At 40.5% G+C, this 131835-nt stretch overlaps 6 protein-coding genes and 1 long non-coding RNA gene across 15 annotated transcripts; 4 read left to right on the top strand and 3 right to left on the bottom strand.

The window, feature by feature from the left end:
* Nucleotides 1–837: 837 nt before the first annotated feature.
* Nucleotides 838–11702, bottom strand: pusl1 (pseudouridine synthase like 1). Its single transcript, XM_032513624.1, has 8 exons — nucleotides 11429–11702; nucleotides 11280–11340; nucleotides 10383–10570; nucleotides 7287–7436; nucleotides 5121–5291; nucleotides 1743–1797; nucleotides 1364–1526; nucleotides 838–988 (listed from the first exon to the last, which is right to left on the bottom strand). The coding sequence occupies exons 1-8, from the start codon at nucleotides 11482–11484 to the stop codon at nucleotides 954–956; spliced, it is 879 nt and encodes a 292-aa protein (XP_032369515.1). The 5' UTR covers nucleotides 11485–11702; the 3' UTR covers nucleotides 838–953.
* Nucleotides 11703–13090: 1388 nt separating this feature from the next.
* On the top strand, nucleotides 13091–73952 carry acap3b (ArfGAP with coiled-coil, ankyrin repeat and PH domains 3b). The gene is made up of 26 exons (XM_032513079.1): nucleotides 13091–13433; nucleotides 41691–41748; nucleotides 47850–47969; nucleotides 48412–48465; nucleotides 51474–51532; nucleotides 51788–51971; nucleotides 52195–52239; nucleotides 52402–52497; nucleotides 53200–53274; nucleotides 54400–54411; nucleotides 60162–60274; nucleotides 60495–60546; nucleotides 60640–60740; nucleotides 60981–61092; nucleotides 61747–61979; nucleotides 63020–63069; nucleotides 63162–63313; nucleotides 63552–63774; nucleotides 63905–63997; nucleotides 64215–64316; nucleotides 64931–65154; nucleotides 65542–65651; nucleotides 66680–66790; nucleotides 67510–67571; nucleotides 72096–72145; nucleotides 73747–73952. The coding sequence occupies exons 1-26, from the start codon at nucleotides 13387–13389 to the stop codon at nucleotides 73813–73815; spliced, it is 2607 nt and encodes an 868-aa protein (XP_032368970.1). The 5' UTR covers nucleotides 13091–13386; the 3' UTR covers nucleotides 73816–73952.
* A 3457-nt stretch (nucleotides 73953–77409) lies between these two features.
* On the top strand, nucleotides 77410–86315 carry ube2j2 (ubiquitin-conjugating enzyme E2, J2 (UBC6 homolog, yeast)). The gene is given in 9 exon segments (XM_032512347.1): nucleotides 77410–77683; nucleotides 80058–80188; nucleotides 82858–82898; nucleotides 83053–83069; nucleotides 83071–83137; nucleotides 83140–83155; nucleotides 83722–83860; nucleotides 83958–84038; nucleotides 84138–86315. Coding segments are annotated over 8 exon segments (783 nt in total). The 5' UTR covers nucleotides 77410–77683; the 3' UTR covers nucleotides 84429–86315.
* A 149-nt stretch (nucleotides 86316–86464) lies between these two features.
* Nucleotides 86465–90081, top strand: LOC116687209 (RING finger protein 208). Its single transcript, XM_032512348.1, has 3 exons — nucleotides 86465–86695; nucleotides 86833–87198; nucleotides 89157–90081. The coding sequence occupies exons 2-3, from the start codon at nucleotides 86891–86893 to the stop codon at nucleotides 89221–89223; spliced, it is 375 nt and encodes a 124-aa protein (XP_032368239.1). The 5' UTR covers nucleotides 86465–86695; nucleotides 86833–86890; the 3' UTR covers nucleotides 89224–90081.
* A 2077-nt stretch (nucleotides 90082–92158) lies between these two features.
* Nucleotides 92159–108186, bottom strand: hipk1b (homeodomain interacting protein kinase 1b). Of its 4 annotated transcripts, none has more exons than XM_032512343.1 (18): nucleotides 107831–108186; nucleotides 104338–105068; nucleotides 103505–103696; nucleotides 103197–103378; nucleotides 102917–103040; nucleotides 102485–102604; nucleotides 102192–102278; nucleotides 101868–102052; nucleotides 101613–101760; nucleotides 101341–101527; nucleotides 100829–100947; nucleotides 99544–99678; nucleotides 98405–98562; nucleotides 97890–97961; nucleotides 97078–97242; nucleotides 96602–96816; nucleotides 96388–96500; nucleotides 92159–93617 (listed from the first exon to the last, which is right to left on the bottom strand). In XM_032512343.1, the coding sequence occupies exons 2-18, from the start codon at nucleotides 105064–105066 to the stop codon at nucleotides 93159–93161; spliced, it is 3390 nt and encodes a 1129-aa protein (XP_032368234.1). In that variant the 5' UTR covers nucleotides 105067–105068; nucleotides 107831–108186; the 3' UTR covers nucleotides 92159–93158. The 4 variants fall into 4 exon arrangements, with proteins under 4 accessions (XP_032368234.1, XP_032368233.1, XP_032368236.1 ...); XM_032512342.1 differs by having other exon boundaries at nucleotides 98405–98565; XM_032512345.1 differs by lacking the exon at nucleotides 99544–99678.
* Nucleotides 108187–109407: 1221 nt separating this feature from the next.
* Nucleotides 109408–131280, bottom strand: LOC116688044 (calmodulin-binding transcription activator 1). Of its 6 annotated transcripts, XM_032513822.1 has the most exons (18): nucleotides 131213–131280; nucleotides 129109–129262; nucleotides 125989–127844; nucleotides 124810–124936; nucleotides 124138–124272; nucleotides 120504–120652; nucleotides 119544–119728; nucleotides 119384–119462; nucleotides 119027–119294; nucleotides 117494–118026; nucleotides 116046–116194; nucleotides 115692–115935; nucleotides 115407–115475; nucleotides 114744–114889; nucleotides 114551–114622; nucleotides 114374–114404; nucleotides 113790–113861; nucleotides 113437–113626 (listed from the first exon to the last, which is right to left on the bottom strand). In XM_032513822.1, exons 2-17 carry the CDS (start codon nucleotides 129110–129112, stop codon nucleotides 113829–113831), a joined length of 4080 nt encoding a protein of 1359 aa, XP_032369713.1. In that variant the 5' UTR covers nucleotides 129113–129262; nucleotides 131213–131280; the 3' UTR covers nucleotides 113437–113626; nucleotides 113790–113828. The 6 variants fall into 6 exon arrangements, with proteins under 6 accessions (XP_032369710.1, XP_032369714.1, XP_032369709.1 ...); XM_032513819.1 differs by lacking the exon at nucleotides 114374–114404 and having other exon boundaries at nucleotides 109408–113626; nucleotides 114551–114619; XM_032513823.1 differs by having other exon boundaries at nucleotides 109408–113861; nucleotides 114551–114619.
* Nucleotides 124144–125402, top strand: LOC116688047 (uncharacterized). Its single transcript, XR_004331690.1, has 2 exons — nucleotides 124144–124285; nucleotides 124801–125402. It is a non-coding gene; the product is annotated as an uncharacterized LOC116688047 (long non-coding RNA).
* Nucleotides 131281–131835: the final 555 nt, after the last annotated feature.

The raw sequence follows: 131835 nt of genomic DNA on the forward strand, positions 1-131835 counted from the left end.
CTTCTAAGAAGTGCAAAAACCATTCCTCATGAGGTTCAATTTTGACAGACGCAGCACTTTGAATAAGAAATCAGTTAACCTTGTGGATGACTGCACCAAATTATGGAAACTGATGTCTGGCGCGTTTGATCAATGCGCTGGAACATTAAGGGCAGCGATGGGTCAGTCTGAACCTTGTACAAACCTCACCTGTCTCCCACCGGCATCGAGAAGACTGCTGGTGGAAGTCCGGTTTTAATGGACTGTTTACAGACAACTTAGCCAAATTAGAAGCAAGTGAGTTTACTGAAAATCCACAAGAATGCTCTGGGAAGACTTTCGGGTGAAGAACCAATGTATGCAGTTTTTTTGGACATTTGGATGTATACATTATCAGTGAGAGTGTGTGTACTTTGTTGATCCACAATGTAATACCACTGTATGAGCGCCGTGGGGACACAAAGCAGTTTTGGCTATAGAACGTATCACTCTTCTCCACATGTATACCAATACCTTGTTTGATAATTGCCAGGACCTACCAAAACCCAGTTCATACATGTAGACATAGGAGTTATACTGCATAACTAGGCTTAAAGCAAGTTGTCTGTTGTAACCCGGAGGTCATGTGTAGACAATGATAGGTTCAAGGTGTGTGTGGTATTCTGTAGCTGAGCTGCATTCGTGGACACAGTTATGTTTTCTTAATATGTTGAATTAAAAGAACATGTAGAGAGTCATCTGTATGCAGTCAAATGCGTATTTTTTGTGTGTAAGTGTGTAAAAAAAAAAAAAAACTACTGGGGGGGGTTACTGACTCAAAGTGCCATCTGCCATGTTCTGTTGTAAGTAAAACAAGTATACACATACATATACACCTTTATTACAATCACTGCATATAGTAGTATAGAAATATAGTTTTATCACCATGACTGAATGAAATAGAATTCATCCTCTGAGTTTCCACTGGAGATAAATTACTCCTCTGATGTCTGTTGTGAAAGCTGCAGGTCTGAGGAGGCAAATAAGAGATAGTAATGTACATGATGTGAAAAATTACCTTTTCAGTAAAAGGACAAAGAGTTCAGTAAACTGCCCAAGAAAGCATGTCTAAATTCATCACCTTACTGACAGAGTGATACTAAAACTACCCTATGCTGTGCGCTTTGCAGGATAAGATGAAAAGATTAGTCAATTGAATGAAAATTGGCAACTAGTTTGATAATCATGAAATATATTTTTTTTTTTTTTTTACCAAATATTACCTGGCACTTAGAGCAAATCAAGTCACTGAGCAAATGTTTTTCTTTCATAATTAATACATGTAATATATGATATAGTATGATGATGTAGTAATTGGTGATTGAATCAAATTCAGCCTCCTCACCAGTCTGTCTGTAGTCCACCCTGGTGAGGAAGAGGCCATGGGCCGGAGCAGCCATGCCCTGAGGGAAGGCAAGAGAGTCCCGAACCTCCAATATCTCCTGCAGCTGGGGCACTGAGAGCTGCCCCCGTCCTACAGCCACCAGGGCCCCTGTCATCCGCCGCACCTGGAGCAAACGGCCAAAGCAACCATTTTTACATTGGTAATACTTAAAATATTGCAAAATTAAGTTTTATCTTGGATATTTTAATGGTCCCTTTATGCTGAACAAACCTTGTTTATGATCAACATATTTTCCAGTCTTTACCAGCAGATGGTGCTACTTACTAACAATGAACTACAACACATTTACAGGTAATTGAGGACAATAAGAGGAACAAACCTGCTTATAGAGAAAAGATCTGCTTGTGAAAGTCAGCTCCCAAAATGGTATCTCTCTGGAAGAAAAAATGCACAAATGTGTGAACAACATACTGATTATACACAACAATATACAATATATACAACAATCATTAAATATCAGCTATATATATACACAACAATATACAATACATATAACAATACACATGCAATCATTAAACATCACAGATGTTGTGTTGTCTGTTTACATAAAGGTGCATATTCCCAAAACTTCTCATCAATTGTTATAATGATAACATAAATATTGCCACTGGGGTTAAATTGTCACTTCAGAAGCAAAACAATATCTTATTTAGTTGTCAGATGTAATACAGCATTATAAAGTTCCACAAGGGCAACTATATGGGAGGAGTGTGACTCCGAATGACACCTATTGAAAACAAATAAATTAAAACATTTCTTTAAACATACACTACCGGTCAAAAGTTTGGGGTCACTTACAAATTTCCATGCCACTCCATTATAGACAAAATACCAGCTGATCTGAGTGGGTGGCTGATCTTTAATGCAATATCTACATTGCCCATTATCAGCAACCATTGATCCAATGTTCCAGAGGCACATTCTGTTTACTAATCTGACATCATTTTAAAAAACTAACTGAGAAAACACTGGAGAATCCTTTTGCAATTATGTGAGCACATAATGTAATTTGAAAACTGCTGACCGGGTTAAAAAAAACAATGCAACTGACCTCAGCTGGTATTCTGTCTATAATGGAGTGCAATGGAAATTTCTAAGTGACCCCAAACTTCTGACCGGTAGAGTATATTTCACCAACCTAACCATGTTCTAAAAGTGAATTATTTATTTCAACTGAAGAGGGAAAACATTAAGACACATTAAGTCACTCCTTTATCTCGCTTTTGTTGGCTATTTCAATGCTTTCCCCCACCGTGCGGACAGAGTTGGAGGCGGATGTGACATTCATGCTCATGCAAGACATCAGATAGAGCCGGGGACTCTCTTTGTGCACAGATTTGTTTAAATGTCAAATGCTGAAAACGCCACTGCAGCTTAGGCCTAACAGGATTACATGTAATGCTATAAAAATAAATGTGAATCTGCTTCTTTTGAAATTTGACATTACATTTTTCTTGTGTGTTTTAACATTTAAGTCACAGCAGCCATTTCCCCCAAAAAACTGTCTGACTTTCTATTTGGGGGAGGAAAGAGTCAACTAAACAGGCACATGGGACGAATTGGGTCAAATGCAAAATTAACTCCGTGCTTGCTTTCTGATTTCATTTGATGTGTATAGAGTGCAAAGACAGATTTATACAGCCGGCCTTTTAGCTCAATGACTCTGGTGATGGACAATATATTTACATGGATAGACGAAAGCTGTGTCTTAGGTTGCACATGCACATTGAGTGTGGTGTGGTGGTGTGTGTGGTGGTGGTGTGTGTGTGTTGTGTGGGTGTGTGTGTGTGTGTGTGTGTGTGTGTGTGTGTGTGTGTGTGTGTGTGTGTGTGTGTATAATAGTAAAAGCAACGCGTCCCGTTTAGATAGGGTCATCCCTATGTTCCCAGGGTCCTATGTCTTTTGATTTAAAAGGTTGGTAAGGGCTAGCTTCATAATTCGCAACTGCAAAAGAACAAAGGAGTTTTTCAAATGCAGTTTGAATGGTAAAAATCAATTCAGCCATTGTGGAGATATTAATGTCTAAAGACAAGAAACGTTTAGACATTGTCTTTCCCACAAATTTGAGGTTGTAGTCTTCAAGCATAGACTGTATGAGTATAAGATAAGCTTCCTGCATGACAATGAGATACAAAAATGTCTACATGTCGAGCAGATTCCACAGAAATCAGTTTCACATGGCTCCTTGTTATAGGATCAAAAATTTAGCTCAACCTTTTGCTTTTCAACAAGTCACCACTCAGTTCCTTCTGATTTTAGCACTGTAACTTAGAATAGAAACCCAAATCAAAAATTAAACACACAGCTCAACTGCAGGCTTTCATTCATAGCTGGTTTGGTAAAAAGAAAAAGAATTGCAACCATGAACACTTACAAATACACTATGTTACAGATCTGTAACCCTGATGCTCAAAGCTTGTTAATGTAGGTTGGGGTTAAGGGACTGTGTGACATTTACTTAGAGAAATGCTAACAGTCTGCCCATGTCCATATTGTGAACCATATTTTCAGGGCAAATAATTAATGCCCATGGAAGTAGTATTTGGCATGCAGACTGACCCCCGTGGACGTATAATCTCCCAAAGCCCACATGGCCCTCTCTCTCACACAGCTGCCCCACCTCCATCTCTCCAATGGATTAGGTTGGATCCTCATTGTCTTTTAACTGTATGATTCAACATGACTCACAGCTGGACATCAGTTTTCCTACAATAAAGCAGTAATACCCATGATGCACTTTTTGTTACACTGAAGTAACTAAAGCTTTTTTTAAACATTTCAATTGGAAAAGATTACTTTTGAGTCCAGATCAAAGTCTGCTTGACCTGTGATTCACCTAAAAATCACAATATGTATAAAATAAATCTCAAACGCGCCACACAGAGTCTAACTGAAGCTTGAAAGGGAAGTTTTTAAGGCTGTACATGCAGTGAAGGGATTATAAATGAATCAAATCGTTGTCCAACTTCTTAAGCACCAGTTGACGCAAGGTTGAGAAACACAAGATTGATCTTTTTGGAGTGGAAAAGCACACGCATCATTTCTTTATTTTCCTGGCTTTTTTTCTGTGTAAAATTATGTAAACTTTTTTATTTTTATTTTATATTGTCATTGTTTCAGGTTCCTAACTGTATTTTCAGGATGTACCAGAATAGATTTACATAGTTTAATTTTCAAAAACACCATATTTTTGTTGTACCGCACACTGCTGCAGCTCCTGTTTTTACCCTGTGTGTTTAGGTCTCTGTTTTAGCTACAGAGTGAGACATCTCACTTCTACACTATCTTTGTTGGAAGTTGCACATGCACAGTAGGTAGGTAAAATCACATCAGCTAGAAACTCTTTCTTCAACTATAGTCAGTGTAAGGCAGAATTAGACCCAGATGTTTCCCTCAGAAGTTGGTGGAGAGCACAACTAAAGAAGAGTGAACAAACACAACACTAAATGAATGCTAATGTTGCTACATGTCTGCTAGATGTGTAATGACTGTTTGCTAACATGTTCACAATAACATCTTTGTATTTCAAGGATATTTAAATGTTGTGATTGCAGCTTGTTTGGCCAAAAAATGTATGCAGCTTCAATATGACACCTTACATCAATTTCTTTTTTTTTCTTCTTTTTTTTTTTATTTGGCCTATGTGCTGACTGCTGGTAGCCAACGTGATCAGTCTACCTACATATTAAAGGCCTACCTGTGGAAGTGTGTGTGTGCGAAGGAGCTTCCAGGCTCTATGCTGGCCACATCCAGCGTTTTCACAGGGCTTTTAAATGGCATGTCAGAGTTGACTGCCCTGAAGCTGCTGAAATCCTGAGTCCCGACCAGCAGGGCGGCAGCCTCGCGCATGGCTCCCACATCCAGAGTCCTGATGAGAGACAGGAACAGGAGACATTTTTCTTTAAGAAGTGATCACAAAAAAATGCTATATTTTCTAGGAGTGTTGAGAACAGACAGCGGATTTCAACAGACTTCTTAAATAAACTTTGGCAGGATCATTGTGATATTGAAACTTGATCCAACAGCGAACAGCGAGGTCAATCAGCTGGGATGTGGTGTACACATGAAGTAGGACAGGTTTTCAGGGTTCCATGTTACTGCTTTTAAAAGTAGAATAAATTTATTGGTTGACTTATATAATATGATTTTTCTGACGCACAATGCCACGTGAGGGAGCAGAGGATGCTGACGACCGGCTCATTTGAGAGAGGAATTGAAAGTGGGCTCGACACTAAGACTCTGTATAGTCTCATGCTTCTGTCACTGCTTAAATATGATCTGACAGAGAGCGAGAGAGAAGGAGAGACGCAGCGAGCAGGGAAATGGGCTCAGTGACTCACTGGTTAAAATCTTGATGCACAAATTTAAAATCTTAAACAAGAGTCCTGAATGAAGATATGGTGGAGCGCTGCAAAAGACAGATGATTTATTCTTGTTTCCTTTTTTAAAAGAAATGCTTGATTCATGCCAGATCAAGTCAACCTACAGTTTATCCTTTCATAACTTAGTACTTAAAATCTTTCAAGGGAAAGTTGGAAAACAGCACATAGTAGTAAGTAATTTGTGTCTGACAACTGAAGCAAAACAAGAAAATATACAGTATAGGATTCAAATATTCAAGATTACATTTTTATTTCTTTATTTACTACTTTGGTTTATGACAAAATAACTGAAACTACTGACATTCTCATCAGCATCATCAGCTGTATTTTTTGTTTAGCGCTAATTATCTAATTAGCTAACAAATTTATGTCTATCTTTATTTTTTTCCTATTATTCTTGTTATTTTATCCATTTATTTGTATAATTGTTGAACAATCAATTAATTGATCAGTCGTCCCAAAAAAATTTATCTGCAAAGATGTTTATATGCCATAATTTTCAAACTGTCAAATATTCTGTGGTTATACCTTGTTAAATGTGAGCATGTCCTGCTTTTCCCTTTGTAAAATCACTTTAATTTGAATATCCTGGGGTTTTTGAGTATTGGTAAGACAAAACAAACAATTGCCTTTTTTGATAATTTTCAGACATTTTTATAGATTTGATATTTAATTGGAACGTGTGTGATGGCGAGGGAGAGGCAGATCAAAGAAAGAGAGGAGAGAGGCGGTGCGAGGCACCGACGCTCAGAGGTGGATGGACGAGATGGATGCTGAAAATGAGAGAAGGGATAAAGGTAGAAAAAAAATGCAGACACCAGAGAGAGAAAAAAAGGAGTGAAGGAGAAATACATGTAGTAGAGAGAAGGAGAAGGATGGGAGAGGGAAAGAGAGAGTGGAAAAAAAACAGTCAGGTTAATGTGCGTGGGTGTTGTTCTGCATGCATATAAGCCCCCAGCTTATCTTGCCCTACTTTTCCCCCAAAAAAGTGGAAAGAGAAGAGCAGACAAATGCTCATATGTACGCTCTCTGAAATGTTTCTTCACACTCCCTCCTTCCAATCACAGCTAAAGGAACATCCCCTAAGCTAAGAGGCCATCAACGTTCAGTTTCTTTCTCTCTTTCTGTACTCTTTCTGTCCATCGTTATCCCTGTCTCTTTTCTCCCCTTCCTTCTCCTTTGTTTGTTTTTCAGATGCCAGCTCAGATAAAACACTTTGTTTGACTGGCCCTAATTTGTAGTTCTGGCTTGGTATGTGTAGATTATGTGTTTAGCGTGCCATTTTTTCTGCAAGGCTTGGCATGAGCTTATTGAGGGTGTGTCTGCATGTTTGTGTGTGTGTCTGGACCTACTTGTTGGATGGAATCTGAGCTTGATTTATTATTTCTAAAGGGAATTTAAGGGAATTTGATGATTTAAGGGAAATCATCAAACAAAAGGATGAGTGAATGGGGGGGGGGGTATGTACTGTGATAACTCACGTGTTGCGGAGGCTCCAGCAGAGATTGTGGTCTGTGAGGGGAAGCATTGAGTGGTGGGAGATTCCCAGGGCGATCCGGTAGACATAGGTCCGAGACTGGGCACGGAAACGGGCATGGAAATCATCAGGCACGCGTAGTGCACGGGTGATCCTGGCAGAGTGACAATAGAGTTGTTTCAGTGAAAGCTGACATCCATTAAGGTCTAAAAAGCTGGACATTTCGGTTCTACTGTACGTGTGACATAATTAGTGTGCAGTAATTTCTTCAAAAATCACAGAAAATAATATTAAACATTTAAATTCTCGTGGCTGTTTAGACACAAACTAAACAATCAGTGTTTCATTCATTACTCAGATTGAAGCAGTCTCTAGACACAGATGGCGTTAATACTCTCATTTTGTACTGCCAGAAAGAACAACTGTGCACAAGTCATTGCCCAAAATGCCAACGTTGCAGCTTTTTACAAACGAGCACACCCGTTGTCAGAGCCCTAAAAGGGCTGCCAACAAGCCCAAATAGCCAAGAGCTTCTTTGCTCCTAGTTAGCCTCACAAAAGACTCAGCGGCTGGAGATCTTTGACGCGACTCCAGCGAGGGCACAGCTAACACAGGACACCTACTCTGTATCTGAGCATGGAGAAGCACACAGGCAGGGATAGATCCTAACTCTAATGCAGTGAGATCAAACTTCCTTGCATGATTAAATCAACCAGTGTGGATTAGTGTACGAGTGTGTGTAACATCTTAAAATAGACTGAAGAATGAAACTGGCCTTTCTGATCTGCACAGGTAACTGAATCCACTGCCTGAAAATATGAACCACATGTGTGTTTTTTTTAAAATTTTCACTGTGTTGTTGACTTTTCAAACTGTTCAAGCTCCTGCATATTCAGACTAACCAAACATTCAAAAGCCTCACAACTAGAAACCACATGTACAGTACATGTAGATGAAAATATTAAAATGTAAAAGATATTGTAACAAGTAAATCCCAATAATAAAAAATTAAACATGTCTTTATAAATACAGTATGCCCACATTTAGAGCTTTAATCTAAAGAAATGTATGGGTTACATAACCTCGGGGCTTCCAGGTAAGGGAGAGGGGGATGAGAGTTGTTGTTGTTCCAGCATTTTCTTTTTAAAAGGTCTAAATTATAACTAAGCAACATAACACCAAACTATTTTTTACTGGCTGCTTTTACCAACTCCACACCATCTCCGTTCAATGACGCAGGGATGTGTTTAACTGTACAGTAATAATAGAGTGATGAGTGTTCGTCTACACATGCCTGTGCATGTACAAAGAGTATGCATTCATCTATGCATGCAAGTCAGTTGTGTTTTAAAGAAAGCGGAATGTGACAAAGGGGTTAGCATGCATGGGTATATGGAACTGTGAGAACAATGCTCAAATACACACATCCCATGTATGTGCACAGGCGTCCCATTTTTCTGCACACGGCAGTGCATGTACAGTCTTGTGTGTGCCAGTGCACAGTCAGAGAACTAGGTTATGTTTCCATTGGGTGTGACACGTGGCAGAGGACACCCTTGCGTCTGCCTTCAGCGCCTGCTCCAATGTGAAGTGACAGCCTTTTTGCTTGGCCCCCAGACCCCAGAGCCCCCCCCCCCCCCACACACACACATATAAACACACACAACACACACACACACACACACACACACACACACACACACAACACACACCACACACACACACCACACCACACACACACACACACCACACACACACACACACCACACACACACACACACACACACACCACAACACACACACACACACACACACACATCAAATTTTCATTAGCAGTGTGCAAAGCATAGCCTCACACATTTTGGAACTGGGGCATTGTTTGGCATGGTAACATTTTGCTCCTGAACAGTTTCCCCTTATGGGAAAAGGGCCATTCATTGGCACTTTTTAATTTTTTTTTACAGTGTGCAGGCCTTTGTTTAAATCGTGCTTTGGCACTCTATCTCAGGAGGCAGCAGACCAAAGTTACGAGCCGGGTGGCCTTGACCAATTGCCACTTTTCTCATATGAAAGCCATGATGTCTCTCTCCTTCTCATGGGCGGACCAAATTCTCTGGCCATGCAAAGCAGAGAAAGGGGAGGTAATCGTGCCCCTTATGACCTCATAAGGAGCAAGATTCCAGATCGGCCCATTTGAGCTTTCATTTTCTCAAAGGCAGAGCAAGATACCCAGGGCTCGGTTTAAACCTATCGCCATTTCTAGCCACTGATGGACTACAGACAGGCTGGGGGAACTCAAATGTTAAAAAACTCATAAACTGAAATTAAAGTTACAATTTTCATGCCAGAGGACCTTTAATATTTTGGCAATGTGTATATAAGGTAGTTAGGCCATAAATAATTCTGCTTTATGAAGATACTGAGGATTGTGTGTTCATACTGTACAGTATATTATTCAGCGGGTTTCACATTCTGATCGGTAATTTCCATTTAGCTAGATAAGTGTATGTGTGTGTGTGTGTGTGTGTGTGTGTGTGTGTGTGTTATAATGGAAGCTATAGACCAAAAAGCAGAGCAGGGATAATCCTTTCTAACCTTCCCTCTGCAGGTTTAGGGATTAGCAGGGAGCTGGGAGCTTCCCTTTCCTCCCTCCTCTCTTCTCTGTCCATCTTCCAATTGGCTCCCTCTGTTTCACACTCTCGCTCATCTGTCTTAATTCAGTCCGTGTCAATATCGGTTTTGTGCTCCTACTTTGATTTTCCTTACCCCCCTTAATCACTTACTATCTCAATCCATACTCTCTCCTTTGCCATGCCCTGTTTGTGTCTCTTTGTTTCCTTTCTCTTCTCTCTCAGACAGAAAAGCTGCAGTCTAAATATCACAAAGGGTCTCAGCAGTCCAAACCAAAGTAGTCATAAAATAGTCACTATACGGATTGGAGGGATTAAAAAAAGAAGGTGAAGAAAAGCACAGTGAGAAAAGAAAAGAAGACGATGGGACACTAGATGTACAATTTGCATGACCTTGTGTTATCACCTGATGATCACATCTACTGTTGACCTTTTGAAATGTCACATGCATCTAAGGAGTCCTGACTCACCTGATCTGCTCTGGCCTGAGGTGGAAATTAAGAGCCTCAACAAGAATGTCTTCAGTAAATGGCGGCTTATCGTTCTTGCGTTGGAGGTCGAAATGGGCGGAGTTAGATAAGGCGTGGACACCTGCGTCTGTCCTGCTGGAGACTGTAAGAGACACTGGGTAGAGCGGCCTAAGCCTACTTATTGCATCCTGTACACAGACAGACAAATACAAAAAAACATACAAAAAACTTTGAGCTCTTATATTGTAAAAGAAAACTTTTGAAATGTAAACCTCTTACTAATAGCTTACCACAAATAGTCAGATAGATAAGGTACATCAAAACACAGAGACAAAAAGGAATATCAATCAGAGCTTTGCACAGCAGTATGACGTGAATAGAAAGTGTGGTCTTCTTTGCTGTGTTGTGTGTCCTCCTGTGTGTGTGTTCATACACTTTTCTTCTAATAAAGTTTTAGCCCTCTTCACGCACTCATTAGAAATAGAGTATAAGATAGACAGTGGAGAAGGGTGATGGGGAGTGACATGTGACAGGGATCACCAACATGCAGACTGATCAGAATAATCGGTAGTACAGAAACACCTGCCAGAATAACACAATGCATTTTTATCACTGCAGCCTCCAAAATGATGACACAGTTGAATCCACACTACCTCAAAACAGTTTCAACAAAAACTAAGCATTATAAATTGGGGGAATTTATTGCAGGACTGTTGTGTAGATTGCATTAGTTTCAGAAAGATGTACATGATTGTAACGGAATGTGATCACACAGCAGTAGCTTGTTTTCTGGTTTTGCAGGACTACAGCATAACTGATGTTGGAAAGAAAGAGGTAACGTGTATTGGAGGACAAGACAACACGATAATGTTAGTAAATAACATCAGTAAAACTTACTTCCAAGTGGTCCTGAACCCCTTTTCTATCCAGCTGATGTGGAGGCACTTTCACGACACCCCTGCAGAAATAATGAGAATCCAATAATACACATAAAATAATACACTTAAAAATGTAACCGGTTATCTTGCAGCATAACCAAACGTTACCTGTAGTTTGTTCCAATGTACTGAAAAAAGATGAGATAACGCGCCCAGTTGGGCATGGTCTCTCCAAATGTCTTTGACAGATATGGATCATAGTGTTCGCATTTTTAAAGAAATGACACGTTGCATTTTAAAAAGAATTCCTTTTGTACGACTTTGACACACACACCGCGGATATGGTTGCTGCTGGGGAGTCAGAGAAGAACGATTTTTACAAACCCGTGAAGCGCTCATGTGTACAGGGACTGACCAAATGCGACGGAAGCACACGGAACGTCAACACGAGCCGCATTTCCGGGTCGGATTTTGTAGTCCGGAAAAATATCAGCGACCCCAGTAGCAGTATAGTTGCAGCCTTCAGTTTCTTTAATACGGAGATAGTTGCAGCGTCTCAGTTAATGTAGGCTTAGCCATATGCACTTATAGATGTGACATCTATGGCCACTGCCAGAAGAAGACACTTTTAACATTGCGTGTTGTTTCCCTTTCAACAAAAGAATGTTACATCTGCCCAGGTCTTAGAACAGTGATTTAACTCCAGAGCATGTCACGAGTATGTGACAAAATGCATAATAAAGCTACTCCATCGCCTAATCGATATATATTATAAAAGCGTTCTCATAATATGTCCATGATGTAGTCAAAACCACACAGATGTTTAAGCGAATCGTTTTTTTCTGGATGTCCAGATTGTCAGTCTCTTTTTGATTGCGTCATAATGTACAGAGGGGGCGTGTACTGGTGGTCGTCGTCTGACCAGCCGCAAAGCCATCTGCCTTGAGATCAGAGACTATAATATTACGGAGATGGGTCAGCTGCGAGAGGGACACGAGCAACAGACCGGTTCAAGATCATTGGAAGAGGGTTGGTTGGGACCATAGACCGTTAATAATAATCAATAATACACAGTCTATGGTTAGGACATGAAAAAGAAAAGAGAAGGAAAAAAGACTTAAACAAAATCGTAGCACGATAATTACACTGACTGAACTGCTCTTATGTTTCTCTTCATTATTGCAGAAACAATAGGCTATTAAAGTCTGATTTTGATTAAAGTAACAAAACTAAATCAGAGATTCTTCTTATAACTATAATAAAGGATATTACTCTTTATAATATCAATCAATCTTTAGACTATCCTTTAAAAAGAAAGTTTGTGGGGTTTGTATGTTCTCCCCATCTTTCTCCGGTTCCCCCCACCATCAAAGAACATGTACTAGGTTCTCCAGTCAGTGCCCTTGAGCAAGGCATTGGCCTCAGATGTGGAGTTGGTCCAGGGCACTGTTAATGGCTGCCCACTGCTCCCTTGAGGGATGGGTTAAATTTAGAGAATGAATTCAGCTGTATGTATATTTTTGTGAATGTATATGTTTTAGATAAGTTGGTTCATACTGTCTATTTTATAGAAACGTGGGCACATTATTAAGGTAGCCCACATTTGAAGGTGACAGCATTTATTTACTGAGGTTTTATTTGTGTTTGATTGCGTTTAAATTGGTTAACTAGCCCTATGATTCTAAAGATTGTGAAACAGACAACATCACCGTTAATATGTTTTCATGTTATATTGTTTGTAATATTGATGTAGCCTTCATTGTTTTAATTGACTTTATGTGGGGAGACTTTTGCTCAAGTCTCAGACTGGTTAGAACTGCACATCTTCATCCTCCAATGGTTCTCTAGAGGTGTTACGGCGGGTTTTAACTAGTCGGCGCTCTCCTCTTCTTTTTCAGTCTCCACGGTGCAGCAACGCCTCTCGCCTGTCTCGGCAGCCGTGGCAGCCGTGTAGTAGTAATCTGACTACCGCGCACCGAGCTCGCATTTTGTGTGCCACCGGGAGAGGGGCGACAGACTGCTGCGCGTCAAGGGACACCAGTCACCATCCGGACGGTTCAAGCTACATCGCGCCGTAGGCAATGACATTGGCAGACTGAAGTGGGAATACACTAGAAAACGCAACAATGACGGTGGACTTTGAAGAATGTATAAAAGATTCACCCCGATTCAGGTAAGGGTGCTCCTCGCAGGCACATCACAGTGGTGCGCAAAAATGGCACACCTTCTTTTATGCATGATTTTTTTTTAGATGGGTAACGCTTTCCGCTGTTGTAGAATTCGATGCGGTATCAACAGTGTAAATAATACAAAATGTGGTGATTAATGTCTGATTCGCTCCCTAGTTCAACAGCTTGGTGGGATTTCTCTTTCATTTTGGTCTTCTTTTTTTATTGCATTTTTGATCCAATTTTCAATCATATTACCAGGATTTATTTTTTTGAAATGTAATTTTAGTTGGCTATTAAAACATTTAGTTGCATTGTAATACATTTGCTGGAAGACACGCGTCAGTAGTTTCAACGTGATTTTTGGGATGTAACGTTAGCTCAGAGCATGTGAGAGGAGGGACACTCATTGCCACGCACAGTGAGGATCCATTTTGCTTTATTGTAAAAATAATAAGGGATTTTTTAGAATACATTAACCAACAACCTGAAATGCACCTGGATACAAACCATTAGTCCTAATTATTCAGTGCATATCAGGTTGTTGCACTCCTTAAATGTGGCTTTATAACACGCATGAGTGGTTGATGGGTGCCTCCTGTGTGTGTGAATGAGTGTTGCAGCATGGCTTATAGATTGGGTGCAGTCTTTTCATTTGTTCATGGAGGAGGCCCTGTCACCCTGTGGTGGTAGGTGACTGGAGATGAGATGCCCTTGCAGCAGCAGCTTTGGACTGTCTGAGGAAGAGGCATCAGGGACGGGAGCATGCTCTCTCTCTCTCTCTGCAGGGACTAAGCTGGTATCCTGGGCACAGATCCAGCTGTTCAGCCCCTTGCCTGCCACACTCAGTCCACGTGCCAGTCTGGCACTCTTGTGCAGGCCGATGGGAAACTAGCAGAGAAGATTCATGTAGGCCAGGGATCTCCTGTTAATTATGCCAGGGAGATGGGCTGGTTGTGTCATTTAGTCAGTGTTTTACTGAGAAGGAGCAGAGTGTTGGTTTATTCTGTATACAGACAATTATTTGTGTTCTGTTTTCTCTATATCTCTGTCTTCTGTTCTAGTTCTCCATGTCTGCGTCTATTTGCTATGTTCTCTGTGTTTGTCGTTTTGTTGCTTCCCTCTCCCTCTTCCTCTTCCTCTCTCTCACACACAACTTCTATCCTGTCTATTAAATGTTGTCTCTTGCCGTTAACTTGTGATTGGAGTGAGAAAGCACACAGTGGAATGAAAGAAAGAAAGTTGAGAGACAGACATTAAATTTGCTGCTCAAATCCCACCTCAGTGATCGAAGGTCACAGGAAGAGACAATTTCCGCCTTGTTCACTTTCCCATGGTCTTACAAAGACTGTTATTTGGAAAATTCCAATACTAACAAAGGCAGCTGATGTTTCCGTGTGTTTACAAGCAGTAGGGAAAATGTAATGTTGCGCAATGCCGCGATCACGACGATGGTAAGGAAACTTATTGTGGGTTGGATCCTATTAGGATTTTATAACATATAACATGGAGCATAATATGACTTGTTTTTTATTCCCCTGTATACATGAAATTATCTGGGTTTCTGATAATCTGTCGGTGCAGGCGTTTCTTGGGTTTGGTTTCTAGCCCGACTGGACACTCTACTGAACAGAGCTCAGGATACTGTGTGCATCTAAACAAACACAGTGTTTCCTGCAAAAAGAAAAGTAAAAGTTGAAACACACTTTTGCACACTTTTGTCTCCTGATATTAAGAAGAGAAAATATCAAGAAAATATCCAGAGCTATTCTAAATGCCTGAACAACTACTAATAAATAAAGAAGGTGTTGTCCATATGACAAATTCATGTGACACAGCCATCACTATAAACTGCCATTTAATCAAAGATAGTCAGTGCAGAAAAACGTGGCCGGTATCCCAGATTTCTTTCTTCTCCTTGTGTCATTCTGGAGAGTCCAAAGAAGAGCAGAAAGTCCGACTTGTCTGTCTTCCCACACATGGTGCTTAAACAGCTCACACACACCCTCTCACTGCAGGTCTGAACTTGTGCTAGTCCTGTATGTGCGTATGCATGATTGGGTGAGTGTGAAAGAATGTTTGAGGTATGTCTTTAAAACACATCTTATTGTTCAGTCTCCCTCTCAATCACATTGGATCCTAAAGTCTTTTCTTGTTCTCCGCCCTGCCTTTAATTCAGCAGTCACCTGCTGCAGTTATTCATTCATTCTGTAACAATATCTGAGGTGAAGCCCTGTGCACCTGCTATTAATTTGTTTGCACAAAATGGTTGTAATCTGATTCCCTGCAGGCACTTTGGGTCAGTGTTTGGCTCGTCCACACTGAGAGTTTAGAGATGTTATCATGCTTGTGCTTTTATTCTGACGGCAGAACAAAATTGTAGTTGGACAAGTTTTCAACAAGGTCATTATTGTAAACTGAAACCAACTGACTTGAACATGAAATTTTGATGAGCAATGCTCGGCATAGTGTGTTACTCTGATTTTCTTGCCCAACCATAAACACGTGTAACATATTACTATTTCATCTTTGTAAATCACCTTATAGTCACCAACCAAGTGATGCTAAAGGCAAATATTACATAATCATTTTCTAACTTATATTTGGTGCTTTCATTGTTGAAATGGTTATGGTATGAGTATTAATATGCATATGTGGGTGTGAGCTGTTGCCTAGCAGCCGCTGCTGTGAGACAAATGGGGGCTCGGCGCAAAGAGAACAGAGAATTTAAGAATGGAAGAAGAGAGTGGGTGCTTTAAATAGGCACCATCATTATATCCCCTGATATTCGCACTGTTACAGATGTAGCTCTTTTTAGGTCCAAACTCAAAACATATCTGTTGAGTCTGTCAGAGTAAGATGTTGAATCTTTGATTTAGCGATACTATCAAGCTTGCTGTAGGTGTGTTTCCAATTTGTCATAAAGCCTAATAACAAATGAAAATACTGGACATGGAAGCACATATGTTGTCTCTAGCGATGGATGTCTCAGGTCAAATTGATTTACAGCTGGGGTTTTACAGATCCGGAGAACCAGCTGCACCTGTCGACCTCTTTCTGTTATTTTTATCCCGCTCACATACAATACAAAGAATCATGGTCCACACAGGTTGATTGTGTGAGTCCACAAGATTCAGGTAGGCAAAGTAGACACAAAGAATGTTATGTTGCAAATGTGTTACGCAACTATGGATGTAACGGTATGAATATGTAACCTCACGGTTCTAGGGACCAAAATGATCACGATTTTCGGTTTATTATTTTTAAAAGTGTGTTCAATGCCTTTAGCCGCAACTACTTTCATGCATGTTCTGCAGACAGGATAACTATCTTCAATCAGCTTTCCTTCGGCATTCTTATAATAACCAAAATATGCCCATGCTTCAGACTTAGTCCTCTTAGAGGGCTGATAAATGTCCTGAGCGCTGTCATCCCATCCTTGCGCCATGAGTCCAACTTCAAGAAACGTGGTAATCCACCATGATAATAACGATCCTTTAAATAAAATTGTAATTTTTATCATCAACATTTTTATCATGTTTTACCGTTACACCGGTAATTGTTACGTCTCTGTACGCACCATTAAACAGTATTATATTCTACCTTTTAATAACCAAAAATATAGTCTGGATCAATGGAAGTACATTTCCAGGAACAATTTCCTTCCCAAGACCATTTTGCAGAGCCACCATTGCTAGGTTTAGAGTTTAGCGTCACCCTAGACATTTTGCGATTGGTATAAAAATAAATTCAATCAACCCAGACCTTTTTTTTCCTCCTATCCTTGAATATATCTGTGGTGAAGCCAGACCTTACTCCACAGCGCTGTGGAGATAGGTTTGGCAATGCGAGATTAACCAAAATACAACCTATTATAAAGGAATTTGTATCATTTAGTAAAAGTAAAATGTTCTTGAAGATGTTTTATAGCAGTCCACTGCAAAACCACAAAGCCTTTACTAGTAATGGCTTAAAGAAACGTTTTTGCATAAAATATTAAGCAAAGCCCAAACTGGTGGCCATGTAGACTGTCATCAGTACTCGTTAACAGTGAATCATTTTGCATACAGGACTGGATAGGATTCTGTTAAGATCAACACCTTCATATCATTTTAAAGTTTTCAACCTTGCATGTTACCGGAAAAGTTGTCAGGAAAAGTTGACAATAAAATCACAAGTTTTAATCTGATGATATCTGAGCCTGTTCAGAAGTTAATTTGAAGATTTTTTATTACTGTTCCTGCACACATTTCTTTGGCTAATATCTTTAGCACATAGTTTGCTCCTGTCAGGTGTGTACTTCCCCGTTGGTTTCCATGGTTACTTGCAGGAATAACATATAGGAGGTCACAACCTGTCAATGCAGTCAGCATGCTCTTTTTGATAGAGGCAGCTCTAAACCCCACATTATGTGGGAAAGGTAAACAAACAAGTTATGTCTTATGTTGACTCATCCAAAGTGATTTTTTTATCATTCCCCTGCAGCTTTTGCAGTCCCAGTTGGTTAAGTTTCATAATCAATTTAAATCTGGAGCCTTGAAGAGTTCTCATTACCAAATTCTATTGAACATCTTGAAAGAGACAGTCGGCACATCATGATATATTCTTAGATAAAGGAGGTTCAAGAACAACTTAAGTTTATATAACTCCAAAGTGAACTGGATTTGGTAAGAGATTTGAAAGCACTATGTTAAAAATAGGCTTTTGGCCCATTTATATGTGATTTCCTACATTATTTTTAAAAGCATGTCTCCATGTATTGGCAGATTAAATTGTTTTTGATGCTCTGGATATTTGTCTGGTGCCCTGGTTCCTTTTAGCTGTCTGGAGTTTTATACCCCACCTGCGCCAACTTCCCCCGTAATCCTTTTACACACATAATCATTTTGCTGAGATAATGCATTAAATGGTCAGCAGCCTGTGGAATATGTAAATATGTACCACGTGGCGTTCTCTGGTCCGAAGGAGGATAGTATCATTGCTGTTGCCAAGGGTGACCAGCTGTTTTGGCGAGCAAGGCAACTACCTCTCATTCTGCCTCTCCCAACATGAGGGGCTGATATTATTTTTGCAAAGTAAACGGAACGGTACATGGTGACATTGAAACAGCACAGATGATTTTATAGTAGAAAAGAAAATTCATTAGGGCTGAATAAGATTACCTGTTGCCTAAGTAGACTGACATTGATGTATTCCATGTTTGCTAATGCAATGATGCCTGGAAAGTGTCCCAGACCAAAGCCGTAGAAGTATGAAGTGCCAGCTTTCACCCAGTGTCCTTGTCCTTGAGCAAACCTCTTTCAGAGCCACCGTGACCCTCTGAACTTAGCCAGAAATAGATGCTCTCTGCAACATCAAGTCCTTGGCAAAATGTTTAGAAATATTCCAGACCACTCACATTAAGTTGCTAATGTCAAGACATTCATTCCTAACCACTCTCCCTAATGCATCCGCATACGCAGGAGATGTGCTGTGACAGAAAGAAAATGACCGTGCTCTGTTAGAATCCCTATCCTATTACCCTCCATATATGGAGCTTGTCCATCCATGTTAAAGCTTTTATCAGTCCTGTTTGTTATGCTGAATATGACTTAAACAAAATTGCTCAGCTTGAGATTGATGTCTCTTCTCTAACCCCAGAGCTTCTTTCAGTGTTTACTGCCAAACACCAGCAAAAGCAAGCAAATCTGTTGCATTTGGGACTTAACTTGAGGGATTGGCATTAAGCTTTTCTTTGAAGGTATAGTAAGGTCAAACAATTTATGTATGCTCGACTTAGTTCCACAGATGATGTATTTATGTAGGTTTAATATCTATATAGTGATTCTAATACATCAGCACCAAAGTGTTTTAAATCTGGACAATGAAGCAAACTGCAAATAATGTAAAGAATTGCTAAATTCACTTACAGTTACATACATGTTTGCCATTGTGAGATGCATAACCGGATAGTGTGGTATAGACTGTTACACCTTAGCAATGTGAACAAAAACTTTGACTATTTTATATTTGAATGTGTGAACCATAAATATGTACACACTGAATTTTCTTTTTTAAATTGACTACTGACATTTCCAACGAGGAGAATTCAGACAACATAAATTCAGACAGATTGTTTTCAAAGTAAAATATTTCAGTGCTATACATTTCAACATTAAGTATACAGTTAATCATTATTAATGGATTCTTAATGGGTTCTTACACTATAGAATCAAAAGGTCCTAGAGGAATAATTTACCGGTTGTAACGACACACCTGATGCAGTATTATTAAATTAAGTCTTGCTACTAACCCACTTCTGTACAAACTCTGACAGGTTGGGCTGCAGTAGATCGAGGATCAGGTAGACAGTGATAGTTTTTAGTAAACTCTTGATGATGGTGGTGGTGAGATCAGTTACTGTCCTCCTCAGGGAAGTCACCTTTTAACCACCAATTGACCTTTTAAACACTCGTAACCTACAAGTGTCACAAAAAGACAACACAGGGTATTGGGGCTCGTAAAAATATCTGACATCCCCCATTAGTTCACATAAATATTTAAGTTCCCACTGTGTGTGTAAAGGTAGAGACCTTGGTGGAACGCTCTGACTATGAAGTGCAGGAAACACGCCTTTCATGTCAAAAGCATAAAAAATGTTGGTTACATCAAAGGATCTGTTTCAGTGGAGATGTGGTAGTGGGCAGTTGGCTGGAGGTTACTAAGTTTGGTCCTTAAGGCACTCCAGCATCCATGTCTTGTCTAACCCTCTAATACAAACATTTGTAGTGTACTTTTTCTCCTCAACAAAGGAAATTCATTGTTGAAAGACAGTGAGCAAAGAGGTCAGCCCCACCCTTGTTGATTTGAAGGCATGTGTGTATCAAATTGATGCCCCTCGATGATGTCAGTAGAGCCATGTGGCATCATGTGTGACCTAAAGAGGTTTAAATGAGAAAAGGAAGAATGCAGTACTGCCCTACAAATAGGCCTGCACAATTAATTGTTATAAAATCATGATCTCGATTCACATTGTTCACAATTTAATTTTTAAATAACTTTGATTTAAAAAAAAAAACTTTCTTCTGTGAGTTTTGAACACAGACTGTATACAATAGGTTTTTCTTGGGTGCTCCCTGCAGCGCTCTCCCTTCTCTTCATTGAAGCTTCTATGTTTACAGGCTTGTGGTTATGCGCAATGTGCTACAGGTGTCAAAAAATTGGTTTGGTGTTGCCAATTTGTTTTGTTTTGTTTTGTCATGGTCAAAACAAATCGTGGCAGAGGATCGCAATATCAATTCTAAGCAAAAAAAAATGTGATTCATATTTTGCCTAAAAAGGCAAAATACCTTAAATTGCTAGAGTGTGGAACTGAGAAAAATGACTTTTTTTATCCAGCAAAATGAATAATAGTAAGACACTGAAAATCTGGCAATTAGATGTTTTAGTAATGAAATGTATCTGCATAAAAAATCTTGAGCTCGAACTTGACTTTTTGACCTTTGACCTGAAAAGTGAGAAGTCACGCCAAGGCAAAAGGCAGGCAGGTAACTTCCACATTATCAATATTTGGTTGTTGGCACAATTTACAAAATCATTAAAGTAACATCTATACAATGTAATGATATGGCCTATATTTCTGATGATTTGCAATTACTTATAGCCATCTACTTATTGCTATCCTGTATCATAACTCAATTTGAGCGTTCCAAAAACAAGCCAAAAAGCGGTAACTAGTGTTACAGTGTTCTGCCTTGGTTTCTCCTGGGCTTTTGGAAATAACTGTTAAGACAACCCATTATTTCTCAAAAAAACAAACAAAATTGACTCAAGATGCTTATCCACATCATAAAGGATGTCTTGAATGTCCCGAAAATATCATTAACTCATTTTCCACCAGAAACTAAGTTACTGCCTTTTGCCTTTTGCAGGGCGAAGTAGCAGCTGTCTGCAGATGTTTGTTGAAACCAAAAATCTTGGTGCCAGTAATAATTTTTCAGGAAGTAATTGAGAGCTTTTGACAGCCCCAGAGCTTGCAAGCTGCATATTTGCTCACACAGCATGTTGTGGGCCTACTGACCTGTTCTTTGAAACATGGTGTGCAGTGCATGGATTGCGTTTGCTTCTCTGCTTACAAATGTGTAATTCCTCTCACATGTGATCAAGGATTTACCAATACACAGGACCTGACGGCTTGATCCAGATTGATCATTCACCAAAAATCCCAAATTCAAATTAAATAATATAATAATAACCCACATGTAGACTTAAGAGGAAATAGTTTAACTCTGCCTGAATATAAAGCATCACATAAGAGCAGGTTTGTCACACTGTGGTTCTCCTGTCACTAACGATTGATTGAATTAGGCCGACAATACATCAAGAAGGTTGACAGGAATTTCTGCCTTTTCAAAACCCCTCCACCCGCTACAAATACAAAAATCAAGCCTATTTATGTTATCGGTGCTGCTTGTACTGATCCTTAGAGACTAAGGGATAGAAGTAATACAGTAAATCCCTCAGTCAAATTTACTTTAACATTGATAGATAATTTAATTAGTATGTTTATGTGCACTGACCAAATTTTAGCAAATTATGATTGTTATAAGTGCAGTAATTGGACCCTATATGTGGTTTTCACTGTTTTATGGGGTCTTCTTTTGTGTTACACATGCATGCATACATGTGTGCACATAGGCTAATCATATTTTCATATTCCTGTCTCTTCCTGCTTGTCAGGCATACAGTAGTTTGACGTGTTCAGGAGAGAGCATCAGTCTAGCACGTGGACACTTCCACACAATCAGCGGTGCAGCAGATTTTCTGCGGCTCTGCTGCACGTGTTTCGCGGGCGGGCTTAGTGCGGGGTCCATATATGAAATAGGATTATCAGTAACCACGCTCTCTGATTAAATCAACTGGATAGCCTACACCGCCTATTAAACTCACACACTATCAGCCTCTTACCCTGAGAACCTCAATACAATTTCCCTCCCCATTCAGCAGCAGTGTGCAGGATAATGGAAAATTGCAGATATTGGTTTGACACAGTGGATGCCTTTTTGCAGTTCAAAGGACTTGTAAGTCTTTGATCTGTTGCTGGACTTCTATGCTTATTGGGGAATATTCACATTTTGCCTGGTCAGGTAGCAATCGTCATGGCTTTATGGGCTTATCCATAATATCAATCTAAACTTTAACCTCATCTAGCCAGGGTTATTTAAATCTGTCCTTAAGTCATGCTTCAAAGGAGGATGCGTGAACCACAGTGCAGTTTAGAATTTGCTCAAATTTTTCAAGATTAAAGGGATACTTTGCCGATTTTTTACCAGCTTTGTATCATAGCAATGTGGGTAGTATGTGTAAAGGAACTATGGTAAACTTTTCTCGCTTTTACTGTATTGCATACTTCTTGCCTAAAAATGTTATGGTTGCTAAGCTATGACTGAACAGGTGTGTGTCAGGAGAGAGGTTTAGCTAGCACTCATTTAATGGTCACAACTGTTATGCCTCTGTACTCAGTTTTCCAATTATAGAGCAATGATAGGTTTTTAGATAGACTAAAGGTTAATACGCAATTAGTTGAAACTCCTAATTAAAGTAATGACTTCTTAAATAAAGATGTTTACCATTATCAGCAGAATGCACTGAAAAGAAAGCTCGAGTATTTGTCCCCTACCTTACTCACCAGTCATTCTAGCTCAAATTAGGGAAATCAGACATTGTGCAAGGGATTCCGGATATTAATATAAAATGACGTTATAGACCCAATCACAATGTTTGTTGCAATAATTTCCGGGTGGAAAACTCCTGCATCCAATACATATAATTTGTCGACGCTGAGCATACTCTCATCTCATTTATCTAAAATGTGTGTTTGATGCTTTCATATGTCAACATTTTCACAGACATTGGATTAGATCTAATTTACCTTTTGGGCCACAGACTTAAGAAAATGGTAAGATGTTGCTGTTTGTAAAATTAGATTTGGTTTGGATCAAAGATGCTAGCAAAGTAACACAATAAAGAAAACAAGCACAACAGAAACGTCAGATAGGTTGAACCTATAGACGTTACGGTTATGATTTAAAATGAACAGAAACAAACAAGTTTGCCAATTTAATATATTTCCGCAATTCAAATGTCTACTTGGAAGTCATAGTGACTGTTGTGTCTGCACAGTCAGTTAGGCTGGCGGCAGATGTAGCGGTCCTATCCCAGATCAAATTTGATTCCTTTCATGGGATACAGGAGTGAAAAATGTAGAACAATTTGCACCTTCTCACAGGTCTCACTGCAATCATTCATCCTCACTGAGATCAGGATTTGGAGGGGAGTTTGTTCAGTTTGTTCAAAGCCTGTTGAAACTCGAATCAAGACTAATAAGTAAATTGCATCTTGTTCCTGGGCTGCTTTCTTCAACTTGGCACTACATATTATTTTCTCAGTGGTAAACTTTGTCTACCCCTGGTTGTCCTGCCCAGTTTAAATACTTACTAATACTAAACTGCAGATTTCAATGCTTTCAAAAACCTTTTTCGCTGGTTTAGTGTGTTAGGGCGATTATATCTTTTGTCATAATGACTGACTGACAAACAAGCAGACTGACTTTTAGATTAGCCGGACAGAGTTTAAACACTCAAAATGTTGGAACTGTGAACCCCAAAACTTGGCGGAAAGAAGCAGGACCAGCCGGTGCATAATATGTGGAATGCATCTGTGTTGAGCCAGACTTTTGTGCTGACTGCCACACATTTAGCCATGCATGGATAAACTCCTCAAGACATTAGTACATGTATGCACACATACAGAAAGCTGTTAAAGACGTAGCAGCATGTGTGGCTGCCTATACAGCACACACATTAAATGCATGAGGTGTTATAGTGTCACATTACTATTTATACGGCCATATTCTGCAGAGTGAAAGGGTCAATTAGCCAATGGGTTCTTACACTATAGAATCAAAAGGTCCTAGAGGAGAACATGATGTCTCCATACTGCTTGACGCATTAAGAAAAGTCTCAAAACATTGAGCTTTTTGTCTGCAGAAACAGAACTTTCAACTTCATGCTGGCTTTCTGTTGGTTTAGGATTTTTCATACACAATTTTGCACTTCTGTGATATGTATATCACTTCTCATCCTGAAGCACTTTTTGGTAAGGGTGAGCCATTTAAAAACTAAACTCTACCGTGAAATATCAACTGCAGTCCTCGTTGTTTATATCCTATTCAAGTGGCTCACGTCAAAACTTAGAAATGTATTAGGACAAGCCAGTTCCACAAGACTGTCTGTCCATTTTACACACACACACACACACACACACACACGCACACGCACATGCACACACACATACACATTCACATTCACTCTCAGTTGTTTATCTGTTTCTGTTCAAGATCATATTGGTCAAAGAAATCCCTGTCTCATCCTGTACAAAGAAACATTTAGCCGCAAGTGAATGTTTGTTATCTACACACAATGTGGGTATTATGTGTTGTCGCCATCAAAAAACAACCCAACTGGTTTAACCAACTGGCAGAGAAAAGACAGAAAAAGATAAAGAGTAAGAGGTCTTTTGTTAACATCTGTCATCTCAACCTCTTACTCTCAGTGATTCTGTGTTTCACTGCGGAAGTTGCACACATTTGTCTTTCTTTTGACATCTATCCTACAGGTTTTATGTTCTGTTCTCACCCTTTTACCTTTCTTTCTTTCTTTCTTTCTCCTCCTCCTCCTCCTCCTCCTCCCTCCTCCTCCTTTTCTCCTTTGGCTCATTATTGGTAATATGGATGTGGGATGGAAATGAATTAAATTACAAGGTTGCAGCTGCAAGGCGGGTTGGGTTTTAGTAGATAACCTGAGTCCGTCTGTCTGTCTTTCTGTTTGTCTAATAAAAGGATGCAGGAAAAGAAGGCTGTTTGGCTAGAGGAATGATAGATGGCTGACAGGATAGGATTGATTGATTGATTGATTGATTGATTGATTGATGGTGGATGTAAGACAGAGCATGGAGGAAAGGGAATGAAGAAGGATTAGGGTCACCACCGTTACTGTAGTCCTGGTAACCTGCCTGATATTTCAAGCATTAACACACTGAATGCGTCATGATTTGCATTGTGGTATGAACCCACACCCTGGCAGCAAAGCATTAACGAAAACATACATTGCTGGTAAGTTCGCACAAAAAGAAAGAGGACAGAGCTTAAGTCCAGTTGAGGAAGTGAACAGCTGTATTGTCAAATGGCGGGTGATGCTTGGACACAGCTTCCCTGAGGTGACAAATGAAATAGTCATGTGGCTCACGCTGGCTCATTGCCTTATTATGGTGTGTGTTTGTTTGTTTTTGTGTGTGTGTGTGTGTGTGTGTGTGTGTGTGTTGACTCCCACCCTCTTACATCTGGGATCCAGTTGAGCAGATGGTTCAGATTTGGCTCAACTTTCTGCTTCTTTTTGCTTTAGTTCTGCCTTTCCAAATTAGCTACCAAAATTAGCAGGTTTTTAACATGTTAGTTTCTTAACATATTTATTCCCTTGCCAAAAAGTTAGTAGGAATATGGCAAAACAACGTTAGTAAGGATAGGGAAGTTCTGGTGTAGTGACATGTTACGGTGGTTGCTTGTTCTTTTTCAGGATTGGTGAGACATGGAAACTGATTGCTCTCTTAGAAGATGGACATACTTTACGATCAGCCGACATGTAGTCATTAGATGGCCGGAAGGGGCTAATCCTCAACCAGTGCGAAATTCTTTACCAAATGAACAGCCATGCAATGCCTCTCAGCCTGTCCACATTTCTGGATCAGTTCCCGCCCAACCAATCCACACACAACCCAACCAACAAAGCACACACACGACTCAAACACCAAGACACACACACACAACACCACACACACACCACATTCTTCCCATGGGTACATCTTCCATTTGTTGGGGAGATACCCTGCACCAAGAGAATATCTGAAATAGCCTTGAACCTTCAACAGTGAAAAACAATTAGTGTTTTGCGCAGGAGAAGAGACAGGGCTTTCAATCAACTATAGTTTTTGATGTGTGTTTGTGTTGTTGTTTGTGGCTTTTACCTGTGTGTGTTGTTTGTGTAGTGTGTGGTAGGTGTGTGTGTGGCTCGGATGGAGAAGTAAAAGGCTAGCATGAATTGGCTCCAGTGTCTAAACACGTGATAAGCCCGATAGCAACATATAATCTTGAAATTTTGTGTTCATCTTCAGGTTGGCCACTTCGCGTACTGGTTTAGAGAACAATCAAGCATCGCAGTTGTTCTGCATTTGGGCCAACAGTCTTCTCACAAGGTTGAGGAAACCATGACATGTGAAAGTGAAATATGCTTTAAAACTGCAATAACTGACACGTACATTATGTGCATTAGCCTAAATCTGTGAATACCTTGCACCAAAAAAATGCCCTTTGCTGGCTAGCTACAATTTACTAATTGGTCCAGTTCACCCCTTCAAAGTCAACAAACAGATCCATGTAACACACAACATACACAATGGACAACACGAACACATACACACAAACACATTCTTCCGCATGGGAATGCTTCTTTCCATTTGTTGGAGAGATTACCCATTGCACACAAGTGGAAAATATCAGAACAGCTGAAGCAAAGTAAAACCCGGGTTTATAATGGACAATATGTCTTGCAGCAGGAAGGAAGGATGACCATGCTCAATCAAACTATAGCTTTGTGTGTGAGTGTGGGGTTGTGTTGTGGTGTGTGTGTGTGTGTGTGTGGTGTGTGTGTGTGTGTGTGTGTGGGGGTGTGACTTCGGAGTAGACAGATGTAGCTAGCAGAACAGCAGGGTTCTGTAAGAGAGGAGAGTTTGGCCCGGAAGGAAACAAGCATACTGAAAGTTTCATGAGGATTGCCACTTGCGGTTTACTTTGGATAATAAAACAAATCAGAGCATGGGCAGTTAAGTCTCCATTTTCACACATATTCTTCCACAGTTGTGAAACCAAATGTGTAAAGTTGTAAAAATAGCATTATAACTCCTCAAGAATGGAATGAAGCAATTTGAGTTAGCCAACAGTCTGTTAAATGCATTTGCACAACAATAATGCCTTTCTTGGCTAGCATACAATTTACTAGAAGGTAACTGACATGTAACTGTTAATGTCAAAAAAGGTTCCTGTAAAGGATTATGTGATTTGATACAGATTTTAGGGAAACTAGAGAGATTGTTTAATTCACATCAAAGTAATTCATTCCAATTAATTTCTAATCTAATCTGGACTTTCTGTTGAGTGCACAAAAATGTAAAATGTGTCTATCTATTAGTTTTCCGGTCATTGAAATTTAAGCAGTTGTTTCAAGAAAATACTCTTAAATGCTTGCTTTTTAAACTCAATGCAATTTATGAAACTCAACTCATCAACCGGCTCAGAAAATTGATTCTAATTACCCTATCATTACCACAATTTGACATTGTACTTTCCAGGAAATATCTAAAATAATTTATCTTATGTAAGATAACCTAAGAACAATGTGTACATATATGCACACATGCATACACAAGTGCACTTTGAGTGTAACTGCATACATGTTCCAGACCCCGGCTCTCTGTCCTGCATGATTTGTTTCTCTAGCTGTCCCAGTGTGCGGGGGTCTTGCGTAAGACCACCTCTTGTGTTAATGTAAACCTGTCTCTTCATTCTTTCTCGACCCCTGAACCGTCCTTCCATTTTCCATCCAGCCTCTCTTTTCTGCCATCTCACCAATACCACACGTCCATATAATCATTAGTTACTGTAATACATAAATTCACAAACATTTTTCATGGTGTAAGACATAAATGGTTGATAGCCATCATGGCAATCTGACTGAGAAAGTGCCAGATGTTCAGTATTAGAAATTAAAATCTGGCCATTGTCCTCAACTGTAAATCCTTAATCCAACATTCAGTGATACATGCTGTATTCAATATCGCCAAATCCTGGCAACAGAAACTGGACATTTACAATTACAAGATGTAATTGAACTTGTGGTATGGTCCTAGTGTTCATTAAATTAATACATGTTATCCCAAACTAAATGTTGTCTGGTACGCGAGCTCTGTCTCTCAGATTGTCTACGTGGCCTCTTCAGCAGATTCCATTTCCCTTCTTACATGACAAACACTCAAAGAGAAGGAACTGTGTGTGTGTTTGTGTGTGTGTGTGTGTGTGTGGGGTGTGTAAAAGTAAGTGTGTGTGTGTGTGTGTGTGTGTGTGTGTGTGTGTAAAGTAAGTGTGTGTGTGTGTGTGTGTGTGTGTGTGTGTGTGTGTGTGTGTGTGTGTGTGTGTGTGTGTGTGTGTGTGTGTGGTCTAGGTATAGCTACATTTGTGGGGACCAAAAATTGTGAAAACAGTATACTTATGGGGACCTGAGTGCTTTGTGGGGACCAAAATGCTGGTCCCCATACCGTTAAAGGGCTTTTTGAGGACTAAGACTTGGTTTTAGGAGTAGGGTTAGAGTTAGGTTATGGTTAGGGTTAGGGTGAGGGTGAGGGTTAGGCATTTAGGTTTGATGGTGAAGGTTAGGGTAAGGGGCTAGGGAATGCATTATGTCAATGACTGGTCCCCACAAAGATAGGCAGACACGACTGTGTGTGTGTGTGTGTGTGTGTGTGTGTGTGTGTGTGTGTGTGTGTGTGTGTGTGTGTGTGTGTGTGTGTGTGTGTGTGTGTGTGTGTGTGTGTGTAAAAGTGAGTGCTTTATTTAACAGCCATTCATTGAAAACATTTGGGTCTGTGTGCCTTTTTAAAAATGTGCTGATGGGTCGATTTTGAGAATACGGTCACTGTTTGTTTTATTATTAAATTAAAGAGTGATGGGTTTAGATGCAACAATATAGATTTGTTTTCATTACATAACTACAACCTCAATGGTGTTTTTGACATTATTTTACTCTATGACACATGCATGCATAAACCTAAAATTACATGAGTAACCGGGTTCCTCCAAAGTATAAATATCAGAAAAAAGTGCAAGTGCAGTACAAGTGCAGAACTGTATGTTTGTGAACCACAGCTAAACCCAGAAAACCAAAACCAGACCTCAGATTTCCTTTTTGCCAAGATCTGATCACATTGCATGAATGAAATGTTCACAATCAGATGATTACCCTATGCCAATCAGTCAGCCAGAATGTGCCTCTTCCTGAGTTTCTGTCACTGATGGACCATTCTTAGATGGATAAAAGTGTAAATCGGTGGTTGTTTTCTCTTTAGGAGATCTGACTGCAGTGTTAGCAGGAGACTTATTCCGCTGATGTTTGATCAGGACTGCCAAAGATAACCGGAGGCTGTTGTGAAACGCTCACTTCTTTCGTCTGGTACATGGCTGGTTCAAAGCAGCACCTCTTCTCTCTCACATCACACAGAGCCATAAATAGACTTAGTACATGTATATATTTAGCTCTGCTACTGTATGTAGGTTTGGGTGGGAAGAGGGATATAATCAAATATTAACACATACGGTGTCCATACTAAGCCATGACCTAATCAATGTGAGTAACATAAACCTCTTGCTTGTAGGACTTTATGGGTAATATTTGTGTCGTTGAAGAGCAAAAAGTCAAACAAACCGATCAAAAAATCATAAAAATTAAGATCATTAAATTTAGTCTCATCATCCATATTATGCAGGATGCACTAATTAGGATACATTTACTGTACTTTCACAGCTGTCACTTCCAAACAGCATCAACACAACATTTGTAGACAATGTAGATTACAATAATATTGTCATGATTGTTAGTGTCTGTATGTTCTGTTTCCTGTTTTATTTTGAAGTCTCAGTTTTTTTGCCCTGTCTAGTTTTACTTCCTGTCTTGTGTTTCCCACCTTTTGTGATTGTCTGCCCAGCCCTGACTTGTTTCACCTGTTCCTTATCCCTAGTGACACCTGTCCCTTGTTATTTCTCGTTACCTGCAGGGTATTTAGTCCTTGTGTTGTCTTTGTCTGGTGTTGGATCATTGTATGCTTCATGTTGTATTGTCTGCTGTCGTCATGGCTTGTTGTCTGTGTTTTGCGTCCTGGCCTTCATGTTTTTGGGGATTATTTTGGTGTGTGCCTGGCTGCCCACCACTGGACTTTTGTGGATTTTTGTTTTATTAAATCTTTGAATGCTACTCTGCTCTCGTCTCTGCTGCATTTGGGTCCAAGCCTTGGTGATTCCATCTCACAACCCTGACAAATATTGTCATTCATCAAAGCATCAAGCATTATATCAACATCAAGTACTTAAAATCCCATGGTGAAAGTTAACTGTTTTCCATACCATTGTATCCAATGCATTTTAGTTTTTCACAAAATGACAAAATTTGAAATGTGTCATTGAGTATTTTAGCTCTAATATTGTTCTGGCTTTTCAGTCTGTAGTCAAATCAAGTTAAAATGGCATAAACACAAATACAATAAATGTACTTATTTTTCATCTACAGGTAAGAACTATGAAATAATTTGATACTTCTATTACTATGATAAATCTTAATATTGATTTATTGCCCATCCCTAAAAGACAGCATTTTGTAAATAACCTTTCAATTATACTCACATTGAAATGTGCTTCCGTCCCCCCATGGGATCAGGTCTCTGACTGACAATGCGCCAGAGGTACAGTATGTGTTTGTGTATGCATGTGCTTATTTGCTAATACAGTACATACTCAATATAAATATAAATTGTGTATGTGTGTATTTCAGGACTGAAACATAAGGCAGGCCTTATCTGTGCCAGACATTCTTTAAGTAAGAAGTCATTCTCTGTGCTGAGTTAATAGAAACAATGTCTCCTTGTGCTTAGAAAAGCCAAGGTATGCAGATTTGCTTTACCTAAAAGTCTATCAGTCCATTAATATCTGTATAATTATGTTTTCTTCAGTCATGTATTAATGTTTAACCGACCAGGTGGAACAAGTGTCGGCTACTCTGGTTTTCTTTGAATGAAGTAGAGTTTCTACTTCCTGTGTATCTGGTAACACAAGTTTTAACAGGTGGTTTGCAGAGGTGGCTTGAATCCCAATTTTGGTTTATTTTTTATTAAAAATCAGTAGTCAAGTTTGCAGCTGACTACAGTTGTTTCCAGTGAAGAATACCTCATGCTGCCATCCGAATGTATATGTCCTTAAAAGCCCTTTTTTGATGGAAGGATAGGGCTGAAATATCCTAAAGGATAACGTGCACTTTCCTTCTCAATTTAGTTTCTTTTTCTGGTTCTCAGCTACAGGCGTGTGGGGGTTGTGATACATAGCTTTGTAAAGTCATCTGTGCTTGGTAAGATTGTCAAGTGTGTTCTCACTAAAAAAAATTGCTTTTAAGATATTATGAAACTTTAGTAACAGAAAGCTAAAAAGGACATTGAAAATTGTTCTTATTCCATTTGGATGCATTTTTCTGTGCGCGTTCCTCTCATAAGTGGGAGAATTTATTTATCTGATGTGAAGAGGCAGCTGGACACAAATTCAAAAGACACAGTAACTTCAATTCATTGCTTAACAACAATGTAAAGACATATGCTGATCATTTGTAGATCATCAGCCCAGAGAAACTGTTCTTTTTCTCTGTGTACAATAGCCGATTGAGCTACTGTATCCACTACATATAGTCTCTTGTGTCTGTCTGAAAAAAAAGTCTCACTAAGACATACATTAATTCCCTTCCAGAATTATACATAGATGTGATGTGAACTATTTAGATAGCTCAAGACTCAATATACTACAGCCATTGCTGTCTATCCCACACTTTGTTTTCTGGACTGTAGAGAGGATAATCTTCCAGTGTGACTCCATTTCTACAGTTCACTGCTCCTCTGTCATTCCTCACAATCAGCTGGCTGTTAGTGGGATGGATGCAAAGAGGACAGAAGCAAAAGAGTCCTGGGAACAAAGTGCTTACACACTACAGGGGGTCTTCTTCCTCCCCTCTATTTCTCATGCAAGCTGCATCTGTGTGTGTTTCATCTGCTGCTCACAATCCACTGGGAGGTCAGTGGCGGTAAAAGAGGTTGGATTATGGGGTGAGCCCTTATCCCCTTTTCCTGCTGTCCTTCTTATCTTCCCGCTGCTTCAGTCAGTGGTCGGAACTCAGCTGTGCTATCACAGTTTTTGTAAACCCACAAAAATCACAAAAAATACACAACACAGGGAGCGTTGATGTCATGTGGCATTAAGTGATCTTGACATTCCTGTGTTTGATCAGAATTCTAGATGCACTGTCTGTCCATCTCTTCGTCTTTCAACTATTTCTTTAACCCCCTAATTTGTGAAGATGAGGCCCATCATTTCAACTATGTGTGGAGTGAGTCTGTGAGTGTACATTCCTCAGAGTGTGAGTGGAGCATGATCAAACACATCCTCAAGCCCTAAATGGTTCAACACCAAAAAACTACCAACTCCACCCAGGCCAGGCCAACTCTCCTCCCCTGGGACAGAGGGCACAAGGCTCTGTGGCCTCAACTCGTTCTATCTTTTGTCAAACTTAAATCTTACCCGGATGACATTCCAGATGTTTGAAGTGCCTGTCATCAACTTGTGGTTGCATCTTTTTTTCAATTCCTTCTTTTGCAATTTTTAAAAATGTCTGCCAACATCAAAGAGGTGAATAATGGCCAAAGCTAGATTACTTTTTACTGATTACCAAATAGAGCCATAATATTGGAGATCAGTACTGTTGCCTCCTGCTGTAAGTATGCACTGGAAATAGAAATGAGCCCCCCACAGTCCACCATGAACATCATTAAGAGAATTGTTTTTGTGGTAATCAGAATAATTTAACATTAAAATGTGCCAAAATGAAGTGCCATTTAAACAGCATGTATATGTGTGTGTGCAAATATGTGTTAATATAGGACAATTTAGAGTTTGGTGCAGCAAATCATGGTTTTATAAATCAATAACCCTCTGTATCTTATACTCACATAGGTTTAAGACTCTCAAACAACAGACAATTATGGTAACTTGATGATGATGTAATCAAGTTGCATTTCTCTAAGTCAGCAGAGCGACTTCCTGTGGAAAACAGTTACTGAGTTTTCCCTGTTTTACTCAGTCCTTCTCTCTTGGCAAGTGACGAGAGAAATATGGTGTATTTTCCAAGAAAAAGCAGTCCCACCTGGCTTGAGTTGCAGTTACAATACATTGGAGAGAAATAATTTCTGTCAGCTTTGCACTCTGAAGCTTCCAGCACACTTCCTGTTGGCCTGTGGATGGAATGCTCTTTGGAATGATATTAGGACGTTCCCACATCCCAGGCTGCTCAACCAGACATATTTATATATGCATTGTGTTTATAGAGAGTGGTGCACAAAAATTCTGCTTATGAGTAATGATTACAAAGACGCATCACATTTGGGCTTATGGTCTGCTTTAGCGAGGCCAGCAGGCAGGTGGTCTAACAGCTGCTGGAGGGTAGAGAAACTCTATCTACTGATTTCTATAGTTTGTAGTATGCTTTGTTGAATTACTATATAGATACTGCACATACAAATGTGCAGCCAATGTAAGCCACATTACCCTCTGTTGCTCATAAGTTCATTCATACTGTACATAACTCAGTCAGATATGTAGGGTGACCACCTGCTAATAAGCCCAAAGGGGGACAAGGGGTATGTTTCTGAGGGACATTGTGGAACAGTGCCTGGCGCAGCGGTGCCCCCACACCACGGACAGACTCACTGATAGTGGTTTACCCATTTCTAGCACATTTCTACCACCTTACATGGTATATTAATAATGCCCTATTCCCCTAAACATGTGTAACTGCTGATGGCCTGATGCATAAATAGGCCAACCAATGTGTACTTTTTTAAGAATAAAGATTCATAATATTTTGAACATTCAATGAATTGACAGATGCACTTTCACTTACAATTTACTTTAGCTATTTAATTTGATTTATTTTTCATTACAATTTATTCACTTTAAATAAATTACAATATAAAATGATAGGATTAACAAGAATTGTAGTTGCTCAACACCACAGGAACAGTTAAAAAAAAATCTTCACTCATAACTCCAGAGGTTTACGGAACGAGAAGGGGGAGGAAGGATGGTGAAAGCATCCATAGATGGATGGATGTCTCTTTCTGTTGGACAAGTTTCTTGTGAGTCTCCGTAAGTCTGTGTTGTTTGACATCGTATTCCCCTCCATGTCCGATTGAGATGGACGATTTGCAAAGGTCACAAAAAGCCCTCTCGGTATCCCCCTCAACACCTTTCAGCCACAAATATTCATTTTACCAGTCTTTGTTGTACCCACACCTTCTCTTTTTAATTGATGATGGCGGTGCCTCAGACTGCTCAGACTCAGTCTCTTTCTCCATTTTTCAAATTGGAAAGCGCGCATCTGAAAGTTCCTTCCCAGTGTCTGGTATGCACGTGCGTGTGCTGTCATGACAACAACAAAAAACTGAGGGGTGTGTCACGTGGGTGTGGCTGCGGCAACAGTAGCTTGCTGAACTGTCAAGTAATGTTCGTTTGGCTGCCTGGGGCTTGGAGATATAGAGCGACCAACGTTTTTTTTGAGCAAGCATTGATTATGCGTGACACGGTCTCAATTTGCGGGACGTATGAATTGGGCTTCAAACGCTGTGCGCGTACAAGCTACGCGGGACAGGAGGTCATCCTACAAATATGCCTGACAGTTCAATCATACACCACTTTTATTCTTAGAGATATTGTGTCATATCAAATTTAGCTTAGCATATAGACTGAAAATAAGGGGGAAAGCTAGCCTGGCTTTAACCTAAAGGTAACCCTTCCACCAACAGATGTAAAGTTCACCAATAAAGACGTTACACCTTGTTTGTTTAAAAACCAAAGTATATGAAAGACACCTTGTGGTTTTATGAGTCTTCTCTGGTCTCCTGGATAATTAGTGACCTTTAGAGGTGTTAGTAGGCATGTTTTGTTTTCTTCGGACAGAGCCAGGTTGCTGTTTCTCCTTGTTTTAAGTCTTTATGCTAAGCTAAGCTGACTGCTGACTGTAGACTTATATTTACCATACAGATCAGAGAGTTGTATCAATCTTTAGACCAACTCTCGGCAAGAAAGAGAATCAGCGTATTTTCTTTTTTTTAAGTATGATTTTATCTCAACAGTATTGTTCAACAACACATCCTTGAGTGCAATGGATCGGCACATTGCTTTATCTCAGTTGGCCCAGTTTGGTTTAACGCCATTAAACTGAGGCATCAAGGACACAAGTTAGGGTCCTTAATGTCAACATCGTGTTTGGTCTCTTTGTCTCATCAGCCATCTCAGCACAGGCACATGTTTTTTCAGGGAATGAGTGTGATGTTTGTTGGGAGGGAGGTTTTAGGGGAAGCAGTGAAGGCGTCTTTGTTAGCCACACATAAGACACTTGTTTAGTATGGCTTGTAATTAGTGTGAAAAGGCAGTCTGTTCAGGCAAGTGTGTTTTTTTTTTGTGAAAGGATCATTTACTGGAGGCTCTTTTGATAGAGTTTGTGCACGTGCATGGGCTAATAGTTCTATTGAATCGCTTGACTTGAATCAAGTTGCATTTTGTAACATGGAGGCTTGAACTGTTGAACACTTTCTCCTATAGAAATGGAGCATTTTTAATTAATATATCTTCACCTATGCATTTGTAATTCTCTTTTTGTACACTTGTATACAGTCTCTTTCAAACACACAGTCCTCAGCTTCACGCCAGCAGCTAAATAAGGAGGGTTAGAAATTGACAGCAGGGAGACAGTGTCAATTGGATAGACAAAGGCATCAATGAAACAAAGAGAGATGGGGGAATAGATCATTTCTGGGGGGAGAAAGCTGTTCTGGACAAAAATTAGAGCAAAGCACTGGGAGGATTTAACAACCTGATGACACAGAGTTGTAGAGAACCCTTTCACAATGCAGTGGATTGATGTAAAAGCTGCAAATGTTTGTTTGAGGTGACCAAAAATTCTTTTTTAATATAGGGGCGGGATAAGTGTGGTTTAGAATGTGAGAACAAAGAGATGAAGGATGGGCTGCAGTTAGTGCCCACCTCAAACCCACTTGTGCCTGCTCACTGTCAGACAAAGACAACCAGTCAAGTTATTTATGCTTTTACGTTTTAAGTCTTTTATTTTAATTTTATTTTTGTAATCGGCAAAACACAGTGAGCTGATTTCATGTTTCCAGTGTATGTAGAAACATGGGACAATAATGCTGATCGTCACAATGTTAGAATTAAGAAAATGTCTCTTTATTCAAGAAAAATATGATTCAATTCAGATAAAAAAGATCTAAACTCACTGAAATGTAAACTAAGACATACATTTGAGATTTGAATTAGAGAAAGCTATCTATGATTTAGCATGTTGGAGTGAGCAGGACTGACCATAAGACCTTTGTAGCTTTTAGGCATCAGTATTCTACTCAAGGGCACTTTGCCCATGGCCGCTTTCCCTGCAGAGCAGATGCACCACAAGCCACACTACAGCCACTAAATCACCATCGTAACACACTGGCCTGTACATGATAAAGATTGTATCAGCGGGTTGTTTTGTGTTGCCTGATTTTCTCTGGAAAATTAATATTTCTGTAAAAGAAGAAGCTGGTAAGTCTGAAAGGGAGACAAACACGTCAGACAGACAGAGGAAATTGGTCAGAAAAAACGTGTGTAATGATGATGCCTGTTGCTATGGTGATTGGCGGTCAATAATGGGTTGCCATGGAGCTCGCTACTTGGAATTCATTGAAGTGGATATTTTGACGTGTGTGTATGTCTGAGCTTGTGGGTAGAGGATGATGAAAGTGTGTTTACATTATAAATTAGATTTACTTACAGTGCAGGCGGCTTAATAAAAACAACAAGACCCTCTCAAGTTTACATTGTCTTTTAGTAATACAAAGAATTACTATGCACGCTACAGTAAATCATGAATAAGCCTAAATATCTAACTAAATATCTAACTTACAAAATTATATTATATTATATTATATTTTGTTATATGAAAATAACCACTTTTCGGACACTTTTAGTTTGAATATTTCAACCTGCATAATTGCATATGGTAAGGTTTTAATGTTTTAGTGTTTATGATGCTACATGCTATGTCTATCATTGGTAAATGTAATTGTATTGTGATCTATCATATTGTATATTTTTTTTTTAAATCCACGGAGTTAAATATCTGAGTAAATCAATATACTTTAAAACATTGAAGCTGTAATAATCCATATAAACATCCAATGTTTCCATAAAGAAGCCCTGCTTATTGTTAACTGGTACAACATTGCTTTATATCAAACGGTTGACAAACTTGCATTTATCTTCCTTATATCTTCCTCCCATGTGCCAAGTCTGACATGTCTATTCTCGGTGATTTTGAGGATAATTATATATGTATATATGTGTGTGTTTTTGTGTTTCTTCAGGGCAGGGCGCCATAAGGCATGCATGCATACGTATAAGACAACAGTTACTACAGTAAAAAATGCATGATTATGCTTTTCCCTGCCCTTCATCTTCTTTGAGGCAGGAAAATGTTGTTTTAGATAAATGTTCCAGCTCTTAGTGAACATTTTTTCACATAGCAGCAAGGCCGCCATGACATATTCATCCTCTTTGATAGCAGGAAGTTAAGGTACCCGTCCACGTGGAGGGAACTAAATTTGGCAGATTTAGTGTTTTACACAGATTCAGTGTTGTCACAGCAGAGTGTTCTTTTTTTAATTTTTTTTTTAGATTATGTTTTTGGGCTTTTCCGCCTTTATTTGATAGGACAACTAGGTGAGAAAGGGGAGAGAGAAGGGGGAAGACATGCCGGAAACCATCACAGCTGGGACTCGAAACCTGGACCTCCACGTCGAGGCATAAACCTCTCTGTATATGTGCGCCCGCTCCACCCACCGATCCAACCCGGCCACACAGCAGAGTCTTCTGACGAAACCTATGTATTTAGTAGGTTTTTGGGTCAGTGTGTTTGTGTGTGTGCGCAGACTGCACATTATACAGTGGATTCGCTTTCCCTCCACCTGATATCAGTAGAAAAGGAGGTCATTGCCCACCGCAGCCCGATTTTGCTGAGTCGGCTCTCAAATAAAAGATGCAGGCGGAATAACATGAAAAACTGTTGATCATACAATAAACTTTTGTTATATATTAATAAAGTACAGTATGATTATATTCAATACACAAAATGCACATCTGTCACACAAATACACACACTCAGATTGGCTCAGATTAGAAAGCACCACAGAAGAGGTTAAATAAAGATTTTTTCAGGGCGCGCGCGCACACACACAAATACACACACACTTTGCATTGATGCTCCATTACATTTGATTGGATGCTGCATTTTTACTTTCAGTTCTAAGGTAGAGGTTTTCCAGTCATAGCTTGTTCCCTGTTGCTCCTGTCCCCTTGTTAAACATATTGTATCATACTCTACACAGTATCATGGCATTACCAATGAATATCTTCAATAATGTCTAGTTGCATGTGGGTATTTTTGCCATCGGGGTACAGGCTTTTCTGGTATTAGAGGACTTAAAGTGATGCTGATGTGGATGTGATGCGACACATCGAGTCTGGAAGACATGGGTGGCTCAGATATGTCTCTGGGCTGTGTGTGTGTGTGTATGTGTGTGTGTGTGTGTGTGTGTGTACGTGTGTGTGTGTGTACATTGCTCTCATGTGAAGAGATGCGAGAGGATAGCCATGCAAGCTTCCTGCTAGAGTACACACGGTATGGGGGACAAGAATAGACTCTGTGCGCTAGTATGGATGGTTGTTGGGGCTTATGGGAGTGCACGTGGAGCTTGTGCACGTGAGGTTCCCCTCCCCCGCCCTCACTGGTGATGTCAGACTGTGTACAGTACGCTACCGCTGGCAGCGAGTCTAAGCCCATCCCCCTTCCTAACTGGGCTGCATCATCATCAGTGGAGCAGCTTTGGGGTGTTCCTCTAGCGTTTAAACAAACACACACACACACACACACACACACACACACACACCACACACACACACACACACACACACACACACACACACACACACTGAACACAAACAGGAAGATAATGTCATTGAGACCAAATTTTTGAAACACACTCTCATCTTTTTTCTTGCTGCCTGGGCATCTTTATGCAGCCATCGTTGCTTGCAGCATTACTCATAATCCTCATTTGGAGTCAATCTTTCTCCATTTCACTTTAATCTCATAACTCTCAGGTGCACTTAGTTTTGAAAACACATCAATAGCTGAGATACTGAACAATGTAGGGGGTATTGAAAAGGACAAACATACATTGACAAGCTTACATATTGTCAAACACACCATTTGGCTCTGTAGTGCTGTTTCTTTGTTATTTAACCTTGCAAGAGCTGGATAACCTTCTTAGTGTATTGAATTGCTAAGCTCTGAATGATTCCCAATGCACATACACGCACAAACATGCATCTTAAATGCATACTGGGACAAAAACACTACAGGCATTCAACCTGCAACACAAGCACAAATACCACAGTCTTCATAGTTTCTGCCTGTGCTGAACTTGAAAACTTGGATCAAAAAGGAATCGGCTGCTTCTGTATTAAACATTGTGTGTGCATCCTTGTCATCAAATGTCAGTAACTGTTGATTGGCAGCGTGTGCTGCCTGAGACACAACAAGCTTGTAATGAGCTTATCCGATAGACTGAACATCTGTTTGACATTAAAACGTGTTTGATTCACAGTGATTTAATGGAGTAAATGATGCTGCTGGGAGTGGAGCTTGGATGTGCAGTGTTGTACTTCTAATTGAAATGCAGCTAAAGAGCAGAAACTATAAACCAGTTCCAGTTCTCTTTTTTTCTCTTTGAAACAATATAAATCATCCTTCTGTCCAGACCATACTCATGCCTGCCTGCTGTGTTAGTGTCATGTTGTGGTAGAGAAAAGTGCAGTCTGTATAAACAGTGTGTGTTCTGGATGAGAGAAGAAGATAGGTGCAGGACAGACACAAGTCAAGAATTAGCTGAACATCTGCAAGCATTGTCAAAAAAGCTCAGAAGCAAAAAATAATTCTGGGAATGTTATTCTCCCAAGCAGGACATCCCCCGTCTGATTTGTACGTCCTCTCTAAAGGCGAAACATATAGAGTCACAACCTTTAGAACATAAACTGAGCAGGTTGCTTAATAGTTTACATGTTCTTTCTCAAACTCTGCACAAAATATCTGCTATGATGTAAAAGATCAGCTGTCAGGCGGTTTTTGGTGTCGTAACGAGTTGGAGACGAGGGTGCGGTTTAGAGTGTATGATGAGATCATCTTCTACCAGAGTTCTGGGGTTATGGTAACATGTTCTAGCACATGCAGGGTGTGACGCTGATCCTTGGCTAGATTGGCTCTAATAAGCTCCAGCTCTAAGGACTGGAAACAAATAGTGGATTAGGTTCATATACATTTTTTTGAGGAGACATTCTGTGTAATTTTCTTTTACAGACTTATGTTTGAGTCTAATGTGCCTTTTTGGTGTGTATAGGTACGTGTGTAAGAGGAAACAGTGTGTGTGTATGTGTTAGCTTGCACACTAATGGAAGAAGATCCCAAAGTACCGTAAAGGCTACTTGCCCACCCAAACCACCGGACACAAACACACACACACCCTGCTGAGGGACACCAAGTCCCTTTATGCATATTGTTAGTGTAGATTGAAAAAACATAAAATAACACCTAAATCTGGAGTACTTTACTACATTATATCTTTTGTTGTTCATTAAAGTTGCTGGTACCCAATAAAAAACCTTGTGTGTTGCTAATGCCTCTTTTACCCACTCACCGTAAGATACTTTACTACCAGTCTATTGTCTCTGCATGATGTCATTCATTGATTTTGCAGCTGGGCCGTGGCCACTAATCTTCCAGAGCAATGCCTTTGTAGATCGAGTCAGTAGGATTAATGTTCGAGTCTGTGAGACTGTGATGTGTTATGACTGATTGCAGCTTAATTTTCATTGTGGGTAAAATACAGATACTATTAATGCTTAGATGGTGCGGCTCATGTTTGAATGCACAGGAAGTACAGTACAATTTACTGTCAGTTTTGTACTTTTATTTTCTTCTTCATCTCTCACTCCCTTTAGTCCAGTTTGTCTGATTTTTAAGATTTTACCAACATGGTTATTGTTACTAGTCACTGTGACATGGTGGTATACCACTAATCCAAGAATCTCTCCCTAACAAGAGTTTAAATCTTGTGGTTCCTCTTCTCAGAAATGGCGTCTGGTTTTTACAAAGACTGGCATAAGTAAGGAGCAGATCTGATTAACTGGCTTTGTGTTCTCTCTGCAGGGCTGGCATTGATGATGTGGAGACGGATGTGGTGGAGATTGAGGCAAAGCTTGACAAGGTATGAACCATCCAAAGGTGTCCTTTTTATAGACTGTGCTGCTCAACTTGAGCGATATACTCCATGTCTATGTTGCTTTTAACTGGTGTTGAATTGTGTTTCTAGTAAAGATTACGCACAAACAAAGGCATTATATTGCACACTGTTAGAACACTAAAAAAGAGACATTCTGGATTTGATTCACATTGTTAAAGGAAAAACGCTGTCAGATGTTGACGTTGCATATAAACGGTATTTTCTTTAGACACTGAAATGGATCATAGAGCTCTCTGTCTGTCTGTCTCTCTGTAGCTCTCTCTGTAATTGTGTTTTCCTTTTCATTTTTTATATCTGTCTGTCTTTCTCTCATTCTGTTATCTAAATGTCAAGTCTATTTAAACCAGGAAATACTGCAGACATGGTATTATCATATTAATAGGTTCATGCCACACACACACCACACACACACACACACACACACACACACACACACACACACACACACACACACACACACACACACACACACACACACACACACACATGGTACACAAAGGCTGGTTTATATTCTGTAGTATGTAAGCATCACATAGAGCAGCCCAGTGTTGTTATCTGATCATCCGATGTCTTTGTCTGTTTAATCACAAGCAGTACAACAATAATTTATCATTAATTCTTAGTGTTTGTAAGACTAGTGCAGTGCCCGTTAAATATGTGCCTGTTTGGAATGAGCCGATTGCTTGGCCATATTGCTGCTTGTAGAATTCATCATTTGTGAGAGGAAGTGTCCCAAATGCATGGCTAGCAGTTAAAGCTTCAGTAGGTAACTTTTGTAAAAATGTATTTTTTACATATTTGTTAAAACTGTCACTATGTCCTGACAGTAGAATATGAGACAGATAATCTGTGAAAAAAATCAAGCTCCTGTGGCTCCTCTCTGTCCTCTTACTGCCACTAGCAGAAATACACCGCTCCCGGTCAGAAACAGCCAATCAGAGCAAGGAGGACTGTCTTAGCAGTGTCAATCACTCTCGTGTACGCGCCGCTCATACCCCTCCCCCGCACAGCGCGTGCCGTGTTCAAGCTCAAGATTGCCAGTGTGCTGCAGTTGTGCTAATCGCGGAGAAATAACTTTTCAGGAAAACTGACAATTTCTCGAGTGACACCTGCTCAGAAAACAAAGACTGGCAAACAGAAGAAGACCGATGACAAAAAGCGAGCTTAAGAATTAAACCGAGCCCGAAATAAAGCGAGGGTCAACATCGAAGCGGCTTTTCAGAGGTGGAGGGAGCTACGCCTCCTAGAAGGATTCAACACGGATTCAGAGCTAGCGTTAGCCACATTTCTGCTTGACATGTAAGTATCCCTGCTTGATTTATTTCATTTTTTAAGAACTACACAACTAAGATATCGATGGTTACAGTACACTTTCAGTACACTGGTGATAGCGCAAATCTCAGTTTACTCTGTAGCTTGTTGCTAAGTCTAACAGTTAGCTTGTTAGCTTGTGGCACAGCAGGAATGTTGTAGCAGGTGAAGATTAACTTTACTTGCTAACTCCTTCACCCTCCGTATAGCAATATTGTTTCGATACCTACAATTAGTAAGCCAAAATGTTTTTTTGTCAATCACAACAAATGTAGCTATGGTTAACTACTTTAATTGTGCGCTGTCCCTGTCGAAGTTTGGCAAGGCAGACTTCTACTTTTGATTATTTTTAAACATGTTTTATCTTCCCCCTCAGGATGTAATTTGTAATCAAATGTCTGACACAAATTCTTTGTGCCCCTTTCAACAGGTCAGACATGGCCCCGACACAGAGGCACGTGAAGGAATCGTCTTCAGTCCAATCAAAATGTTCAGTATTTCCTTGTGCAGGAGTACTTTTCTGAAAAGCTGATTTATTTTACCCATATGCAAAATAAAACCAAAGACATATTTCTAAGATGTTATTCCTTGGCTTATTGAGCTTCCTCACTGATTCATCATTCCTACTGAAAGTTTAGATCCAAAAGGTAATTCAGTAATGTATTGTAAAGTGCTACTTTTGTTGTCACAAATGAGCGATTACATAAAAAATCATTTTAAACCCTTTCATTGAAAATATTTACAAACTTTTAATAGAAATATTTTAAATAAGCAATTTTTTATATAAGCTATACCCTACTCAGAGTAAATCCCCTGTATTGTCCATGAGGATGTGGAAAGCATCGGTGGCCCTGCTTACTAGCCTGCGCGTTCACGGCAGGCCCCGCTGTGGGGAGGAGCTGTGGAGGGGGGCTGTAGCGCAGCAGAGAGCAAGGGGGAGGGACCTGTAAGGTGTGCTCGTTCAAATTTTTAGGCTAAGTCCACGTTTTCTCAGATCTCCCTACTGCAGCTTTAAATATGTCTTCTCCTGCTACAATACAAGGCAAAATAAATAGAGAATTTTACATATTATCTTTTTTTTATATTATTGTTTCAAGGTACCCTTGGAGGCACATGCACAGAATTTGTTTAGTATCTACAATGATATCATAATCATCCTGTTTACTTGTATTATTATATCAGATGTAACTATTCCTTGTTTTTGTTTATATGAATGTTAGTTCTTATGCTTTGGCAACACAGATTTTATTTTTTGTTTTGCCAGTAAGGCAACATGAAATTGAAATTGAAAAATAAACTAGAGAGAGAGAAAGAGAAGTATTTTGGCGATTGTAATGTTATTAGTTAGCAGTGTACTTAATAAACCCGGGGTGAGTCTGATGAAAAGTGCTACATCTGCCCCTCCTGGCCTCTTCTTCCCATCCATCCTCCCTGATACGTATCATTACAGTAGGGCCGGCCCAGCTATCGGTAGACTGTCTGAGAAAACTTCTTGGAAAAAGACGTGCTATGGACTCACCCAAATAACTCTATTTGGGAGGGGAGAACTGCCTCTCATGGTACAACCCATGCAGAGGCTGCGGTGTCAGAATGTGGATTGTGTGTAGCCTACTTTTAGAGAAGACTAACGTGACAAATTTCAAAATAAAAAAACGACCCGCCCAAAAGGGAAGCGGCCCACCGGGAATCCTCCCAATTCTCCTGATTACCCACCCCTGGCCTGCCTCTTGTGCAACATAATCAGTGGCCTTTGTAAATTGATAACGTTGTTATTTAGATGATTGCGACATTTCCTGGTCATTGCAGTCTATCTTAGGATTCTGGATAGGTCCACATTGTTACAACCCCATCTCTTCAGTTAGCGAACCAACAGGCGACACTTGGACATTTTAAACTAATGTTCCAGTCCAATGTTCCTCCACCACGCACACGCACACACAACGCGCACGCACGCACGCACGCACGCACACACACACACACACACACACACACACACACACCACACACACACACACACACACACACACACACACACACATTATTCCTGTCCCCAACAGGTCAGGACCTTCCATTGAACTTTGAGCTCCATTTGAATACCATGGAAAGATGAGCAGGATCAGTATGGGGGGGGGTTCCATCAGGGTGATTTGTTCTGTTCAGCAGGGGTCCTCACACTGCCCTGTTAAGATGCTCTGAAGCTGCCTGAGGACATTCTGGCAGCAATGAAGGCTCTTAGAACATTTATGAGATTAATGATGGCTGAATCTGCCTGCATTAATGTTGACCGTTCTGACCTATATGAAAATATGTCATTGTAAAGGTGTCCATCCCTGCTAGCTAGATTTTGCAGCGCACTAGTGTACTGGAATACAATATTTACAATGTTTTACTTCAAACCACAGCTAGCAAAACCATCACTGCCATAGACTATGTTATAATTTGCCCCAAATTTGAAATGCGTATTAAACACCTCATTGACCAGCAGGTCCTCTGCATTGCACTGCAACTGTTACAGTCAATTAACAGGGCAAGGTCTGTCATGTGCATTTTTACTCCGATTGGACGCCCGAGGTTCTTCCTGCCCATTTATCAACAAATCCTGACACATATACTGTGTCTTTAACAGCCATGCTCAGACCCTGGGGGCTCTGTACAGCACCTGATGAGATCTGATTCCCCCATATTGGCCGATTTGTTGACAGATATGTTGTCAGACAAGCCTGGGAGCAGCACCAAGGCAGGAATTATGTTGCCTTGTCTTTTGGACTACAGAGTCAGTCATGTACATGTGAACTTAAACATGTATACTGCGTGTTGCATTTGCGATTCACACTTACTCGTCTTGAGCCAACAGCTCATTTCAGCAATGTACACACACACACACACACACACACACACACACACACACACACACACACACACACACACATATATACAGTATACAAACACACAAACAAATATTCCAACTGTTCATTTTTCATTTTGTCATGCTGTTGTAAATAGTGCAGTTATTGGTCTTCACTCTCTGGCCTGTCAGCTACCCAGAAAACCACACTCACACAGCGACAACCTTGGGAACTCCTGCACCACATGAGATAATTAAGGGTTTACTGGGCTCTGTCTTCTGCATAACCCCTTACCAACGCACACATGTTCTGATCCTGGCGTACACACAGCTGCATCAGTGCAGTGGTAATGACAGTGTACCACTCTGTAACCCATAAAGTGGGAAAGTGCAGCGGTTGCCAGTTCATGTGGTGTTTAAAGTGTACATACCATTGCAGTAAACAGTCCGAACTTGGTAATATATTATTATATATTAATGTGTACAATTAGGTTTTTTGCTCTCATATGGCTGTGTCTCAAATCAAAATTTGTTTGTTACCACACTATACAGTATGTGAACTATATTTTGGACTATTCATTCTAGTGATGTTGTTCTAGGGATAGCAATGTCTGTCTGTCTGTCGGGCTAAAAAGTAGTCCAAGCTAAAATACCTGAACTGTTAAATTAATTCTTTTAAAAGTTTGAAAAGACAATCATAGTCCCCAGAGGATTCCACTGCCTTTGATATCTTCACTTTTACTCTAGCGCCAGTATCAGGTTAACATTTTACATGAAATCTTTCAACAATTTGAAAGGGATTGTCATTATATTTGGTTTATATATTAATGGTGCCCAGAGGACCAATCCTAATAACTTGGCAACTTTATCGTTTCTTCTAGCACCACCAGAAGTCAAAGTTGTATCTTCATTCTGTGAAATATCTCAACATCTACTGTACATCTATTGTACAGACATTCCTGGCTCCACATAACAAGTTCTACTAACTTTAGTGATATTCTCACTTTTCCTATAGTGTCACCATGAGACTGAAATGTCTTAACTGCTATTGGATGGTGAAATTTGGCACAGCCATTTATGTTCCCCTCAGGATGACTTTTCATCTAGCTGTGCTACCAAAAGGGTCATGTGCTGTCTGTGTGCATATTTGCAGATGAAATATACCTTAAAATAAACGTAAAGTTTGCTAAATGTTTAAATGTATTTCTTTAGCTTTGTTTGAAAGTAAAATTAACTTATGTTAGCTTTTTAGGGACAAAGAAAATGCACTGGAACACGCACACATGACATGCATTGCTTCTGTTTTTCATTTACCTCTCATAGTTGTTGTAGATTTGAGGCAAAGGTGCATCTAAAAGCGTCCTAGAGATGAGGCTTCTGGCATACTGTATTTGACAAGAGGTTTTAACACAGTGATGTCAATGTTAATGTTACAGTGATGTGCGGCAAAATGGTGATGATTGATTGCTGTATCACTATTGAGTAAACTATTAAGATTTTACTATGGAGGGAGCGAATGAGTAAAGGAGGAAGTCAATTTGTACAAAGCTGGTCTGCTGTCAAAATCATGGAAAATAATGAGATTATAAATCCACATGCTGCTGATCATATAATTAATTTTCCGTATTTAAATATGCACTTTCATCAGAATGCTTAATATATTCTACATTTTCATTTGGATACTAGACACACTAGCTTCAATAATGCCTGTGCAGGCCTGGATTCAGATATGAAAATTATTCTAAATTTGAGCATCCTCCTGGATTCTGCATGTGAAATGCTTTTGGTTTAAGACATAACTGTAACTAATACTGTCCTGGCATCACACTGTCTTAAACATGTGACTCTTTTTTAAATAGACAATACCTTTGTTGTGTACCTAAAGTGATGATTTTTATATTTTTTTTAGCTGGTAAAGCTGTGCAGTGGGATGATCGATGCTGGTAGGGTCTACGTCAGCGCCAACAAGCTCTTTGTTAACGGCATAAAGGACCTGTCCCAGCAGTGCAAGAAAGAGGAGATGATATCGGTGAGTGGAGATCGCACTGTCCTTAAAACTGACCTCAAATCTGTACATTCACTAAGGAATGTTTGATGGCCAGCATCTCAACAAATGAGCGCTCATCTGTCTAATCCATTCTTGTGATTTCCCACATGAATAATAACAGTAGAGTAGGATAAACAGTATTGTCCAGACACGGAGTCATCCAGCTGTTTTAAACATGACAAATGTGACCACATGCATAAAAGAGACGTTGATGCTGAAAGTTTACATGGTTCAAAGCGGAGACATGAAACCTGCTTTATGGTTTTCTTCTAGAAAAACATTTGGACTAGATTTCCTGTCAGTACGGGTGTCGCCCTGGTAGCTTTCAGTGAAGCAGTAGAGACAATTGTTTCACAATCAATGTTAAGTTTAAGTCCAGATCATGCTTTGTGGACAATTTGTGTGTGTGTTGTCAACATTGCAGGAATGTCTTGAAAAGTGTGGTGAAAGCCTCCAGGAGATTGTCAACTACCACATGGTAAGACGCACGCACACGCACAACACACACACACACACACACACACACACACACACACACACACACACACATACTAGTTTTAGCCACAGGCAAGGGGTCGAGGTAAAGTGTTGTTCCGACACACCCAGGTCTTCCTAGCATGGTAATGTCTTTCAGACATCCAGTCCCTCCTGGGTCCAGTGTTGCAACACACGCATGCATGCATGCTGACACGCAGGCACGAACGCACGCGCACACACACAAATTATCTGTGACCTCACTCAGTGACGGTGAATCTGTCACATAGGCCAGTCCACATGTGTGTGTCTGATTTAAACCATATGCTTGGCAGATGTGTACAGCAGCTATAAGGCACAAATATACTGTACACACTCAATTGTATGTGTGTGAAAACTCAGCTAAAAGAAAGGTGGAATCAGGGTTTGGACCATGAGGGAAGGAAGGAAAGTGAGCTGGAGAAAAGAGGGTTGTTGTCGAGAAGTAGGGGGAAAAGGAATGAACAGAAAAGATTAGAAAAAGAGGCAGTTGCAGGACACAACAATCAACAGTTGCCACAAATCCAGGTTTTTACTTTTAGACACATTTTTTATGATCTCAACTATTTTTTGGGACGTGGCATCATTTTGGTCTCATAGCAAAAACCTTCAAATTTCTGCTGAAGTTTTGAGTTAAAAGCGTCTATGTTTAGCAAGACCCACCTAAATAGGACTTCAAAACTCAACTTTAACAGAGACCCTCTCATAAAGCCATACGCTGGTTTGTATCCTTTTTCTGTTTTCTTATGACTGATTTTTAAAAGTTGTATGGCTGGTTCCTATCTTTCTGCTGGACTGTGACTGCTTCAGTCTGTTGGGCTGTGGGTGTATAATAGATGCCTATCAGATACACTTATCTTCCTTTTTCACCTCTACATTGTGCTTTGACCTTGTCAGAGACTCTTATCTTTCCTTTTCTGATTTTACAATTGCACTGCTATGTGTCTGCTACATTATCTAAAGGCTCTCACGTGCTACAATACTTTATCATACTGTCCGTCACACTCCAAGCCTTAGATCGGGGCTCGACCTAAGTTATGATAGTTGAAGGGCAGTCAAACATTGTTCTCTAGGTGAAGACCTACAAGTTACACAGTAAGTAACACGCACACCATTGAATACAATAAAAAAATGTTCCTTCCATATTCCTCACTTAACTGTTTTGTTCTTTTCCCCCTATTTTACATTCATGCCTTATCTTCATTGACTTCATTAACCCTCACTAGCATTAAACATTTCAGGCAAGGCAGCTTGCGGCTATGCTGATAGGCTACTTTCTCTGTTTTTGTTTTGTGTTGTATTTGTAAACCTGTTCACCCCCCCCATCACTTACCCTTTACCACAGGCGTCCTACTACTCCGCCTCTCTAACACCCAGGAATTACACTAATAGCTTGTCTGGCAGACCGTATGAAAGAAGGGATAGAGTGAGTGGAGGGAAAGACATTATAGCGAAAGGAAATCTGTCTTTGTTTGACCACCCACTGATGCCTATTTCAGCACCTTCTCAGCTTTAGTTAGCCACAAAAGATGCCATTCAACTAGGAAAATAAATATCCCAGTAAATCACACAATAAGCAAATGTGTATTCTTCCAAACATACATAATTGCTACCCTCAATCCTAACAGACTGAGAATTACATCACAGTGGACCTGAACATATCTGTGCAATAATAGTGCCCAATTAACTTTAGTGCAACTTTCTCTGCTGTGGTACAATTTTTCCTGAAAAATCAACACGCTGGTTGTGTCTCTGCAGTTCTCTTGCAGAATAGGTACAGGAGAGATGACTGATGGGTCTTCAACAGTAGCAGACATTTAGGATTTTAGAAGCTGAGATATTTTGGGGCCAAAGGTGCAGGGGAATTGAGTGTAGACGGGCTGTAGTGTGGGTCATACCCAGGGTACCATAATTCAGAACTGGTTTGGGTGGAACATTTGGATTAGTTTACATGTGGGTCCAAAGTAGGAATCTACCAATCCTTCATTTTGCACAGCACACTTTATACTTGTAATTCCTGCCCCATTTTAAGAGGAGTAGTAGGTGATTAATGTTCCCACAATGAGTGTAGTGTACACTTGTGAAAATTTGTGAACTGCCATCTAAAGCATGAATTCAGTACCAGCCTGTGAAGTAATCAAGCTCTGGAGGAAAGTCATATGGAGGGACACGCATACATGCATGCAGGCACGCACGCTCGCTCGCACGCACACACATACACACACAAACACACACACACTCTCCCATACTAAGCTGGCAATCCTCAATGAGTATGTAGGGATTGCAATGTAACATGTAATCCACTGTCTGTCTGTCTGTCTGTCTGTCTGTCTGTCTCTGTGTGTGTGTGTGTGTGTGTGTGTGTGTGTGTGTGTGTGTGTGTGTGTGTGTGTGTGTGTGTGTGTGAGTGCGCGCGCCAAGCGTGCAAAACACCTTCACAAGACACATTTTCTTAATAAAGATGGATGGTCTGCTCAACAGCAGCCATTCAGGGTTCAATATACAGTATATGAAGTGTAGTCACAAATACAAAAATGGAACAGAAACCCTTGTCTTGCTCACCATGCACAAGAAAAAACGGGAAACAACATAGAATGAAGCGGAGGACAGCTAAAGGACAGAAGTGTAAGATGAGATAAAAGAAGGAAGAGGAGAAGTGGAAATCCCACAGGAAAAGTATTCTGGGATCCTTTAAGGCAAAAGAATCTGTTGAGGCAGCAGCTCAGTGAGTGCACGTGTGTGTATGTCCTGGTCTCTCTCTCTCTTGCTCTTCTCTCCTCTGCCTGTGGCATAATCTGTTCCAGCAATAATGTGGAAGGGTTTGTATTGTCATCTTGTGGCAAGATATAGCAACTACAGATTTGAAGACTTAATACAGTCATCGTACCAATTTTTTAACTGCTGTGCACTGTAACTCATATTTTAATATTAAATGCTCATGTTTCACACCTCTGTTTCTTTCTCAATGCACAGATATTGTTTGACCAGGCTCAGAGGTCAATCAAGCAGCAGCTTCACACCTTCATTAAAGAGTGAGTATCTTATCACAGTTATTTAAGAAGCTTCTTTCTGCTGTTCTAAAGAAACACATGTTTGAGTTTATATATAATGAGAAAAGACTGGTGTTGTGATGAATATTGACATCTTACTGCAGAAAGTGACTGTCTCCCAAAATGACCAGTAATGACACAAATCATGCATTTTGAAATAAAAGACCCACATGCTCTTGTGATTTGGCATGGACATAAATTAAACTATTTGTCTCTACTTTACTGTGCCTCCTTCAGGGATGTTCGTAAATTCAAGGACACCAAGAAGCAGTTTGACCGTGTGCGAGAGGATATGGAGCTGGCCCAGGTGAAGAACGCCCAGGCTCCCAGGAACAAGGTGCACGAGGCTGAAGAGGCCACACAGGCCCTCATCCTCAGCCGCAAAGCCTTCAGGCACCTGGCACTAGACTACGTACTACAGGTGAAAAAAACACACGTCCACACACCACAGATTTTATTACCAGTGCTGTCCTTAAGGTGGCGCTGACACTCAACAACTGCTGAGCCCGACACAAAATTCACAAAATTCTCAAACATTCCTGAATGCAGAAAAGGAAACACTTGGTGGCTTTAAGTGATTACATCATATATAATCTCAAACAGGCAGCCTGAAATCTGCATTTTGCTTTTCCTCTTTGTTTCAGATTAATGTTCTTCAAGCCAAGAAGAAGTTTGAAATCCTGGATGCAGTTAGTATCCCAGATATATATCCTCTAATGTCCGATTCACATCTTAACATTATTGTATTGTTTTTTATACGTATGCATGTCACGTATGTGTATCTGTGGTGTGAAAAGGATTAGTAACACGGTTGATGTAGAGCCATCATTGTCTCTGCGTGTCTTCTGCAGATGCTGTCCTTCATGCGTGCCCAGTACACTCTGTTCCAACAAGGCTTTAACATCTTGGACGAGATTGACCCCTATATGAAAAAACTGGCAGCACAGGTAAGATGAGGGGAAATACATGGTAATATGTGTGCATTGTTCCTCTGCTTTTGTTACTGTATTTGCTCAGCAGCCCCTTATAAACAACAGCTCTTTTGCCGAATAATAGACACACTGCAATAATCAGTGCAGTCTGGTTTTCATTGACATATCATTTAAGTGTGTGTGGTGGTTGATTTTTAAGATGTTTTTTAATTTAATGCATTAAAATGTCTTACAGCAAAAACTATGACTTCATGTCGAAGTTATATTCTAGATTTAGGTTTATAGAAGTTTGTTTAGTCATAGAAAAAAACTCTATCGAGCCAAACAATGTGTCCTTGAAATACATATTTTTTATCAATATCAGTTTTGTAAAATGTGTTTTCTCTGTTACATAAGATCAAGTGTTAAGCCTCGTATTGCCGCTGAGGGGTCACATGATGTCTTCATCCTACGGACTTTCCCTATATCTCTGGTCATTTAAGGAAATTTAGTCCTTGTACATACAAAAAATGAAATAGATATACATTTATTATTTGTTAATTACAATAAAATGGTTATAAGATGACTATCTTAACACACACAAGGATATGTAAAGGTTACAGCATGTACAAAGGTGTGTGCATAGTTTTCTGTCTGTGTGTCTATTGTGTTTCTTTTATTCCACTCACACTTTAGTGTACCTGTTTAATTAACTCTGCTGCCGTATGCTCTGTGCAGCTGGATCAGCTGGTCATTGACTCGGCCATGGAGAAAAGGGAACTGGAGCACAAACACGCCCTAATCCAGCAAAGAGTGAGACAACAACACAACTCTTCTCGCACTTTTGCAATTTTTATGAATACATTACAAAAATGAACAAAGGATCTCATCTATTTGCATATTCAGTATTTTAAATTAGATAAGTTTTTTAATTTTTGCTGAACTAGATTTTTAGCTTTTTCATTCTCACTTAGCGTAACATTTTCCATTGTCAGTGGATAAAGCTCAATAAAAGAATGGGGTTTCAAAACATATTTATCTCTGTCTAGAATCTAAAATAGGTCTTGTGATAACAGAAACTTATCTTATGTTAACATCAAATGCCTTGAATGTTTAAAAAAAGCCTTTCTGTGGAAGCGTTGAATTATTTTTACAGCATCAGTTTTGTGACTTGTTTTCTTTCCTTTCCTTTTTGTTTTTATTAACAGAGGCGCCAAAAGCCTTTCAAAGATAATGAGAATAAGTGTTGTATGTAGTTTTTTCTTCAGGCTCAAAAGAAGAGTTTAATGTAGGAAAGCAGTTTCCCCAATGACAAGCTTGATATTTTTTATTTTATGGGTCACTCAGCTGAATAAAAACAACTCTTTTAAACCCTTGCCCTACAGTCACACTCATGCACAGATGCACAAAAATCGTCCATCTGTTACCTGAAGAGATGCCAAAAACATGGCCCAAGTTGGCTCTTCCCTCTGATTGGTTTAGTTGCCAAGTGGAGGCATCCTGCCAGACACAGCACACAGCTCTGTGCCGACCTAATGGCCTTTCAGCAACACTTCAATTTTAATTTGAAAACCTAGCACTGAGTGATGCCATTGACTTTATTTTCATCATTTATTATTTATTCTGTACTTAAACAACAAGGTGAACATGCTTCATGTCTATGGTGCTTTGGCTAAAAAGTCAAGGATTTTTTAATGAGATAAAAAAAAAAACAATTATTCTCTGGAGGCCTTGTGAGTTTCAGGAGCCCTCTGAACTAGCAAGCTAATTACTACATATGTAAAAAAAAAACTAAAAAAAAACAGTGGCCTTTTGTACACTGATTTGGACCTGATCACTCATAATAACATCATAACATCATCATGAGTAAAATTCAATTAGTGGTGATCTTGTATTAACATTTCTTTTTTTCTCTCTCTACCCATGTTCTTCCTCCAGACTCTGATGCAGGTGAGTTTATATTTTTGCACTTCTATAGCCTTAACTTCCACAACCTACACATTACATGCCATGTACTGCAGTGCCAAACATGACATGATGGCAATCCTGTCAAGTTTTAGAGGTTTTAAGCGCGCGTGTGCGTGTCTGCGTGTGTGTTCGATAGTTGTTTAGCAATGTAGAACAGATTGAGTGACTAATGAATGGAGTTTTATGGCCATGCTGTGCTGGCTGCTGTTGCAGAATCAATATGCTGTGTGGTTTGTGTGGTGTGTGGTGTGTGTGTTGTGTGTGTGTGTGTGTGTGGTGTGGTGTGTTGTGTGTGTGGTGTGTGTGTGGTGTGTGTGTGTGGTGTGTGTGTTTGTTGTGTGTGTGTTTGTGGAGTGATGTCTTCATCTTTCAGTGGAATGTGTGTGCAGGAGGGGTGTTATTGTCAGAGGTGCCTGGAAGCATTGCAAACAAACATTGTCCTGTAATGCTGCTCGGGGCTGTAGTGGGTCTGCATGCTTCCACGGAACTACTTTTGTGTCCGCGGGTCTTCTTTTTCAGGCTTGTGTGGGCGAGCCAGCATCAACTTGTTTATGCACGGTGGTCAGAAGCTTGTGTGTTTCATTACTTGTTATGATTTTGTGTCTATCAAGACTCGCCTCTTCACAAAGACCTTCCGTCCCCCTGACATGTGATACTTTTCAACACCCTGCCTGTAATACTCATCTAAGGAACTTTTATTGTATGAACCCTTCAAGCGTATTTTTGTGTCTCATTTGATGTTGTCTTTGTTCTCTTGTTCTCTCAGCTTCTCCTTCATTTTCCTGTTTTTCTTGTCCCTTATATGCATGGAGGCAAACAAACACTCCTTTGATTCTCATAAATGCACACACACACACACACACACACACACACACCACCACACACACACACACACACACACAGACACACACACAGACACACACACACATGCAGCTTCTTACCCTCCCTCTCTTTGAAGAAAACCGCTCTCCCAAATATCCTCATGCTATTTTGTGCTGTTCCAATTTGTTTCATCAAGATTGAACCCTGAGGGTTTGTCAGCAAGCCGGTTAAGAAGATATCATTGTCGAAGTAGAAGCTTAGTTTCCTATAGTATGATGTTTTTTTGTGTGTGTTTAGCAATATTGCTCAGTATGCCTGTAGTATAGCTTGTACGCAGCACATCAGGTATTGCTTATTGGTATGAGTAAGGGTGGTCATTTAAGCTTTGTGAAGTGATTTTTTTACTGGACCATTTCATATTTCTGTGCACTTCTTCTTTCTTTTAAGATTATTTTTGGGTAATTGTTTTAGGCCTTTTTTAGACAAGACAGCTTAGATAATAAATGGGGAGAGAGGGGGAATGACATGCAGCAAAGGACAGAAAGTAAAGTTAAACCCGCCGTTGCTGCGGCTAGGACTGAGCCTTTGTAAATGGGACGCACGCTCAACCAGCTGAACTATCCAAGCGCCCCAGCTCTCATTGTACTATTTACACATGTTGAAATATTTCAAACTAACTACAATGCCCCCAGATTTTCTATTATCTTGAGGTTGTCATCTTCTCATAGTCCTTGTTTCAGTCAGTATAAAAAATACAAATATTAATTTAATCTAATGAAATAGGCCTACTGAGCTCAGCTGGCTCTGTTCTCTGATGTTGTTCATGATGCCTGCCTCAACCCACTTGCTCGTCCGTCCACTGCCAACTCCAGCCTAAGTCAACAGATGGCATTACAACACACAATAGCTGTTTGAATGGAAAAGAAAAAAAGACATAAAAAAAGGAGATCCGTTTAAGATCCATGAAATAAAACTAAAGAAGAGACACAGTCTCTGCAGTCATTTCTTATAGAATAAATATCCTTGATGTAAAGAATTAACTTTGTTATCCCTGTTCAGTTTAATATTTGTGATTTTCCATAATGGCATGAGCATTTTCACAAACATTTTCCAATGAGTCATCAGCTTGGGGATCATGGGAAGCCAGACGCACAGATCTTTGTTGGTCGATTATCAAAGCCAATTAGTCATAATGCACTCGAAAATCCAACTTTCTTCTGTCTCCTACAACCACTTTGTAATTGAATCTGTGAGAAAAAAAAATCACAAATAAAAATCCTATAGATAGAAAAAGAAGATAAAAGGCAAGCAGCGGGGGGAAAAAGTTCCCATGATCCATTTCTGATTTTCTACCTTTCTCTTTTTTATTTTTAAACTGCCTGTGTCGACTCGAATGAAAATGTCCTTGCCTGTGTCGACTCGAATGAAAATGTGCGTGTGCATAAAGCAAAGCAAATGAGACAGCAGATTTTGTGAATTATAAATAGTACACATCCTTTATTAATAGATCATTAAGTTATTGCGGTAGTCATACTCAGAAGAGAATAAGATGGCTTCATCATGAATGTACTGTAGACTAAACTCAAGTCATTTTTCAGTGGGAAGAAGACGGATAACAGAGAAATGTAGAAGTAAACCTACATGATATGTAAACACTTTGTCGACAATAAAATGTAAATCCACTGTGACGTTAAAGATGATATCATGAAATTCTTGCGAACAGGAAGCTGGCACAACAATCTTGTCAGCAGTGAGAACTGACTTTATTATCCCATCTCTGTTCTTTCACATTCTTTTGCATTTCTTCCTCTCATTTTTATGTTGCTCTTAACCTCGCCTTTACTTTCACAGTTCTTGGTAAGTCTGCAATTGTCTCGACTACCACCTCCCCTTCTTTATATTGCCCATGCTCCCTCTATCTTTTCTCTCAATTCTTTCACAGCATGTATTTTATGTGTGCAGGACTTCATTGTGGCTCCCAGGGGGATTGTCGCCTCAGCTCTCTCCTCCTCCATTGTTACAGCATTTGGCTGTACAACTTTTTAAGTCAGAAATGGACAAAAACATAGAAAAAATATGCAAGTGCTATAAGAAAACTGTAGTAAGTGAAAGAGGAAACATTCTATAATACAAATGTGTGTATTACAATGTAGACTACATTTCATCACTTTGTGTTATTGCCAATGGTTAAACTATAACCTTAATCTGTTTGTTCACAGTAACTGTGTTATAGTGTAGCCTACATGTGCACTGTTTATAGCCTATACAGTATTACATCGCGGCTTTATATACATTTGTGTTTAAACATGGCAGCTGCATAGTGGTCCAAACATACCATCACAACGCCGATAAATAGATTGAAGCTGGGAGCCTTTGTTGCATGCTGTCTTCCGCCGTCTCTCCCAACATTTCCTGTCTGTCTCTGATGTCAAATTATAGAATAAAGTCCAAAATTCTAAATAAATAAGTTAAAGCATAGCAACTAGTCCCAAACTTCCTTAAACCTCGTATAAAGTATGACCTAGGGGTGAACAGAAAAATATAAGCGTCTATAAAATGTATGCAATTCAATGCTGCACATTACTCGTATCATATTTATGAGGCTGTATTGTGCCAGTGTTTTGTTAGATTGTATTACTGAACAGGTGTGTCTGTTGTCGACCCTGTGGACAACATACAACACCACCTAAAAATACAATATAGCCTAATTGAATTAACATTTCTGACACAGGTATTTCAACATATTTATGAATGATCAAGTCTGCAGTAGGCTTGGTTTAAATAAAGGCCGTTTTGCGGCCTCCTGTTCCTTTGGACGCTTGTGTGCTACAATCCTCCATGGTCCTGGTTGATTTAAGGTGGGAAGAGGGGGGTCTGGGCTGGTGTTTGGGGAGCAATAATGTCAGCTTGATTAAGCAGGAATAGTGTTAAGAGCCGCAGACAGATGGAAAGCTGACTCCTCCAAAACTGCCGGCCGGGAGCCTTAAATCGCGGCCTGGGGCGGAGAGGAGTTACGGTACGGCCACTCACGCGGGCCCCCGCTGATAAAATGAAATGTTTGATCTTCGGCAGCCGTAACCGGGTCATCGGGGCACGCGGACAGCTGTATGATAATGAGCGCTCGCGCCAGATTCACGCGGTCTGGGCATTCGGCAGGTGGCGTTGAGTGAAGAAACGACACGAGCGCGCTGCTGTTGGCTGACAGTCTCTCATCTGGGCTCGTGTGGGATGCGCATGTGTTTCTTTCGCTTCGTTCGCTGCTCCCAATTAATAACCTGTGGAATCTTTTTGAGATGCTCTTTTCTCTCTGACAAGCATCCTTGCATAATTAATTATTTATTAGTATTTTTTTTATTATTTTATTATTGAATTTGAGATGCTGTTGGATGTCAGTGTGATTAAGATATTTGGCAGGCTGGACTATAGACTGGTGAGGAACGTCATTTCGTTATTAGCCTACGTTTCGTTTTTGTCTTATAGTTTTCTTCAGTCAGTTTTCATTAGTATTTCTGTTATCATTGTTTGCTTTTAACCAGTCTCTAGGTGTGTGTGTGTGTGTGTGTGCGTGTGTGTGTGTGTGTGTGTGTGTGTGTGTGTGTGTGTGTGTGTGTGTGTGTGTGTTTCTTTCTGCGGCTGAATGCCATGACAAATTGCTGTCACATACTATCATGTTTTTGCTTCACATGGCCTGAATGCTTTCACGCAAACCTGGTAAAATTAGACAGGCAATGCTTAAAGTACATTTAGGAGTTATGTTCTGGTTATACAGGCTACCAATGTCACATTCATCTACACAAAGCAGCCAAGATGATCCTTTGACATTTCTAGCAATATAAAATGAAAAAAAGCTATTTGTGATTGTTGTGTCATCTGGAATGATCAATGAAAACACCCCAATACTTTTGACAAAGTCAAAAGTGCATAGAAAGTGCATGACGATACCAGTGTGCATACTCTATAGAGTCAGTCAGGTTTAAAAAAAAAAAAAAAAGAATACACAGAATTAATAAATGCCCTTTTCAAGAGAAGCAATATAGCAAAGTGACAGAGCATGGTCGTGTGTGTGGTTGTGTTGTGTTGTGTGGTCATCTGCCATATGCCCTATATATTACTTTGCACCCAAACCAGAGGCCTCCTTAACAATAGTGAAACCTAACCTCAGACTAGGCTTTCATTTAAATCTGTGTCCTTGTGTTTTTCACCTCGCTAAGCAGGTGGCATCTGGCTTTAAATGTCTTTCTTGGGTAATCTAACTCTGTGTGGATAAAACAGATTAGAAATTAGAGAATCCCCTAGCTGACAGGTAGAGAGGTGCAGATTTGTCATATTATTTACATTAAAGGTAAACTAGTAAACAGATGGTGGAGAGAAGATAGACATTTATTTTTGTGGAGGAACACAGGCACTTTTCAGAAAAAAAAGGTAGACATAAAAGAGGAATTGTTCCGCTATGTGTCAACACAGCTACTGTATGTGGTGCTGATAAGACGCTATCTCTGTTTTTCCTTGTTATGATTAGGTGGACTTTTACACTGGATTTTGCACTCCATTGATTACATTGGAATCACTTTAGGAAAAGAAACTCTTTGAGGCCAGTATAGACAGGAGGAATGTTTACAGCCACCACTAACTCTTTAATGTGTCTTATGTGCATATGAGCACGCTAGTCATGTTTTAAGACAGACTTGAACAATAAGGTAAGCCACCATTAAACTGGCTATAGTTTATAGATTGGAAAGGGTCTACGCCTGTTGTTTTTAAAGACACTTGTGTTGTTGTTTTTTCAGAGCGAGAACAACTAAATAAAAAAAACATGTTTTTTGCAGTACGCCGGTTTTTGACAGTTCATTGGCATGCTGTTAAAATTAAGTCATGCATTGATCTTGTGCACCCATGTGTTCTTCCTACAGGACTTTTCTTATGATGACCCCAAGTTGGAATTCAATGTTGATGCTGCCAATGGTGTGGTCATGGAGGGCTATCTTTTCAAGAGGGCCAGCAACGCCTTCAAGACCTGGAACAGGTACAAGAGAAGAGAAGAGGGAGAGCATAACAGAGAGGGAGTCAACACACAATTCAAAAGACGATTTAATTAAAGTTAATGAAATAACCAGTACACATAGGAAAAAAATAAAATAACATAACACTAAAAATAAATCTTTTGTAAGGAATAGGCCTGGTTAATCTTTTTCCCTCAAAGAAACTGTAACTCATACTCACTTATACTTTCTCCCTTACTCCAGGCGGTGGTTTTCAATACAAAACAGCCAGCTGGTCTACCAAAAGAAACTCAAGGTACAGTTTGATTTTTGTAAATTTTAATTAAACCTTTTTGAAAGGTCAATAGGGTAGAGTTGTTGTTGTGACACTCCTCTCTGCCGATGACAGGACTCTTTGACAGTGGTGGTGGAAGACCTGAGGCTGTGCTCTGTCAAATTGTGCGAAGATAATGAGAGGAGGTTCTGCTTCGAAGTGGTTTCACCTACTAAGTGAGTTGTTTGTGTGTGTCTCTCTCTCTCTCTGTCACTGTGTTTGTGTTTTTTGTATCGACAGGATAAAGTTTCACCCAAACTAAACCTCTCTAAAAAAAACTTGTTATCTTTTCAGATTTTCAATGTTACATTATTGACTGTATCATTTGGAATTTACTAATCAGCCAAGTTGGCAAGACAAGCAGCATTAGACAGTTTTGGGCAGGTTTTATGTAACTGGCCTCTACAAACCTTTAGGAGCTGCATGCTGCAGGCTGAGTCTGAGAAGCTGCGGCAGGCTTGGATCCAGACAGTCCAGGCAAGCATCGCCTCGGCTTACAAAGACATCGCCGACAATTACTACATTGAGGTACAAAAACCCATAAAAATACACATACAGCAACAGTGACATAATAGGACACAAATGCTTTTTTTTATACAAATTGTCTGGCAGAAATATCCAGAAGCTTCAATACATTCAGAATAGCGCTGCCAGAGTCCTAATGAGAGTCCGAAAATATGATCACATAACTCCCATTCTATACTCATTGCACTGGCTCCTGTTTCATTCCGGATCGACTACAAAATCCTCATGCTTACACAAAAATGTATCACTGGACATGCACCATCATATCTACAAGAACTCATCACCTTGAAACCCTCCCCCCGACACCCTCAGATCAACAGGACAATTGCTTCTTCAGGTCCCCACACAAAGGCTTTGTACTATGGGTGACCGAGCTTTTTGTTCAGCTGCACCACGGCTCTGAACCAGCTCCCAGAGTGACCTGAGAGCAGTACAGAACCTGGACACTTTCAAAGCTGAACTGAAGACTTTTTTATTCAGAAAGGCATTTTTGTGCTGATTGTTTTTATTATTATTACTCTCCTGTGTAGCACTTTAGATTCCTTGGAATGAAAGTGCGTTATAAATAAAATATATTATTATTATTATTTATTATTAAATTGGTCCACCAGTTAGCTTTAGAATTTCTGTCTCTGACCTGTCCACCTGTGTCTGCAGCGTTTGGACCGGACAGCCTCGCCCTCCACCAGCAGCATTGACTCTGCCAGCGAGGCCAGAGAGAGAGGGGAGAGGGCTGATAAGGGAGTTCGAGGAGGCGGGGAAAGCCTCCTCCAGAGGGTACAGAGCCTGCCTGGCAATGAGCTATGCTGTGACTGCGGCCAAATAGCTCCCTGCTGGGCCTCCATCAACCTAGGAGTGCTGCTCTGCATCGAGTGCTCAGGGATCCACAGGTAACTGCACTTACAAGTGCACAGTACAAGAGTTTGTAGAGAGGCGGAGAAACCAACGGAACTGATTTTGTCAGTGTGAAATAACAATCTATAGCATGGTGTTTAAGCAGCTTAAAACATCTTTCCAAGCCTTGATCCTCATTCGTCACAGTCAGCCTGAGTGGCATTCGTCCTGTTTTTTTGCTTGCTTTATTCATACAACTCACCTGAACTAACATCTGCGTTAAAGGTAGAATATTTGATGCGTATCGGCCTACTGTTTGTAAACAGGAAAGTGTTCAAAGTTGGCCCCTCCTCCCCGGCTCAAGGGCCAGAGAAAGAGAGTGCAGCAGCAGTCGAGCAAGCTCAAGAGTGAATATAGAGTGGGAGCACTGAATAAAGCAGAAAACAGAGGATTAAAAACTCTTTTCTCATTGTCTCGCAGAGGTTATGTATAAGTGAATGCAGAGCTTGATCCTGTTGGTTTCTGTCAGTTAGATGCGTTTGTCGGTATGAGACGCTAAGGGCAAACGACAGTTGGAAATGAGAATGCTGTTATTGGCTCTGGGTTTACACACCCACACGGGGCCGAAAGGTTCTTTGGCAAAGCCCAGAAGGTCCCAACCATGGTCCCCAACTCTCCAAAATGAAAAGACAAAGAGAAAATACAGGCAGAGGGCAGATACAGGCACCTCCACACACTTCTAGTGGTCCATAAGTGATGATTGAGTTTTATTCTATACATAGTTTTTTGAGAAAAGTATTGCAAGCATTAAATATTATATGCAGGTAACATTGCAGTTACTGCAAACTGGATTAAAAGTCACCAGTATGGATGTTCAAGATCGTAGAGAAGGCTGTTTCTAGTTTGGCTCTTGAGACTTTCTTTTAAGTGTTCTTTTAAGAGACTTTTCTTTTAATGTTTAGAGAAACAGAAAAAGTTTGCCTCTACATGCAGTTGTGATAAAAGGGGAAAGAATAAAAATGTGCTGAAATCTTGCAGTTAGATAGAAACTCTCCTTACACTTTCTTAATATATCCTTTTTCTTCTTTTATTTTAGGGGGTTTTTGGGCCCCCTTGCTCAAAGGGGCGTCACTGACTTTGACCGGGGTTAAAAAAGAAATTCTTAAGGTGTTTCCCAAACAAATTTCCCCTCGCTTTTTTTCTCTCCCCCTAATTGCAGATTTTTATTATTCCTTTAGTGCTTTGCAAAACAATTTCTGTCTTTCATCTTTGTCCTTCTTCCTTATTATTCATTTTACTGTTGGGGTTTTTTGGGGGAACACCGGATAAACCTTTTATGGGGGACCTGCGGAGGGGGAGCAAAAAAAAAAAACCGGGTCCATCAAATTTAAAGGGTCGTCTTTTATTCCAGGAGGAACATTTGGCAAGCATTGTAAGATGCTGTTTGCTATTGGTTTAATGCCACTCTTAAATTAAGTTAAATCTTATCTGTATGGTGTCTGATAATACCTGTCTCTCAGTTTCCACCATCTTATTTTTACTACATGACTCAATCCAATCTACAACAAATTATCTGTATGTCATGTCTTCTATTGTCTAAAATTGTCAGTTTGTGATCATCTACTTTCAGACAGGAGAAAGAGGCCTGGATCAAGTCTAAGTATGTGGAGAAACGCTTCCTGAAGAAAATAAGTGGGAGTGAGGCCTTGGTGGAGGGTGAAAGGAAGTCCCGGCCCTGGACGGTGAAGAAGTGCCGGCGACACAACAGCTCTGTTCGCGTCCCCAACAAGGCCCGCAGGAAATACCATCGCTACGAGCGGGGCAGCGCTTCACCCGCAAACCTCTCAGCAGGTCAGTGCAGAGAAATAACTTTTTTCTGTAGTAGCACAAGGCTCATGAAAACAAGATATTTGTATACAGAGTGTAGTAATACACTCTGCACGGGCTAAAATCTTGTTGTGATGTTTTGTACTTTTGACAGCAGCTGCAGCAAAGTTTCGCCGGGACTCCCTGTTCTGTCCAGATGAGCTGGATTCATTATTTTCCTACTTTGACACTGGCTCAGGTCCTCGCAGTAAGTCTACTTCACAGCCAGTAAATACAGGCACATTGAACTTCCAAGATTACTATATATTTTCAGTTAATTCCAGGTAAGATGTCCTTACTGTGACAAAAGAACTCACAAACTGAGAAAGTTTTAATTGCAATTTCTGACATGGTTTCTATTATTTGCGCAGTCCTACCAGTTGTGCTGTGTAACAATTAACGTGTCCGTGGCTTGGCGATGCTTGGCCCCGCAGGTCTTAGCAGCGACAGCGGTCTGGGAGGAAGTACCGATGGCAGCACAGATATCCTGGTTTTTGGCTCAGTGGTGGACAGTGTCACAGAAGAAGGTATGTGTGTTGTGTTTTATGGTAAAGGAGAAAACGATTGTCAATAACAGTTACAGTAAACCCATTTACGACTGGAGGAAAAGCTCCTATATCCTTCCATTACTGTGTAATGTATCAGTAATGCAATTACATTGTGTTACATTTGCTTGTGTTATGTTTTACATTTCATGTATAGTTTAATGTCAAAATGTAAAACTAACTGCTGCCCTGCCTAAAAAAAGTTGGCTTAAAGAAGACATGGATATGAAGTCAAGTCCAAACTATCCAAGAGGTTCAAGAGAAGTTTTATTCAAACAGCCTGAAATATTCTCTGGTTCAGTGAAAGTGGGCACAGATTCTTATCTTGGGGACAATATAATTAGGAAAAGTCATAGGAAACCAGAAATAATCAATCACTGTTAGTTGTTAGCAGATCTAGCAATTTGTTTTTGATATTACATAAAATTGGCATTGTGTGTTGACAGGAATAGTGTAAAGGACATGAGCAGCATAAACAATTGACATAAAGAACACTAATATATCATCCTCTAAATTAAACTACTACCTTCCTTTTAACATACAGTAATTCCTCTTTCTTTCCATTGCCAATGTCCTTTTACCTTACCTACCCTCAGAGGAGGAGTCAGAGGAGTCCTCCAGTGGTGAAGTGGAGATTGAACAGGAAGTGTCTTCAGACTCCGAAGACCCAAGAGAGCTTCACCCTGGGGCGCTCCTCCACCGATCCTCCCATCTACACAACCTGCCACTCATGGCGGAGGCATTAGCACACGGTGCGGACGTACATGCTGCAAGTGAGGAGGAGGAGGGCAGAACGCCACTGATTCAGGCCGTGGTCGGGGTGAGACTGTTTGTTCAGCCTGTTAGATCATCTGGATTTAGCTGGAAGTGTGAAGGGTGTGAACACAAAGTGTAGTGTACTTTAGACTGAACCTTTTATTTGATTTAATTGCCATTTATATTGTTAAGATACTACATCCTTATGACTGGGACTGGGTTAAATGTTAAAAACGGATTTGATGTAAAAATCAACACAGCCGTAAACATCCATGAACATAATAGCTGCTTCTAAGAATTGCATGACTCTCCCTCCCCTTGAGTAGAGGAAAACAAAACCTGTTAAATGCTAAACAAACTAAGAGGCACTAAATGGCTTCAGTAAAGGTAAAATACCAATAACTAGACTTCTCCTAGCAAATGAACTCATATGAACAACTCTGTCTCTCAGGGCTCTCTGATAGCTTGTGAGTTCCTGCTACAGAACGGAGCCGATGTAAACCAGAGGGACATGCGAGGCCGAGGCCCGCTGCACCATGCCACCTACCTGGGACACACTGGGTAAGGAATGCCTCAAAGTGGGAGGACATTTTTACGAGTAGTCTTCTTCCCCTTCTGCTTCTTTGTGACTCATGATTGAAGTTCCAGCTTAAATGTAATAAACATAAAAGGCAGGCATTAACCTTTCAAAAATAGTCAGTGAAACCCCTCAGGTGTATGAGGTAACCATTTTTCTCTGCAACACTAACGGAAACTACTTATAGCCAAATTTTTTACAGGTCATAATTCTTGATCTTCCTTTTCTTCTAAATGGAACATGTGTAGCGTTAGCAATTAACCACTAGACAACTTAGACTTAGACTTCTCTTTATTAGTCCTTTTGGGATGACTCCCACAAGGAAATTGAAATTTCCAGCTTTCGTTTTTAGCGAGTAGAATACAGTCTAGAGAGGAAAAAGCGGAAGCAGTATAAAGATAACAGTAATAACATAATGTAATAACAGTAATAATAATAATAATAATAATAAAAATCTTTGGCTATCAAAAAAGACATAAAAAGACATTTACCATAAATTATCATAAAGTGTCAGTGTCGAGTCAAGTGTAAAAGTGTCCAGGTATTTCTGTGAGTCCAGGTGTGTATGTGTATGTATTGTCCTCTCTTCACTCCACACCACTCTGCCAAAAAAAAAAAAAAAAAAAAAAAGATATGCTGTATGTGCTGCTCTCTTTGAGAATGTACATTTGTGTAAAGTCTTGTTTTGCTGACCGAGTGGGGCCCCATAAAATGATTTTAAAACATCTTTGGGATTTCTTGAACTGCTCATGAAAGCATGTCTGTAACTGGAGACTAAAGCATGGAGTAGAAAGACAAACACATGATCAAAAAGATAGATAGTTTGCCTAACTAGGCATCCATCCACACCCATCAGTTTATCTGCCCTCTTGATCTGTCTGATATATATTCCACATGCATCTTTTCTCCTATTAAAGAATATCTTTCACATTTCAGCTCTCACAGTGTATATGGTGGTGTCTGTCATTCTGTATTCAAAGCTTTTTTTCTGTCTGCGTCTTGTTTTGTACAGTCAAGTGTGTTTGTTCCTGAAGAGAGGAGCATCACAGACAGAGGTGGATGAGCAGGGTCATGACCCCCTAAGCATCGCTGTCCAGGCTGCCAATGCAGACATCGTCACCCTGTGAGTGATCCTAATGCTTTTTATAACAAAGATATTATGAACAACTTCCTAATAAACATTCTTACATTGCTGGTTGAAATAACTCATTGGCTTATGATGAGTAGCTTATCCTTTGTTCCAATAAGTAACAAGCTACCCCCAACACAAAATATTCAGCAAACAATTAATTAAATGGGGCCAGAGTGACTTTTGTAGGATTAACCCCATGTTGTGAAATTGGAAATCTGATATTCTGGTTATTCAGATATTAAAGTTAACATTCTATGTTAGCAATAACACACACTAAAGCATTAGACTGCTTGGAACGCACTACAAATGAAATAATCTTCACTTAAAGTATTCTAACTGGAGTTTTCAACTGAGATGTGGGTGAAAGCCCTGAAAGTTTGACATAAACAATTAAAGATCTAAAAGTTGTTAAATAGGATTGAATTATGTTTTAATTATGAAGGGTGATGGTGAATTGTCTAAACTGTATTCCTCAATGTTGTCTTTACTCTCTCTTTCCCTCCCTCCATCCGTTGGGGTTTGTCTTTGTCACCTCATTTCCATTCTCACGGTCTGATCCCACTTTAAAATCTTAATCTTTTCATTTTCATTCCCTTATTCCTTTCTCACCTGCCTTTTGTCCTCCTACTCTCCCATTTATCATTTCTACTTCCATACTCTGTTCTTTCACTTGTCTCCCTCTGCCTATGTCTTTTTCTTCTCTCCTCCAGATTGCGTCTTGCCCGGATGAATGAGGAGATGCGAGAGGCTGAGGCTCCCTTGGGTCAACCAGGTCAATATCCCAGCAGCAGCCCCACTGAGCAGCAGTATAGAAAGTGCATCCAGGAATTTATCTGCCTCACCATAGAAGAGTGCTAGTGGTTACTTCTGTATCCAGGAGCAAAGCTTGTGCTCTCTCTCTCTCTCTCTCTCTCCTCTCTCTCCTCTCTCTCTCTCTCTCTCTCCTCTCTCCTTCTCTCTCTCTCTCTCTCTCTCTCTCTCTCTCTATATATTATATATATATATATATATATTATATATATATATATATATATATATATACACCGGCAGTGTGTGTGTGTGTGTTTGTGTGTGTATATATATATATATATATATATATATATATAGATATATATATATATATATATTATATATATATATACACACACACACACACACTACCGGTCAAAAGTTTGGGGTCACTTACAAATTTCTATTCCACTCCATTATAGACATAATACCAGTTGATCTGAGTGGGTGGCTGATCTTCAATACAATACAACATCTACATTAGCCATTATCAGCAACCATTCCTCCAATCATCCAAAGGCACATTCTGTTTACTAATCTGATATCATTTTAAAAACTAACTTGAAAAACATTGGAGAACGCTTTGCAATTATGTGAGCACATAATGTAATCTGAAAACTGCTGCCCTAGTTAAAAGAACAATGCAACTGATCTCAGCTGGTATTCTGTCTATAATGGAGTGCAATGGAAATTTCTAAGTGACCCCAAACTTCTGACCGGTAGTGTATATATATGTATATAAATGTATAATATATACTTACAGTATATTCCTCCTGAATGGGAACCTAAATAATTGTGTAGACTAAGTTGCCCGTAGACACTGATCACAAGTCTGTTACTTACGTAGATCTAGGTTTATGGGCAACTTCTTAGGGGTGTCTGAGGAGAGAGGAGTGTACCACTTGCGCAATATCGGGGTGCGTTGTGTAACAGGGAGCCCCTGATGGACCTTTTTAACTCTACTGACAATACAGTCACCACCTCCATTTTTCTGCATCACCACTATGTTTCTGCTTGCCATTACTCTGCAACACCTACGCTATGCTAGCTTCATGACACACAGTAAAAATGACATCTGCTTCTTGGTGTTTTGCTAACAGGGTTATCCTCCAACTTATCATAATGTAATGTAAACTGTTGTGTTGGGGTGTGGGTTTACTGTTGCCTAACAGGTCTTACCTCTGAAGACTCTCACTGCATTAACCCCCCTACACTTTATATCTTTGTAGACCATCTGTGTGACATTCAACTTACCATCTCTTCTTAATTGGAGATGTAAATATATGTACTTAGAAGTTATATGGGTAATCTTTAAACTATGTGCTGTGGCATGAGGTGAAAAAATGGTATTCCATTACGTAAAGAAAAAGAGTAACTGACAAGCTGCAGTAGAGGCAGGGTAGTTTACTGTGTATAAAGAAGGATCAAGAAAGGAAACCTAATGAAAAACTGTGACAAAAATACTGAATGGCTTGTGGAGAAGAGACCCTTGCCTGCTTTGTAAGATAGTGAGTGAGTGAGTGAGTGAGTGAGTGAGTGAGTGAGTGAGTGAGTGAGTGGACAGGAGAGTATATGAGCGATGGTGTGTCAACGAATACTGAGAGACAGTTAAATAATATGATATGATACATTATGTAATGTTAAAAAACTGCACTTTTCTCAGAATATTATAATTTTTCATTCAGTAAGTTTTTACATTGTTCTTGTCAAGTTAGTGTTTATCTATCTATTTTCTTTCTGTCTTTTATTTATGTTTATCTTCCCCAGAGGACCTGTGCAATGCATTCTTGGGTGCAGTTTATGTCTGCATTTCTGTTAATGATTGTATTTTTAATCTGGAAGCAGTAAATGGAATTCACAACAGGAAGTCTTTTAGATAACATTACATATTAGCACTCATATAAGACATTTTGCATTCACTTTCCCTTGGAACGGCCTTACATTGCTATAATTATTGACATTCAAACAAACCACTGAAAGCGATTTTAGTAGCTTATCTGTGGAAATTCAATTTACAATGTTCCATTTTTCAAATGAATTGCAGTCAATTGTTTTTTACTAAGTGATATATGGTGGCAATCAGGAATGATAGAAGAGACTTCACACATGACGAGTCCGATGACTTAAGATTAAATGCAGCTTCATTCAAACAGTGAACATACTTTCATTAAAGGAAGAACAATTGACATGCAATTAGATGCAAGGCCAAGGATTCTCTTTGAACATAGAAAAGAACATACCTTTTATAGTTTCTGGGACCTCCCCTCTAGAAACCCTTATTACATCATCATAACAGTGAGCTTATTTATTTATTGGAAATTTTAGGCCTTTATTTCCACAGGACAGATGCAGACATGAAAGGGGAGAGAGAGGGGGAATGACATGCAGCAAAGGGCTTCAGGTCGGAGTCAAACCCGCGGCCGCTACGTCGGGGATTAAACCTCTATATGTGTGCGCCTGCTCTACCAACTGAGCTAACCCGACCACGACAACAGTGAGGCCCCTTCACAGGTCATAGGTGTACATTACCTAGTTGTTGTTCAGCTAGATGTTTTCCCGTATCTATGACAGCTAATCATTCAGGAACTCACGCATAGGGCCTCACCATAAACACTGAACATCAGTTCCCATGTGAAGATGGCTACCCTTCATGGAACACAGTAGATTCATTATGAAATATGAAAATACATTTGTGGACAAAGCAGAGCAGCAAGAAGTGAAGGAGTATATAAAACTAGATTTACGTCTCACCCTTAAAAAGATCGTCTGTTCACTTGCTTCAAAAAACCTCACATGTGAATCATGACGCCTTTATTTTTGTTGTAAATACTAATCCATGTTACAGTATCTTTGGTAAGATAAAGGAGCACATTTCTTAAGAACAGTTTAGATAATTCTGGGGTCAAAGGACTTTTATATCTGTCTTTCCTCACTGGCCAATGCTTGCCATATTCTCTGCATGCTTTGCCAGAATTGATTTTGGGAGGTTCAACATTGTTTGCATTCTGAGCATGATAAAATATTTTCCTATGGTTTGATCACGCCGTGCAGTGCAGTCCTGTGAAATAAGCATGTACCACCATGACCCCTCTGGTGTCAGAAATGTCTTCGCACCTCTGTGCTATTCTTCCATCCACGGACCAAACCTGTGGTGACTTCCTCATTCCTCTATTTTTTTTGGTTTCCACAAAAGCTTACAAATAGTGTTTTTTTTTTTTGTTTTTTTTAATGTTGTGGTTTATTTTCCTTTGCCAAAGACTTTTTAAAGGGAAAGTGTCTGACATTGTTGTATGATATCACCATTTTGTTTGCTTGTTTTTTTTTAACTGAAACTGTTCAGAGTAGATTCAGCACAGTTTTGCCATGCTTTGTGAAGTGACAGAGTGGTAGAAACACTGTTGGTGAACTCACATATTGATAAGAGGTTACAGAAATGTGACAGAAATTTTGATTTGGCAGGTGCTGATCTGCAATAGTTCAATGTACTACAAGTAGAACCAGGTGATGTGAAGCTACTGTGACCAAACTGTTCAGAGCCCTCGCTCTAGAAGTATTAAATGTTGTGTCTATTGTGTGTATTGACATAGGAGTGGTTAAAGGTGCTGTTCAAAGCATACCTGCTGTAAATAGTACACTTGTGTTTTCAACTTAATGCCAACTTCCTGCCTCTCAGTATTCTATCACAGATCCTGACTGTCTGATCTATTTTATGTTTTTCTTTTTATTCTCTTCCCAAAAACAACCTTGGAGGCATTCTTCTGTTCACTGACGTTTGGATATCTTTGGAATACGTTCTTCCTTGTCTTTAGAAGCACTGAGGGGAAAAAAGAAAACAAAATGCATAAAATAAATCTGAGAAACTCTTGATGAACTAACCCTGCTTCCTGCTTGTTGCTCTCATTTCTGTTTCCTGTCTCATCACTTATGCATAACATTCTCTCAATATTGCAGCAATATGTTTGACAAGGTCTACAGAAAATAGATGCTCTAATGATCAATTGATAAAACGCATATTGTTTGAATTTGAAGAATTACAGTATAGCTATGTAAAATGTTGTCAGATCTTGGGAGAATGCTATTGTTTTTGACAATCTGGTCTGGTACGTATTTTAGTCTATAACAAGCATTTGGGTAGCACTTGACTTATTCAAAGCAGTGGTTTTCTTCATGATAACAAATACAGTATAAACGAGGTATCACTTGGACATCTCCAGGCTGCCAGGTCAACGTCAACACACTTTTTAAAGATCACTTCAGTTTTTAGGGTCTTATGTGCTTCAAACAGTATCTCAGTTTCTAGCCTGCAGAAGAAACAACATGCCTTGAATAACTCTGTGTCTCCAGTATGCAAAACATGCTGTTTCACAAACATTGTTACACCATCAAAGAGATTTTCTTCTCACATGCCAGAAATGTCTAATTGTTCGCTTTACCCTTCAGGCAAACAGCACATGTCCACTTGAGAAAGTAAACACTGACTGACATATCATTGCTTTTGTTACCACAGGGGTTGCCACGGGCAGCAGGAGAGTTAAACCCAAGGATGTTCGGGATAGAGTGAGTGAAGCATCCTGGGCCGTCTTACTAAGGGAGTAGTGGGATACTGTGATTCTCTCTGCTCTGGTGGCTGTGGGTTTTCTATTGCACACACACTCGGGAGAAATATTTGCAGCTTTCTTGATGTTGGGAACTTTTTTTAGTCTCCTGGGGAGCAGTGAGCCATTCAATACACAGAAATCTTCTGTGGATCTGTATTGTTTCTAGAACCCAGCTATAATGCAGCATTCATCTACATTTGGAAATATGTAGTGTATACTCACAAAATGTTCAAACATTAACTGTATATATACAAAGACAATGGGTAAGTACATTACACTTCATATTATGAAATGTGAATAAGTATATTAAGCACATAAATCCAGGTATAACTTGGTTGTGACTTGACTATGTATGAAAGGAAAAGGATCCCAGGAGTATGTGAGAGTGAAATGGACAGGATGCTCACCGCTCTTTCCCTGCAAGTTCCGGATTTTCTGTTCTGCAAACTAACCGAGACTCCCATTTAGAAGGGGAAGCATTTAATTAGTTAAATAATAGACGCTTTATAGAAGAAAGAGTAATTTATAGTACCTGAGGGAATGGCTGTCTAGGTCAGGGCTGTGGTATTTGAGTCAGGACTCAAGACGCTTTTCTGTTGTCTGGGACACGTCTTGGACTCGTTGGTATTTGGATTCGGACTTGTCTCGGACTTGGCCATTGGACTCGCCAAATATTCTAGTTGATCTTGACCGAGTCAAGCACTATGTGATTTTGTTCTAAAGTAACTTCTTCCTTCAAAACAAAATCATTGATAAAGCACGCTCGTTCATAAAAACAGGTATTAGTTGAATTCAAAATCCATCTAGAATGAGCGTTGAGATTGGTCACCTGGTTGCATCACAGTAGGCCACCTTAATCATCAGGTGTTAATCATTTTTATTTTGGCAACAGACACAATGTCAGCGAGCACTTGTACTATAAATTAAATATTAAAGTAATACGTTCAACAATGGGAACTTTTCCATTGTATATTTTAAGTAAATAATATGGCCCAATCGAATCCTATAGTGTAAGCAAGATAAGCATCTTAAAATACAAGATTTACTGTTTCTCACATCACATAAATTATCGACAGTAACTGGTCGTAAAGTGGATTCTTTTTTATTTGTCTGCTTATTGACTGTCTCTCATTTGGGCTTGGTCTTGACTTAGACCTCGTTGTACTTGGTCTTGATTTGGTTTTGACTAGTCCTGGTCTTGGACTTGTCTTGGACTTGACAAAGGTGGACTCGACTACAGCCCTGACGTAGACTGAGAAACCGCTCTCGATCTCAGGCCATGCTTATGGGGGTTTTGCTCTTTAATGAAGAGGTGTATCTGCTTATTTTTCTTCATGAATGGTGAAAAGTGGTTATTGGAGATTTCTGTATTTGCTGGCTTATTGCCTTTATGTCATGTTATCATTAAACAAGTGTGTGTGTATGTGTGTTACTCACCGGTGTTAAAGGTAAGCAAAAACCAGCAGATTTGTCACTGCAGTCTCCACAGTGCCCTGCAGTGGGACAAAGCCCCCCACCCCCACCCACCACCCACCTTGACTTTAGTATTCCCTGTTGCAGGTGACATCTCCAATGTTGGTGTCTTTCGCGAGTTTTCTCTCCTCGCATCTCTCCAGCCCGAGAAGTTGAGGAGAAGGAGTATACAGTTCAGTCATTGCAAGAAGCCACAGTGACCAGTGACCACCTTTCAGTCACTTCGGAGAGGGAGGCAGCCACATGCCCTTACAAAGACGCCTTGATGCTGGGGAGTGAGTGCCGCAGGTGTATTCAAAAGATCAAAGCCCTACAGGCAGGTAAATGGGCTGTACTCAATATTCAGAGCATTAATATAAAAGTAGACAAATATTTGCTCTGTAAACACATAGTGGAGTAATGGCGTCCTGAGCATAGAATTAAGTCACACTCCCTCCGTGTGTTTTAATCCGAGCTTGTCTGTTCTTTGTTTTGTTAGCCAGCCCGGCAGTGACTTTCAGTATTGACAAGATAGGAACAGTCTGTTAGATCCATGTTGAGGCCATTCCGTTCAGTTCAGTTCATGTTTATTGTCCCCATGGGGAAATTATGTTGCAGTAAAAAATCATATAACATGCTATTAAAACATTAGGACAGATAAGGCAAGCAGGAAGAAAAACACAACATATGTACACTACCACTCATACCATAGACCAAAGTACTATGAAGGGGGGGGTTGAGTTCCAGACCAGCTGGGAGGAAGAGAAATTACAATAAAACCACTTTATTTGTCTGAATATGGAGTACAGCCCCTGTGAAGCTATTTCATACCAGGCTTGTAATTGTTCTCAATTGCTCTTGTAAATATGTTTAGTCAAGGTCATGATAGACCTTGTCATGTCAAAATGTTATATGGTTCAAACGGTTCCTTTGCACAGGTGTTGTAGATATCGTCTTAGATTTTGGATATCGTAATACCGTAACATGACACAAGTGTTGTATTTTTCTGGTTTTGAAGGTTGCATTACAGCAAAGTAATGTATTTTTCTGAACTTACCAGACAGTTTTATTATTTATAAAACTGTTACCCACTTAGTCATTCTATCCCTATTACTGATGATTATTTATCAAAATTCTCATTGTAAATATGTAAATAATTAGTGAAATCACCAGTAAGCGACCTTACAATATTGCTGTAATGTTGACATTGATTTATTTAGTTAAAAATATCTTGACATTTGATTTTTTCCATATTGCCCAGCTCTAGTGTCCAGGCCCAAGCCAAAACTAACCCTGGTATATTTTTAGATATAGAAGCCTAGACCAAATCACGATGATGTTGCAATAACACAAAAATCACTTCCGGGTAGACAAATGCCAGTCGATTGATTTGAACTGCAACGTTTCTGCTGTGCTTATTTTCTGTACTGTGTTGCTTTGCTTGCATATTTGATAAATCTTGATTTAATGATGTACAATTTAAAACATTAATAAATATATTAATATTTCACTGTTGTAACTCTCTTGTCTGTCTGATTTTAGCTATATGCCATAATACTGAATCTATTTGGAGTTCTGCAGGAAAAAAAAACTGCCTAAGTTTGTACATAAGAAATTCAGGCAAAATGCTAAAATAATCAAATTTCTACCAAAATGTTTTGTTGTTCATTCTAGGCAGGCACAGTTGTCTTATGCTCATTAGGCCTGCTTTGCATAAAACTGTATTTATGTATTGGTAGAGCAAAACAAGGAATCTAACGACAACACAATTGCCTCTTTTACCATAGGTTCCAGTTCTGTCGAAATGTGTCCCTCCCTACTCCACTCTGCCTTCACCCTCCGCAGCGCTGTGGAGGTAGGTCTGGCAATGCGAGGCTCCCCTAACCCTAACCAAAGAGCAGGCAACGAGTAGACAATCAGAAGGAGAGAGCGGGTCGGGCCTTCCCTATCCTAGGAAAATACATTTTCCATCCAGGATTGTCAAATCTGAGTGGCATGTCACATCTATTGTTTTATACGCTTGTTGAATAAATAATTATGGTCCCAGTAGACACTTATGGCTTTGCAATGTGTCAGGCGTATATTGATGATTAAAAGACTACAAATGTAAGTATGTATATTACGACTATAAACAGGGCTGCCAACTTTTCCAAAACCTTGGAGTGAGATTTGGGGGGGCCACCCATATTTTGCCGCGTACAAAGCAATTTCTTTGGGTCTTTCAGCATCATTATACTTCAGGGTTTAAATTGGGATTTGTTATATGTGGGGGGATGGTGCTCTCCCTAGGGGGTCTGGGGTATGCTCCCCCAAGGAAAAAAAATTGAAAAATAAACCATTAAATGGCACTTTCTGGAGAGTTTTTTTGCAAAAAAAAATGGAGAAATCAAGTCTTACATGATATGTGCAAAACTGTATGGTTAGGAGCCTTTGCATTGTTGTAGTATCAACAGGTATTAGGGCATTCAGCATTTACATTATTAACTTCTTCTTATATAAGAACTGACCCAGACAATGTGCCAAACATATTGAACCACATGAAGAGACAGTAGCATATGTCAGCAACAGCTGAGAAGATTTGGGTCTGTGGTGAACAGCTCCAGGAGTCCCTGGTGTAGGGACCAGGGACCCAAAGTTAAATTAATGTTGAGGGATCAACTTAGACCACTGAAATTCTAAAGAATGAGAACCACATGAGTTACATAAATTCTAATCCTTTAACCTTTGTGCCAATGTTCAGTAATGTTTGGCCCTCATCCTCTGTACCCCACTTAATGTTTTTACTTTTTTGTGGAAAATAAAGACTATTTGTTCATTTTAAAAAACATCAAATTAATTATTTACAGTTAAATTTAGAGATGCACAGAGGTTAGAGATGCACAATAGTGGCCCAACATTGCAGTATTGTATATATATATATATATATAATATATATATATATATATATATATATAATATAATATATATTTATATAGATATATATATATATATATATATATATAAAATATAGTATAGCTCAGATGTGTTTCACCAGATTTCGCTCCTATTTACAACTTTGTGCCCATTCAAAATATAACTCCTCCATCTCTGTTGTCCGAGATTTGGAGAGTTGTAATATAGATAATATAGTATATGGTGTAATATAGTCAGCTGTGCATGTCTTTGCTCGCTGATATGGGTGGATCTCATTCAGACCGTCTGACAGACTCAGAGGCCCATTGGGTCTCTGGTCTCTGACAGAGTTTAGAGGTGTCCGTACGCTGCTCTTTATCGGAGGTCTACGCACAGATGCAACGCGTCACTGCCCCCATCAGAGCGAGTCCATACAATGAACTGAAGTTGCTACACTACCAGCCGGCGCTCACCTCTATTGTTACAGAGAGAGTGGACACGAAGCGACGGACGGGTCTGTGATACTCAGAGCGCATACCTGAAGCCGGGGAAATGCACCTGGGATGGCTCGTGAAAAAAAGGTTCTCATTTTGCGACAATTTGAAAATTCCACTGACAGGGAGCGCTCTTGAAACCCCCCCCCCCCCCCCCCCCCCCCAGTCTCTGAAAGCACAACTAGTCGATCACAAGTGGCTAACAGGTAAAAAACAGAAAAACTCATCTTTCAGAAATTTGACCGACCGGGCTGACACTTCAGCGTGAGAAATTGGGGTGTGGCGTGTGCGCGTGTGAAACCAGTCAAATGCGTGTGTCTCACGGCCATTGCGTGAGAGTTGGCAGCCCTGCTATAAATATTGATCTCCCACGGTACAGCATAGGATTATATTAAATTGACATGATCGACTACTGTTTCGAAAGATTATAATTAGGCATTATTTTCTAGATCAGCTGGTGACAGTGATGCGCTTTTTATGTAATTTTTCAACCGCTAAAACACAAAGAAGAAGAATAAAACCGGAAGCGTCATTTTTCCTCCTGCTGGCTAAAGCTACGTTGGTGTCATCGTCTTATCGGTTTTGGGGTTGACAACATAAACAGCAGCCTCATTTCGTGTACAGCCACAAAGACCTATTTTACTGGACTCTCTGGAGAGGTATGTCTTTTTGCCGTCTAGTTTGTAAATGTAAGAGATGTGTGGGTCAGCTCTTGGTTGTAACAAAACTGTTTGTGCTAACCAACGTAGGCCGGCCTACGTTGGCTAACATTAGCTTGCCTTTAGCTAGTATCCAACACGGTAACGTTACTCACCATATAACAATAATAATAACGTACATACTGACAGGACTTTAGCTACACACCAGTTGTACATGCTAGCTTTGTTTAGCCTGCCTGGGCGGACAGTATTGATTCACTGTGATTATTATAAATCGGCTGTCACATATGGTGTCATTCTGCAGTTAGAAGTTGATCAGCAGTTTGTTGTTTACAGTAACGTTAGGTGGTTGGGTAACTGTCTGACATCGAGCTAACGTATCGATCTGTTCGGTTAGCTAGCTAGCAATAGATTTAGACCTAGACTTCTCTTTACTAAGTCTAAGTCTAAATCTCTTGCTAGTAAGCTAAACGAACAGATCGATCCGTTAGCTTGATAACGTTAAATTATGTCAGTAGTGTTGCTAGATTGTCAAGGAACGTTAGCTGATTAGCCTCAGCTAACATAAACTGCGCTAACGATAGCTAAGTAGCTAATTCAGCCTGTTATTTATAAGGAAGTGACGTCGCTGATATTCTTTTAACAGTTAGCTACTACAACGTCTCGCTTTGCCAGACCCTCCTCCACAGCTAGTTACCGTGCAACTCATTAGCGTTATATTGTCAGCTAGCCAAATGCCACTGGGTCAGCAGTTGGCTGATAGAGAAGTTTTGGCTGAGAGGCGAGGCAAGTTAAACGTAACGTTAACTCTACTATGTTTTACAATTAAATAATGCACTTTTTTTACTTGACTAGGCATGTCAATTTAATATGTATACACTAATAAGATATGGTTAAAATGAACTAAAGTAGAGCAAGGGCCACAGTCAAGTTAGTTTTATGAGGGATATGAGCAAATAGACATATATTAAAATTAATTTGTGGCTTCCAAATAGCTGTATTTATTTGACAACATTTTAGATTATTATTCTACAATTCCAAGCAACATATGGGGGATCAGCTCATTAAATGTAATTGATGCATTGCTGTAGTTTAAATTCCCCACTGGTGGCCTAGCTAGTTAAGATACTTTTACCTGTGTCTACAACCAGCTGAAACAATTGATTGAAAAATTGTCAACAGCTAACATTAATAATCAGTGACATTTGTGAAGAACAAGGATTTGCTGGATACAACTACTTATAATAATGATAAAATTAGTTGTTGCTGCTTGTCTATCTATCATGAGATACCTTTTCTATCATTACTTATTGGACTGAAAATTTTGAGCAACAGCTCACAAATCTTTTGGCATTTTATAGACTATAGGGTTCATCATTAACAATTGCCCAGGCCCACAAAAACTTGTGTGGCCATCAAATATGTAAACGGTACTCGTCGGCGGCTAATTTCAGTTATGTCGGGCCTACTGAAGTAAGCATTCTCATATTGATAATGCAATCCTTACATGAACCAGAAACGCAAAAGGACGACTATGAAAAAAAACAAAAGGCAACGAAAATGTAGGAGTAAATCCAAGCAGGAGTTTAAGTGGCTAGAATGTGCCGCCGACTAGTATGTGACAGCGGTTAAGTCTAGCTTGTTTTTCATTGACTTTTAACTCTAGATTAAAAAATGTATTGGTCAGTTAGTCATCAGTTGCAGTCTAAGATTAATATAAATAATATATTTCACGACTTAAGAGACTAGTCTTCAGAATGACCTCACTTTGGGAATCACTGATCTAGATATTCCACAGTTCTTCTAGTCAACAGTTTTTTATTAGGAACTAGGTCCGGGATGGTTTTAACCCCAATCTTTACCAAGCACCCACTAATCTCCATCAACAATACGTTTTCTCATCTGCTCCACTTAAAGCTGTAGTAACGTTTTGCAAACTTCAGTTTAAGCTTTCCACTGTCAAATATGATTTATCACAATATGTTATACACAAATCCTCATTGCTGGGCAATCGTATTTCTAAAATAAAAAATATTTATATTTTTCAGATATCAATAGTCAGTCCTGTATTTATTCTATGTATTTTCAAGTGTCACCGCATTTTGTCAACAACTGAGACAAAGCCTATTGAAGACTCACATCATGAACACTATACCATCAGTCAAATGCAAAACAGATGTAAACTGTGAAAACTCTAAATTCCCAGAACACAGAACCCTACCAAAGTTGAAATATCTGCAGTAAAGAAAGGCTACACTTTGACCTAGTATTGCAAGGGAGTATAATCTGATAGTGGTGCATCTGTGTATCAATAACACATTTCAAGATACATTTTAGTAAAACATATTTTTTTGCATGTCCTCTAAATCCTCAGATGAACAGCAACGGGAATAAGAGAGCTCCAACCACAGCCACGCAGCGACTTAAGCAGGATTACCTCAGGATAAAAAAAGACCCTGTGCCTTACATCTGTGCAGAACCTCTACCCTCCAACATCCTAGAATGGTAAGGTCTTAATCCTGGCAAGGCCCACAACCAGGACTCAGCATCACCAAGACAATACATCGCATTTCAGTGCTCTAAGGCTGTGTTCACACTAGGCGTTTTTTTGGACAAGAAAAAGTTGACTTGTGCTACAGTATCCTAGCTGGAGTGCTATGTAGAGCGGTGCTAACGTTAGATAAAACAAAGCGGTGGAGCGAGCTAGAGAAAGAACAGAGAGAGAGCGTTGCGGCTAACGTTATATAAAACAAAGTGAGTTCCCCTGACCTTTTTTTCAACTTTAAAAAGATGACTTTTTTGAAAACATTATAATCCTATGGTTTACTCTATAGGATTATAATATAAAACAGACGCTGGCAGCTAAAAAATGATTCACAAACATTCACACACTGAGGGGGGTGTACTGGATGTTTTACTCTGTATTTAAGCGGGTTTTGGTTTATCTACCTACGTTTCAGTACATCTATCTCTGAGACTGAGCTGCGCCCACGACAGTGAACAGTAACAAACATTCAACAGTAACATGTTGGGCTGCACGATATTAGGAAAATATCTTTTTGCGATAATTTTGACTGATAATGCTATTGCGATATTGGAGTTAATGATTGTTTTACCATTTTGGATATTGGATTTGGATATTTCATTCGTTCATATTGTGATTTTGATACAATTGTGATTAATTGTGGAGCCCTAGTAACATGCCTGTGCAGATGTAGTGCTGACATCATACTATTAACTCTGATACAAACAATTTTTTCAGTAGGAAGCAGTTCAACGGTTGGGTGTGTTCTTTCAATATGTCTTTAAAAAATGTTTAATTAGAATCTTTTTAATAAAGTTTACGGTTTCCTGTTGTCATTCCTGTCAAACAGCCATTCATTTATATTCGCATGCTAGCTACACCTTAATTATAATTATATAATTATACCTTCACAACATGTGAGTTTATTAAGTTGAAGGTATTTATTCCTGCAGATGACAGCACACCTAAGTCATAGCAATGGTTTTTGGGCCGGAAAACATGACCTAGTATCTGTTTGGATATGTAAATAAATACACCCCAAGCATCCTATTTTTGAACCTTATATTTTACCTTGCTGTTAAGCTCCTTGCATACTGAGTCAAATTTTTTTTGATCTTTTTTGATCTTTAATCTTTTTAAAAATTTCTCACACACAGAAACCTTGCACACGGCGTATTAATTAATCCTTACAAAAAACTTTGCAAAAAACATTCAAAATGTGACGCTGCTTTTGCTCTGCCTCTCTTTCCTTCTCCCTCCTTTCATCCCTCGCTTCTCTCCGTTGACAGTTATCTCTCTCTTTGTGTCCTCTCTGTCTGCGTCTTCCCGCGTTTGGCCCCCCGGCTACCTCGCTCCCTATCTCCATCACTACACTGTTTCTCTCTTTTTCTGCCTGTGTTTCATATTTCCCTCTTCCATATTTCTACTGGATATTACTATCTGACCTGTAGACGGACTATCTGTGTTATGAAATATGTTGCACTCTGCCAGCATCTTTGTGCTAGATTTCTGGACAGGCTCATGCCTTTTCCTTGTCAAAAGACTTCAAACTGACAATCTGTTTGCTTCATATTTTGTTTTGACGGACGATATTTTTGGAGGTACAGTTCGGACTCGGTGTGCAAGGGCCTTTAGTCACATTTCTATTCAACAATTTGAAAACCTGCTCGGGTTTATTGGCATTTCTTTAAACCCATCACAACGGTGCCTTTGCAAAATAGCTTCAAAGCCACTTGTTTTGGTGGAAAATGTACGTTCAAAGGTTGTTTTAGTCTGCAACAGAAAACTCAGATTTTACAGCTGTCTGGATTTACCCTGCAGAGATCTGAGGAGCAGTTAACCATAGTCTTCATTAATCCACCGGCGTTTAAAATGCCAACACAAAGAAAGCGGAAGGTGACAGACATCCAGTGGAATTTCTGGCGGCATCTGAACAATCCGGGAAATTAAACATTGTCAATATAGACTATAGTCATAGATAGACAAAGAACCAGATAGGTCAGGTAGGCGTCAGAAACCTCCTTTACAAGGTAAACCTGGCAGAACAAAACAAAAAGCCAGTCAAACCGATTTAAAACAATACTAAAAACAGATAACAATACTTGAATGGCTGAAATGAACTAAAACAGATACAATAAACAATCATCATATAATTTACATTTGTCTTTGGATTGGCCCGAGATTTCACATTCATAAAATGAATAACAGCCTTGCATGTCTCCAATATGTGGCGCGCGTATAATTATGTTTTTCCTTCTGTTGCTATTTCAAGTTTTTCAGTATTTTTCATGTCTAGCCATGCTTTACAGATAAACTGCAGATAGACCTCATGCGAGCTAAAAATATATATATCGAGGTCCTTGAGACATTGCAGCTGTATGATATGCATCTTAATAACAAAGGAAACTCTGTTGAAGTGATTGTTTGACAGTGGGGGGGGGGAAGAAGTAGCAAAAAAGAATTTAAAGTGGAAACACTAAAGTGAAGTAGAGTCTAATTCTAGGCCATTAGTAGCACATTAATGCAGGTCTACAGGATGGATATTTATCCCAAAAATATTTTTGAAATATAGTTAGTTATAGCATGACATGTTATTTTTGTTAAAATGTGGAAAATATAGCCCTAACACAAATCTTTCCTGTCTCCTTAGGCACTATGTAGTCAGAGGTCCTGAGAAAACTCCATATGAAGGTAAAACTGTCAGTTGACATGCATCTACTCTAGCAGCTTCTCTTAATGGCCATAGTGTTGCCAAGTTGATTCCTGCTGAACTTTGTGGTTTGTGTTTTATTTTTTTCTTCTTTATTCCTCTTCTCACACGGGGTGTCATGTCTGTTTTTCCTAGGTGGATATTATCACGGAAAAACTCATATTTCCTCGGGAATTTCCTTTTAAACCACCAAGTATCTATATGATAACACCAAATGGGAGATTAAGTGTAATACAAGGTAAGAATGTGGTTTTATCATTTAAAAATTGAATAAGAATTAAAGCTTTAGTGCCTTTAAAAAAAAAAAAAAAAAAAAAAAAAAAAAGTCTTTTGCATTATAAAATGTTAATAGGCTATACAATATATTTCTTAACTGCTAATTAGCTTGTTAGTCCTAACTTTGAACCAGCAAGTTCCAGCAGCATTTTAAGCTCCTCTTTTCTTCTGCTTGTGGAGAGAGGTTACAGAAGGCTTGTATCACATGGACGCGCCGACAGTATTGTTGTAATTACTTAGAGTTCCTAAATTAAATTACATTACTTTTTTTTTTTAGAATGTGTTTGCTATTTGGGGGCATTTTAGCCTTTATTTGAATCGGACAGCTGAAGACATGAAAGGGAAGAGAGGGGGGTAGTGACATGCAGCAAAGGGCCACAGGGCGGAGTCGAACTTACAGCCCCTGTGTCAATGAGTAAACCTCTATATGTGGGCGCCTGCTCTACCAGGTGAGCTACCCAGGTGCTTGCTATTGGCTTTTTTTTTTCTTTTTCTTTTTTAATGTAACTGTACTTGTTTCCTCTGCAGGTTATGTTTGTCCATCACAGACTTCCATCCAGACACGTGGAACCCTGCGTGGTCCGTCTCCACCATCCTCACAGGTCTGCTCAGCTTCATGGTGGAGAAAGGCCCCACCCTTGGCAGCATTGAGACCTCTGACTACACAGTGAGTGTAAACAAAATGACCAGTATACAGCACATAATGATAAATCACCTGTGATGTCTCAAAATATTTGACGTGCCTTTTATTACCCCCCCCCCAGAAAAGACAGCTGTCAGCGCAAAGCCTGGCCTTCAACCTCAAGGATAAAGTGTTCTGTGAGCTGTTTCCTGATGTAGTTGATGTATGTACGAAAGGCTTCTCTAACTTCTTGTAATTGTCTCTCCTCCTTCTCTCTTTTTGTTGGCCTAATAATTTCCCATTTCTTTCCTTCCCTCCGCAGGAGATGAAGCAGAAACAGAAGGCCCAGGAGGAGTTAAGTGCCCGCACTCAGCCCCTCCCCTTACCCGATGTGGTACCCGACGGTGACCCTCAACACGCCCACTATGGCCTCCCCGCCCTCAATGGAGGCCCCGCCCCCCTCGGGGGTGCAAACCACGTCCCTGGCCTGCAGCAGGCCAATCGCAACCATGGACTTCTAGGTGGGGCTCTTGCCAACCTCTTTGTGATTGTAGGCTTTGCGGCATTTGCCTATACAGTCAAGTACGTGCTGAGGAGCATAGCCCAGGAGTGAGAGGACCCGGTGTTGTAGGGCAACGCTCCCCCCTGCAGGTGAGCCAGCTAGTGGACATTCTACAAACACTATGTGGAGGAGGGATGTTCAGTCCTGGGTTATACCCCTCCACAACCACCACCACCACTACCATGGACTCTCAAAGCCCACCCACCCAGGACGAATCGAGATGAGGAGGTGGGGGAGTGGACGGGAGCGGCATTAGGGCCAGGGGATTGGAGGGGCTTATTAAAACGGTTGCGATTCACTCTGTCTTTCAGTGGTTTATGTCAGCAGTAGGAATAAACTTGGCTCATGGGTTGTGGAAGAGTGTATAACGGAAGACATGGTTTGTTGCAGTACCCTGGAACCTGGTCCCAACAACAGAAAGATGCTAAATGTCAAAAACATTACTGATAAAAGCTTGTTTCATACACATTTAAGGAGATAGTTCTCAAAGATTGTTTCCCTACCCATTTCTCTCCTGGTCATTCATCGTGTCGTAGAGACTCCTCAGGGTATGTCTTGATGATGCTGCTTCTGTTCCAAAATCAAGAGAAAAGGAGTGCCATAAAGACCAGTTGTGTGGTTCTCCTAGTTAATGTTGTCTTCAACCTCATTTGAACCACGGTTTTAGGACTCACAGTCAGTTTTGGGATTAGAGTCAGTTTTCTTCCGTATGCTTTTCCATGTAATAGCATTTAGGCATCAGGTTTCTATAACCTGTGTTGCAGCTCAAATTATCTGCCTACATTACATAACACATATCTAGGTCCAGCAGGACATGTAACAGAAAGTAGTTTTTATTTTATTTTTTACACCCACATTTACTGGCCCGAACCCTGTCAAAGGTTGTCATGCCTAAAAGCTTTAAGGTTTTATGTTCCAAGAATATGTCTGCAAGTTAGCACAACACAGATTTATAACCTGACAACCCGTGAGAGGTCAAAGCTCGATAGCACTCACTGACAGAGATGGCGTACAACCGCAAAACTAAATCTAAACACAGCAAAAAGTGCACAGCAGTGTGATAAAAGTAGAACCTTATGCACTTGTCTTTATGTGTATTTCATCTATAGGATCTGTTTTCTGCAGAAAAGCTTAACATCTGATGAGGCATCGGAGTGCAGAAAGTCATCCTATAAAAGTCAACAATAGTATTGACAAGTGTATGTATCTCAATTAATATAAAAAGCATACAACTTGGCATGTAAATCTGTGAAAGAGCTATTGATACGTTGTCAGAGTCGGATGCGAGTCCAGGCGTGCTCTCCTGTCAACCCATGAGCCAAGCAGTGAGCCCAGTGTCTGCACAGAGGTAAATAGAGACCAGTACCTTCCTTAAATTGGCTTAGCTGACCAGTATAGCAACACTCTATAGGTCCAAGTGACGAGACACATGAAGAGAACCAACATTTTTTGTTTCCTTATATTATTTTCTATTTGATCTTTGTTTTTTTTTTCTTTTTTCTTTTGTGTTTTTTGTTCTCTTATTTATAGAACCAGCCTTGGCTTGTCTGTAATCATTCTAAGGAAACGTCTAGTGTTTGCTAAGCAGGGCAGTGTGGGCAAACACAAGCACAGACATGCCCAGGCTCACGTAGCTGCTGATAATTTACTGTTGTGCATTGCATTTAGTAAAGATGGTTCTACTGTGTATCTCTTTCAACAGAAAAAATTGTCTGAAAGCAGAAGATTTGCCTTTCTATAGCTCTTTTTATGGCACATCTTTAAAAAAAAAAAAAGAAAAGGAAAAAAAAAGAAAGAAACTGATGATGATGGGATTGCGTTTGTGTGGTCATACAGCAAATGCCCAAATTTCGATGCTTCAGTTAATCTTGTGTGACATTGTATGTTTTCATAGTAACTGCAAATAAATTACCCTGCTTGGCAGGGCATTTTAGGAAACCTTCCTTTTAATTTGCTTCTGTGAAAAAATCGTACTTTTTAATATGTCCATTATCATTTAGCGAGTTGTTGTATAATGTCAAAGTTTTATTTTCTTAAAATAAACACGTCATTTTAATGGCATCGAGATTGCTAACGAAGGCTATACTCTTTTGCTTATCTAATAAAACGGGTAATGGAAGTTATGCGCAGGTGTTACTTTGTGTGACATTCAGAGTGGAGTTCCACAGAACTTGTTTACCTGAACGCACTTCTTTGGAAATGGTGAAATCTGCAGGCAACGTCATCTTCTAATTTACAGGAAGGCTTTTAAGAGCTCGCCAAGGCAAACGTGAGTCAGCCAAGCAGTAGTCGAGCAGTCGATTCCACCAATCCTGAGAGTAAGTTTCTCAAAGGGCTGCTGTAGTGTTGTTGTATTTTATTGTAAACGTGTTATCGGGAAACTAATTTCTTCATCTGTCTGAAATAGAATATTTGAAGAGAATTTTTTTGTTGCTGTTGTTGTCATGTGCTGCAGGTTGTCTGGCCCTCTGCTTCCTATCCGCGCTGCAGCCTCTCTCCACCTCTCAGCCACCATGTTCATAAACGAAGAGCCTGAGTGTGTCGTGTGCTGCTACAAGTACTCGCGCAGCGACCGGGTCCCGCGGGTCCTCCACTGCAGCCACACCTTCTGTGCCCCCTGCCTGGAGAAAATGTCCAGACTGGATGGGGGCATCCGCTTCGTCTCCTGCCCTCTGTGCCGCTGGATCACCTGCACCCGAGCCAGCCTGACCCTGCCCGGGGCCCTGTGGGTCAACACGGACATCTGGGATCAGATTACAGAGGAGCAGCAGTGGAAGAAGCAAGATGATGTGGAGGATTTAAACATCAGAAAGACAACACTGTAAGTTAGGAACAATTCCTTCTGGTTCAGTCCTTTCCTGTTACGTGCAAATGTATTTATGTAATGAAAGCTCATCCTAGCAGATGATCCTAAATCATCTGCTGTTCAAAGAACAGTGAAGTTAGAATTTCATTGCGATTGCGATTAATCGCATTAATGTCATATTGCATTGCATTTTGCATTTTGCATTTTTATCGCGGTTAATTGCACATTTTTGTTCTTTTTGTTCCCAGATTTTTTTTTTGTCTCATTTTAATGCTCTTACCATCATGGAAAAGTGAATCGGCTTGCTTTGTGCAAATGTTGTTGTTTTTTAAAAATCGAAAACAACATTGGCATATAGCCTACTGTACAGGGCTGGGCGATAGGGCCTAAAAATAAAATCCTCTAGTTAAGAAAAAGAAATTCTGATTTAAGATTTAAATCGTTTTTTTCTCCCCCACATAAAATCATGTATCTGCAGATGACAAAGACATTGTTCAAAAGAATGTAAATGTGCTGTATTTCTATAGCGCTTTTCCAGTCTTAACAACTGCTCAAAGCGCTTTTACATCTACAGGAAACATTCACCATTCACACACATTCATACACTGTGGCCGGGTGCCACCTGCTCATCAGATATACATTCATACACACTCACACTCCGATGCGCAGCACCGGGGGCAACTCGGGGTTCAGTGTCTTGCCCAAGGACACTTCGACAATGACTGCAGGGGCGGGGATCAAACCACCAACCTTCCGATTGGCAGGCAACCGCTCCACCACTGAGCCACACTGAACTTAAAGAAGTATTTTGCTTTGAGTCATACACACGCACACACATGGGGCATGTATACCATTATGATTATTCGTGCAAATTTTGTGGGAATATAAATTGGTTTGAGTGTTTTCCCTATCATTGTTTTTTTTTTTGGGGGGGGGGGGGGGGGCTATATATTCAACAACAACAACAACAAAATGGATGTGTGAGATAAAGCTGTTTAACACATAGGCCTACAGGTAATTCAATTGTTCCTCGCAAAAAGTTAGTAGAGCAAGTACTCTTGCCTAAACTCCAGGTTGTTGTCCATTATCCCATCCTCTTGCAGAGTGACTGCAAGAGGATGCACTTCTGATTTTTTTCAGATTCTTTTAAATAAAAATCACTTTTAAAAAAATAATTGATTATTAAAGGTGCTCCAAGCGATGTCACGCGTGTTTTAGGTTACATTTGTTGTCACATACAGCAAACATCTCACTATCCGCGAGCTGCCTGTCCCCTGAACACACAAATTTGCGGTCCCTGTAGACAGCCCAGGGCAACAAAAATATACCCACCTGCACCACGAAGCATCCACAAACCGCGTTCCAGCCAGGGTGGGGGCTAGTGCGCGGAAGCACAGAAGGGAGGGGGGGCGGGATGAAGAGGAGGGAGGGGCAAGCTAGTCTTGTTTTGTTTTAAAATACTTTGAACGTCAACAAAAAATAATGCCACCCAACATTGCTTAGAACACCTTTAACTTATCAGAATCGAGCATCAAATCGTTCTAGAGAGAATTGTGATGCATCTAAGAATCAATATTTTTCCCACCTATTATTTTCCTGCCTTTTTATGTGAATTCAAGTAATATATTAAGGCTCTTAAACTTATAGACACTAAAAAAGCAGGAACAAAATTGTCATACTATATGGTCAACTTTTTAAAGAGTAATGTACTGTATTTATTTGTATACTGTACTTTTATATTGTTTAATAATCCCCACAGCTACATATTGTTTTAGTTATTAAAACTTTATTTTTTTTAAAGTCATTGTTACTCTAGATAATTATCTTAAGTACGTGTCTGAAATGTTGTATATTTGTAAGTTTATCCTCAGTTGTCATTCTAATAGATTATACTTGTAAGAGAAACTTGTAGCTGCAGTGTAATTTTATGCAAGCCTTATATCTAAACAAATCTCTCTCTCATCCCACTTTAGCCCTGATTCAAGACACTCTGGTTTCAAGTCTAAACTCCAAAAAATGTTCAGCTGTGGGCTGCTGTGAGGAGGAGAGATGGACGCCTGCTGACAGTTCAACAGCAGAAGAAATGGCAGCGGCATCTCCCTTTCGCACCACGTTAAACATGACGGACCAATGTAGCGGTGCGTCTACAGCGCAGGACTCCGAGCCGTTTGCAGTACCACAGTTACCTTATTGATGGACAGACATCTCAGACGGCCTGAGTCTCATCAATTATGAGATCCTCAAGGTGAACTCTTAAGTGGTTTTAAAAGGACTGCACTGACTGACTGGAAGTTTTTGATCTGTGAATTTAAGTTGACTTATTGTGAAATATCAACAAATCAATATTCAATCAATCCTGATTGGTTTCCCAAAGCTGAATTCTATACCCAGCTAACGTGTTTTTCAAGTGTGAAGGACTTTCTGATTCAGAGGATATTTATATTTGCAATTCACTGGTATAAGGGATGCTATGTAAAGTGTGTGTGTGTGTGTGTGTGTTCATAAATATGAGCCTTTTACATTTGTAATATTTCTATTTTACATTAATGTAGGGCTCTGCTATTTAAAATGGAAAGACCAGTATTTTTGGTAGAACAATTTTTTAAAACTCTGATAACTGTGATAACAAAGAACCTTGACTGTTTAATTTCATCAGGTGTTTTTAACAACCAATAGTGTAATTTATACCATTAATATTTTGAATATATGAAGTGAGACATTCGGAACCTTACAAGATATACACTCACCGGCCACTTTATTAGGTACCCCATGCTAGTAACGGGTTGGACCCCCTTTTGCCTTCAGAACTGCCTCAATTCTTCGTGGCATAGATTCAACAAGGTGCTGGAAGCATTCCTCAGGGAGTTTGGTCCATATTGACATGATGGCATCACACAGTTGCCGCAGATTTGTCGGCTGCACATCCATGATGCGAATCTCCCGTTCCACCACATCCCAAAGATGCTCTATTGGATTGAGATCTGGTGACTGTGGAGGCCATTTGAGTACAGCGAACTCATTGTCATGTTCAAGAAACCAGTCTGTGATGATTCCAGCTTTATGACATGGCGCATTATCCTGCTGAAAGTAGCCATCAGAAGTTGGGTACATTATGGTCATAAAGGATGGACATGGTCAGCAACAATACTCAGGTAGGCTGTGGCGTTGCAACGATGCTCAATTGGTACCAAGGGGCCCAAAGAGGGCCAAGAAAATATTCCCCACACCATGACACCACCACCACCAGCCTGAACCGTTGATACAAGGGAGGATGGATCCATGCTTTCATGTTGTAGACGCCAATTCTGACCCTACCATCCGACTGTCGCAGCAGAAATCGAGACTCATCAGACCAGGCAACGTTTTTCCAATCTTCTATTGTCCAATTTCGATGAGCTTGTGCAAATTGTAGTCTCAGTTTCCTGTTCTTAGCTGAAAGGAGTGGCACCCGATGTGGTCTTCTGCTGCTGTAGCCCATCTGCCTCAAAGTTCGACGTACTGTGCGTTCAGAGATGCTCTTCTGCCCACCTTGGTTGTAACGGGTGGTTATTTGAGTCACTGTTGCCCTTCTATCAGCTCGAACCAGTCTGGCCATTCTCCTCTGACCTCTGGCATCAACAAGGCATTTCCGCCCACAGAACTGCCGCTCACTGGATGTTTTTTCTTTTTCGGACCATTCTCTGTAAACCCTAGAGATGGTTGTGCGTGAAAATCCCAGTAGATTAGCAGTTTCTGAAATACTCAGACCAGCCCTTCTGGCACCAACAATCATGCCACGTTCAAAGTCACTCAAATCACCTTTCTTCCCCATACTGATGCTCGGTTTGAACTGCAGGAGATTCTCTTGACCATGTCTACATGCCTAAATGCACTGAGTTGCTGCCATGTGATTGGCTGCTTAGAAATTAAGTGTTAACGAGCAGTTGGACAGGTGTACCTAATAAAGTGACCGGTGAGTGTATTTGTGTGTCAAACATGACGTTCTGAATGTCTGTTTTAATGTTCCTGGATTTGGTGTGTTCTCTGTAAATGCTTTGTTTTGTAGGCAGAAAAATATGCTACCCGACCGGTTTATGTACCCTGGAAAATGCCGCTTATGTATTGTATATGCACATTCCACCTGATAATGAAGGAAATGAAATCATGAATTCAGAGTTTATTGGAACAGGGGGTGAGGAATAATGAAACAAACAAAATTATGAATTTATGGTTATTTTTATTGAAAACAGTGTCAAGTTAAACGTGATGTTAAGGGAGATGCTGCTGGCATTTCTGCTGTTTAACTGTCAACAGGTGTCCATCTCTCCTAATTTGAGCTGAAACCTTTTTCCCTGAATTAGTTCTACCAAATAGCCTCTTAACTATACTATGTTAAGATGAAATAGTTAAATATTCAGACATTACAACACAAAACTGATGCAAACACCACGGGGAAGGATTTACTACAAAGCATTCGTAACCCACCTTGAGTCTCCTCCAACTACAAGACAGCGGCGGGCAAAGCCATAAATCAGATGTATTATGACCCAGGTAATCTATATGTGAGAAACAATAGGATATTATATTTAGACAAGACTGAAGCCAAAGTGGCCACTTTTGCACATTTTCTGAGGGGAAAATACACCGTTAAGTGGACAGCACCACCTTTGACTGTTAAAGTGGCCTCTCCTCAAACATTGTGTAACTGAGCACAAGGCCTGTTGCAGATTGCATGATCTTATGTCAGTCATTGTATAGCGGTGTGAGTGGTTTGTACAACTTACTAGCGAACATTTCTAAAGTGTTATGGGGCGAAAACAGGACAAGAATTCTGCCCCCCCCCCATCCATCCATATAAAACAGTAAAAACTGGCCATGAATCCATTTTAATAAATGAGCAGGTCCTACATAATTGGAAGTCACAGATATAGAATATTTTTTCGGTCCATGTGAAACTGTATGTTTATATTTCAAGGAGAGAAAAGTAGGGAAGGTGTTTTTTTTTTAACAATTTGAAACAAGCTTTTCACATCATTCCTCAGGATGGTGATCCCACTCCTCTTTCTTCACTTCATAAATACATTCAGCACTCAGTGGATGCAGTTTAAAAAAAAAAAGTTTCTATTGGATAAGGACGTGATTAATTCTGCCTAAACACTGTCACTACATTAACAGACTATTACATGTGCACTTAAATTAACATGTATCCATCACAGTTTTCACCACATCTTTTTCTTAACCGACATGAACCTTCCTCTTCCTTTCTCACACTGACAAAACACAATTTAAAACATGGTAAAAGATATGTGAGTAAAAATACACATTATTGTGTTAGCTAAAACAGGGCATCACTAGATTAGTGTGAAAACTTCATAACAAGGATCATGAGTAAAGACAACTTTTTCGGTAGCTCAACTGGCAGAACATTGTATCAAAGCTGAGTCCTTACCGCAGCGGTCCAGGTTAAATTCCAGCCCATCATCCCCCCTCTTTCTCTCCCCTGCCTTTCCAGTCTCTCCAAGCTATCATTATCCAATAAAGCAGAAATGCCCCAAAAAAACCCCAAACTTCAGTTAGCTAGCCCTTCACCAGCCTTGTGAGTCAGGCATCTCAAAAGCTTGCCTAAAGTGTCGTTGCAACTTGTGACAGGAGGATAATCCCTCTTCACACAAAACCTCAGGATGAAACAGGAGTAATAGACATTAACCACAATGCCTAAATCATACATCTGGACAGGATGAGGATAAAATACAGGCTATAAACAATATTGTTAAGGGGAAGAAAAAAAACTATCAAAGAACATTTTTAAAAACACAAAAATGACCCTAAAGAGTATTAAATGAGTTTGGGTGATATGTCGCTTTGGAGTCAAAAGCAGCAAACAAATAAGTGACCAACAGTTATTCTACTAGAAATACAGTTTAAATCTTCCTTTGTGATAGTATGTGGGGAAGTAGATTTTTCGTTTTCTTTGTTCAAAGTGTGTGTGAGACTCCCTATAGGTATGGGTACTGCGTGAGGCGCCTGGGGCTTAGCTGGTAGGCACTGTAAGCCTCGGCCCGGGGTGTCACGCTAACGTAGGGAGAACCAGTGGCAAACTGATGCTGGTAGGCTGCGGGGAGGCCATGCAGCAGACTACTGACAGAATCCTTACGACTGGCCGAGTCTCTTCTGGAGGCCGACGATGAGGTGTACGTTGCTGCATAGGCGGAGGGGGAGTGTCCGTGGCTGGCGAGACCACGGCCTAGCAGCTGCTCCATGGCCTGAGAAGCTGAGGAGAGGGCGGTGGAGGCTGGGTAGGTGTACAGGCTGGGGCCAGAGGCTGAAACGGAGGCCAGGGAGGACACCTCGGGGAAGTTGTAGTGAGAGGAGACGGCCGGAGGGAATGTCGACTGGCGACGCAAGGATGAGTCACTGTGGGAACGCTCTTGAGATGAAGAAACCACAGGCTGAACCTAAAAAGGAAACAACACTCAGTATACATGCCACTGCATATGCAACTAGAAGGCAGAACATCACTTGTACAGCACCTTGGTCAGTTCCTTTTGTTTAGATTAGACTTGCACTTGGTATCATTGGTGTCATTTCATATTTGTTGAGGCTGCATTAGTTCTTGAAATGGAAACATTCTAAAATGTATCATACATAGTTTTAGACAATTCACAACAATTTGCCTGATATTTAGGGTATTAATGAAAAAAAAAATATTCTAAATAAAGCTTTGTGGGTTTATGCAAAGTTTGACTGCACAGCATGAATGTGTAGCGACCAACCCACTGGTGGGTTAGTGACATCTAAAAAGATGAAGCAGCTAATGCTTGTACACATTAAAACACCTTTCCAGCCAATTCATGCCTTATTGTGACCTCTTGTCACATTGCACACGTTAAAGAGCTGTAAGCGGGTCAATATAAACAAATTCAAAAACAAGTTTCCTTCTCAGATTGCCCCTGTCCTAAAGTTTATTTCACATAAAAAGCTAAGAAAATGTCAGAAAAAATATGACGCAGAAATGCTTATTTTTTCTCTCTTTTCCTATTCTGCTCATCATCTGGCGACCCCTTAGATTTATCTCTCCTATTGGAGATATATTATGCCTCTCATCTGCCATTACATTTTATGTCCAGCAGAGAGCACTCTGGACTCATTGAACACTTTGTAACTCTTTAAGAACCAGATCATCAGAAGCTGATTGCACCAGCCTGAATTCACCTTTATGATGTTGCTTCTTTTGTTACCACTGACAAACATGCATCTCAAATTGCTCATTGCATTCACACACACCTGTCCACCACTGATCCTGACTTCCACATCCCATTGTCTTTAGGTCTACAGTTTCATTAAATGAACATCAGTTTGTCAATGTTAAGTTTGCCTTGCATCTCCCTCCTTTGTTGTGGCTTGTAGCTGCTGATAAGTGTGTCATATGACTTTGACATTCTTTGGGAGATGCTTCGACTCTCTATTGACTTGTATCGTGTGAAAGGGCCTCTTTGTCAAATCCGTTTGATAGCAAACAGAATAATGCCTTGAAACTGCTGTGTGGGGATATTCACTACCAACAGGGTAAATAACCCATGATGGAAGTTTTTAAAAGCTGCCGATCCTGAAAACTGAACTTTTATAAAGACAAAAGTAAAAAATTGACGTGAGGAATCAGCAGGAATCAATGGGGGAATTGTCGTCAGTTTCCTGGTGGAAGTCTCTGAGGTGGTCAAAGAACTTCCCAGCGGCAAAGCCCCAGGGATTGATGAGATCCATCCAGAAATGCTGAAAGCTCTGTGTGTGAAGGGGCGTGGAGGTCCGAGACGGTGCCAGTGGCAGACCGGGGTGGTGGTTCCCCTGTTCAAAACCCGGGACCAGAGGGTGTATGCCAATAACAGGGGTATCACACTTCTCAGCCTCTCTGGTAAAGTCTACTCCAAGGTGTTGGAAAGGAAGGTTCGGCAGATAGTCAAACCTCTGGTTGAAGAGGAACAATGCGGATTCTGGTCGTGGAACAACGGATCAGATTGTCACTCTTGCAACAATCCTAACAATGGTCTATATGCGTTTTGTGGCTCTGGAGAAGGCGTATGACCGGGTCCCCCGGGAGATACTGTGGGAGGTTCAGCAGGAGTATGGGGTGAGGGGGTCCCTTCTCACGACCATCCAATCTCAGGGAAAGGGGCGTTTGCAGTCCCTTGCTGGAGCTGCTCCCCCCGCTGCACGATAACGGATAAGCGAACGAATGTGGATGGATGAATCAGCAGTAAGAAGAGGAAGACTGTGGGATCCTGATGCACAGTTTTTGTTCGGCAGCTTATAAAAACTAGTCATGGGTTATTTATAGTGCTGTCAAACGATTTTTTTTTTTTTTTTTTTTTAAATTGAAAACGACATTGGCATACAGCTTACTGTGGTGTTTAATTTTACACGTAACATTCTCACTTGGAGCAAATAATCTCTCACACAATGTAACACTGTCCATCAATAAAAGGGTAAAAAAATACTTTGACGATTGGGCAGAGAATTTGCATCAGCTGTGTGCTTGGATGATACCTCAGTTCACAACGACAAAACACACACACATAACTTTGGTCTTGTCAATGGAACCATTTAGCAACTTTTAAAAAGTAAACTTTTAATTTAGAATCTTATTGGCATCCATTTCAGCATCTCACACTCGCCATCTACTCAAAATGTAACATTACTATTCTTTGGCCGGCTCACAAGCCCAAACAAGTGTGCGCGGCGTGCCTGTTTTGTTTCCGGTCTAGCTAAATCTGGTGTGGTGTTGGTGTTTTTCTAACGTTACTAGTTGCTCCAACAGCATGTGAAAAAAAGTTTGCTAGGCCAAAAATGTTAATCTTGCAATAAAAAAATTTACACTGTTAAAATGGGTTTGCGTTAACGCCGTTAATAACGTGACTGACAGTACTAGTTATTTACCCTGTTGGTAGTGAATAGTTTGCTAGCAGACGAAATTGACAAGGAGACACCTTCACACAATACCAATCAATAGAGAGCAAAGAGTTATTTTTTTCATCTCTGGTGGGAGGGACTTAAATGTGCTCTGTCTCTATAGCACTGTAATTAAGATACTGAAGAGTGCACATCCTTTCCCATCAAGTGTTTACTGTCTTTTTGTCTCATGTGATCGTCAAATAAATGCAATGGTTCCTCAAGCTGTCACTACTATACAACGGCAACATCTAAGCTTGTGAAACACAAAAGAAGCCTCACCTGGCTGAGGTTTAAGGGGTGTGACTGGCTTGGCACCAGTCCATGACGCTCCATGCTCACCCCTGAGCTGCAGGGCTGTCGGTTGGATGATCTCTTAGGCTTCATGTAGTTCACTGTGAATTAAAAAAGAAGTATTAAATTAAACTGAGTTCACACCAAACATGAACATTATTTGTGATAACACACAGAAAGCAGGTAGATGAGTGACTCTCACCGGTCTCCAGGCGTCCACGTGGAACGGCTCCTCTCTCAGAGCCCTGGGGTTTAACTGAAGGTGCCACCACTGCCAGAGACTTGGCTTGGCGTGACGACATGGTGCTAGCTGGGTTAAGTGTGCGGGGCAGAGGAGTCAGGGGACTGGCTGTAGAAGAGTCAGAGTCGTGCACCGTCACACAGCTGATGACGTTAGTGCGCTGGCTCAGACCAACACTATGTAATGAGAGAAAGCGTGTTATATTTCACAAGAAAATGAGAAGCGGTATATCAAAATGAATAAAGAACTATTCTGATCTTATTGAGTCAAAAAATATGTTTTTCCATTAATCCCCTAGTAAAATTGCCATGGAAACATACATGTTTTTGAACTACAAATATTGGCCTTGCACAGTTGAATCAGAGATGGAGGAAGTATTACACCAATGGTTAAATCACAGATCTTTTAAATAGTGCAGTGGAGTATCTTGTCCTCACCTGGAGGGATGGAATTTGCGCTCATCCTCTGTGTCTGTGTCACTATGAATAGTGATGATGCTGACTGCTGGACTGGGTGTGTCGGAGATGACGATTGGCTGAGATAACGTGGCGCTGGATGGGGTCACGCCGCTGCTGCAGAGTAATGATGCAGTGGAGATACCCCTAGGCAGAAAAATAGCAAAATGTTGAGATTTCCCACCCAAAGCAAATGTGATTTCAGCTGTGATAACAGACAGAAACAAGAACATAAAGGAATGTGCAAAAGTCTTGCTCCATTCTCGACAAATAAAACTACAACCTACCATCAGAAATTGCATTGCCTGGACAAAGTTCTGATTAGTCTTAACAGTTCATGGTGCAACATCAGTTCTTTTGGGACATCCGTCATGTTGGTGTGACAGCTTAAACTAGAGATGTTCCGATACCAGTATCGCCATCTCCTCCAATACTGCCTAAAATGCTGGTATCAGTACCACATAATAAAGCCCTGAAGAAAATCTACGTTAAAGAAGTTTATTTAAGTTCTTTTTCTGTTATAAATGAGTCAAACTGGATAATAAAAGAAAGTTCTGTGTTGTTCATGGTTTGTTTGTTTCACAAAGAGTTTAACAAAGATAGAAATCATATTACATCCATCCAGGGATAGTAGTATACAGCTGTTAAAACATAATAAAATATATGATACACTGGTATCGGATCAGAACTTGGTATCGACAGATACACAAGTTCAGGTATCAGAAATGTGAAGCAAAGAAAAAAAAAAAGGTATCGGACCATCTCTAGCTCAAACCTTGCAGGACTCTACCAACCTGTTCCGGTTCTCTCCACGTCTGGCTTTCACCTTCTTCCTCTCCTGCTGGGTCCTGGCTTGAGTTGTGCTCCTATAAAGGGCCAAAGATCAAACTAGTCAGGGGTGGACACCACTGGCAAATCAGAACACGAGACTTAACCACAAAGAAGCTTACTTTTCTGGCATTGTGCCAGAAAATTATCAAAAAAACCTTGGAGGTCAACACTCACATTCCTCTGTTAGTGAAGAATACATTTGCAGTACATTATGTACTTATCCCTTATAAGTCAATTTAAGATTGAGATGGTCATTTCATATGACTAATCATGACCATATATGACAAAACGATGACGTGTATTAAGTGCAGTAAAATCACTTTTAACCAAGATACTTCACAAAAATGCATCTTTTAAAATACGCATCTGCATTTAATGTATGTGAAATTGTAATGTCAACGACAGAAATCTGATGCTAGTTCACATTTGTGAAACTATTATCAAATTGCTTGGATTTAACAGTCGTTAGTTGACCCACCTCCAGCTGTGTCCCTGCTGCGTGGAAGCATTGGCGTGAAGTGTTTCCAGGGGCGATTCAGTAACATTTGACTGGTGGGCAGAGCTGTGGATTGCCACACCTGGGACTTGCTGCCATGACGATGGTATGAGGATCTGTTGGGTGCCAGTGGGCCAGGCCTGCTGAGAGAAACAACAGACACTCACACTTCAGTACATGTAACATCAAGAATCAGATATTAAACAAATCAACAGAATTTATATGATTTCTGGAATGGGCCAGACAAACAGCCATGCTGAGAAATAAATCCAAGGACCAAAGACAAAGAGAAAAACCAATTGGCCAATCTCTTCTACAGGCAAAAGCACAAAAAAATAAGCGTTCCCAAGCCATTCCCTTATTATAGCATTGCCCTGCAACAAATGCACAAGATGATATCATGCAAAGCACGAACAATGAAGCACTTCACAGGACCATGGTGCCTGTTAAAGAGGAAATACTGAAGAAAGATTAGTTTAGTTTACTGATGCCAAACAATCTGCTGATAAGCTGTCTTGGGAAAAGGCATGCCACATTTTCTGGGGCTGAAACAAAAGATGTGTGTCAGAGTCAGGCTGTAGGGATTTTAGTGGACTTTGTAGCTGCAACCTTCTTTGCTGAAACCAAGGAAGGACAGGACAAGAGAAGCTACAAGCAAAGCACAGACAAACCCAGCAACACATGCGCTCCATGCCCTCAGCACACCTATGGGGAAAGAATGTTGGGGAGGGAATGAAAGAGGGTGTGAATGGTGTAGGGAGGGGGGTGTCCTTTGGAGTGGAAAGAGATTGTACAGTTTGTCAATTCTGATTTAATGTTAAAGGGGAATTAAAAAAAAGAAAGAGAAAGAAATCAATATCAAGATGGAAAAAATGGTGATTCCAGACCAAAAAAGGTGAAAAATAAGCACAGAGCCATGATTATGACAAGACTGAATGTGAAAAAGCCAAATAAAGAAATATGATGGATAATACAAAGACTAGCCCCATAAGGTAGAGGGAAAATTGCAAACACATGAAATGAAAAAGGGGAGTGGCGCGGGAGAGAGAGATGGCATTGTTAGTGGTAGAAGTAGTGGGAATGTGATTTTTTTTTCTTCAGGGATGTCCTTGTAGCTTTACCAGCACTGTGGCTGTGTGCTCCAGGAGGGTGGGCCGGCCCACCCCAGCGCCCAGCCCGAGGGGCAGAGAATACTGGGGGGCTATGCCTGCTGAGGGAGGGTGTAGGGTGGCCACCATCAGGGGTGTACAGGAACCCTGGAGGAGGGAGGGAGGATAGGGGAGGGCAGTGTTAGGGCATGATGCAAAAGTAACGTCCTTCAAAAGGCTGTATCTGAAGAGATGAACACTGGTACCATTGGCCATCTGGACACCTGACCTCTGCAGTGTGCAGCAATTATTCCTACTTTTAGCAAACAGCAATTTAGTCACTTTACGAGCCACATTGGTCTCCCACATTAAACATCTGGCATTCATCCCAGATAGGAGACTGGGAAAACGAAAGGTATGGCTTTGAGTGGCAGCCCAATCAGTCCTGGAAAAAAATCTTAGGGCGACAATCAGTAGAAACACAAACAACAACAGCATGGACTACGCTGCTGGAGTCAAACCTTTTGTCATTTTAAAAAGCAGTGGCCTAAAAACATTTTAACAAACATATCCACTGAGAAAAAAAGCTTTTTGTTGGAAAAAATGTCTTAACGTGCTACTAACAAAACTTCGGCTTGCTCTGCTGGCAGAAAAAATAAGAAGTGGACATGAAAGGAAAATACTTGGATGCACTCACTGAATAAGCAAAACTGGGCACCATTGCTCTAGAGCTTGGCACTAATGAGTCGTGAGATCATTTAGGGATGTTGCCAGATTTATGTAACCCAGAGTTTAGGTTTCAAAATGCCAGATTATAAAAACATGTGCTCATGTGCACTGTATCCATGAAATCCATATGGAACTGCTGAAATTAAAGTTTAAACCTCAGTATTCACAAAAGGTAAATCCCTTTCTCTGAGTCAACCTCCCGAAAGTATAATGCTGCAAATCCACAAACCCCTTTCCCACATGCAAATTAACCTCAGATACCCCTTTTCCTCCAGGAGATGTATATATGACGCAGGTCTATTTGGTGCCTGTTTCCCCCCCCTCCCATTCAGTTGGAACAGCTTCGGTCTAAAGTTCTATACACTACATTGAACGAGAGCGGAATAACACTGAAAAATATGTTAAGTATTTGTTGCACTTTGCATCTTTGCATGCATGCTTTCTTTGTCAAAGCAGCATGTCTCTTCTCTGAGGACCACAGTAAAAATCGCACCAAGAATTTCTGTAAATAAAATAATATTCACAAGGTTAGCACCTCACAGACATCTTGAACTTTGATGAAACACCCACATACCTAACAAACTCTTACCTGTGTGAGCATACTTGGCTGGATCTGCAATGACTGAGCAGACTGGTTCTGAGGTACTATGGGTACAGAGTTCTCCATCCTCACAGGGAAACTGGAACTCTTATTGGTTGGCTGTAGCCCTAGAAAACAATTAAACACAAGCATATCAATGAGTAACACCGAAATACTGATGAAAAATATCTCACAGCTTAAAGATCAGATTTTTTTTATCCCTGTTCCAGAAAAAAAAAGGTGGAATATTGTGCCATTTAATTCAAGTTTAGGATTGCTGTCTGTAGAGACAGGCCTTTAAGTAAAAAGTGATGTGGTAAACAAAAATAATCAACATGGTAGAGACATTTTACACTAGCGCAACCCCACATGTTGTTTTTCCTTTTATGAATTCATGAGTTTATTTATACGGGACAAAGAATAACAGAATAACATTGACGATAGTGTATGACTGTACACGTGTAAATAGCCAAACCTAACTTCCAACACCAGTCTTTTTTCAGTCTGATTGCAACCTTTACCTTGAATAGTAGAGGGTGGGCAGACAATGAGAGTTTGCTGGAAGGGTTCTGTCTGGCTACACAGCCCAGCAGGACGCGTTGGAATCGGGACACTCTGTTGAGCAAGACCGGGAATGTTAATGGTCGCCTGCTGGTACAGAGCTGGCTGGTAGTTCAGCAAAGGCATCGTTCCCCCCGCAGAAGGCACCTGTTAAGACAAATTACCAGATTAATACTAGAGTAGTTGCAGATCTTTAAACTCGCAAGAATTAGTGGTGAAATATGGGTCATACCTGGTTATGCTGGTTGAGCTGGCTACTGAAGGTAACAGTGAGGTTGCCCGCTGCAGCGCTGGGAACCGCACTGGTGGAGTACAGGGATTTGTTATCATAAGAGCTCCGACGCTTACAGATCTCCATGTTCTGGAAGCAGGACTTCACACTGGGGAGGAGTTCAGTGTTTTAGTGATTAGATTTAAGTGGAGCCTCAACCAAACCGACATTTACATGCAGCACTGGCAAAAAGAACACTTCACTGCACACACTTACTGTGAGCTGTGGGGATAATCCATGAGGTGGCTCATTGTGACAAAGGGGTGACCTAGAGTTTTAGTAGGCGTGATCCTTTTGTCAGCATCCAGACGGAGCATCCGCTTCAAGAGGTCTATAAACTCTCGTCTATCAGCTTTCTCAGCCAGCATGTCCGTACCCTCCAAATGAGAGGACAGGTTGACCTGGAATACAAAATAACACCAAAATGAGTCAAACAAACAATATGTGGTACAGGTGATTTAATTTATTGGGTTTGTGTGTACAAACCATGCGTGTGAAGCACAAAAAACTAATTAGATGTTCAGAAGGAAAGCCATCTACCTGCATCATGTCATCCAGACAGTTGAAGATATACTTTCTGGCCTCCTTGGACTTGATACCCATCTCCATTTCATGCTCTGCTGGGGTCTGGAAGATGGAAACCATTTCTGTTTTTCATTAAACTATCACTATAAACATTTAGTGATCCGGATGCAATTTAATATTAAAAAAATAATCAAATCAGAAGGATCATCTAGACTTCTTTATATATTTATTGCCATTTTCTGATATTCTTTATAATAATAATTTAAATAAGCAGATACTGAGTAGAATTCATATGAGCTTGTATTAACCTTTAGCCTCCAGAGTGGGTAGCTAGAGTCAGGTCCTCGATTGAAGAAGCGACTGGTTTTAGTGCCGGCGCTCAGCAAGTACTCCGCAGGCAGGCCTTGAGTCTGAGAAATGTAACGGATCTGGAAACAGAAAAATAACATTCAAGTTTAGGAATCAAAGTAAGACCAAACAGTAAGGGCCATGACTAAAATCGGATTGCCTGCAATACCTATATAGTTTGTAGTTAAGCTTGTTTTTCTGCAGCATTTTGCATCTCTTGGCTTATTGCAGCACTAGCCGCTCTTAATACAAGTTCTACAGAGCACCTACAGTACATTCATGACCTGCTTTCAAATAACATGTGGCCTCTATTTCAATCTGATAGGTTAGCCTTTCCCATGCATTTGAACATTTTTCTACAAGGCCTGGGAAACACTAAAGTCAGTACTGACCTGGTCGTACTCAGAGGCTCCAGGGTAGAGAGGCCAACCCAGAAACAACTCTGCAATCACACAGCCTAAAGACCACATGTCAATGGCCTCACAGAATGGCAACCCCAAAATGATCTCTGGAGCCCTAGACAGCAAAGAGAAGGTTAGGAACTATTGCCAGACCTGAATTACAAAGTTCTGTCATAGAAACACAGCACATTTTCCACCACTCATCCTCATAAGACTACAAGGAAAGATGCATATAAATCAACAAAATGCAGCTGGGTTTCTTGTCACTAACCTGTAGTAGCGAGACTGTAAGTAGGTTGAGCAGACCGCTTTGGACACATGACTTGCTGAGCCAAAGTCAATGACCTTCACCTTGTAGGGCTGTCTTAGAGGGTCGACCAGCATGATGTTCTCTGGCTTCAGGTCTGCATGAATCAGACCAAGGCTTTTCAGTTTCATCAGCGCTGTTGCCACCTAAAGATATTAACACAAATATTAATCAGGCTGCAATACTAAGAATGAAAGGTTTATAGTAGCAATGACAAACTAAAAGTAATAATACGATAGATTGATAAAGGTTTTATGAAAACATTTGCCAACCTGCTGTAGGATGGGTCTGATGTGCCGTAGGGGGAGTGGGCTGAACTTGCTGTGCTTAAGAAAGTCATAGAGGTTCTGCTCCAGCATCTCAAACACCAGGCAGGTGTGACCCTTGTGTTGGAAGCATTCGTATGAACGCACAAAGTTGTACTCATCTGCGTTCTCTGCACTCAGCCGGTTCAGGATACCCACCTATTAAAAGAGAAACAAATAACCCCATGCGACTTGCCAGTTAAAGCTGATTCATTTATGTTGCATAACAAGAAAATGCCAAGTACAAGGAAGTGCACAATAATGCTATAGTATGTAGGTCCGTTACACTGGTTGCAAGTCTTATTTAACTAGTTAGTTTCAAAATTATTGATAAAGCTGCATGTCAGAAGTACAACAGGCAGGGAGTCACTTTACATTAGTTGCATTTCAATTTAAAGGCCCCTAATAAACAGTAACCTTACATCATCATCATCTTCCTCATGTAAAGTGGAACCCATGTGAACACAATACTATGATCCTAGTTTTATAGTGTAACTGACCATTTCTAACACAAAAGAATCCTATGACAAAGGGGAACGCAGTGTTAATAAATTAGCTTTGATCTTAAGCTGCCATTAGTGCTTGTTGTATTGTTGCATAACTTCAGAAGAATCAACTCTGTTCAACATTTCTAGAGCTAGATCGGCAAGGCCAAAAAATCTCACATACAGCCACACACATTGCTAGCACTGTAGTATTAATGCTGCAGGACAAGAAGCTCTCTGACAACATTGTAGGGTTATCAAAGCAGGTTACACAAATCTTGAATCAACAAAAAGTAATGTTAAATGTTTGATTACCTCGATTTGGCCCTGACGAGCATAAGAAGGATGGTTTTTTAGAATCTTGATGGCCACAATCTCATTGGTGCCCCTCTTCCAGCACTTGGCCACCTGTCCAAACGTGCCTCTTCCTAAAAACTCCAGGACTTCATAGCTGCAGGACACGGAGCAGAGGATCTCGTGCTGCACTAACTGATAATCCCCTTCACCATTGGAGCTGCTGCTCTTGGTGGTTTGAGCTGAGTGGGGTATGGACTGGCCTGTGCCGCCTCCACCACCACCCGTACGTGTGGAGTAAGTTGCTGCAGGGGCTGAGAGCTCCTCCAATATTTGGACACTGCCACATCCACTCCCACTGCTTTCATTGGTCTCCTCAATCTTTCTTTTCTGCCCGTGCCTGTGCCCCCTTGTTTCAGAGGACGTCTCGTTATGAGCAAAAGATGAAGACATTGCCTGCTCTGCCACACGCCGGCTGGATCCACGGGGGAGGCTGCCAGTGCTATCAGCTGCCCGCACCACCACTTGACCTCGGGAGCCAGGTGCTACAGGGGGGAAGACCAAGGAAGGTGCAAAGGGTGCCACAGCCATGGCTGGGGTAAAGGTGTATGCCGATTGGCCTGCTATGGAGCTGTAAGCTTCAGTGGTGGACACGTCCCAAACATTGCTCTCCACCTTCAGCTTCTTAACGCGACAAAAGGCACTGGAGGGGATGGAGGGAGGAGAGAAGACCTGCAGCTGAGAGCTCATAGCTGAAAAGAGATTAATGAGAATGAGATAGGGAAACAAAAAACCTAAACCACCTTAACTACCTATTTTATAAATGAACGTTACAAAGTAGTTTAGCATTGCCAGACCTATTTCCACAGCGCTGTGGAGGTAGGTCTGGCAACACCACACGTATATTCTGGAATTGGAGGGAGAAAAACACTTTGGGTTGTTTGCATTTCCTCAACCAATCACAATTGTCTTGGATGGCTCTAAGTTCCGGACGCAGTGACTGTGCCTCTGCTAAATAGTCTCAAAAGGAACCACTTTTCGTGGAACATTCCGCAAAAAAAAGCCACATAACATATTAAAGTTGACTGTTCATACTAAACAGTAACATGAGCTATTTTAATTACCAATGTATTGCCATAGCAAGCCCCAACAATTGGTCCCAAAACGTCCTAGTTAGATAGTAAATGCCGGGAACATGTTATTTGTAAGTCTTGACAAACATTCACCGAAAGAACCAAGCAGGCCTGCCTTTCTGCAAGATCCAAGTTTTCTTCAAAACTTGCCATTTTCAGCGAGTAGCTTGCTAGCTTAAAGTTTGTTGTTTCCCGTAGCAAAGCATACTAACATACTAAGCGGAAGCAGAGGGACACAGCCTGACATGGCTTTATCCTGGTAATGTACGTCTGTTGATCAAGACTACAATCTGTGTTGATATACTGCACTGCTACCAGTGCTATATTTATTTGGTACAGTTAGCTCAGATTAGCCTATATCGATGACGATTAATTTAGGGGATTGCTCCATTTCCGCTGGATGTCCCTCCCCTTCTGCTTTCTTTGTGTTGGCATTCTAAAATCCGGTCAATTTGGAAGATGTTTACCTGCTTCTCAGATCTCTGCAGGGTAATTTGAGACAGCTAGCTAGACTAGGAGTCAAGGTGGAGGTTGGGGGTGTGGCCTTGAACTACTGCCACTTTGCTCGTTTGAAAGCCATGATATCTCTCTCTTATGGGTAGGCCAAATTCTCTGGGCGGTCAAAGCAGAGAAAGGGGAGGTAACCTTCCCCCTTATGATGTCATAATGGGCAAGATTCCAGATCAGCCCATTTGAGCTTTCATTTTCTCAAAAGGCAGAGCAGGATACCCAGGGCTCGGTTTACACCTATCACCATCTCTAGCCAGTGGGGGACCATAGCCAGGTTGGGGGAACTCATATTAATGTTAAAAAACCTCAAAGTGAAATTTTAATTTAAAACAAACCAGAGCACGTTTTTCTCCCATCCCAGCTGCTGTTTGGACTAGTCAGGCCCTCCTCTGCATCACTGTAGAGGAAGGTCTGGCAATGCAAGACTAAACTCAAATTAACATAGTATAACAACAGTCCACCCTATTTATATTAGTTATTAGTTATACGTTTAGTTTCTGCTCAGTTGAGAGGTTGTACTACTTTTCTTTGTCATATTTGATAGCAAAATGTATTTCTCTGGGTAGCTGACTGTTGGTTGGACAAAACAAGTCAGTTCAAGATGTCGCTTTGGTTCAGAGAAATTGTTACGGGCACAAGTTTTTGACATTTCAAAAACCTTAAACTGAACATTAATAACCTTCATGAAGGTAGGGGTAATTGGAGGGTTGTTGTATTAGATTGCAACACATTTAGTTAGTTGCCCCTAATAAACTGGCAACTGAGTGTAAAATCCAGTCATCAACAAAAACCACAAACATGGAAACACTCCACAAACCATCAAATCTGAAAAAAAGATATACCGGTAAAGTGTATTGTGAACGTCACTAGCACGGAATTTTTATTCTGTCAAACTGTAAATTTTAAACACCAATATTCAACATTGGAACACTTCAATGTATAGAACTCTGTCTTGTTTGTGTTGTGTTTTACATATGTTATTATATGGACCTGTGTATCTGAAATAAAGTTGAATTGAATTTTAAGGTATTATCCGAAGGGCCAGACTGTAAATTGTTATAAGAAAATCTAATAAGACACATCGAGAGCCATGTTTTTAGGATTGGGTGACATAGTTAGAAAAGGTTGCCGCATATACAAAACAGTGCCATATATGACGTGTAGTAGGACAGAAAAAATAATTTCTAAAGAGTAGCATGTATAGTCTATAATATTATTACCTATATTGTTTCTATATTGCTTCTCATTTTAAGAAAGCCCTATTTTGTCTGACACCTCTTGTTTCTATCGAAATATCTCATTTATCGGACAGATGTTATATTTCAAAGTAAATCATGCAAGCCACAGAAAACAAAAACCTTACAAAATAAGAGTGTAAGCCATTACTTAACTCTATAATAAAACATAAATTAAACCCCTGCTGGGACAGCGCAAGCAATGTTACTATGCAATGATAACCTGGGATCTGAATACAAGGTGGGCCTGTTTCTGATGGGTCCGATTCCCGGTATAACTAGCTAAGCTTGCTGTTTGGAGAAAAGAAAGAGAAAATAGGTTTTGACGCAACCGAAAACGCAAATGTGCTGTAAAAGAAACATCCTGACAGGCTGACTGAACTGTGATGGAGCGTAGTGGAAGTTAAGCAACTGATTTCAAACAAAACCACATCACTGAAAGAACTAGACACAGAAACAGAAAACCACTACCACCTCTGACAGAGACCGACTTTTGGATCACATCAACACCACTTAACTTGATCATGCCAACACGCTAGCTTGGTCAATATGTGGCTTATATCACAAAATAAAAGTTACGTTATAAGGACAGACTGCATGAAAAGAAACATGTATAAATAATTAGTTGTTATATACCGGATTGGATGTTGTTATCGTTACAGCGACGAAAAACGGCTTCGTCCTGGGTTTAAATCCCACTGCAGTCTGCTGGACCAGTGTTATCCGATTAGCTTCCGCCAGCTAACGTCAGAAGCTAGCTAGGCCTGCATTGTTTCTTCAGTCGATGCAGAGCTGGCCAGCACGAGAAGGCGTTACAGTGTCGAGTTTACAGAAGAAAAATCCGTAGGTTTCATTGTATTATGAAGTTAAAACATCTAGTTCTAAAAAAATATTTACAGTTGTTGCTTAAAACATAATATATTCTACTCTAAACCCCCCTATCTTTAAGCAGCAAATCCACTTTTTACCGGAACAACCACGTCCTTATATCAGCTGCGATTGTTACGGCATTTCCGGTTACTACCGTAATTACCATGGATGTTTGGATTTTGTGTACGATGCACGCAATTTGAGCTTAATTTCTTACAAGATGAACAACTGAGGCAGACTCAGTGGACATGGAATGTAATTCGGAACTGTTTAAACAGGACGCTGTTGTCGAAGGATTTGGTCGAGAGACATTTTGGATCGTTTTTACACATCAAGGAAAACGGAAAACAACATGTTTACGGTAAAACGAAATTGACGTGACGTAATATAATATATTCCAGTAATTTTCCGGTAGGACTATAACATTTTCCACCAATCCTGTGACAAACCTGAAAACTAACTAGCTACTAACTTAACCACGTACAAAGACGAAACATAAAGATTGTTTCCACCAACTTCCTTACGGTTCTTATGGTTCAGAATTCTGTAAGCCTCTTTGCAGATTTCTTTTAACTCAGGCTTTAGTCCTCCACAAATGGTGGTATGTACATGGTTAGCAAAATCCAAGATGTGAGAAATGTTGAAGAGATCAGGTTTTTTTAGAGTGTGAAGATAAACAACTGAAGAATCAGAGAAAATTAACTACTCTAGAAACTTGCTTTTAGTGTTTAAGGTTGTGTTAAAATCAACAGAGATAGAGGAAAGTACAGTTGTGGAGGATCATATTTAACTGTTATGATCCTTGTAAAAGGTTTTGATTGTAAATACTGGATGCACTTGCTTAGAGGGAAAGGTTATTTGCTGTAGAGATGTTAATGCAATAACAGTTTAACACACAACGTGCATGAGGGTGATGATCAAGTATTCCACTTGTAAAGAGAGAACTGAATCATGCTCAACAAGGATGTCCCCACCAAGCAAAGTGATGATAAATCATCTTAGTGAAACATCTAAAGATATCTTACTTAAAATATATAATAAAGTATGGGACAAAGAAGGATTTCCACAAAACTGGAAAGAGGCCTGCAAACCAGTAAAATAATGCAGTATTATCAACCAATCGCTTTAAAATCCCATGCGTGTCTGTAAATGATTAGAGGAAATACTAAATAAAAAATTAACATATTATAAAGGACTTTTCAGAGTGGATTCAGGAGGGGTAGAAATACAAATGACCCAGTATTATGTTCAGATGATGAAATAAGAAAAGCACGAGTAAACAGAGACTTACAACTTTCTCTTTATGAACCATGGGAGAAATAAATATCAGGAAAAAAAATAAGTTAAAGTGCAAATTTTCTTTTTATTCTGATTTCATTTTACAGCAGAAATTATGTAAAGCATTCAGAAGACATTTTCCACATATAAGGGCAATATTCAAAACACTTTGCATGGCCTCAGCAACAAAATATTCTTTTAAAAACATCAACAATTTAGTGATGCTTGGGCATGCACGTTTGTAAAACAAACAAAGAAAAAACTAGGCTACAAAAAAGAAAAGAAAAATGACAGACTGAGATAGGCATGGAGAACACAACAGCAGGCAAGGTGGGAATGCAGCAGGAAATGAGAGAGGGGGGAGGGGGGGAAGACAGGGTAAAAGAAAAGGAAGGCAAGGAGAGGTCTTGCCATAGATTATCTATAAGGGTCTACCATTCTAGCATGCAATGTGGTGTTTGGCCACGCCCTCTCAAAACAAGGCCTGAAAGGTTATACCATTCATTTGTAGGCGGACTTATAAAAACAGAGGCCATCTCTGCGCGTGTCTACCAGCTGTTAACTATGGCAATATTTCTTTATTGTATTTTTTTTAAACTTTTTCTACTCTACATACTTTTTTACAGTCACCGTCCTCTCCAAAAACATGGACATATTGATGGATTATCTGCAATCTGTGTGTAGTTTAATTTGTATGAGAGTTTATTCTCTGTGTGTGTGTTGATAAGCACTAGCATTTGGATGTTGGAGTGTGTGTACTGTATATTTGTCTGTGTGTGTGTATATATATGAGTCTAAAGCAGTGTTCTTTGTTACTTGAGTTGTGCTGATGTGAGAGGAGGGGCAGTTTAAGAGGATGCTCAAGTGATATTGTAACATGAATCTCCTAATGGGGCGATCCTAATCATGGCTGTCTCTCAGTGTCATAAAAATTGAGGAAACGTGAAACATATCATAGAGATAGTCCAATTGTAAATCTTTAAATATACTATCTCTTACAACTTTTTATAATTAAGAAAATTGAGGTGATACATGGCCATTACTTATTTTTATTTAAGAAGTACTTGTATCAAGAATCTTGTGCGTTTAAAACAAGAGCAACTATAGAAATAGAAATAGTACTCATTACTTGCTTTAAATTTAGTTTATAATCAAACAGAATCCTATAAAATATGGGATTTGGAGATTTTTTTTCCTGTAGAAAAAGTGATGCAAACACACCTTGGATGAAACAAACATCACATTTGCTGCTTCACAAAATGAGACTCAGAAGGAGTGTGTCAATCAAGAAAATGATTTCAAAATTTTTAGATACTCGATTAGTGAATGAACAACTGGCGGATACTTAACCTACACAAATATGTACACATACATATATGCATACAATATACACAGTCACCAGTAGCGGTACAACTCTGTGTCGGCGAGCATCACACTCCACATACCATCTCCCTGTTCTTTAACCCTGAGTAAAATCTAAGGGAGAGATTTAATTGTTCCCAAAGACATAAGCACAGAGAGAAAGAGTGTGGCATTTTTTGTGTCTGTGTACATTTGTGTACTGTATGTATATATTGACGTGTGTGTGTGTGGGTCTGTGTGTGTGTGTGTGTGTGTGTGTGAGAGAGAGAGAGAGAGAACGTGAGTGAAAAAGAAAGAAAAAAAGTGACAGATATTTTGTCCTCTGGAAAACTGTTGGGTTGTGCTTTCATTTAAATGCTGCAAGAACATTTTTTTAAGGAAAGACAGACAAAGTGCTAGAGAACGCATCTTTCTCCCAACAGCAACACTGGAACCTTGAATAGACTTGTGACAGTGCCTTTCATTCACAGAGGCTGAATTCTATGGTTTTCTTGTTCTTTTACTGCACAACTGACACACAAGTGGGGCATAAAGTGGTAATTACTGGTTTGTCTCATAAAGCAACACATAGCATCGATCAGGCCATGAGCATTCATTCATACCACTGACAAATACGAGCTTTTAACTTAGACTCGGATCAAGTTTAACACTGTCAAGTTCATTTTTAACACACAATTTAGGAAAATAAACAACTAACTGGCAACCGTTTGGAGGACATACAATAGATATTTCCTGATATTAGCTTGCACTTTTCTGTTATTGAGCAGGCACTTTCTAAACAGAGCTTTCCAGAAGTCTAAAGCCGACGTCGTATCATAATGGCAGTGACAATGAGGAGAAAATAAAAATTTATCAAATGATATGTAAAAAGCAGGGGGAAGAGACATTCTGTTTGAAGATGGAAAGCTTTGACTGGAGGCCGGGCTGGATCCGCTGTAGGTGTGATTAATGGTCTTAATAAAAGCTAGTATGTTGCTGAAGCACAACCATATTGTAAAGAATGTAGCACCCTCTTCCGTTTTGGGTCACCATTCATTGCATTCATATTAAAACAGCCATCATCATCTTTATCACCATTATCATCATTTTCATACTTGCATCATCATCGTCTACCTCAGAACTTGTCTATGGTTGAGCTAGTACTAAATCTCTTCTATTGTTTATTGTCTCTGTGTGTGTTGCCTCTGTGGATTTTACTGCTATCTTTTGGGTGTTGGTTTCCCAAACATAACATATTGTTAGGAAATATAGCATTCATAATAATTGGCACTACTGGCAAAAAGGGTTTCATTTTTGCTAGCCAAGAAACAAAAGCACAAAGTGTATATGTTTTGTCTGAAAGATCATTGTTTCAGCTAACTTTGTTTTCCCACTTATAATTCTAACATTAGATTTTTCAGTTGCATGCTTTAACAAAATGTTCTTTTCAGTAACACTTATACTGGATACTCTTAATGTGAAGCCGTTAAAATCCTCTCACAGTCCATAGCCACTAACATGTTCTTTTTTCTTTTTCTTTGTCTTAAATCTCATGCACATTACTCCGTTTGCAATATCTACATTATTTACAAGCAATACAGCCATCCTGTGTACCCAGGTCTCTGTCTTAAGTTCTCATTATGGGAGTAAAATAATTTATAATCTTAAATACAGTCCTCTTATGAAAAAGTTTCAGGGTCCGCGTATCCCCTTACCTCGTCAGTTTATATACAGGAATATGCAATAGTCCAAAATATGGATTTGATCGCCCATATGGGCTGATATGGGGACCAATGCCCCGTATAGGGGCAGGTATAGGACCCATGTCCTTTACAGAGCAAGCATAGAGACCTCTCAGAGTCAAGAAGAAGTCAAGGCAATGGTATGTGACTCTCTCCTCAAAACCACAGTTAGGATTTAGAGGTTCACGCAAAGAACAAACTAACAGAGACATTTAACCATTGGAACATGTCATATTTTACCACACAAGGGGGGGGGGACTAGTCTCAAGCTGAACCACTCTTGAGCCAATTAAATAAATTAGACCCTTAAATAAATAAAGTAAAAAAAGCACCCAAAATGAGTAATTTTTCCTTACACAGTTCACATTACACAGGGCAAGGATAAGTTGATGAGGACGTAAGTGAGACACAACTTCACATAGAAATACAAAAGAAACAACACTAAAGCAGTTTGGCAAGCATGCAGGAGCTTGTAGCTCAAATACATGCATTGAATTGAACAAACACGGACACACCACGTCAGGCGAGCAAAGTGCTGCCTCTGAGAACGACTCCATACAAAGTCCATGTAACAAATTAAGACATCGTTATTCAGACCCTAACCCTTATCTAACAATGCCCCTCTTACATTCAAGTGCAGTTCCTCCCCTTTTGATCGGGTGACTGATTAATAGGTTTGTAAGCCTGTGAGTCAGAGTGGTTGGTTGTGAAATACTGAATCAGCAGAATGATTTGCCACTATAGATCTTCAGGATGATGGAGAGGAGGAATAAGCGGAAAAACCTTGCATGCAAATGCAACATAGAGGAGAGTTTTTTGGTTTATGTTTTCTTATTCTTTCATGGATTACTGTTTAGATACAAAACGCAAAATGTTTTGTATATTTTCTGCATGTCAAAGTAGCCTTTATCTTGAGCCAGCTGGTCACCGGAGCACGTCCAGACGTTGCCATTAATGCCAGGACGTCGTCTTCAGGCGCTTCCTTGTGTTCTCCCGTCTGACTTATCAACTTGCTCTTGCAAAGAAACATACCCATGAAGAGTGCAAAGAATGCCATGAGGTTAATGTGATGGCCTCCCAGTGAAACTGTGGAGGAGGATCAGTGCTGTGGGCAGAGCCAGGTCCCTGGGCTCTGTCTGTCTGAGCTGCCATGATGGACACCTTTCCTGTCCTCAGTCTGTCTGGGAAGAGTTTTTTCCCTCTTGAGAGAAGAGGGGAGAAAGGGTGAGACAGAAGGAGGGAGGAGAGGAATGGAAAGGGCAGGAGAAGGGGTTGGGGAATGGAAAAGATAAGGAGTTTTCGGGAGGATGGAAGAAAGGAAAAAGGAGAAGATGGAGGACGGGGAGGGTTTATAGATTGCTCACAGGCTGAGGGGGCTGTGTGTGGGTTCTGACGGTGGGCTCTCAGGACCCCTGGCCTTTCCCTGCTCTCTGGCCCTGGGGAAAAAACACACACATTAGAGACATGCTTAAGGACAGATTTGTGTGTGTGTGTTTGTAATTGTGCATGAGTTTTTCTTTCCACTTTTATTTCCAAAGGCCATACTCAGAGCAACTCACCCACACGCACACGCACACGCACACACACACACACATTCCATCATATAACCTTCCCACACATCAAGGCACAGAAAAAAGACTGGCAGGCCAAGCAAGACACTTAAAGTCCCCTAGTCATTTTAGTAAGAACATGCCCCATGAAGACTCTATGCAAGAATCACTTCTCTATCTATCTTTCAATCATGCAGAAGTACCAACATCATTCAGCAGACGTCGGAGAGCGCCAGAGAGAAAGAAAGGGAGAGACAGGCAGATAGACAGGGAAGAAGAGAGCGCAAGAGGGAAGTATGATAATCCAGGATCTCCTCTCCCCCTTCCTTGCTGACATGCAAACAGGCATCAGCCACCAAGAGAGAGGGGAAAAGAGAAGAGAGAGAGAGAAAACTCACCCGTTTCAGAGGCCTATGGTCCATCAAGGGGCTTCACAGGAACAGTAAAACAACACCAACTATTAGCACCAATGTAGAGAGCGCATGTGTGGCAGTGGGCTGTAAGAGTGTGTAGGTAACGTGTTTGGATGTGTGTACAGTGGTGTTGGAGGGTGTGTGAGGAGTTTTATGCCTCACCTGTGGCGGCATCGTAGCAGGAATCTCAGGATCTTGCGAGCAGCCTGGTTCTGTTTTTTCGTGAGAAGGCTGCTGTAGGCGAAGACATAGGAGTAAGACAAATCTTTCTGCATAATTATGACCTTTGTGCGTGTGTGTGTGTGTGTGTGTGTTTGTGTGTGTGTGTGTGTGTGAGAGAGAGAGAGTGAAGTACCCAAGGGAGTGTCTATAGGAGCGGTAGTATTGCTGGATGAGGACCGCTGCTCTACGACTCTGTTGGAACTTCCTCTGCTCATGGAAACTCCGGAAACGACTCTGGATCAGGATGGCTGCCAGGGTCATCCTCTTATAAAGTGCATACTGAAAGAGAAGACAGAAGCAGCGTGTTGTAAACCCTTCCATCACAACCTTTTTAATGTTGAATTTTAAAAATTATTCTGATAACGATTTAAATAATGTTATGGCTATATCTGTTTCCCTCTGCAAACTCAAATCACAACCTCTGACTGATCACAACTTGCATACTTAATAGTTTTATTAATAAATGTCCATTATAGATCATGTCTAGCTGTCTCAAGCAAAAACAATAACGTGTGATTATACTGACTTGAGTGTGAATAAAACCTACAATCAACACAATTCATGATGTGAACTTTGGTGCTGTGTTAAACTTCAATGTAAAGGCACAGTGAATGACATGACTAAGCCGTACTGTACGTCTTCATTAATTCATGTTTCATTTTAGCCCAAATGTATGAAGGGAGCTCATCTGTTAATCCTATTATTTCTGTATATCCAATTCAGTACTTAACTCTCGGTCAGCTTGACATAAAAGCAAGTAGAAGGCTGATGCTAGCTGTGTGCTGTTAACTCTTACCTGCCTGTATCTTTTATAGCAGCGCTGAATCACTGCTGCAATCTCTTTGCGTTGTTCCTGAATGGGACCCTTGGACATTAAGAGTTTGTATAAACATCATATATATTAAATGGCTCATGGTCACCTCAAGTTATTGTGATTCATGAAAGATAGAAATAGAGAAGAAAATAAGTTGAACAAATGCCAGAACAAGGATTAAAAAACAACATAGTGACAAAATACATCAGATTATTTTACAATCTCAGGGGTAAACTTTGTGATTTTGAAAAGGTATACCATGTATACCTTGTGTTTTCTGAGGGAGTGCAGAGCATGCCTGATGGTCTCATAGAGCTCCCCATGTTCTGCCTCAGTCATGGATATACAGGAGTCGGTTTTCAACCTCTCTTCTTTCATAGCTGCACAGAGGAAGGAGGTCCAGTCAGAGGGGGAGGAAAGGGCTTGCTTAGCCTGAGGACTCTGCTGATCCTCAGGCCCTGAGAGACAGTTTGGTTTGGGGCAAGGAGTCTGAGGCCTGGAGTTTAGAAACCTGGAGAAAAGCAGAGAACAGAGCAAAATGTTCATTGTAAAAAAGACCTTTACACTATTTGATGACAAGTTATGTCATGTAAATGTGGTGACAGGAATTCTTTGACTTACCTCTCCACCTCACCAAGATAACCAGACAGTAACCTGACATCACTGCTGATCCCCACCTTCCCAGAGTCTGTTTCAGTCTCCATGGCCTCCTGCTTAAGCCTTCCAGTTGAAGCCTCCAAGATGTGATCTGCTAGCATCGTAATGTCCATCTGCAAGACAAGCAGAGCAGGCGTTACATACATATTTCTAACTACTGCTGTCTTTAAAAATTATTTTTTATTTTTGGCATTTATTTTCATGCCTATACAAATGAACTGAATATATGATGAAACTCTGTGTACATAATGTTTTAATGAAGCAACTGCTTTTTGTACTTAGGGGAAAAAAAATTCATGTTTCTCTTAAATTCCTGAAATGAACCTTAATGTCTATGCATCATCACTTGATCATCACTACTTTTGAAGCTTTCTGTTCTGTGGTTGTCCCTGTAAGCACATGCTGTATACATTACATATGTTTAGGTCATAGAGAGACTCTGGTAAAACAGTCATATGTTTTGGACCGACCAGAGTCTTGACTAAACCAACAAGGTTTAATCATTAAATACATATTCTATCCTCTCTTTGCAAGCCCCCCTTGTCATGCTAGATGTGACATCAGTGTACCTTGAACAGTTGGATGGGCTTTCACTGTCCGTCCTTTTTAAAAAAATCAGATTTCATTGCAAAATAGAATATGCATCCAGATATCTTCCACTGGTGGCTAATTATCTTAATGGTGAAAAAAACTGAAGGCATCAGAGCTTTTATTATTGCAATCCCTTTCTTTGAAGCATATTTCTAGTTGTGATTAAATAGACAAGCACTACAAATGGCTAAATCCAAACTAATAACCTTTTTGTTATTATTTTTATTTGGCCAAGCTCAGTGTTTTAAATATACTAAAATGATTCCTTTTAATGCAAGGTTTAATTAGTTAGTACTAGGTTCTTGTTCTTGCCAGTGAAAAATATGCCCTTTTTTGCTTTCTTGTAAGTGCACTTCATTTGTAATAGTGTGTGCCTGCTTTTGTGGGAGTAACTGAGTAGTGACGATAGCACGAATGCCTCTGCAACAGGTGGACTTCTTATGATGACAAATGCAATGCAGACAAAGGAGGACAGTAGATGTCATGTAAAATCCCAATCTTCACTCATTATCCGTGTATCCTGTTTATGTTCAAGATTGTTGTCACTATTTAATCTTACCCTCTTGGGCCCTTCCTGAGGTTTTGTAATTGTTTGAACCTAATGAGGTATCATGGTAGTTTTCCCTTATTCACACGGAGGGTCAAAGTTTGGGGAAGAGTTGTTTTCATAGATTTTTTAATGTATTGTTTCAAGTATTTGATCACAAACATGGCAAACATGCAAGCAAGCAGTAGACATTGTCCGTACATAAAGTACAAAAAGTTCAGTTTTGGTTAAGGGAACGAGATCAAAACTGCGCCTCACAATCCGCTGCCCCTACCTGCAAGTCCTCTGTGTTATCCTGATAGGTCAACAGCTCTGTCTCCTCTCCCCTGTCTGATAACACTCTTTGGCGCAGGTGAATGGCCAGTCGTTCTTTTCCTAGAATCCTCCTGGCTAGGCCACGCTGCCCCAGAGTCTGTCTCAGACTCCACCTGGTGCCCCCTCCAGACCCCCCTATCCTGGCCTGCAGGTGGGAGAATGGAGTGCTGGGGAGCTGAGGGCGGTTCGGGCTGGAACTGACAGGAGGTGCGTTGTGACAGCTGAGGTTGGAGGGTTGAGTTTGAAGGGTGTTTGGGAGGAGAGAGCGTTGGGGGTTAGGACTGGGGGATGAGTTGAGGAGGGAGGTGAGGGTGTTGGGCCCAGGGGTTGAGTTAGCTAGCTGTTGCTGGGTGTCGGGGCTGGGTTTGAGTCTCTTGGCTGGGGGTGGGCCTCCCTGTTCTCCCTGGGTTCCCTGTTGGGCTCGGTGTCCTGTTTGGCTCCAGCTCGGGTTATGGTTGTCTGGCTGGTTCTCTGTCCTGGCTCTCCTAAGCTCTGGGGGAAAAAATGATTAAAAAAATAAGAGCAAGTGGCAAAATAGATTCCGATCATGCTGGATAGGCATACTTATTATAGGTCAGTTCACCCTGAACACATACAATCTTGCACCACTTACACCTAGAAATAGCTAACAATGGTCATTTTCAGTTTTCAATTTCAGATTGTCCACATGGTGGTCTATGGAATATCCTGAGTAACTGGAAAGACATCTTTCAAAGCAATAGTTTGACATTTTGGAAAACACACTTATTTGCTTTCTTGCCCAGACTTAGATGAGAAGATTGATACCACTATCGTGTCTATCTAGCGCATACAGTGGGGCTAGAATGTTTTGGCACCCCAGGTAAAACTTTGTATAATGTGCATAAAGAAGCCAAGAAAAGATGGAAAAATCTCCAAAAGGCATCAAATAGCAGATTAGACATTCGTATAATATGTCACAAAAAGTTAGATTTTATTCCCATCATTTACACTTTCAAAATAACAGAAAACAAAAAAATGGCGTCTGCAAAAGTTTGGGCACCCTGCAGAGTTTATAGCATGCATACGTATGTCTAATCTGTCATTTAATGCCTTTTGGACATTTCTCTATATTTTTTTGACTTTTTTATGCACATTGATACAAATTTTTACCTGGGGTGCCCAAACATTCGAGCCCCGGAGTATGTAGCAAAACCCAACAGCCTGGAAACAGGCAAACAGCTGAGACAGGAATTTACTGCTCCCAGCCAAGAAATCATCTGGCACATAACCCCAGTTAAATGTAAAATTGTTGTTTTTACACATCAGTTTAAACAAACAAGATATACAGTATTAATTAATGAGCTTTAGGGGTCATGGTAGGTGGATTTTCTTACTTTTATACAGAGTCAGGCTAGCTGTGCAAATAAAACTGTAACCACCAGTCTGGTTAAATGTCACTAGGGCTAAGTGGGAATTTGTTTTGTGTTTTGGGTGAATAGACGATAAACCAAAAAGTAGCAGGCTTTCCCACCTGAATTTGGGTTTGGGGTAGGGCTGTTGCTTATTCTACTGGTCTGTGACTCTCCTCTCCATCTGTCCATCCAAGTGTCAGCAGTGTGGCCCTGAGCCTGAGGAGTCTGTTGCAGCTGCTCTAAGAGCTCAGCCAATCGAGTGTGGCCCCGAGATCGTGCGATGTTGAGCGGCAAGCGCCCCAGCGAATCAGGAATAACCAGTGCTCTTGGATCCCACTGGTAAAGCACCAATGCTGCCTCAGTGTGGCCCAGAGCACATGCCCACATCTGAAGAGTCCAAAGGAAAACACACATCACACACAGACATGGAAATAATGACACACTCAGAACACCATTCAGAAATAGGGATCACTCACCAATGGAGTACAGGAGAAGTGATCTACGTTGAGAGGATCCACCTCGAGCTCAAGGTCAATGCTGTCGGCATGCTTTGTGCTGCAGACAAGACAACAAAAGCGAATATTAACTTACAGTCTTTGCGTTCACAATGATGTGTCATGTTTGTGTGTTACTCACCGCCAGCGAATAAGTGATTGAATGAGCCCTGCATAGCCCTGAGCTGCAGCCAGATGCAGTAAGGTCATTCCTCTGGAGTTCTTACTGTGGACGAGCTGATTAGATGAAGCCCAGCATGGCTGAGACATCATCTTCTCACACACCACCACAACACGACCCTCGAAGGAACCCTGATCGGTAGAAATCTGAAAGATTAAAGAACAAAAAGGTTTTCCAGGGCTTTTATGTACAACATTTTAGCTGATTTTAAATGTTTTTCAAGCTGTCACAAAGGTTAGTTTTTACCAAGAAAGAGTCTTATGTTTAACAAATTGCAGAGCTTCTGACTCCTTGAGAGCTAGAGGGTAGCGTACATAATATGCTAAGGCTGTAATGAAGTCAGAGAATTAACACTTTCAGGGGGGTGACCTAAAAAAGCACCTTTGCAATGTAATGAAATCTAGTGCAATAGCCCTGAAACAAATGCTAGATTATTGTGTTTTTTAAATTTTTTTATGTATGCTAAGTTTTTATAAAAATTATGAAAAACACCACAGAATGGATTTTGTACTTGATTGCATCATGTTGTATATGTCTTGCTATTATTGATTAAACTGGTGTAACTGATGTATGTTTTAGAAAAATGGAAAGACCTGATCTTCTGTAAACATTTGAACCATTAGACCATCATCATGCAGTCATCAAATTTAACTCAAACCCGCTTTTAAAGACTTGACTTAATAAACATGATGTTACTTGTCCTGCTCACTTGATACGGTTTCAGATTATATAGCTAAGGAATTAGTGGAATTGTTGGGTCTTTGTAAATTATAGTGTGGTCTAGACCTACTCTATCTGTAATGTATGTCTTGAGATAACTCTTGTTATGATTTGATACTATAAATAAAATGGAATTGAATTGATTTGAATAGCTGAAAAGAAAGATTTCACCCGAGCTAAATCCCATATTTTCTGCCTTACTTGAGACTGCTGATCAGTGGCTCCTCCTCCCTCCACTCCTCCACCCTTGGTTGCCATGGTTTCTGAGCTGGAGTTCTGATTGGTTATCTCAGCCATTCTCTGTTCCATCTGCTCCAGACGCTCCAGGATGGACATCCTAAACTGCGTATCTACAGGAGTGAAGGTAGGACACATAGAGCTGTAAGCATTGGCTACTTGTTTGTTGCATTTAACCAAACAATAACATGTTTTAGTAAATCCTACGTAGAGCATCTTAGGGAGAGGGGTTCTACTTTGAGGGGCTCAATACTGAAGAATAAATCAGAACTGCAGTGCAATAAATCATCAACAATGGGAGGTTGGGAACCAAAAAAAACTGTGTGTATCTGTGAAAGAGTGTACATCTAACATTACATTTTTTTTTGGCTGTGTGAGTGTGAGCCTTTGTTTCAGAGCTGCTGCAGTTTTGCTGCAGTGCACATTATCTCATCCCACCTGCTGCTGTCTCACTCAGTCGCTCTATTTTTCTCTCCTCTCATTTCACTTCTATTTTCTTTCTTTCTGTCTGCATTTCACAGACTGAGCTGAAAGGGTGGAGCCATAGGAGTGACACAGAGGCTAAGGCTCCACCCTTTCCACTCCACTGCCAATCAGAAGAAGAGCAGAGTTTTCTGCAAAAACAGCTTTAAAAAAAAATACAGAGCAAAACACTCCACTATTTCAGCTGCCAAACACATAACAAGCAGCTGTCTTCACCCACCATAACTGAAAACACACGCACGCACACACACACGCACGCACACGCACACACACACACAGACAAATACAGATGCATAAAAACACAAAAAGGAAAACTACTGTAGATTTTGGGTCACATAAATGCTTGCAGACATGTATTTCAAAACAGAAAAGGATGATTGAGAAGACTACACAAATTGGCATCTGCTATGAGGATGTTCTTGTGGTTAATTGTAATAACTTAATTAACAGACAAATATTCATTGAAATTAGCCAATTAAATAGGGATTTAATAGTCATTCAACAACCCTCAGTAATTGAGAAGTGAATTGTTGAATTTTAAATGTTTGTAAAATGTCTTTCAAACAGGCTTTCATTTTTATTTTTTTATTTAACTTAAATTACTTACTATCTTAATGTAATTTTCCATTTTATAATTCACTTATCTACCTGCCAATCATGCTTAGATGCTGCACGGCTCATGTTATGAAGGATACAGAGGCATAAAAGAAAAGCCACTGGAAAGTCCTTTCAAAGTAATTTAGGATTTAATTTAAAACGAATCATTAATTTATTTATATCAATAGCATGCAATCATATCTCGACTAATAGCTTTTAAACCACATAATTTAAATGCAAATTTAATCGTTATTTTATTCACTGTTTTAAAATAAGTAAATGGATTATTCTTGACCAGTAAAAACGGCATAAGTACTCTGGTGGCACTCCAGCTTCTATAAAGGATTACAGATCACTTTTATTCCTGTTCTTGAATACCAATAAGTGGCTTTTCAAAGTTTGTGTAATGATTACTTGTAGTTGTAGTGGGTACCTGTGGATTTACTGACCAGCTTTGGACACCTTTCTGTTCTGTTAAAGCAGAATTCAAACAAATTCTGTTCTTTAGTTGAAGTTAATGGAATAAGAGTATTAATCAAACACACATGTTTTGGCACAGGATCCATGCAGAGAAACTTTCAGTAGTAAACTTGAACATCTACAACATTAACATTTAAACTTTGTGTGACCGACAACATTCCCATATGTCTGTTCCTATAGCAGGCCTGTTCTTATCTGGGCCTCTACAGGAGCCACATTAGCCCCCCTTCATTTGTTGTTATAGAGTTCAGTGGAGCTGTCCACTTCTGGTGGTGCTGAAAGGGAACAGGTTAACATGAGGCTAAACAAGCTTGTAATGCAACATAAAACAAGCATGATATCGTGCGCCTTTTAGTTCAAACATCTCGAAAACAATGTAGACTTTCTTTCGTCCCTTTGTCTTAAGTGGCAGATGCTGGGCACCACATGTACTACAAAGGTTTTAACTGAAACGTTATACACAAGTAGGCTTTACAGATATGAAGCCGAAATTTTAATAGGCACACACATCTACAGCATCATAACAAAAAACTTAACCCAGCTATAAAACATCATATAAGCCAATAAAAGGGCGCGTTTTTTAAGTTAACATCAGTTTAAAATCAAACAAGGTACGAACCCCAACAGCGAACCTCTCTCTATCTGCTGCTCTCTTTGTTCCCGCTTCTGCTCAACCCCGTTAGTTTGAAGTGTGCGACACACACATTGCTACTCCGATCGAGCAAAACACAACCAAGAGTAGAGAGAGAGCGAGAGCGAGAGGGAAGGCGAGAGAGAGACAGAGGGAGGGAGAGAGAGCGAGAGAGACAGAGAGAGAGCGAGAGAGGGGGAGAGAGAGAGAGAGAGAGCGAGAGAGAGGGAGGAAGAGAGAGAGAGAGAGTCTCCACGTTGTTTTAGTGGCAGACACGCTTCAAATCCGCCCGCCAGACTCTGAGCTGCAGGAGGCTCGTTCGTCATCGGTAGCCTACAACAATAGACTGCACACAAACTAAACTGGAGCAATGACATGTGACAAAGTCTTGCGCTGACGCATATTTGCTTAAAATTATTTATCTCTGTCTCTTTCTTAGAGGCAGTGAGCCTTTGATGTAGTCTGCATTTGATTTGAGGGCACACAAAGGACTAGAGCGCACGTTCAGGGCTTGTTATCATCGTTAAAAGTTAAAGGCAGAGCCTATAGATAGCGTGTTTGAGGCTGAACGGCACACTGCCAGTGGTGTCCAACCTTTTGACCGTCAAGGGGACCGCGATTGTGCCATGATGTCCTTGCCCTTCACTCCAGCAAACAGTCAGCCTGCTGTGACTGTAGAGCCGCATTGCCGCATTGCGCAACCCAGAGACGGGGGCGATGAACACAGAGTAACCCAGGACATGCCTCGCTGAGGAGACCCGTGTGCTTCAAAGCCGCAGTTGCATCAGGAGATATATTTGCACAGAAAAACCCGCCCCGGGTGCTGTGCAGATATATGCAACCAATCCCCCAGAGCTGACTCAAAGAACATGTAATTGTCCTCTAACATCTTACAGAATGTTTTAATTTGATTCAGTATAATTAAAATCTCACTAGGGCAACATACAAAAACGAAATAATTCAGATTGCTCTCCAACATGCAAACACTCAAAATAGATTCCATAATACATTATTTTATAGTCCAACAAGACAAACTGGGGACTGGGGACTGTGACGATAAAAGGTGCAACACACACACACACACACACACACACACACACACACACACACACACACACACACACACACACACACACACACAAATGAAATAAATAATAATAAATTATGTATTTTGTATGATAATTTAGGGGTTTTCTGAGTAAAAACAATACAGTCAGTCAAGTACATAAACATACAGTATTTTAAAAACAAAATGCAAGCATGCAGCGCTCCAGGCACACAATGAAGCAGTTACGTACGTACGTAAGTCTCATTTTGTTTATGGTTTATGCTCCTCATTGAGTAAAAAAAAAGACAATAAGTGTGTAACTGTCCCTGTGTGGTCAAAAAACAAATACATGCTCTCACCATCAAGGGACAACCAGTCATGCTGAGAAGATGGCAGGGCAGGAAGGTCACGCGCCTTGTATTCAAAAACCACAGAGGAAGAGATGACCTCACCACCCATAGCTACCTGCAGCATCACCAAACCTGTGTCATGGGCTGGAAATATCAGGTAAGGAATTAATAGGAGTGACCGTATGCTGAGACCAAACTCTTATCAAAGAATAAATTCAGGACAGTATGTTAACTATTATACACCGTGAACATCTTTGCTTTGCCCATGTTTGCCTGCAAGAAACTGTTTGCCTTGCAGTTTTTGCCCTGATCACACTTAATGTAGCAGGATTTGACTCATGTATCCTTTATTATACCACCCAAAAAACATTTCCAAGTAGTGCTACGTTTATTGCGTTCCTGCCAGACAGTGGCCCTCCCTATGGTCCCTCCTTAAAATGTGCCTTTTTGTATTGTTCTCATCTTTTTTTGTGTAAAAGGGACTGCATCTCCTGAAAAGGGTGTGCAGTCGAGAATGTTAGACTCTTTCTTTGCATGCTGTAGAAAATCTTTTTAGCTAGAAACTGCTTAGTGGGGTGACGTTTGGGGTTGGATTTACATTTAACAAAAAAGGAAAGTGTTTTTCTATGTTGAAGGAGTATGTTTGTTGTGTAAACATGTGTGCATACACAGGTGTGTTACCTGGGCAGTAGCAGCGCAGCACCCCGGGCTGTATAAGGGCAGCAGGGACACTGATGTGGTCAAAGAGACAGCTGTACTCACTGCCTGACTCCAACCACGGACCTGTGATCAGCACCTTCACTCCACCCTGCCGCACACAAACAGTCTTCAGTCTAATATCACACAGTCTGTGTGAAAATAGGACAAATCATGCATGCATACTTTACTAAGATAATAATAATAATAATAATGTATGCATAGTGTAGCATGTGTATGCAAATGTGTGTGTGCACAGAATACCTTTCTGTGTTTCTACCAAATATCCTGATTCCATCTGTTGCAAAAACATACCTCAGAGACACAGTGGCCTACATTTTAGTTTTCTATTATATTAATTTAAACTGATAAAAATTATGAATGGCCCCCAAGTGGTTATACTTTTGCTTATTTATGGGTTATTTTTTTGACAAATCTAAGAGTCTTAACGGCCTGCTGGCAGCTCCTTGAGGCTGTGCTGCTCCTTACATCCAAGATGTTTGAACCATGTGAACAACACTGCTAAGTGTTTTTTCAAGTGTAGCTAAAAATAAAACATAAACAACACATTGTGCCCCCAAAAATGTTCAGTCATGAAGTAAGTATACAACAAAAAATGTTTTGTTGTTGATTTTAAAGCCATTATCCACATTGGCTAGTTTCTTTTGTGGCATTTTAGTTAATTCTAATATATATATATATATATACCCTAAACTGTGGATTAATGAGTGTGATGTAACATCATGGAAGAAAGTTGCAATTGATCTATATGTGCAAATGTTGGAGATACGGTGAGTTAATAAAGGTATTTTTGACAAATTGTCTTTTGAAAATGATGATGGTAAGATGCCATGTTTCCACAAGTTTCATCATGATTGATTGACTGCTGTCTGAGATATTATAAGTGGTACATGGGTAAATTAATGAAGCCAATCAGGGTAATCAGTGTAATATTGAAATTTCATCAAAATCCAATCAGCTGAGTCTGACTCCTCAATGACCACACAGCCAGGCTGGCAGTCTTAGTACAAATTGTGCTGAGCGTGATTTTAGCGTTTAACATCAGTACAAGCCCACCGTCAATCATGTGTAGGAGGGTCTGATTTTCCTGTAGGGAGCAATGATTAATAAATAATGAATGATAATCATGTAGGGCTTACTAACCTCTGGATAAGACCACTCTGGGGAGTAGTCTGTCACACCAAACAGCCTCCCAGTCTCCTGGAGCAGTCCCATAGCTCCCTGCTCCACCTCTGAGCCCTGCAGGTGGCCTGCTCCTGTGCCCTGCCCCTCTCCAGCTGCCCCCTCCTGGGGCATCAGAACCCCAGTCACAGCCGCCCCCACCCCACCTCCAGATCCCTCAACTGAGATGAAATCATTGATGAGATCAGAGAACTGGCTTCCAAAGGAAGCCTCAAAGCCTTCCAGACTGATGGCCCCGGTTGTTGTAGCTGACACCCCCCCACCCTGTTGAGGTAGAGGAGAACTGTAAAGCGTCCCCTCAATGCTTGCACCAGCAGCTATTGACTGAGGACTGGCCACCACTGAACTGCTGGCCCCGGACAAGCTTACACCATTACAGAGAATCTCATTTTCCCCTCTTCCCCCTGCTCGACCACCTCCCCCACCCTCCTCTCCTCCTCCATTGTCATCTGTGGGTTGCAGGTAGTGCTCGGTGTCAACACTCGTGTAGGCCTCGTGAGAATCCCCAGGCTTGAGTAGCAACTCTCCTCCATTCTCAGAAGTCTTGTCTAAGACTTCTCGATGTCCCCTGCTGCCTGACTGGTCGGCAGTCGTATCTTGCGGTGTTAGAGGAAAAGAGCCCACCGCTGCTCCATGTCCGTTCCTTCCACAAAGGCCCTGCTGGTCCGGGCTGGCTTGGTGGAGATGTGTATGTGGGTCTCCATTGGCAACTGGAGTGTCTGTTGGCACTGTGGGCAGGCCGATGTACGCTTGGGCCTCGCCTGATTCCTGGGTCGCCTCTGCACCATTGGTCTGTAGCTGGGAGGGCTGGCTTGTCTGGGGGGAAGCCTGGAGAAAGAGGCCAGGGGAGGGGTGGTGCGCAGGCTGGGTCAGACTCTGGACACAGGCTGATGACATCACAGCACTGAAGTCCATCTGCTCCAGGGTGGTGCTGGGGCTGAGGCCTGTCCCTTCTCCCACATAGCTGCTCTGAGCGGCCAGCGGTGGCTCCAGGGGTGTAGGTTCGGTCTTGATGTTGTTGACAAGAGCTGGGTTGTAGACAAAGTTGTTAGAGGAACAGTGGAGTCCTCCATCATCCCCGTTACATCCCTCAGCCTTCCCTCCACCTCCTCCATACGTCTGGCCTTGCTTGGGATTGTTGAGGAAGCAATCAGGGTCAAAAGTCATGGTGGTCTCAGGAAGGCTGACTCCTCCACCAGAGTCTAGAGAGCTAGATAGAACCAACTCTCCTCCCTCCCCTAAGCCAATGCCTCCAGGGAATGACGCAAACCTCTGGTTTTCAGGGGCAACAGCCAACAGGATGCCAGTGGTGGTGCTCTCATGGGTGGATGCCAGCAGGTGGGTGTGACCAGCAGAGTAAACCGAATCACCAGTCAGCGTAGTGACCTCAGACATGAACACAGCTGTGCTCTGTGACATGCCAGCCCCAATGGCGAGAGCAGGGCTATCTGCCATGTCGCTGGTGATTGACAATGGGGAGCTCTGGGTGGTGTCAGGGACCTCCACCTGGTTGGTGGAAGTAGAGGAGGACACTTCCATGCTGCTCTGTGGGAGTAGGGAGGGCTTGGTTATTCTGCCATTCCTCCTTTCTCCGCCACCCGCTCTGCTCCTGCCCCCTCCAGGACTGGGCTCTGTCTGGCCCTCTGACACATCGCTGTTCTGGACCTCTGTGCCATCTGCTTCCTCAGCTCTCTGGCCTGCCACTACAGCCATACCCGTTGCAGCTCCACCTCCTGCTGCTGCCCCTGACTCCTGCTTGGATGAGATGATGCGCTGCTTGACACTGGAACATTTCTGATGCAGGCTGCTTCCAGCACCTGTCAAATAAGACATTCAAACAAACATTAAAGACACTTTATTTTCTGTCCTTTTATTTGTTCAGGACACTCTTTTTAGTGACAGCATTACTTCACAAACTTCTGAAAGTGTGTAATGGCGCCCTCCAGTGTTCAGAATGTACACTTTAAATACATACTGTCTATACAAAATGTGCAGTATGCTTTTGTTGCAAGACGTTTCAATTCTAACATCTGAGGTCCATGTTTCCAGTTTCTAAATAAGATGTCTGCATTTATATCTTTGGGATTTAGCTGATGCATTTTCCGAAAGAAATAACAAATACCAAACAGCTTAAGTGTCAGAGACCTAATGACCATAAAATGAACACAGACGGATCAAGTCAGTGATCAAGAGAGAAGTGTTAGGAAAGGAAAAATAGCAGAGAGCTGTTTTGTGTGAGCAAATTAAGGAAGGTCGAAGAGCAAGAAGAAATATGATTCAGTGGGGAGAGTGAAAATTGAGGTGCTACTTAAGTCAACAAGATACTTAGTTTTGGGCAGCTGTCCTTATTTGCCCTTCCAAACAAGATCACAAGAGGGTTGAAATTAGGTTAGTGTGAATGTGTGTGTGTGTGTGTGTGTGTGTGTGTATGTGTGTGTGTGTGTTTGTGCGTTTACTGGAGTTATCTACTCTCTGATGCTCATTTATGAATAATACATGCTGGATATTTCCGGCACCTCAGTCTTCTTTCCCCCTATCCCTCGCTTTCTTGGGTGAAATGTGTATCGGCCTCTAGGTGGCAGCATGGCGCTGACTGTCAGAACCATCAAAAACAACAAATCTAAATCTATACCATCTATATTTGTCTGGCATGTACATATGTACTGAATGTATCGTGTTGCATTTTGGCGTACTGATTTATCTTTACCTTCACCAATATATCAATAAGATGTTTGCGATTAATTAACACTGACAAGATTAGATATTTTTTCTTGATGCAAGAGAGAAATTTTCATTTCATCTCCCCTAAACTGCTGAAATCACTTGTTGTCTCTTCTGATAAGTAATGGCACAACTCCAGACTGTGCCCCATTCTGTTGCCCAGTTGTTTACAAAGCCTAAAAAGCAAGTCAGTTTTTTAGATGTACCACAGTGGTTTCCTTCAGATTAATTTCGAGACTTCCTACACAGTGACAGGTGGTGTTTATATTTACTCATCCCCAGGTTTAGAATAAAGTGTGAGGGGTGAAACATGAGCGTATAAAGGAGGAGAGTGCTGAAATTGTGGTAAAGTTAACTCACACATGGGTTTGAGTTGCCCAATGAGCTCCTCCTTGCTCCACTTGGCCCACTCCTTCCTGTCTGTGTTGATGGAGCAGAGGACAGGGCCGCATGGCTTGCCGCTATCGTCCACTGCTGGCACATTTAGGTAGTGCACCAACACAATGTCTGGGTTCTACAGCACAGGGAAAAACACACACACAGATGCATGCACGCGCATGGTGTTAGTTTAACATGGCCTTTATTCATTAATTTATTGTCATATTCTTACCAATGTATGGGAGGGAGAGAATACAACAAAAAAGTCTATTTAGAGAGGGAGGGGAAATGGAGAAGGGAAGCGGGAGAGAACGTGGAGGTCGGGGAGGAGGTTGGACATAGTGTGTCAGATAGGATTCTTTCACCTGCACATAAAAGATTTAACAGCTCAAGCCCACTCATCACTCTCTCTCTTAGACCCTGCAGAGGATGTGCCTACATGTGTGTTTGTGTGTATGTGCGTTGCTATATATTATATATATATATATATATATATATATTATATATATTATATATATATAGAGAGAGAGAGAGAGAGAGAGAGAGAGAGAGGGGAACAGAAGGAGTGAGTGTTTCAGAATAGTTCTAACTATACTGTAGGCCCTCAGCAGACCTATGGAATTTCTACCTCATGCATGATTCAACAGGTGCATTCACGTGCACCTGTGTGTGTGTGTGTTTGTGTGTATTTCTGTGAGTGTGTTTGTGTTTGAGAGAGAGGAGAGGGAGAGAAGCTCCTCTTGATGAAAGATTCAGTAGACAGACTTAGGTGAGGGGGAGGACCTGCTGAGGTGAAACACTTTTCATTCCAAAAGAGGATGGCACAGTGGGCTGCTACAGCACCACACTGTGCAATGCAACACCACTCACAAACTGATTTATGATAATATCCACTAATTCTCTGTTTTGATATCTGTGCAAAGTGCAGAAAATGACACTTTGAAGTTAAAGCAAGAAGAATTTTCCTTCATAATTCGAGTTATCTAGTTGGTCATGCTGAAAAACAAAATATATTGGGTAAGGGCATATTCAATTTACAGCCGGTAGCAAGAATGTCCTTGTAAATTTCATGTGACAAATTATGCAGGAAATTCGGCCAAAGAATACATAAATATTTATGTATTTCCATATTTTAAATGGACATTGCTGGGTATTCAATAGTTTTTGAAATGAACAGAGAGAGTCAGTGTAAATGTATGCAGACGTTTTTAAGATTCATCATGTAACCTGTCATCTGAAGATGATGAGGTCCTGGTGACCACATCTTGCATGGCGATTATAGGGGAGAGACATAAGTGTGTGTGTGTGTGTTTGTGTGTCCTGCTTGCTGTTGTCTTTCACATGAGCAGTAGAGTGAGTCCAACATCTCTATGAAAAACAACCTACTTTATACACAGGGGACACCTGTGCATGTGTGTGTTGGTGTGAGCATGTTGCGTGTTGTTTGTAGCTCCAGGGTGTTTTCTTGCCACACAGAGAGCAGAGTTATTGATGCTCATGATAAGTATCGAGAGTCAGGCTTCCAATAACACACTGTGCTCTGGAAGTCTCAGTCAACTTCTGGCAAAGAAATATGTTTTATTATTCTGCACTGTATGTTATCATTATGCAAGACCTATAGGCCAGGCATATTCTTAAATATATTCTAGTGGTCTAACTGTGTATGATTGTCCACTCAGCCAAACAACATCCAGTTTTATTATGAGCCCAGCTTTGTGATAGTATTTTCACTGTTGCCTCATTAATTTAGAAGAGGATGGTGCTTATTGCCGGTTTATGGTTTAGCTTAGTGTTCTGTTTTAGAAATAAACAATTTAATAGACAGAACTTTGCTTAACAGTGGTAATATATATTATGGGGGCCCAGTTCTGTGTAGAAATAATGGTTAATAAAGCCTCAACTTAGCTGGGATAAACGTTACAAGATGGCCATAATGTCAGGGGTAAAGACCTGAAATGACAAAAGTATGCTACCATATATGACAACTAATAACACATTATCACCAAACTATAAATGCAGTTGAAATATTGTTTATATGTGTATAAATGTGTGAAAAAAGGTAAGGTGGGGAAGGGGGGTGGGCTACCTGCAGCAGCCAATAACATCTACGATGGAAGGTGGGGATGATGGAGGAGTGGACGTAGCAGCCATACAGACACTAGAGAGAGGGAGGAGAGGAGAGGAGAGGAGAGGAGAGGAGAGGAGAGGAGAGGAGAGGGAGGAGAGGAGAGGAGATTGCAGGGGCAAACGAGGAAAAGGAAAAGGGAGAAGCAAGACAAAAAAGTGAAAAAGGAGGAGAGGACAGTAAATGAGAGAACAGGAGAGGAGAACTTAGGTTATACCCACTTAGGCTGTATTGATTGCGGTGTTAAAACTAAATTGCAAACATGCTGTGCGCGTGTCTTTTCTAAAATACCATACATCTGATGTTGACAATTACAGCACAAGAGATTGTGAAATTTACTGCCTCAGCAAGACTAGACATAACCCACATGGAATTCACAAAAAGGCTCACTGTCATCAGCTCACAGACACTGCAACAGAGATCAGTAACAGTGAATAGGACAAAGAAGAGTAGGAGAAAGCGAGGAAGGCATAGTGTGTGTCAAGTGGACAAGATGAAGAGGAAGTTCAGTATGGACTCAATCCAGCAGAGGATGCTTATGCATACAAAATAGTGTATGTCTATGTGTGAGTGTGAAAATAGAC

This window comes from Etheostoma spectabile, chromosome 4 (genome assembly GCF_008692095.1).
Source record: "Etheostoma spectabile isolate EspeVRDwgs_2016 chromosome 4, UIUC_Espe_1.0, whole genome shotgun sequence".
Classification (NCBI taxonomy): Eukaryota; Metazoa; Chordata; class Actinopteri; order Perciformes; family Percidae; genus Etheostoma; species Etheostoma spectabile.

Bases quoted from the DNA above. Each gene is read 5' to 3' on its own strand.
- pusl1 (XM_032513624.1), bottom strand. From the start codon at position 11,484: ATGCCCAACTGGGCGCGTTATCTCATCTTTTTTCAGTACATTGGAACA. The intron at 10,571-11,279 runs GTAAGTTTTACT...GTCTGTGTACAG, and splicing joins GGGTTCAGGACCACTTGGAA to GATGCAATAAGTAGGCTTAG. The intron at 989-1,363 runs GTGAGGAGGCTG...TTGCCTCCTCAG, and splicing joins GGTGGACTACAGACAGACTG to ACCTGCAGCTTTCACAACAG.
- acap3b (XM_032513079.1), top strand. From the start codon at position 13,387: ATGACGGTGGACTTTGAAGAATGTATAAAAGATTCACCCCGATTCAG. The intron at 52,498-53,199 runs GTAAGATGAGGG...TGCTCTGTGCAG, and splicing joins TGAAAAAACTGGCAGCACAG to CTGGATCAGCTGGTCATTGA. The intron at 60,547-60,639 runs GTACAGTTTGAT...TGCCGATGACAG, and splicing joins TCTACCAAAAGAAACTCAAG to GACTCTTTGACAGTGGTGGT.
- LOC116687209 (XM_032512348.1), top strand. From the start codon at position 86,891: ATGTTCATAAACGAAGAGCCTGAGTGTGTCGTGTGCTGCTACAAGTAC. The intron at 87,199-89,156 runs GTAAGTTAGGAA...ATCCCACTTTAG, and splicing joins AACATCAGAAAGACAACACT to CCCTGATTCAAGACACTCTG.
- hipk1b (XM_032512342.1), bottom strand. From the start codon at position 105,066: ATGAGCTCTCAGCTGCAGGTCTTCTCTCCTCCCTCCATCCCCTCCAGT. The intron at 99,679-100,828 runs GTAAGAGTTTGT...TCCCTCCTCCAG, and splicing joins AGCCAAGTATGCTCACACAG to GGTTCCTGTACACCCCTGAT. The intron at 93,618-96,387 runs GTGAGGCTTCTT...TTTCCTTTTTAG, and splicing joins ACCCCTTAAACCTCAGCCAG to GTTCAGCCTGTGGTTTCTTC.
- LOC116688044 (XM_032513818.1), bottom strand. The intron at 116,195-117,493 runs GTAGGGGCAGCG...CTTGTCTTGCAG, and splicing joins ATAACACAGAGGACTTGCAG to ATGGACATTACGATGCTAGC. The intron at 114,890-115,406 runs GTAAGAGTTAAC...CTTCTCTTTCAG, and splicing joins GCTATAAAAGATACAGGCAG to TATGCACTTTATAAGAGGAT.